Source organism: Carcharhinus amblyrhynchos, chromosome 6 (genome assembly GCF_965287045.1).
Source record: "Carcharhinus amblyrhynchos chromosome 6, sCarAmb.v2.hapA, whole genome shotgun sequence".
Lineage (NCBI taxonomy): Eukaryota > Metazoa > Chordata > Chondrichthyes > Carcharhiniformes > Carcharhinidae > Carcharhinus > Carcharhinus amblyrhynchos.
In genome coordinates this window covers 95,438,121-95,582,299 of record NC_137329.1, presented here as the reverse complement: position 1 = coordinate 95,582,299, position 144,179 = coordinate 95,438,121, and the positions used below count along the sequence as shown (strand labels likewise).

Sequence of the window (144,179 nt, the reverse complement as noted above, 5' to 3'; positions counted from 1 at the left end):
GTGCAGAGGATGCTGAATGTCTGCAAAGGGATATAGATAATCTAAATGAGTGGGTGAGGGTCTGGCAGATGGAGTACAATGTTGGTAAATGTGAGGTCATCCATTTTAGTATGAATAACAGCAAAATGGACTATTATTTAAATGGGAAAAAATTGCAGCATGCTGCTGTGCAGAGGGACGTGGGTGTCCTTGTGCAGGAACCTCAAGGAATTGGTTTGCAGGTGCAGCACGTAATTAAGGCGGCAAATGGAATTTTGTCCTTCATTGCTAGAGGGATGGAGTTCAAAAACAGCGAAATTATGTTGTAGCTGTATACCTGGAGGCCACACCTGAAGTACTGTGTACAGTTTTGATCTCCTTACTTGGAGAAAGGATATACTGGCACTGGAGGGGGTGCAAAGGAGATTCACTAGGTTGATTCTGGAGTTGAGAAGGGGTAGTTTATGAGGAGAGACTGAGTACACCGGGGCTATCCTCAGTGGAATTCAGAAGAATGAGGGGAGATCTTATAGAAACATAAGGTTATGAAGGGAATAGATAAGATACAAGGGAAGTTGTTTCCACTGGCGGGTGGAACTAGAACTAGGGGGCATAGCCTCAAAATAAGGAGAAGCAGATTTAGGACTGAGTCGAGGAAGAACTTCCTCACACAAAGGGTTGTGTTATCTGTGGGATTCCTGTGGGATGTGGGATTCCACAGATGTTTTCATGGCAAGGATAGATACATTTTTGAACAGTAAAGGAACTAAGGGCTATGGTGAGCAGGCGGGTAAGTGGAGCTGAGTCCACAAAAAGATCAGCCATGATCTTACTGAATGGCGGTGCAGGCTCGAGGGGGCCAGATGGCCTACTCCTGCTCCTAGTTCTTATGTTCTTATTTTAAGATAATCACTAATCAAGTCAATAAGAATAAAATTTTGTTTTTAAACCCAGAAATAAAAACGGTCAAGAGCTTCAAGTTTTTGCCTGTCCAGATCATCAACAACTTGTCCTGGTCCCCACATGCCGACACTATAGTTAAGAAAGCCCATCAACGCCTCTACTTCCTCAGAAGACTAAGGAAGTTTGGCATGTCACCTGCGACTCTCACCAACTTTTACAGATGCACCATAGAAAGCATTCTTTCTGGTTGTATCACAGCTGGGTATGGCTCCTGCTCTGTCCAAGATCACAAAAAACTACAAGAGGTCATGAATGTAGCCCAATCCATCATGCAAACCAGCCTCCCATCCACTGATTCTGTCTACACTTCCCGCTGCCTCGGCAAAGCAGCCAGCATAATTAAGGACCCCATGCACCTGACTCCTTTCCACCTTCTTCCATCTGGAAAAAAATACAAAACTCTGGGGTCCCGTATCAACCGACTCAAAAACAGCTTTTTCCCTGTTGCCAGACTTTTGAACGGACCTATCTCATATTGAGTTGATCTTTCTCTACACCCCAGCTGTGACTGTAACACTACATTCTGCACTCTCTCCTTTCCTTCTCTATGAACAGTACGCTTTGTCTGCGTAGCATGCAGGAAACAATACTTTTCACGTATACTAATACATGTGACAAGAATAAATCAAATCAAAATGTCCAAGTCAAATTACATTGAGGGAACCTGGATAAGTGTATGAGGGAGAAAGAATAAAAGGCTATGCTGGTAGATTAAGGTAGGAGAGGTTCATTACATGGGCATGAACCAGTTCATATGCTTTCATATGCTTGCACGGGATCTGGGTATCTCTGACTAAGCCAGCATTTATTCCAAATTACCTTTGAGAAGCAGGTGAACTCCCTCCCGAACTGCTGCAGTCCATGTGGTGTAGGTACACCCACTGTGCTGTTAGAGAAGAGGTTCCAGGATTTTTAACCCAGCGACAGTGAACGGTGATATATTTCCAAGTCAGGTTCCAAGTGGCTTAGAGGGGAACTTGCAGCTGGTGGTGTTCCCACATCCCTGCTGCCCTTGTCCTTCTAAATGATAGTGGTCATAAGTTTGGAAGGTGCAGTCAAAGGAGGATTGGTGAGTTGCTGCAGTGCATCTTGTGGATGGCACACACTGCTGCTACTGTGCATAAATGGTGGAGAGAGTGAATCTTTAAATATCGCAGGATGTAAAGGTTGGGTTACCTGTGTTCTGCCAGTCATTAAACTACATTTTTGTGATATATATTTTAAATTACGTGGTGCTCTCTTAACTAAGAGAGGATCATAAAATCCACATCTATTTTCCGAAACAGTTGCTGCTCTGTCAAACAAAGACAAGCGTTTCTTTTGCCATTTCTGAGCAAAGAATCTTTTAAACACCCACTAAACCTGAAAAACAAGAAAGTCAATCCAACCAGTGACAGCATCATTTCCAAATCAAGCTGAAAATCTGGATTCTGCTTGTTTTGAACACAATATTGATATTTAGGCATGATATGAAAATGCCGCAATTTCTGGCCTAAATGACTGCAGGATTTTGCTGCCCAGTACAAATGATAAATGTCCAAGATATTTCTTATTTCTTTTTGACTCATTATAGTCTGTGGGAACTAGCTGGGTACACACTGACTGGATGACGCATTCAGTGGCTGTGAAAAAGGCTTCTAAACTCCCTTGTTCTGGAATGTCCTTCCTTTGTATCTTCACCATACTGCCCTTTTCTGCCCCTCAGTTAACATGCCAAGCCCTCACTTCTCCCTCCACAACCCCTCCTTACCATGTCTAACCCTCACTCCTCCCCCCAATTACCATGTCTAACCCATGCCCCTCTCCCTCCAGTTAGCATACCTAATCCTCATCCTCTCGCCCCTGCAGAGAACATGCCTAACCTTTGGCCCTCCCACAGAGAACATGCCTAACCTTTGGCCCTCCCACAGAGAACATGCCTAACCTTTGCCCCTCCCACAGAGAACATGCCTAACCTTTGCCCCTCCCACAGAGAACATGCCTAACCTTTGCCCCTCCCACAGAGAACATGCCTAACCTTTGCCCCTCCCACAGAGAACATGCCTAACCTTTGCCTCCCCAGCAGGGAACATGCCTAACCTTTGCCCCCTTATGAACATGCCTAACTTCTGTCCTCCCAGTGAGCATGCCTAACCTTTGCCCCCTCCCCCCAGTGAACATGCTTAACCTTTGTTCCATAGGTTTTACTTTGGTTCTGTGGAACAGTTTAGAACATTGTAACATATTTCGTTTTGAACACAAGTTGTGCAGCACAATCTCTCAGTCCTGCACTGAAACCGTCAGCTGAAATTGTGACCCCGAATCCTTGGGGCCTTTAAAGTGGCAAAAATGCCAGGGTGCTTCAGCATTTTAGAACAAATCTTGGCACCAACCCACTGAAGGATATATTAGAACAGAATATCAAAACCTTGGTGCCTTGAAGAAGGGAACAGAGGCAGGGAAGTTTAGAAAAGAGAAATCCAGAACAGAGAATAGAATCATAGAATCCTTACACTGCAGAATGAACCCATTCAGCCCATTGAGCCTGCACCAACAAGAATCCCACCCTGGCACTATCCCCAGCCAAAGGCAGTGAATACATGGCAGCCAATGTCAGGTCGATTAAAATTAGATGAATACAGATATCTTGGTGTCACAGAAGGCTCACATTCACACTGTAATGAAATTACAGTGAAAATTCTCTAGTTGCCACACGCCGATGTCTGTTCTGATACACTGCGGGAGAATTTAGCATGACCAATGCACCTAACCAGCATGTCTTTCAGACTGTGGGAGGAAACCGGAGCACCCGGAGGAAACCCAGGCAGACGCATTTTGAATTTCTGAGTTGGAATAAAATGGAAAGCGAAAAAAAAAAATCGCAAAATGTATCATAATAGGAAGGGGGACAACACAAGTAAAATGGAAAATACATTTTTCAGCAGTGCTGAAACTGCAAATAAAAGCCTTTAAATACATGGTAGTTTTGGATCTCAAATATGTTACCCTGATTGGACTATAGCGGAAGTGGCCCAATTGAAACAATAAGTCAAATAGCTGCTGCTGTTTTTCACAAGCTTGGATATGCTCTGCATAGCTAAAGGAATAAAAGTCAAGCTTTCCATTGAAAAAATATTAAGAAAGCTGCTGTAAGACTAGGCTTTTATCTTAGTGATGGAGGTGCGAGTGGGGAGTGGAAATGACTGGTGTCAATTGTCACTGGACTAGTTTGAACCCAAATATTTCACTATAGATTAAGCTCTTCTCACACAAAACAGCAAATCTTGTTGTTGAGTAAAAGCTTGATCTCTTTGCAAGAAATGTCTCCCCTTAAAATGGCCAGTCCACACTACATGAGAGGCAACAGCCTATCTGCAGGTATATAAAATGTTAATAATTCTGTTCAAAATGACAGGACTGTATGCTATGTATGAATTAGACAGGACCCTGGTGATGCATTGTGAATTTGATCTTTGCCTAGGGCAGTTGCACACAAGTTAATGCGTTAATCACGTATTATTGGAAATAAAGATGAATTGGGAGTATTTTTGTGTACCGCAGGGCCTCTGACTTACTGCAACTAAGACAGTCTATGAAAATTGTAAAGCAGTGTCTTGGATATTTTTACATTTCTTTCATTCACTCATTAGATTTTTATCTTATTTAAAGCATAGGGGGGAACTTTCTGGCCTTGTCGCATCTGGCGCAGATTGCACCGATCCTGGAAACTAGTGTGCAGACCTAAAAATGGGATTGTGCCTGGCGCCAAACAGTCTGAAAGCGTCACAGTCCCCCATTCTATGGGCGCTAACCAGATCATGGGAGGCCAATTAGCATTTGCTTAGCCCATTCGATGCTGGATTCTCCCAGCTGCCGGAATCTTGCGACCGTCAGGATGGCGCGCCCAGTTGGAATCACTAACTCCACTAGTGGAGACCAGATATAATGGCCACGCATGGGGGCTCTGAGGCCACTGAAGCCTTAAAGTGGTCAAGGACAAGGCTGGGCAGTGCCCACCTGGCACACTGGCAGTGCCAGTTAGGCACTGCCAGGAGGGTGGGGGCTGTGATGGGGGGATATGAAGAGTGGGGCATGTCGGGGGTGATGAAGAAGGACTCTTTGGGAGGGCAGTTCAGTTGCACAGAGCTTGGCTAGAAACCATATCTGGAGTATTGCATTAGCTTCTGGGCATCAAGCCATACAGAACTTGTACTGATCTTGGATGGCATATGGTCCAATTCAGCAGAATTATCATAGCACTGAAGGGATTAAGTTATAAAGGTAGGTTGTATAAACCTGATGTAAACTCTTTTGAGCTTAAATGGTTTGAGGGTGACCTCAGCAAGATATTTAGAATGATTCAGAGATTTGGTAGATACAGAGAAGACGCTTCCTCTTGAGGGAATCCAGAAGAAAGGGGAATAATCTTAGAAATGAGATCCAAGCTATTTAGGAGTGAAAAGGAAAAGCAAATTTTTAGACAGAAGGAATGGAAAATGGAATTCTCTTCCAAAGGTCTGTGGATGCTGGGTAAGTTGAATTATTCAAGACTTTATAAGGCAAAGGTATCAAGAGAATAGAATAAAGACAGCTATACAGGAGTTGAGGTACAGATCAGCCATAATTTAAATGTAATGAGTACATTCTTTTGATTGGGATACAGTGAAAAGTATTGTTTCTTGTGTGCCATCCAGACAAAACATACCATTCATAGAGTACACAGAGGAGAGGAAAGGGTGCAGAATATAATGTTATACTCACAGCTAGGATGTAAAGAGGGCTGAATAGCCTACTCTATATTTCTACCGACAAAGTCTCCCTCTTGTATATCTAGCATTTATTCAGTGAGGCTAGATCTGCTAACCCTACACTGAGGTTGATCCACTGCAGTGGAAGATAATATGCTGAGCCTTAGTATGTTTTCATTACAGTAGACAGTTCCTTCAGCAATTTATCCATGCCTCATGGAGATGTTATCCAGACTTATTCCCCAAAGTGCATACAGCCATTAGAAATTTATTGTCCACTAACTTCATGTATTGGTATTGGGAAGTACACTTTTGTTAAGCACTTCCCACGCCTTGGCAACCACCTCTTTCAGAAGGCTGCTATTGATGAGACCCAACACCAGGCCGCCCGCCCCAGCTTAACTTTCTACAAACTGTGGCAGTGAATCTTTAACAACAAAGACCTCCATAAGTCAACAAAAGCCCTAGTGTACAGCCATGTTGTCACTGCACTCCTGTACTGCAAAGAGACTTGGACTATCAGTGATGCACAAGAGCGCTAGAGAAGTAACATCAGCAACACCTCCGCTGTATTCTCCAGATTCAATGGGAGGGCAGTCAAAACAAATGCTGGTTTTCTTCTTCAAGCATTCAGGCAAAATTCCTGCAAAATCAATTATAATTGATTGGACAGCTTATCAGATGACTGAAAAACATCTCCCCGCCAGGTCCTGTTTTCTTAACTCTCAAATGGCCAATGTTCCGAGGAAGACAAAAAAAATGTTTCAAACACACTCTCCCTGAAGCGTGACAGCCATGACGTTGGTGGCTGGAGGAGCGACCAGTCATTCAGAATGGTGACCATTTGTCCACCAAACTGCTTCGCACTTCAAGTTAGTGTCTTAATGACAGAGCAGCGGCAGGGAAGGAAAGAAAAAGAAGCAATCCTGCACTACCTCATGGGGCAGCTTGCCTCATATGCCTAAAAGTCAAGAATTGGCCTGTTGGGTCACATGAAAACTCACAGCAGAGACTCCCACCCCTGGGTAGGTGTCATTCTGAAATTGAAAGACAGCTGATGACAGCAAGTAACCTTCCTTTGTCATGCTCTGCCTCCCATCAATACCGTTGGCAAAGATTGAACTCAGAATCCAGATATAAACCATAGCACAGTAATTGAACAGAGTACTGTAAAATTCAAGTTACATTTAAGATGATGGTCACAACACTAAAATCTCTGCTTATGCACTCGGTACATACAAATATAGTGGAGGTGGAAGTTGGCTGCTGTTTTAGAATGAATTGTACATGCATTAATATTTGGATTACTCGCTGTAAAAGGACAATGTATGGATGAGTTCATGGAGTCTGGCAGTAAAGTGGCAAAATACTACAGATGGCAGATGGCACACAGTGGTTAGCATTGCTGCCTCAGGGCACTAGAAACCTGGGTTCAATTCCAGCCTTGGGTGACTGCCTGTGTGGAGGTTGCACATTCTCCCTGTGTCTATGTGGGTTTCCTCCAGGTGCTCTGGTTTTCTCCCACAATCCAAAGACATGCAGGTTAGGTGGGTTGGCCATGCTAAGTTGACTGTTAACTTTAGGGTGATTAGCAGGGTAAATACATGGGGTTACAGGGATAGGGCCTGCGTGGGATTGCTGTTGGTGTAGACTTGATGGGCTGAATGGCCTACCTCTGCGCTGTAGGGATTCTATGTTGGGAATCTGAAATCAAAACGCTGGATAAAGTCAATAGGTCCGGCAGCATCTAGGGAGAAGAAAAGTAAAGTAGAGTCGCATCAATCCAAAATGTTAAGTGTTTCTCTCAGCACAGGTGCTGCCAGACCTGCTGAGTTTGACCAGCATTTCCTGGTTTTATTTAATAAAATTTAGAGGCTGGTAGTGAGGCGGCATAATAAATAAAGTGCAATCTCTCAATATTGTGCAGTTCTGTCATACTGAAAGTGACACTATGTAAACAGTAACTCTGCTTTGTCTGAATCAGAAAGATGACATCCACAGAAAACATAATCTTGCATTCCTATGACGTTGATCATTATAACCTGGATGTTATGGTTTATTTGCTTTCCCTCCATGGTTCCAATTCAATTGTCGCCTCTATTTTTAAAAAGTCTCAGATAGAAAAATGTTTTCTCAATGGTTATGATTTGATTTATTATTGTCATATGTATTAGCACAGTGAAAAGTACAGTTTCTTATGTGCTTTATGGAGAAAGCATACCGTTCACAGAGAAGGAAAGGAAGGAGTGCAGAATGCAGTGCTATGCACAGGTGCTCAGAATGGAATTGCTTTCCTTAGCACCTGCATCTCTCCGCTTTTCAAAATCTGTCTTTTTGTCCCAGGTTTAGTCACGTCTCAATGCTCATGCCATGGGTCGGCCTCTGCCCCAGTCAAGGAACCAGCCTTGAAGTTGGAATTATAACTGAAAATGGTTGGATTTGAGGAGTCTTCACAAAGTGCTTTGGGATATTTCCTAACTTAAATTTGTTGCATGAGTGCAAGGTGTCCGTGATTTAAAAAATTGAATAAATTACTTTAAAAGTGCCTCAGATAATTTTGTAGGGTAATTTATATTCAAAATTGAGCTTACTGTCCTTCTGTAAGCTAATGCAACCATCACTTTGTTCTTATGTCACTGACAAAGCCAGCATTTATTTAATAGCCCCAGGTTCCCTACAGAACATAAGAACATAAGAAATAGGAGCAGGAATAGGCCAACTAGCCCTTCGAGCGTGCCCCGCCATTCAATAAGATCATGGCTGATCTGTCGTGGCTCAGTTCCACTTTCCCGCCCTCTCCCCATAACCCTTAATCCCCTCTCTTATCAAAAACCCATCAACCTGCGTCTTAAAAATATTTAGCAAGGCAGCCTCCACCACTTCAACGGGCAGAGAATTCCAGAGATTCACCACCCTTTGAGTGAAGAAGTTCCTCCTCAACTCTGTTCTAAACCGTCCTCCCCTTTATCTTGAGGCTATGCCCCCTAGTCCTACTATCCTTTCCGAGCGGGAAGAGTCTCTCCACCTCTATCCTATCCATCCCATTCATCATCTTATACGTCTCAATGAGATCTCCCCTCATTCTTCTAAACTCTAACGAGTACAAGCCTAGTTTATTCAGCCTCTCCTCATAGCTCAACCCCCTCAACTCCGGTATCAGCCTAGTAAACCTCCTCTGCACTCCCTCCAAGGCTAAAATATCCTTGCGTAAGTACGGCGCCCAAACCTGCACACAGTACTCCAGCTGCGGCCTCACCAATGCCCTATACAGCCGCAGCAAGACCTCCCTACTTTTATATTCAATCCCCCTCGCTATGAAGGTCAGCATCCCATTCGCCTTCCTGACCACCCGCAAGCTGGGTTTTTGCGACTCATGCACAAGGACCCAGAGGTCCCTCTGCACCGTCGCCTGCTGCAGTTTTTCGCCACGTAAGTAATAATCCTTCCTACCATTATTCCTACCAAAGTGGACCACCTCGCACTTACCAACATTAAATTCCATTTGCCATTTCCTGGCCCATTCACCCAGCCTATCTAGATCCTTCTGCAGACTCTCCCCACCCTCCGCACAATTTGCCTTTCCACCAATTTTGGTGTCATCAGCAAATTTCGACACCCTACACTCGGTTCCCTCCTCCAGATCATCTATATAAATGGTAAATAGCTGAGGCCCCAGCACCGACCCCTGGGGCACTCCACTAGTCACCATCCGCCAATCCGAATAGCACCCATTGACCCCCACTCTCTGCCTCCTATTTGACAACCAGTCCTCTATCCACATTAACACCCTACTCCCAACTCCCTGTCCCCTGACCTTCTGCAATAACCTCTTGTGAGGTACCTTGTCAAACGCCTTCTGAAAACCCAGGAAGACCACATCCACCGGCTCTCCTCTATCCACCGCCCTAGACACATCCTCACAGAACTCCAGTAAGTTTGTCAGACACGACTTCCCTTTAAGGAAACCGTGCTGCGTCTGCTCTATCAAGCAGTTCCCCTCAAGATGCCTCGCTATTTCCTCCTTGATGACGGATTCTAACTTTTTACCTACAACAGACGTTAAACTAACAGGCCTATATAATTCCCCGCCTTTTGCCTGGCACCCTTCTTAAACAACCGCGTAACATTAGCCGTTTTCCAATCTTCCGGCAGTTCCCCGGAATCCAGCGACGTCTGGAAAATAACCACCAAGGCATCCACTATCACCTGTGCCATTTCTTTCAGGACCCTCGGATGCATTCCATCCGGTCCTGGGGACTTGTCCACAATCAGCCCCCTCCAGTCTGTCGAGCACCTCCTCTCTAGTAACAGTAATGTCATCGAGACCCTCCAGTCCTACCACCTTTCCATCTCTAACATCCGGCAAATTATTCACGTCCTCCTCCGTGAAGACTGAAACAAAAAAGTTATTCAAGACCTCCGCCATATCCCCATCCCCTACCACTAAGTCCCCCCTCTCATCCTCTAAGGGACCAACGTTCACCCTAGCCAGCCTCTTCCTTTTTATATATTTATAAAAACTCTTGCTATCCTTTTTTATATTAAGCGCTAGCCCAGCTTCATAGTTTCTCCTACCCTTCTTTATCAACTTCTTTGTCAATCTTTGTTGACATTTAAACCTCTCCCAATCCTCTTCTCGCCCACTACTCTTAGCTACTCTAAACGCCTCCGCTTTTAATTTAACACTTTCCTTCACCTCCTTCGTTATCCACGGCTTATTACCTCTCCTCCTACGGTCCTTTTTGACCATCGGAATAAATTTCCGCTGAGCACCAAGAAAGATCTCCTTAAAGATCCTCCACTGCTCCTCAGCAGACGTACCTTCCAACGCGCTCCCCCAGTCCACATTCGCCAATTCTTCTCTCATCCTACCGTACTCCCCTCTGTTCAAACAAAGGACGCGCGTCCGGGAACCCACTTTCTCCTCCTCCATCTGCACCAGAAACTCCACCATACAATGATCACTCTCCCCAAGAGGATCCTTCACCGCAAGGTCCCTAATTCTACCCGCCTCATTACATAGCACCAGATCCAAGATAGCTCGCTCCCTCGTCGGCTCCAACACACACTGTTCAAGGAAACTATCCCGGCAGCATTCCAAGAACTCCTCCTCGAGCCCACCGCTTCCAACATGGGTCGACCAATCAATATGCAGATTGAAATCCCCCATAACTACGGCCGTCCCATTCCTGCATGCCGCACTTATTTGTGCGTTAACAGCCCGCCCCACCTCCAGATCATTATTGGGGGGGCCTATAGACGACACCCACCAGCGTCTTCCTCCCTTTGCTGTTCCTAATCTCTACCCACAACGATTCCACCTTCTGCTCCTTGGCTCCAATATCATCCCTCACTACCACCCTGATGCTATCCTTAATCAGCAGAGCTACGCACCCCCCTTTTCCCTCCTGCCTATCCTTCCTAAACACTTGATACCCCTGGACATTCAGCTCCCAGTCCCTGTCACCTTGCAGCCACGTCTCTGTAATGGTCACCAGATCATATCCATTTGTGTCGATCTGCGCCACCAACTCATCCACTTTATTCCTAATGCTTCGCGCATTCAGATAAAGCACCTTCATCCCAGCCTTCACCCGGACCTTATTTGCCGGAACGCCACCAACCATACTCACGCCCCTTACTCCCTCTATTATTGGGACATCCTCGGCCTCTATCCTTACCTGTACCGTCGCATCCCCCATGTAGGTGCTACTGCGACATCTCACGGCTGGTAAACTCTCATCGTTGTCTTCACCACTCCCACTCTCGTTCGTTGACAGCCTAAATTACCCCATATGAACTGTAACTCATCCTAAACTCTGCCTGCCTCACTAAACCCTCTCAATTCCCTCCTCTCATCGCCCTGGGCTCCCCCCCCCCCATCCTGCAGTGCATCAAATTCGTAACTCTCGTTTTCATTCACAACTTTAACCCCATTTTGCAGCATGCGCTGCCATCTTTTGCAGCAAAGAAATTGAGCTTTCTTTCATGAGGATGTGGGTATCGCTGGCTAGGTCAGCATTTATTGTCTATTCCAAATTGCCCTCGAGAAGTTGATGGTGAGTTGCTTTCTTGAACCGGGCAGTCCCCATGGTGTAGGTACACGCACTGCGCATTTTATTCCAACTCAGAAATTCAAAATGATTCCAAGACTACCTACAATTTGCAACAGTTTTATACTTCCTTCTTGTGCTTAGTCAAAATCATTCAGAAACAATAGAAAACTGAAATAGTATCTTCAGTTAGCACATTAATATACTAAACATCTGCCTTTCAAATACAAAGGAATCAAACTTTGGTACTTACTAACAATGGAGAGTGATCAGTTTATTTGCATTCCTTTTGACTTTATGCCTCATGGATAAGTAAATAATCTATCTTGAACTATTACTATCGTGCACGTGAGGATGTGTTGTGACCTAGGTTTGCAAGCTTTCAGATTTCTGACAATTCAGAAAGCATCTTGTTTCTCTACTCGATGGCCAAACCGAGATAGAACCCCATCAGTGCAGAAGGAAACCATTCAGCCCACTGGGTCTGCACTGACTCTCTGACAGAGCAGCTTACCCAGGCCCTATCCCTGTAACTCCACATATTTACCTCATTAATTCTCCTAACCTATACATCTTTGGATACTAGGGAACAGTTTAGCATGGCCTCGCCACCTAACCTGCATATCATTGCTCGGTGGGAGGAAATCGTAGCACCTGGAGGAAACCCACGCAGATATGGGGAGAACGTGCAAACTCCAAACAGCGACCCGAGGTTGGAATTGAACCGGGGTCCATGGTGCTGTGAGGCAGCAGTGTGAACCACTGTACCGTCATGCTGAGATGAGGATGTTCTGGTGGCACAGAATATCGAGTAAAACCAACAAATACTGACTGAACGCATGAATGCGGAGAGGGCGGGAATGTGGAACTGAGCCACGACAGATCAGCCATGATCTTATTGAATGGTGGGGCAGGCTCGAAGGGCTAGATGGCCTACTCCTGCTCCTATTTCTTATGTTCTTATAAAAGCAAGTATTGATTCATTAATAGAATGAATGGCAAGATACTGATAAAGATGGATGAAGAATCTGGGAGTCAAAATAGACGGATCTCTATTGTCAAAAAAAAAGATTTTAGATTTCTAAAGCTATATAACATACATTAGAGGAGGTAATCCCATGAGCATTTGGAGCAATGATCATGCCAGATTGAGAAATTCTTTCCATTCTTCAACCCAGGCTACAGGAAGGGTGTAGCAAAGCAGTAAAACGTGAACAGCAAAAGTGTGTGCAACAGAGGAAAATTCTCAAATGACTAAAGCCCAGAGGTGGAGAGGATGGTTCAAGCAGTTTGAATTGGCATTTGATAGCACAAAAGGAACAAGCTGAAATGTAGATTCTGGTTGGTTGCAAGGTAACAAAAGGCTTGCCAGTTTAATTAATTTATCTGATGCCTGAACCCATTGTTGAGTGAGGAAATGCTCTGGCTGTGTGTTCAGCCAATGATAAACACACATCCAATCTGCAATTTAAGACAATCAAAAAAGTGACGTAAAGAGAATTACAATTAGAAACAAAAAAAACATACTAGCAATACAAATGAACTATTAGAGACTATTGTTTCCTGTTCAGCCAGAAGAGGGACATCAGTAAAGTGCGAACATAACTTGTTTGAGGTTTGACATTCCACCTGCCTAAACAAACTGTATTCCCATCAGTTAATAATGAAGTAACATTGATAGAAAGCACATTAACCAATAATTGTAAACCCTTCTCTCTTTTGGATGTGGCATTAGCTGCCTGCTCAGGTGAACACAAATGATCACATGGCCCTATTTCAAAAAACAGCAGAGGAGTTATCCCTGGTGTTCGGCCAATATTTATCACTCCACTATTATCACAGAAACTGCTGATCTGGTCATTATCACAGTGCTGCTTATGGGAGCTTGCTGTGCACAATGACTCCTGCATTTCCTCCATTACAACAATGGTTACATTTCAACAGTATCTCATTGGCTGCAATGTGCTTTGGAGCTGTCTGGTGGCCGTGGCAGGCATTATCTAAATGAAGATCTTCCTACTTTCTCTTTCTCAATGTCGTCCCACTCTCCTTTGAACGTACGAGTTATTGCAATGGGTTCTCTTGCATTTCCTGCACACTCACCTCTGGTGAATCTCAATGATCTATCCTTGGGCCCCTGTTTTTTCATCTATCTGCTGTCCCTCAGCAACACCAGCTGAAGATACAACACCACCTCACCTGACTCCTCCACCATTGCTAAATAACTACAGTGGATGAGCAGAAATTTCCTCCAATTAAACACTGGGAAGACTGAAGGCATTGTTTACAGGCTCCGCTCCAAATTCTAATCTCTGGCCGCAAACTCCATTTCTCTCCCTGGTAACAGTGAGGGAGATTAAGCCTGATCTGTTCACAACCTCGGGGTCAGATCTGATCCAAAGTTGAGCTTTCAACTTCATATTCATGCTATCAGTAAGGCTGCCGATTTCCACTTCAGTAACATCACTCGACTTCACCTGTCTCAGCTGATCAATGTAAGAAGTCTCACAACACCAGGCTAAAGTCCAACAGGTTTATTTGTAGCAAATGCCACTTGCTTACGGAACTGGCTGTTCCTTCATCAGTGGGGAATTCTGACACCCACCTGACAAAGGAACAGCCAGTTCTGAAAGCTAGTGGTGTTTGCTACAACTAAGCCTGTTGGACTTTAACCTGGTGTTGTGAGACTTCTTACTGTGTTTACCCCAGTCCAACACCAGCGTCTCCACATCAGCTGATCAATGCCTGTTATCTTTGGCCTAAAGTATTCCGATGCACCCCTGGCTAGTTCCCATATTTCAAACTTTATAAACCTGAGGTTATCCCAAATACTGCAGCCTGTCCCTCAATTCATGGGAAGGCAATGACTGGGTGGTATTATCGCTGGACAATTAATGCAGAAACTCAATTAATGTTCTGGGGACCACGGATGATGGAATTTGAATTCAATATGAAAACAAAACCTGGAATTAAGAATCTACTGATGACCATGAAACCATTGTCAGAAAAACCCATCTGGTTCACTAATGTCCTTTAGAGAAGAAAGGCTGTCCTTACCTGGTCTGGCCTACATGCAACTCCAGAGCCACAGTAATGTGGTTGATTCTCAACTGCCCTCCAAGGGCAACTAGGGATGGGCAATAAATGCTGGCCAACCAGTAACACCCATATCCCATGAATGAATAACAAAAAAACTTGAAGCATGTCACTTGCAGATCTACAATGGTTTCTAGTCAATCAACGTCTTGACTTTAAAATTCTCCTCCTTATTTTCAAATCCCTCCATGGTCTCACCTCTCCTCAACCTTCTGATATATCAATACTCTAATTCTGGTCTCCTGTACATACTCAAATTTAATTGCTTGAGCATTGGTGGCATGCCCTCAGTTGCCTAGGCTTCCAGCCCTGGTATTCCCTCTATATACCTCTCTACTTTTTTCTTTCCTTCTTTAAGAGCTCTTTAAAAACTTTGTCCTTGGCCAAGCTTTTGTGGACATCTGATCTGATATCTATGTTTGTGCCATGGCGTCTTGTGTTTTACAATATTCCTGTGAACTGCTTTGCAATGTTGCATTACATTAAACATGCCATATTACAAAGAAGAATTGCAATAGCAGGAAATGGCCCCAGGAAAATAACATGGAGAAATAATCCATACGGTCAAGGATCTCTAATCTGGAACATATTTATAGTTGGTAGCATTCCTGTGTCCTAGTGACAATATTGTACATTCAAGTCTCAATATAGGTTCAAACACACAATCTAGGCAGTATTTTTGAGTGAGATGTTAAAATGTGGATGTAAATGATCCAATGGCAACATTCAAAGAAGTTAATGGAATTCTTCTGATATTTTGGCCAACATTCCTCCCTCAAACAACAACACCAAAAAATAGATTAATTCGTCTTTCAATCTCTTGCTGCTTGAAGGACTTTGTAGCCATCAAAAGTAATCCATTGAGCATGTGGCAGTATATAAATAAATGTTCTTTTTAAATTATAGAATTCCAACAGAACAGAAGAGGCCATTCAGCCCAGTGGGTTTGCACAAATTGGCTTACATTAACACTACAATGAAGTTACTGTGAAAATCCCCTAGTCACCACACTCCGATGCCTGTTTGGCCAGAGGAAGAATTTAGCATGGTCAATGCACCTAACCAGCACATCTTTTGGACTGTGTGAGGAAACCAAAACCCATACAGACACAGAAAGAACACGCAGACTCCACACAGACAGTGACTTGAGCCAGGAATCAAACCTGGGTCCCTGGCGCTCTGAGGGAGCAGTGCCAACCACTGTGCTGTCCTGTAAACTGTGCCAACATTTCACTTCTAACCTCATATTAGAATTTATTTTTATTTATTAGATGTGGGCATTGCTGCCTGGGCTAGAAATTATTGGCCATTCCTAAGTACACTTGGACTGAGTGGCTTGCTCGGCCATTTCGGGGTGGGGGGGGTGGGTGTTATTTAAGATTGAGCCACGTGGCTGTGGATCTGGAGTCACATGTGGGCTCGACCAGGTAAGGACAGCAGATCTGCACCAGTTTTTACAACAATGGTCATCATTAGACTTTTAATTCCAGGTTTTTTTTCCCCCATTGAATTCAAATTTCACCACCTGCTGTGGTGGGATTTGAACCCAGATACCCCACAGCTTTACCATGGATGTCATTGGATTTAGTAGTCCAGACAATGCCACTGCGCCACCACCTCCCCTAAACTATAGATTAGACCCTACTCATTCAAAAGTGTTAATTACCTGTGTGATCTCCGTGGCTGGGAACCCAAATGGCAGAGGCAAGCTCTTCATTTTGATAAAAATTGAATGCTATCATCGATTTCAATCGCGTGGGCTATCTTTTCAAAGTTGGTTGTGTTTGTGCACCTTCCCAGTCATCGAGAAAGATACTTTTTCATTGCACAGGCGGAAACATATGAACTCAGAAGAGAGAGGTGCAGGAATAGGCCATTCAGCCCTCAAGCCTGCTTTTCCCATCCAACCCCACCATGTGAGCAGTGGAGAAGGGAAACCAGTCTGCGGACCAGTTTTGGAGGAAACATGGTAAATTTTTACATGTCCAGTTAGTCACTGGAAATATGAAGTACATTTACTATTAAGGATAGTTAATTATTGAAACACATTCTCAATAATGCTTTTTTTTCTGGAAATTGAATAATAAATTGCTTTCCCTATGATCTACAGTGATTTTAGTCAGTAGGGGGAATCTTGTGTCTTTATTAAAAAGGTATAAACCATGAAATTTAATTCACATAGCTATTATAGTTGGAAACTCCTTCACGTTATAAAATAATTAGAAATAAATACAGAATGCTATTCAGTCTCAGTACATCATGTCTCTCCTAGCAACACCTGTAGCTGCCAATCCAAAGGCAATTTTCTTCATAACCTTTAATGAGTGCATGTTTATTTAACTTCTTATTAAAAGCCAATATATCCCACACACTAATAACTCTCTCTGCAAAATTGTTCTAATTTTCCCTTCAAGCTTCTGGCAATAACCCCTTGCCTCTTGTCACCAATTTACCAGAGTGGAAATAATCTTTCACCAGTTGTACTCTTTCAAATGCTTCATAATTTTGAATATCTCATTTAAATGTCCCTTTAACCTTCTCTGCTCCAGTGAATACAGCCCAATTTTTTTTTAACCAAGTCTCTCAATGTAACCCTATCATTTTATTAATGAGTAAATCATGCTCATCAATGTTTAATTTACACTAACAGGGTAATACTTATAGAATTCCTATTCAGCAAGATGGAATTTCATTTCCTTCTTCTAGCACTTGCAAAAACTTACGGTCCTTAGTGACTCCTCTTGATGCCGATGGAATAATTCCGTGTTGCTGTGGAGAGCCATTTCTGAATTGGTTCCAGTTATTGTACTGCTAAAGGACACACCAAGCCCCCAGTCCTGACTCAAGCTGAGACCCCGACAGGCGCCATCTCTTCCCAGCATCTCACTCTGTGAGAACCCAGGCCAGAGGAAAAGCGCATGCAAATAAACTCAACAGTGATCTATCTTCTTTGAACTTTTGATGCATTCTCTTTCAACTGCATGCAACCCCAGAGTCAACCTCTGCTCGTCAGTCAACATATTTGAACACTGTTCCCATCCCAAGATTAAAAGCATCTGCTTTTTTGGAAGTAAATTAGATCCTTGCAATGCAGCAGATGAAAGTTCTCTCCAGGCAAAGCTTTAACAATGACAATCTTGCAAAAGTATAATCAATTTGCACAATCCACGTTATCTAATATCTAAAGTTGTACACATTGACTATTATTATTTAATTAATGGGATATTTTTCACTTCACTGTACTTCATTTACTTTTCATTAACTGCAGATACAGCAATGATTTTAAAAGACAGCCATCTGTGGTTTACTGGAAAATCAAATCTGATTAAAAGGTAGTCTTCCTTGGAACAATCTCAAAAATTTCATGTTGCTTTTACAAGCATCTGCATTTTAATTACGAGATTTCAAATGAGAAAGACACTAAATGAGGCAAAAGACAATGCCAATTAAATGAACGAAGGGGACTCCATGGAGATCTGACTTCATTACTGCCCAGATGTTTAATTTACTGCTAGTCAAATTGGACTTCATCTTCTCTTTGCTTTGCCTCAAGGTTAGCACCATTTTCAATTTCAACATACAATCCCAAATGCCGAAAGAAATTATAACAGACGGACATTCTAATCGGCAAAGTATTTAAAATTCAACATAATACAAATTGCTGAAACAGTCATTAAAAAAAATTTCTTGCCCGTTGTTTTTATGTGGAATTGCACATGGAAATTCAAAACTTGTTCGGCGAAGAAGGGTTAATTGGACCAGGATGGCAAACATAATTCAATCCACATTTTAACACCTCAAAAATTTGCCACACTGACGACACCTGTCCACCATCCCAAAACTAGGTTTCCACTAGATGCCCACTTGTGTTCCTATAGTACGTTCAGGCATGAAATTAGGGAAAGAAGTTGCAAATGTATAGCTCATGATCTCTGCTCCCTACCCCACCCATTCCTCTCCCCTCCCCATTCTCCATTCTTCGATCCCACTACCTCACCCCCATAAAGAGTCAACTGAATTTCTAACTGACAGTCCCAGTGGAAAAAAAACGGACACACATACCCACTAGGGAACTCTATCGGAAAACGGTCAGGATAGACTGGAAACCCAGCTGATCCCGGTAACCTCCTTGCTGCTACAAGGTAGGTGTTAGGGCTGGCTGATGTAATAATGTATGTGCCCCATCTGCTGCTGTGCTATTTTCACACCACCCAAGTAACAAGGTCAAAATACAAACACTGTTTAGTGATCCTAAACTGGAAGTGGTTGAGTAATAGAAGGACTGTTTGAATTTATGGCCAAAATAAAGTCACTTGTTTTACATTTGACAGATAACTAGTGAAATAATGATACAATGTCGGTTATGGCTCAGTTGGGCTGCATGGTAACACTGTGGAGCTGTGAGATAGACTGCTGTAGGTTAGGTAGATTAGCCATGCTAAATAGCCCATTAGTGGCCCAAGATGTGTAGGTTAGAAGGATCAGCCATGGTAAATGCATGGGGTTACAGGGATAGCTTGGGGAGAGGGCCTGGGTAAGATGCTCTTTCAGAGAGTCAGTGCAGACTCAATGGATGGAATGGCCTTTTTCTACACTGTAGGGATTCCATGATTCCATTGCCTCCGAGTCAAAAGGTTGTGGGTTCATGAGCAAAAAACTCTGGCTTGACACTCCAATGCAATGCAGAGGGAGTGTGGCGCTGTCAGAGGTGCCATCTCTTGGAGGAGACATTAAACCAAGGCCCCAGTTACCCTCTCAAATGAGCACAAAAGGTCTCATGGCAACATTCAAAAATACAGCAGGGGATTATGCCCATCTCCTGGTCAATAATTATCTCTCAATCAACATCTCCAAAACATGATCTGACCATTATCACATTATTGTATTCAAATTGGCTGCTGTGTGTCTGTCTTTCATCACAACATAGTGACTACAATTCAGAAGTACTGAATTTGTTGCAGAGTACCTTCAGATGTCCAGTGGTCATATAAGGCACTTGTATAGATGCAAATCTTTCTTTCACAAATAATTACTCGACAGTTAAAAATGCTTCCCAGCACACCAATCCTTCAAAATGTTTCACAATAGTTAGAAGGCACAAACTACACTATAGCACTGAAACTAGTTATATTGATTTCACATTGTTACCCGCTTCCAGATAGACTAGCGGTTCACTTCAAACCAGAACCAATGAAATGTTACACTCAACGCAATTATCCCTCAATTTTTGCTTGGCTGCAGCTCAAAAGTCAAACTGCAGTGATGCAAGTATACCTATGCTGAGAGATAATAAGTAATTAAATCCAGCAAATTACCATCTCACTCAAAATGATGAAGACTTTCAAGTTAATTAGGAGACTGCCCCATTCAGAAATGGACTAGTGACAGCTCAATATGCAGAAGCCATAAAATTAAAACTAATTTTTCACTCAAAACTACACATTGACATAAAATCTCTTCAAGCTACCAGGCCACATAATCAAACCCCAGGCTAAAAGAAGGGTCTTTTAGCATTTGATTAATCAAAATTCAAAATTATACTTTGTAATATCATTGGAACGTGGATATTAAGAACCATATCAGTTTGTGAACAGATGAACACTTTTCGAATAAGGCTCCCTCCTGCTCTATGGATTTGTCCCACTCCAGTTTCCCAGATACTAATTTGTAACCAGGGCAGCACAGTGGTTAGCACTGCTGCCTCACAGCACCAGGAAACCAGCTTGGGTGACTGCCTGTGCAGAGTCTGCATGGGTTTCCTCTGGGTGCTCCGGTTTCCTCCCACAATCCAAAAGATGTGCTGGTTAGGTGCATTGGCTATGCTAAATTCTCCCTCAGTGTACCCAAACAGGCACTGGAGTGTGGCATCTAGGGTATTTTCACAGTAATGTCATTGCAGTGTTAATGCAAGCCTACTTATGACACAAATAAACTGTTCTTTAAACTTGTGTGAAATGCAGGTTATGGATACTGTAACTCATCTTAAGCAAGAGAATGTGTAGGAAATTAGCTTGAACATGGTGACTTGCACTTTTCAGGATAACCTTCCTGAAAAGGTGGGACAGTATGGCAACATCTTCTTCTGTACCCTGAACCTAGTCAACGAAATGACTCCAACCCTCCTCACCCTTCCCCCAGCACAGTTTCCAGCCACTACTCATTTCCTCAAGCCATCTTGTAATAAAAATATCCCGTTACTCATCAATCGAATGACACAGCATAATACACTACAAACATTATGTGAACAAAACATACTAATCAATCATTAATTAGACTTCCAAGAGCCAAATATAATTAGAAACTAGAATTTAGGGCACCAAATTTATCGTGTAGACCCATACGTGATTTTAAGTATTATATGGGGGGAGTTGATAAAATGCAAACAATGAATCCTAAGTTTTGCAGCTGTATTGAACTATGTTAAGTATTGAAGTCATTTTACCAGAGGGTGGTGCTACCAATTACTCCATATTGCATTCATGTTTCACTGCTATGGCTATTGTATCCAGTAAGAGGAAAGTTGTATTGTTTGCTAAATCTATCAGGAGCATTACTTAATAAATTAGCATAGAAATCAAAATCAATGCATTTATTGACTAATGGAAGAGTTTAAATGAGAACTCAACTTTACTCAACTGTCAATGTTGGAACCTATTACCAGATTAAATAGCTGATAACATTCAAGTCAAAGTTTGACCAACATTCTAAAATTTTTCACATGTTCGACATAAAGTCTGTTCACCCAAAAGCTTCCTCCCAATTCCCAGTAAGATGCACCAAAAGCAATTTAAGGTTTCCTTTAAGAAGTGATTAAAAAATAGAGTGACTGATATACAGACCATTAATATCAATGATGATTATAACTATTGCTTTTGTTAATTCATTTCAGAATACCAGAATTTTACACATTATGGCATATGACCTCAATTCAGTGGAAATGATCTTTAGTCGATTATAAAATGCCAGTCCTGCAGGTAACATAATTCACTCTCTGAAGCAATTTTCTTCTTTAATGCCTTACGTGCTCCATCCATTTCACTATCCTAATGGGAATACTTTTAGCTTCTTACAACACTTTTTTTTATCCCCTGATCAAAGCAACACAGAAGTAATCATGAATTCTGGCATACTTGACAGTATTGCCTCCAAAACGTAATGTAGTTTTGACAGCAAAGAGAAAACAAAACAGTCCAAATCTTCCGGTGTCTGATAAAAGCAAAATACTGCAGATGCTGGAATCTGAAACAAAAATAAAATGCTGGAAATCCTCAGCAGGTCTGGCAGCATCTGTGGGGAGAGAATAAAGATAATGTTTCGAGTCTAGCTGACCTTTCATCAGAGCTCAAACCTTCAGCACAGAGCAGTTTCCCCTCCTGGAGGGATCGGGAGGCACAGTTTCGAAATAAGGGGAGTCTCCCATTTAAGAGGGAAGAGTTGAAATTTCTTTTTTCAGAAGATCGACAGTGTTTGGAATTCTCATCCACAGTGAGCAGTGGAGGTTGAGTCATTGAATGCATTCAAGGTTGAATTAATCAGATTTTTGATTGACAAGGGAGTCCAGAGTGATAGAGGACAAGCTGGAATGTGGAGGTGAAGGCACAATCAAGATTAACCAAGGTCTTACTGAATGTCACAGTAGGAGTTGGGGCAGTAGAGTCTATTCCTGCTCCTATTTTATGTGATCTTACACATAAGATCTACGTGAATTACATCCATAAAATAAATCATTTTTTATCTTAGATTACGCTTATCTAGAAAAAAAAAATTCTCACAATGGACAGCAATTATAATCTGAGATCTGTGTTGATCAGATGGATCTAATTTCTTTGCATTTTATTGTGGTATTCCACTTCATTCATCATTTACTCAGCTGCACTGCACAAGCAATTTTGGTATTTCTAAAAAATGTTTTTGTTCCTCTGGAATGTCAACTGAGTTAAGTGAGTTGTCACTAGCTTGGCTAGCTGCTTTCTTGGTTAAAATGCTGCTGAAAGACGTGCGGTTTAGGTGCATTAACCATGCTAAATTCTCCCTCAGTGTACCTGAACAGGCACCGGAGATGGTGACCAGGAGATTTTCACAGTAACTTCATGGCAGTGTTAATGTAAGCCTACTTTTGACACTAATAAATAAGCTTTAAACTTAAGGGCAAGCTTTTAAGTCTTTAATTTTGACACCATATTAAAGTTTCTAGCCTGTGTAAACAGTGACTGTGGAGCGTGCTGCAAACTTTAGTCAAAATCTCTGCTATCTTCATGAACAAGTGGGATGGGACATCCCACGAGCTGCAATTGGGAAGTTATGCCTAAGATTAATCACAGAAACCCTATAATGCAGAAAGAGGCCATTCGGCTCATCTAGTCTGCACCAACCACAATCCCACCCAGGCCCTATCCCCACATATTTGTCCACTAATCCCTCTAATCTATGCATCCCCGGACACTAAGGGGCAATTGAGAATGGCCAATCAACCTAGCCCACACATCTTTGGACTGTAGGAGGAAACCCACACAGACACGGGGAGAAAGTGCAAACTCCACAGACAGTGACCCAAGCTGGGAATCGAACCCAGGTTCCTTGCACTGTGAGATAGCAGTGCTCACCACTGTGCAACCTTCTTACATTTTTGCTTCACACCCCAATCACACAGGACAGCGATTCTTATATTGTCCAATGGCAGAAAGTGATGAGCAAAACCAGAAAAGGAGACTCACTCATGGATAGTCCCTGGGGCATGACAATAGCCTGGGAGTGGAGTGTACGCACACTTTCTTAGCTGGTGTCAGACAAGGCAGAAAACAAAACACAGTGAATGATCTTGAGGGAGAGCAAAACATTGTTGAGAAATCAAATTCATTGGAGCTGCTTTCTAATGGTGCTGCTTGTGTTCAGATGTAGGAGGGAAGGGATCTATTTCTATGAAACAAATCTATTTCACAACGTTTAGAAGTTATTGCCCGTGGCTAATATTTCTTGTATAGACAGTCTCTGTCTATCCTGAGGTAGCTGTAGAACTATATGCCACACATACTGAAAGCTGCTTTCATAGTACACTGAAAAAATACCAGTCTTAAAGTTTATTTATTACTTGTGTCACAAGCGGCTAATATTAACACTGCAATGAAGTTACTGTAAAAAATCCCCTATTCGCCACACTCCAACACCTGTTTGGGTACTAAGGTTGAATTTAGCATGGCCAATGCACCTAGCCAACAGAAGCACCCGGAGTAAACCCAGGCAAACATGGGGAGAATATAAAAGTTGTTCCTTATTTTCCACCTGAAGGCGTTTGGCTGCAGTCATGGACCTGTGTGTCTGCAATCGAGTGGCATAGAATAGACTCTGACCCAAGCCGGGAATCAAACCCAGGCCCCGGAGCTGTGAGGCAGCACTGCTAACCACTGTGCCACCCTCACTTGAACATCTGAAAACTGCTTTTCTTCAACAATTTGTTGGGCATATCCCAAACTTTAATTCCATTTGTGAGCACCCAGCTGATTTGCTTTCACCTTCCATTCCGCATTTAAAGATCTATTTGAATTGATTGAAGGAGCAGGTCACTGGATTACAATGGGGGTGGCTGCAAAGCCTCCCCAGATAACTGATTATTTTACATGAAGGTCACCCTGACTCCAGAACGAATAATGTAGGAACAGCTAAATAATTTCTGCGATTATATTTGCTGCAGAGCTTCCTGATTGTAACTTCCTTCCAACTAAACTTTCTGTCAAGACAGGAGGGGAAATAAAAAAAACAAGGGTTTTACCCCAATTCAACATTCATTTTGTAAAGCTTTAAGGGAAGGTTAACAACTGAAACTGAAGGTACAGGAACGGCCAACACCCAATGTAATGTTCTATGTCACTCGATTGTAGACACAAGCAAAACACCTCAGGGGGAAAAAAAGGAACAACTTTTACGACTTCCTGTGTTGATTACAATTCTATGTGGTTTTTAACTGCTGTGCCATCAAAGGCTGAAAACTTATCAATGGTTTCAATGTCAGACACAGGTGTCAAAAGCTACAGCATTCACGCGGAGAACAGGTTCATTCACATTTCCATTGAGCAAGGGCTGGGGTGCCTTTGCTAACTCAAGGACTGTTAACTTGACCAGACACCTTTTGGCAATCTAATTGAACCGGAGGGGACATCAGGGAAGCAGTTCATCACATTGTTACAGGAATTGCATCCTGAGCTTTCATCTTTTGTTTGAAATGTTAAAGCTAAGGCACACACAAAAACTAAAATGCTTGACTCATTTCCTGCCAACAATACTGAAACAAATACAAGCCAGGATTCCTGCTAATGGTCCATTTATACTGTTAATCGGCCGTTGCCTTTGCTATTGAAAACAGCAGCAGCTGCTGCTCGAAAATGTGGCCCAAGTCTCGAGACAGTATCCCAAGTGTGTGTGTGTGTGTGCTCGCCTATACTTGCGTCCAACTTGTGAAGGGAACTTCCACGTGAACCAACTGCAAAGCACAGCCACATCTGTGCTACATGTGCAGACTACGTTTGATGATATAGCAGGTGTACATGGATAAAGACCAAATGAAATTTTAAATTATTTTGCATTCTCAGGATACCTGACTTCAGGGTCATGCTGCTGCTGTATTTACTGGACCAGGTGGGCAAGGTAAAATAAACTCAAGCTGGTACCTTAAATCAATCCGATGATATGTTTGGCACTTGCTGCCATCAAGAGTTGACGGCGCAAAAAAATTTTAGTTTAATTTTAGTTTTTTTATTTATTAGTCACAAGTAGATTTACATTGACATCACAATGAAGTTACTGTAAAATTCCCCTAGTTGTCACACTCCAGCGCCTGTTCGGGTATACCGAGGGAGAATTTAGCCATGGCCAATGCACCTATCCAGCATATCTTTCAGACTGTGGGAGGAAACCGGAGCACCCGGAGGAAACCCATGCAGACACGTGGAGAATGTGCAAACTCCATACAGACAGTGACCCAAGCCTGGAATCAAACCCAGGTCCCTGGCGCTGTGAAACAGCAATGTTAATCACTGTGCCGCCATGCCGCCCTAAAGTAGTTTACAAGCGACGCATTTACAGCTTTCAACTTTAGGACAGACTTGCCACTGGTGTGTGGTTCCTGATGTCAAAGCCCTGCTTTCAACTGACCCACCATTACAAATAGTAGGAACTAGAGATGCTGCTGCCACCACCAACAATCGTGGTTCGTGGCAGCTCTCCTGGAATCACAGAAAACTATAAGAAAATAACCTCAATTTGAACAGCACGGTGGCACAATGGTTAGTGCTGTGTTAGCTCCCGAGTTATAGTGGTCTGAAACTCCTCTGCTCTTCTCTGTACGAACACTAAAGCAACTAATCATTTCTTGTCCACATAGTTTCTGGAGAGCTGCAGCACTCAAAACGAGCTGGAAAAAAGATAAAAACAATTTTCAAATCATTTGGGAATTTGAATACGTGGTGCAAAAATCACTGCATCTGCGACATGTGGAACAGCGGGTTTGGTGCCAGCCACTCCTCCTGGCAGCAGTGTTGACTTTTTAACATCCACACCTGCTTTACCTATATCATTACTATCTGAGGGGTGCAGCTCGCACAGAACTGTTGCCACATTTGCCTGTGTAACAGTCAGGAGACAACCCACTGTGTGAAGCACGTTAAGACATTTCAATACAAAGGCAAGGATTTATTTCTACAATATGCCTGCCCTAAAACAACAGGGTAGTTTTAACAGTCAAATCACCTGAAATAGTGTAATGATGAAGATTCTAAAATATTGAGTTGAAATTAAGATACTTGAAATATTAGTCCAAGTATTTATTACTTCAGCCCCTTCAACCATACTTTCAAAATAAAAGGTTCTGTGCATTCATATTGCCCTTATGTTTATAAATGTAAATTTAAAAAAGCACTTTTTTTTTAAATTCACATGGGAAAGTGTTTAAAACACTAAAATCACTGGAAAGTCACGGCATCAAAAAAAATTATATAATGAAGTGAGTTGATAAAAGAGGAGCTTTTATGTGAGCCAAAAAGAAGCAGATCATTTTGATGTTTCAGTATATGTATCCTGAAGCATAGTAACAAACTTTTAAGTGCTCAGAAATTAAAATTAAGATTACATAATTAAAGACAACTTAGAACATATTTGGCCCCGATTTGAAAACCACATCCTTGCTTGAAAGATTTAATCTATGGCATGTTTTCTATCTGCTTCAAAGAGTCTTTTAAAGCCAGTCTTCTTTTATATATGCTGCACCTTGAAGTGTATTTTTTTAAATGCTGAAAACATTTTACAACTTTCAAAACGGTGAACACAGATTCTGCTACAAGACAAATATGAACGATTATCGCCAAAGTGACTCGGGTTCTGGCATGGTAAAGCATAGCATCAACACTCACTTCAATAGAAGTTCCCTTCAGGGTATTTTCACTTGAAAGTGTCTGAGTTCAATGTCTCCATCCCTTCCCCCTCCCACCCCACACACATATATATATACTATATATAAAATATAAATATACGAATACCACAATTGGTTCAACAGTTCACTTATTTTACTGGGAAATTTGGGTTCACAGCATGGAATATAGGCTAAGTAATCTCAACAGTTCAGTGACTATTTGGCAGTGTGCCTGTATAACATGTAACCTACATTAAGTTAGCATTCTGCTTTTATCTGGAAACTCAGACAGGAAATTTAGTTTAACTATAGTTAATTATTTCAGCGCACATGACACTTCATCAACCTGAAGAAAAGAGTTACATTACTAATGTAATGGTGTAATACTTTCATTAAAAGTTTGACAGTAAAATCAATGTGTCCTCTACAAAAACAGCTCTTCACACAAACCCTGTGATACCAAAATATAAGCACTACAGAAGCAGAGATTGATTATGAGGGTTACTTAATTGATGAAGATAACATTGTAATTCACAGGAAGGTTTGAGCTTACAGTGTCTTCTGTAGACTTCCTTTAATCAGCTAAGTTTGTTTAATATTCAACTGTGTACAGCATTGCCTTTTAACTACTCAAACTTCAGTTTATAAAAACGTAGTACTATAACTCAACTAGAGGAAAAATAAATGATCCCAGCAAACTCACAGAATGATCTCATTTGTGTTACAACAATTAGCAAATTGATTTGTTCCAAGCTCAATTTTCATGCCACCTTTCAAGGGTTAAAGAGAGTGGGTGTGAAGATGTGCTAAGACAGAGAGAAGCTGCACATTCCAGTTAATAAAATGAAGCTGTGAATGTTAAGTACAAGAGCTCCTGAACTACTTATTGCTGTTGCGCCGTGACGCTTGCAGTTTTATCCTTGAATACACAAGTGGCTTTCACAGGTTCCCAAGAAGCTCAGAAAGTCCTACTGCAAAAAGACATTAGACACTTGGTCTAGAGGCACTGGCTCTGGACCAAGCATGCCCAGGTCAATCTGATTCATACACTGGATGCAAATCATTGCAGTAGTTATCTTTTGACAAATAGGATTGTACTAATTACGACACAGGTATGAATTAACTGTCCAAGCCTGAACTAGGAGGAAAAGCCGGTACCATCAAGTAACTGAACAGTCAAGATGTTCAATATATATATTTGCACTCTTGGCTGTACAGTCTGGAAAAACCTGATCCTTTTGAAATAATCGATACTTGTCACTGCCTACACATAGCCACTGACAAATAAAACAAAAACCACAGTTTCATCCATAAGGAAATTAGGCTGCAGGGCAAGAGTTACAAACACCAAATGTTAATTCACTTTGGTTTGGGAGTGGGGATGCAATTAGCAGGAAGATGCAGCTTTGATATCTTTTGGATAGTGGCTTGTGTTTATGCCCTTCAACAAGAGGATACTGGAAAAACCTCAGGACTCTGTAAATGAAATCAGTGGATGACAAGGAGGTAGCAGCAGACATGTACTCAATGCACTTCAGCTGACAATGCAAAGCTCAACTGTTTCTCGTGGCCCTTCAAGCTGCTGAGCACATTCACATCCTAGCTTTGGATTGGGAGTGACATGATGTATTGATGACTGACACTCTGAAACATCATGCTGCCCTGTCAGTGGAAGCGAGTTTTTGTTTAGATATGCAACTACAAGAAGGTATTATTGATCCAAAGGAAATCAATTCATTTGAAGTTTTTGTGACACCAAAGTTGGCGATACATGAAGGTCGAAAAAGAGAAAGTGAAAGGAGAATTCATAACATCTTTCCACCAGAAACTAATTCAGAATTTTAAAAAAAATCAAGTTACCTACTAGAAAATGAAACAAAGAACATGCAGGTATTTTATTGAAAAAAAACATTGATATGTCAGGTTATCTTTCAAGAAGGCCCACAAATATTTTTTTAAACCTCAACCTCGAATCGGATAGTTTGCTGTTTTTTTGTTACTGGCCATGTGCCAGCAAAGTGGAACTTTAGTTACTACAAACTGTCAAGAGACGCCAGTTAATTTGTATGCTACTCAATAAAAAGAACATAAGGGGCAGCATGTCACACTGTCAGCGTTAGCACTGCACAACACCTCAATGGCTAACTGCTGTTTGCGGTCATGACTAATCGACTACAAATCTGGCAAGGCAAGGGAACACCTAAGCCAAGCGAACAGAGTCAATTAGCATCTACCTACTGCAAAGTTCAAACTTCAATTACAACCTGCGCTGTGCAGAAACTCATGTAATATTTTCCAAAAAAGGATGCTCGCGCTCAGTATTTCACTGCTTACCGGTTTATATTTATAAATGCAATGCATCAGATGGTCAAAGATCTTACAAAATAACTAACAACCTCCATTGTTTGCTATCAAGCATTACCCTTATTATGCTTTATACTCTCGGGTATAATCTAGCCACATCGCATCTGGATATTCTACTCTGCTTACACCAATGTCTTTTGTAAAATGTAGTTGAATCTCAGAGGAAAACAATGGAAAATAACCTAGACTAATTCTAAGCATAGAAAACCTATTACTTTTTATTCATTTGTGGGACATGGGCGTCACTGGCTGGCCAGTATTTATTGTCATTCTCTAGTTGCCCGAGGACAGTTGAGAGTCCAGGTTGGGTAAGGACAGCAGATTTTTCTCCCTAAAGGACATTAGTGAACCGGATGGGTTTTCCCAACATTTGACAATGGTTTCATGTTCATCAGTAGATTCTTAATAAGAACATAAGAAATAGGAGCAGGAGTAGGCCATCTGGCCCTTCGAGCCTGCCCCGCCATTCAATAAGATCATGGCTGATCTGTCGTGGCTCAGTTCCACTTTCCCGCCCTCTCCCCATAACCCTTAATCCCCTCTCTTATCAAAAACCCATCAACCCGCTTCTTGAAAATATTTAGCGAGGCAGCCTCCACCACTTCAATGGGTAGAGAATTCCAGAGATTCACCACCCTTTGAGTGAAGAAGTTCCTCCTCAACTCCGTTCTAAAACGCCCCCCCTTTATCTTGAGGCTGTGCCCCCTAGTCCTACTGTCTTTTTTCAGTGGGAAGAGTCTCTCCACCTCTATCCTATCCATCCCATTCATCATCTTATACGTCTCAATGAGATCTCCCCTCATTCTTCTAAACTCCAACGAGTACAAGCCTAGTTTATTCAGCCTCTCCTCATAGTTCAACCCCCTCAACTCCGGTATCAGCCTAGTAAACCTCCTCTGCACTCCCTCCAAGGCCAAAATATCTTTGCGCAGGTGCGGCGCCCAAAACTGCACACAGTACTCCAGCTGCGGCCTCACCAATGCCCTATACAGCTGCAGCAAGACCTCCCTACTTTTATATTCAATCCCCTTCGCTATGAAGGCCAGCATCCCATTCGCCTTCCTGACCACCTGCTGCACCTGCAAGCTGGGTTTTTGCGACTCATGCCAGATATTTTTACTGAATTCAAATTCCACCATCTGCAGGGTTGGGATTTGAACCCAGGTCCCCGGAACATTAGCTGAGTTGCTGGATAATACCACTAGGCCATCACCTCTCCATAATAGCACTGTTTTTTGTACAGGATTCAATAGCTTTACAGGAAATAGACAATGCCTCAGGTTGTAGTTTCACTGAATTCAATTCTGGTCACTACTGATCAGACAAAATTAGATCCATCAGACACTTGTCAAGCACAGGTCAAGTATCATTTAGCCAAAACCCTTTGGGGGCAATTGCATTTCAATTGTCAAATATTTTTTATTTTTGGGTCTATGGTATATATGTCAAGTAAGATGATGGAGAGGATACTGAGGGACAGGATTTAGAGAAGTTTAGTATGATCAAAAGTAGTCAGCGTGGCTTTGTCAAGGGCAGGTTGTGCCTTGCGAGCCTAGTTGAGTTCTTTGAAAATGTGACTAAACACATTGATGACGGAAGAACGGTGGATGTGGTTTATATGGACTTCAGCAAGGCGTTTGATAAGGCCCCTCATGCAAGAGTGAGAGGGCATGGGATCCAAGGGGCTGTTGCCTTGTGGATCCAGAACTGGCTTGCCTGCAGAAGGCAGAGAGTGGTTGTGGATGGGTCTTTTTCTGCATGGAGGTCAGTCACCAGTGGAGTGCCCCAGGGATCTGTTCTAGGACCCTTGTTGTTTGTCATTTTCATAAGTGACCTGGATGAGGAAGTGGAGGGATGGGTTGGTAAGTTTGCCGATGACACGAAGGTTGGTGGCATTGTGGATAGTCTGGAGGGATGTCAGAAGTTGCAGCGAGACATAGATAGGATGCAAGACTGGGCGGAGAAGTGGCAGATGGACTTCAACGCAGATAAATGTGTAGTGGTCCATTCTGGCAGGTCCAATGGGATGAAGGAGTATAATATCAAGGGTAGGAGTCTTTGCAGTGTAGAGGATCAGAAGGACCTTGGTGTCTGGGTCCATAGGACTCTTAAATCGGCCTCGCAGGTGGAGGATGCGGTCAAGAAGGCGTATGGTGTGCTAGCCTTCATTAATCAAGGGATTGAATTTAGGAGTCAGGAGATAATGCCGCAACTTTATAAGACCCTGGTCAGACCCCACTTGGAGTACTGTGTGCAGTTCTGGTCGTCTCACTACAAGAAGGACGTGGAAGACATTGAAAGGGTGCAGAGGAGATTGACAAGGATGTTGCCTGGATTGGGTGGCATGCCTTACGAGGATAGATTGAGGGAGCTAGGTCTCTTCTCCCTGGAGAGACGAAGGATGAGAGGTGACCCGATAGAGGTGTACAAGATGTTGAGAGGTATAGATAGGGTGGATTCTCGGAGGCTATTTCCCAGGGCTGAAATGGTCGCTACGAGAGGACACAGGTTTAAGGTGTTGGGGAGTAGGTACAGAGGAGATGTCAGGGGTAAGTTTTTCACTCAGAAGGTGTGGTGAGTGAGTGGAATCGGCTGACGTCAGTGGTGGTGGAGGTGAACTCGTTGGGGTCTTTTAAGAGACTTCTGGATGAGTACGTGGGATTTAATGGGATTAGGGTTATAGATAGGCCTGGTAGGCAGGGATATGGTCAGCGCAACTTGTGGGCTAAAGGGCCTGTTTGTGCTGTAGTGTTCTATGTTAGCATAGGACTGGGGTAAACACAGTAAGTAGTCTCACAATATTAGGTTAAAGTCCCAACAGGTTTATTTGGTAGCAAAAGCCACTAGCCTTTGCGCTCCGAAAAAGCTAGTGGCTTTTGCTACCAAATAAACGTATTGGATTTTAACCTGGTGTTGTGAGACTTCTTACTATATATAGTCGGTCCAGGTCTACTTACATTATGATAGCCAAAGTCTAGCGTAGCTATGGCCTACAAATATTAGGCCTGTTTCTCCATTTGCCAACTCTCTCACACCTGCCTGCTAACTCTTACTACACCTGTAATATAATATTACATTGCTTTATTAACATACAAATTAACTGCATTGACTTTCCAAAGAGTTTCCGATGTGTTCGGTTTTAAAGGATTACCCATTGTACTCTCATTCCAAGCCAGAATATAGATCATATGACATTAAATAATGCTGCAAAAGATGAACCATATTGCTGAATCAAGATTCAAAAGGGCACTTGCAGAAACTGAACTGTAAGCAATTTTCTGAAGTCGCCTGCCTCAGGAGATACTTTCTTCTCGCTTCAATATGATGCCACACAAAGATAAATTTGCACCTTTTATCCCCACTATTGTTTTGCAGACAAGGCTGGTTTAGCTTCCAGTAGCATTCCTCCCGTCTAGGTTTTAATAAACAAATTCCTCTTTCCTGCTTTAATGCAGTGTAGAAGTACTGACTTGCCAACCTGCATTATTGCTTGTTAGACTGCACATTGCTTACCTAAAATGCTCTAAACCGTGCTTGAATAGCCCTCCGAAATGGTCTAATTAAGGCACTTAGATCAAGGGCAATTAGGGATAGACAACAAATGCCAGCTACAGCAGCTACATTGCAGAAAAGAATAAAGAACTGCATTTTATGACATAGCATTCTGTATTTTGCCTTTGGATTGTTTGATTTAATACAGTGATGCAAGAGGGGAAAATATGGAGAAGAGAAAATACTAAACAACTCAACCAAAACTCTTGTTACATCCTGCCCTGCACACATATCCTTGGCAATCTAGTCACCCAATGCCTCAAATTGGGTTTAAGTGTTTAAGCCACTCCGTGGCCTTGCTCTACAAGCACTACAACACCCTCTCCTCTCCAGGCCCACCAATAATAGCCATGTCTTTAGCTACTGAGCCTCTTCCTCTGGATTTATGGGGAGATGGTGGTGCAGTGATAAGATCACTGGACTAGTAATCCAGAAGCCCAGTTCTGGAAACACAGGTTCAAATCTCACCAGAGCAGCTCGTGGAATTTAAATTCAATTCATAAATCTGGAATATAAAACTAGGCTCAGTATGGTGACAATGACAACTATCACCCATTATTGTAAAAACTCGTCTGGGTCTGATGTCCTTTTGGGAAGGAAATCTGCCTCTTTACCTCATCTGGCCTACATGGAGTTCCAGGCCCACAGCCTGGTTAATTCTTAACTGCTACTCAATTCAAGACAATTAAGAGATGGACAACAAATGCATACCTTGTCAGCAATGCCCACAGCCATGAAAGAATAAATAGAAAGAAATTTCCCCTCTCCTGCCCACCACATTGATGTGCCATTTATTTGATCTAGTTTTATGCTGACCTCCTTTGGTTCAGCAGACACTCCTTTATATTACACCCCCAAATACGGAAAAATGCTCAAAATACCTTTTCAAAGTGCTGGCTAAAGGCAAGCTTGATTAAATTGTACTATCATGCAATTTTACCATATGTTTCTATTTCCTTTCCTACAATCTACTCTTCACAAAACACCGAGTGACTACGTGGCTCAGAGGTCTATCAACTCCCTTCCCTCCTTGTGATAATGCACCATTTTCAATGCAGCTACACAGAAAGACTGGTTGAGATGGGGGAAACCCACCATGCAATATACAGTTGGATCTAAACCTCTGAGGCTGACTGCATCATTGCAGCAAATGTAATGTACTAACAGGCTGCCATTAATTAGGCAAAAAAGATCTACTGAAGTCATTTTCAACTGATGTAAATTAATTTATTTAATTTGAAAGAAAACTTAACAAATATCTTCTTTAATTCTGGATTTGACAAGTCTTAAATACCATCCAAATTCTGATCATCACAAACTTACTAGAATGGCTAGCTTTCACCTCTTCATGCAATTGAACAACTTCAACTACTTGACATTTTTTTTGAAACATCAAACATTTGCATCATGATGTAAAATGATTTAAAAAGTCAAAATCATTTGAAAATTAAGACTATTATGATCTCAAATGAATTGTCACAATTTTTAAATCTCCGCTGTTATACCGTCTTTGCATACTTGACAAAAATATATTCTGAGATGTACCTTACCAACAGAAGGACATTAAAACAGACAAAACAGATCACCATCTCATCTTCCCTTGAACTCTTAAAAAGAACAAAGAACAAAGAACAACCCAGCACGGGAAACAGGCCCTTCGGCCCAACGAGCCCGCGCCGCCGCATCACCCTACACTTATTCTAACCTGCATGTCTACGAATGGGACCCTACTCAGTCAGATTCAGGGAAGAAATAGTGTCAATTTGGTGGAAACCGATTAGCCTAAGAGCACATCTTTGGGGTGTGGGAGGAAACCGGAGCGCCCGGAGGAAACCCACGCAACCACAGGGAGAATGCGCAAACTCCCTCTTTCAACTGTCCAAAGAGACCATTGCTGCCATCCTAGCCCAATCCTCAGACACCCCCTTTCTTACAGCACCTTCCCATACAAGTACAGGAGCTGTCTAGCACCACCTCCCTTCTCACCATCCAAAGTGTCAAACACTCTCGTGAAAAAGCGATTTACTTGCATTTTGTTCAATTTAGTATACAATATCTAGACTCTGTACTGTGAGATGAAGGGGGGTGGGTTTAGCTCAGTTGACTAGACAACTGATTCATGATGCAAACAGCACAGGTTCAACTCCTATACCTGCCTGAGGTCATTCATGAAAGCCCGCATTCTCAACCTTGTCCCTCGATGGAGATGTGGTGACCCTCAAGTTAAATCATCACCAATCAGCTTTATCCCTCAAAGGGGAGGGCAGTCTATGGTCATCTGGAACAATGGCAACTTTACCACTCTCTTCAGCTTTTGCATCATTAATTTTTTTTCTTAGTTCATTTCCCCTGTCCTCCAGTTTATCACAGAACTTCCCTCTGGTTCTTCCTGCATTGCTTCGGAAAAGCAACCAGCGTAATCAAGGAACCCACGCACCCTGGACACACCCTCTTCCACCTTCTTCCGTCGGGAAGAGATGCAAAGTTCTGAGAGCACGTGCCAACTGACTCAAGAACAGCTTCTTCCCTGCTGCCATTAGACTTTTGAAAGGACTCACCTTATATTAAGTTGATTTTTCGCTACACCCTAGCTATGAACTGTAATACTATATTCTGCACCTTTATCTTTCCTTCTGCCCTACATACTCAATGAGTGGTATGCTTTGTCTGCTGGAAACAATCCTTTCACTGTATACTAATACATGCAATAATAATAAATGAAATCAAATCCTTTCCCTCTCCCCTTCTACTGATTTTTCTTCCTTCTTTCTGCTCTGATGAAAGATCAACCTGAAACAATAACTTCATTTTCCTCCACCAATCTGCTAAGTGCTTCCAACATTTTTTTTGTTTCAGTTTGCCAGAATCCTCAGTGTTTTGCTTTTATACAAAACAGATGTTGGGATATTTACACCACGCGGTTATCTTCAGAACTATTCTACTCATCATCTATTTTCAGCATGGCAAGCACATCACACAATAATTTAGAAAGTATGAAATATATAACTGGCAACTGATCGATTAGCTTAGTTTATTAGCTTAAAATATAACAATTATTTACAGAACAAATTATGCTCCTTCTAATTTCCACAAAAACATTTGCAACAGTTGAGGTTAAAATAAGCAGTAATTTCATGTCAAATACTTTGTGAGTAGCAGCACATACAGATAATTGGGCTAATGACGAAGAAAAGGTGTGACCTTTGTTTTGTAATACTGTATAGGATTTTTAATTTTGCTTTAAAGAAAACACATTTGCTAAGTTATAAAACGGGAATTTCCAAGGAACGTGAAAATGAGTCTGCACCCAATCCAGAATGTAAAATAGTTCTCAAATCTTCAATTTGGAAAGATCAAACTAGGAACAACACTGTTTTTAAAACCGCACGTCATTAGACGACTGCAAACTTTCCAAGTATACATCCCAACCCAAAGGTACCACTAAGAGCTCAGAAAATACTTCTACAATCCAGTTTACAAGTCGCAACAATAACATTTTAAAGTTTTACATTTTTCTGTTTCAGCACTTCAGTTGGAATGAATTTGGACATTAGGCAAAACACACAAACCTCCTCATTCATCACTTGCTTTAAATAATCAAGCATTAACAAATTTCAATAGTTATGCCCCTAGTACAAACAACAGACAGTGCTTCCCCCATCTTTCACGAAGGCACTGAGTCATTCTAGGCTACAGTTCCATGCATCAGCTGATATTTTGTCAAAATGGCCATTTTCACAGTAACTTCATTGCAGTGTTGATGTAAGCTGACTTGCAACAGTGATAAATAAACTTTAAAAAATTCAGGCACCAGCACCTCACCAGAACCAGGTCTTATTTTCACTTCACATTCACATGGAAATATTGAGATCAATTACAGTGCAACCAAAGTCAGGTAACTCAGCACAAACTAGGACTTGAACCAGGCATCTTTCCAGCCTGTTCGGTTCTGTTTTATATTAGGCAGTATATTTACTAACTCTGTTTTTGAATCCAGAGTCCGGGCAAATAATCTACTCTGTACCAAACACGCAGTCCCTAAATCTCATATTGGCGCTCAGCTGAATGGGGGAAGCTGGCATGTTTAACACAAAGATACAGCCATCTGTTAAATTCACCAGAACTGCATCACAATCAACATATACTATAGGACTGTGTCACCCTGCCTCACAATGGTATCATTCCACAGCCAATGAAGTTGATAAACAGCATTTAAACCATCCTGATAATCTGAACTATGTGCTGCAAGTGGGCACCAATAGTTCATGGAATGGGACTCCCTTGCGTAGTTGATGCTACTCACCCATTCTTGCAAACCATCACTTTATGCATTGTGAAAACTCTGGGCAAATTGATGTGATTTCCACAATAGAGAGAGAAAAAAAATAGACAAGATTGACCCTCAGTTTTAAAGTAGCACAACCTCATTGATCACTGTAAGTAGAGAGGGTAAACGCAGACACACAAATAAAATGGGCATCAAACCCAAGAAGGTTGTTCAAAGTGCACGCTAACTGTAACCAAAGTCACTAATGCATTCAACTTTAAAAGAAAGAATTGCTACCAAGGACAGCAACACGGTTGCAAACCGAGCTGGGAAATCACGATGAACACAGAACAACTTCCCTCCACCCCACACAATTTGACTGGGCCCACAATGTGAAAAATGTCAGGACCCAGTTTGTGCTCGAGGTGCGGATGGCTCCACTATTTTGAGCAAAGGGCGGGAGATGGGAAAACAAACATCAATGAATAGAGTTGGGGGGGGGCGGTGTGGACAAGAAAAGGAGAAGGGCACAGGAAGGTTAAAAGGTAAGATGTCCTTTAAAGATAAAGTGGTCACTCTTGTCTTAGGAGTCGATTCTCATACTTTCTCACACACATTTTCTCTCTTATTTCCTACACAAGTGGCGAAGACACACGGCATGTAGGCATGTTGTCAATTGTAAATATGTAATGCTGGCGAAGGAGGTAACAAACAACTTGTTGCATTTCAGTCAAGGGAAAACAAACTTATACCCCAAAATAAAACTCCACAAACAAGAGGTGGTTGCAGCTGAGGCTGACACATCCTGAGAATCTCTTAAGCACAGTGTTGGATTTTTCTGCAAGTTGCATTCTGCCAAAGTGAGAGCTTCGTTTTGAGAAGCCTCTCGGTAAGTCTTTATTCCACGGTAAAGAGAGAGAGAAAAAAATCACATCTCACACACCAACAACTCAGGGGGGACTTCGATCCCCGGCTTGCAACTCCACAGAAACAAAACCATCTTCAATAGGACCTCAAACAAACACAAACAACAACTTCTGCCCGCAATCACAAACAAATATTTTCTTAAAAAATACACATTCGTTGTGAATTACGCCGTTTCCATCTCGCCTCCTTCTTAGACAAACAGCTTTAAACAATAGCTTCCCCGAAGGACAACAACAGCAAAAAAAAGCACTAAGCAACGAAGGGGGGAAAGAAGATGAGGAATCGGAAAAGAGTGAGGGGAGGGGTGTGAATGAATGATTTTATTTAATTTTGCCCCAAAAGCAAGGAGGATTCTCGGACTATGGTTGAAACCCACCCCAGTTGGGCACAAGGTTAACGAACGCGCCTCTTTCTTTTACAGCCTGGGCGCCAGCTATCGAATTTAACATTGCCCATCACAAATTTAAGCCGTGACATTTTTGTATTAAACAAAAACCAACAGTGGCGAATGGGACGGAAATAGTCCGAAACGCCTCACCGACGGAGACAAGCCCCTTGGCCAAACACAGAGTCAGCCCAAGTTGATCAGGTTTTGTTGAAATGCAGATTTTTTTTTTAAAAGGAAAGTAAAAAGTTGAAGGGTGAGATATATATAAATATATGTATGTATATCCCTTTTCTGGGCTTCCCCGTCCCCTTTCCCAAGACAAAAGAAAATCTAGTTTAAAGGGGAGGGGGGGAGGAGGCAAAGTGCTAACTTTGTCAGCAGCATGTGGCTCTTTCCTTTTCTCCTAACAATGCCATGGCTGTGATGGATGTGGGGCAGAGAGCAGCTCACGAAGAGCAGCAGCACCTTGTATCAGGAAGGAGACACGCTCCTTCTCCACTAAACAAACACACATCCTCCTCCCCCACCAACCACCACCCTCCAAATCCAGGAGGTTGAAACTTTTATTCAACTTTTTTTAAAAAATAAATGCAAAAGGACGGACACACACACAATCAATCAGGTTTTAGGAGTGCGAGCCCATCACTGAGTGCCATCGAGCGCTTCTCGAAAGCCACAATAGAAGAGCCCCAGCAGCTGGGAGGCGAGATTGACATTCTGCATCTCCATGATCACAAACTTTGAATTCTTCTGTATTGACAAGAGGGGAGGGGGTGCTCAGAAAGGCAACTCCATCATTCACAGGAGAGGAGGGGAGGCGCAAAATAAAAAGTCTCAGAACTCACTGAAGGGAAAAAGATTAAAATTACCTCGATTTCGAAGTCTGGGAGCCCAAATGCTGTCCTGAATAAAGAGCAAAAGTGTGCGATGGCGGGGACTTCCCACCAAGAGCGGATCTCTTCTACCGAAACGGTCGAAGATGGACATTCCTCGGACATTTTAAATGGCATCAGGGAAAAAGACCCCTCCTCTCACATGAGATAGTTTTCCTCGAACTTGTGTTTCCTTGTGTTTATTTCCCTGGCAGTCTCCTAGTGGCGGCCGGTGTGAGGGATGTGCAGAGTGTAAATGTGTGCCATTGCCGGGACTGCTCCTCTGTGTGTGTGTGTGTCTCTGTGTGTCTCTCAGTGCAGGCGTGCGTGTGTAATCCTGTAACAATCTCGCAGCCCCATTCTCAGCGAGGAACAGATGGCCCGGGCCAACAACAGGGGAGCGCTCCAATTCCTCAGCACGCCGGAGGGAGAGCAGGACAGAGTGGCGGTGCCGCCGGCCACATGCCCCTTGCCCGGAGCGCCCAGGCCGCCGCGGACACTCGCCGGACGCTGCCCACAACGGCCACCCGGTGGAGCAGAGGCCAAGGCAGTGCGGCCCCCAGCGCCTGTATGCGAGCTCCGGCCACCTTCCAACACCCCCCCACACACACAGGATAGTGAGAGGGCTCGCCGCCTGCCACAGGATGTGACGCCGCGGTCTCCTGGGCAGCAGCCAATGGGCTGAGTGGAGTGAGGGTGGGGGCAGCGGCTGTACATTGTGCCCACCCCGCGGGGGTGGGGGTTACTGACCAGCTCCTTAATGAAGGGGGGAGGCGGGTGACTGGTTAACTGAGCTGAATCACTCTGTTAGTGAGTCTCTGTCTCTCGGGCTGACTGTCCCTGGTGCTCAAAGCCTGACCATTACTTTCAGCTTGTAATGTATGCCTGAGTGTTCCATTGGGTCCCATCCCTAGTGTCTCCGCGTTCCAAAGTGATTGTTTTGGATCACACGGGATTCCATACCCAGTGTCTCCGCGTTCCAAAGTGATTGTTTCGGATCACACAAGATTCCATTCCCAGTGTCTCCGCGTTCCAAAGTGATTGTTCGTCTGAAACCCATTGCCTCCCGGCTTCTTTCTGTGTTTACCCCAGTCCAACGCCCGCATCTCCACATCCCGGCTTCTGCCCCAGGCTGCCAACGCCACTTTCCCCGGGGAATCCTCTACCCGCAAACCAGGCATCGCCTGGCCGTTCAAAAACCCCATACCTTCCTTGTCTGTCTACTTTCATGTTGAACGCTCAAGACTTTTAATCCGTCCACCCACCCCCCTTTAAAAAAAAGTTACAACTCCCCAATGATCAGCAGAGGAGCGAACTTAAAAAGTCGTCCCTTATGCCAAGGACATGGGATATTTTTCAGTGCGTGCACTTTCTGAGATAAATAAGATCGAGTTGCCTCAGCTGTCCCCATTAAAGGGAAGTGTGAGTTGTTTGCAGAAGCGAAACTGTGAGTGTAACCGTTGAGTTGAAAGTCGCTGGTGGATTGTATTGTACGTGTGTGTAATGTTTTCCCCAATCTTCACTAACTTTTGAATATTGTAAACAGCCGCAGAAGATGAATGCACCGAATTTCAGAAAGGGGACGGCTGTGTTTTCCGTTATCCTTTGCTTATTTGCCGTTTGCCAAACATTTCCAACCCTGGCTGACCGAGATGCTTTGATGAAACTGGAGCAGTTCGAATTTACAGGCGGTAATCTCCTCTCGACTGAAAAAGAACTTCGGGTTAATTATATAGTCGAGAAACTAAAAGGAAAGGAAGTAACTGAAGGCATGAAAACTGGTAGCTTCCCACCAGCTATGCACTTTTTCCGAGCAAGAAAATTAATTCAACAGAGCCCAGTTTTCAATATTATACAGAAGATGCCCAAAGGTAAGCATGGTATCTGTGGCTTACTAATCGACAGTCGGGGTGTAATACTTCTATTGAGTGTGTGCTATAATAATCATTAAAGTTTCAGAATAAGTTAAGGTTACTTTATACTGAAACGCTGCTTTGCTGACCGCAATATGTTTGGAAAGTGGATTTGGTGTTGTGTGGGGACTTCGTGATCCCGGAAACATACTACATCTACCCAGTGTTGGGGAGGTGCATATCAAAGTCGTTTAATTGGGTTAGTGCTGTGGATGTGAGATAAATTAGCAACCTTGAATGGGGGAGTGTAACATGGAGTTTTATATTTTACTGGCCAATCTCCCACGGTGCCAAGTCAGAGGGTGTGCTGTTTGATAATTGCTGCGTGGAAAATAGTAGGTAGGTGTGTTTCCCTTTTAAGAAGAAAAGGTATTGCTCTGCATTCTCGACAGGCGGGTTCAGTGAGAGTTCAGGTTGCAGATGACTGATTTGGTTCGTCAAGTCAATTAAGGATTTGTCGGTGCTTTGAAACGGACCTGTTATCTGAGGAAGCAAGCTTAACATTATTTTGCATCTGCGTACGTAGTCTAGAGATTTATATATAAAAAAAGTCTTGGCTGCATTTTATACCCAGTTTGCAGCTGTTCGTTTAGTTTGTTTGAACTTCTCTTGTGACCCGTAACTCTTTTAATAGAAGTGAGACTTGGGGAGACCAGGGCTGAGCTGAGGGAAGTCAACTTTGCGTGTGCCGTAACACTGAATCATTTTTAAATGTTTCAATCTGGGTTTAGATAACCACTTTATACTGAAACGCTGACTGAACGAAAGCTGGTTTCAGTGAAGTGTTTGGGGATTTCATGATTCCGGAAGCTTACTGTATCTACCCAGCGAGCAAGGACTCAAATTAGTGCAAAGAATGAATGTGTACTCGGTTTAAAAAAAACACTTTGAATTGGATGTTTCACCTAGAACGTGCTGTTTGCAAAGAAAACAAAACGTTTAACATTAGTCATTCCCATTCTATTTGCACTGCACGTGGGAATTCAAGATTTGGTGCTTGTGTGCGTTTGGTTGTTTTCAAGTCCCTTTTATACATTTAATATTTCTGCCGATGGAAAGGTATGGTAGCAGCCTCGGAACAAAATCCCTAATCCCTCCAGGCAAACAACAATTAACTACGGAGGCTATCACCAACTTAGTCTCTTACTGCCAGGTCTGGTCTCCCTTGGCTGTTGTGAGACATATTTCTTTGTACACATACAGATGTTGCAATAACGAGTTGAAACATAGCTCTTAAATACTTGCTAAGATTGCCCCTGGCGCGCGCACACTCACTGACCAGTTATTAGCCAGAGAATCAAGTGTCTTCAGGGAATTAATGGCACTTTTTTGTGTGATTTAGCTCGTCAGCTATGGAATGTTAATATAAACAAAGACTTCATATAAAATTGGAAATAGCGTGACCTTGCTAACGACAGAATTGTCGCACGATTGGATACACATACAATCGGTTTGGAAGTACCGAACTAGCAAAAAAAACTGAAAGATTGTTTAGGATCATTTATTCAGCAAGGACTGTTTGAATGTTCAATCAAACAGCAGGGTTTTATTTTGGAATCACCAGCATAGACGTACAAACTAAACTTAAACACACAGCTTTATTTATTTAGTGTCACAAGGAGGCTTACATTAACAGTGCAACGAAGTTGCTATGAAAATCTACTTGCCACACTCTGGCACCTGTCCGGGTACACCAAAGGAGAATTTAGCATGACAAATGCACCTAACCAGCACGTCTTTCGGATTGTGGGAGGAAACCGAAGCACCCTGAGGAAGCCCACGCAGACACGGAGAATGTCTATATGGAGTCTGCATCCAAGCCGGGAATCGAACCCAGGTCTCTGGCAGGTGCTAACCACTGGGAAATATATCATTATTCCTTGAGTCAAAATCCTGGTGCCGCCTCTTTAACAGCACTGTGTATGTACCTACACCCTGGGGACTGTGTGGTTCAAGAAGACTGCATTTATGTGTATGTGGCTTGATGGATCATAAGGTGATTAAATGAAACAAACAATATCAGAGGTGACCAATGTCCCTCTTGTTAATTTGAGTTAGTTTACTTAGTTTGAAAAAAAGATTGGCCAATTAATTGCAAGCCATGGAGCGTAGCATTGAAAATGGTGCATTCCCACAAGGGAGAGAAGGGAATTGAGATTTAGTCACAAATGCAATGGAACTCAACTGGCTTGGTTTATGTGGTACTATTTTAGTAGCATCAGTAATCTATTCCTGTTATCAGGCTGCAGCCTTCAATCCTCAATCCAGATCTTTGAACCACAGCGCCAAAACAAAAATGAAAATCCTTTGGACAATTAACTTAGTTATGAATATTATCAATAAAGTGAGAAGTCTTGATACCAGGTTATAGTCCAACAGGTTGGCTTTTAACCTGGTGTTTTGAGACTTCTGACTGTGCCTGCTCCAGTCCAACGCCAGCATCTCCACATCATGAATATATCAATGGCTGTTACAATCCAGGTTTTTTTTTGTGTTTACTGCATCCCCTTCCCTCCTCGCTGGTAGAGAAAGTAATATGAGCAAAGAGTAAGAAACCAAAGTGTATTTAACCTTTTTTCATTTACTTGTATTGGTGCTTCTGGGGATTTACTGTTGAATGTAAATATTGTATTAGCACAAAAACACCGGTTGTTAGTTTCCTGCTTGCACTGGTTACCTTCCCTCTTTTGTAGCTAAGATCTAAGGATGCTTAAAGCGAAGGTTTGTGATAATTTACTGAGAGGTTTCTCTAGGTCCAGCTGACTCTGAAAAATTCGCCTCTGCATTTGGCAGTACCCAGCCCTCTGGGCAATTTGAGTATTCGCAATTCCAAGCATCCCTAACCTAACATGTCCTTACAACCAGAACTGAAATTCTTCAATGGTTTTTGGCCTATTATTACCCTACTATAGCTATACTCAGCTCTGCCATTTGGCCTCCCATTCTATCCTTACACCACTTCCCTGCTTTCATCCTCTATCTGATCAAACAAAAGAGTTTGCCTGCATCTCCGAACATGCAGCCTTGTATTAGTTTCCAGGTTTTCATTCCTGCTCTGTGTTGGCAACAAAATACCTCTTGCGTTTTGTCTTTGCATTTCAAATGAGAAACTTAATTATCTAGATGGCTATGCCATTGTTGTTCCCCGTGTCTGCGTGGAGTTCCTCCCACAGTCCAAAGATATGTGTATTAAGTTGATTAGCCATGCTACATTCCCCCTTAGTATCAAGGGGATTAGCAGGGTATATGTGGGATAGAGCCTGGGTGGGATTATTATCAGTGCAAGGTTGATGGGCCGAATAGCCTCCTTCTATATGTGGGGATTCTATGATAAGTATCTTGGTGTAATCAGCAAATCTAGCTGCCATACATTTGATCCCTTCATCCAGTTATCAGTATGGATTGTAAATAGCTGAGGACCCAGCATTGATTCCTATGGCACTTCTGATAGTTATAGCTTATCAATCAAAAAAGACCCATTCTGCTTCCTGTTAGCCGACTAATCTTTTATCTATGCTAATCTGTTATCCCTTACACCATGTGCTTTTATCGGGTGTAATAACTTCTAAGCCGGTACCTTACCAAATGTCTTTAGGAAATCTAAGTACAATACATTTATTGGTCACCCTTCATCCAGCTTGAATATTACTTTGTTAAAAGATTTGTGTGCTTTTTCCCTGATAATAGTTAAACACAATTTCTTTCACCAAACCATGTTGACTCTGCCTGATCAAATCATGATTGTCCAAGTGTCTTGCTATCATTTTATTAATAGATTTTGGCGCTCTCCTTGTGACAGATGTGAAGATAACTGGCCTATAATTTCCTGCTTTCTCCACACCCACCTTCCTGGTCTTGAATAAATATGTTACATTAGCTACTTTCCAATCCGCTAGAGGCTTTCCAGAATCTAAGGAATTTTGGAAAATTCTAACCAATGCATTTCCTATCTGTTCTGTAACTTCTTTCCAAGACCCTAGGTTGTAGGCCATCCAATCCTGGGACCTTAACAGCCTTTAAATCTACTGGTTTTCCTTGCACTTTTTTCCCTGATGATAGCGATTTGTATTAAGTTCACCACTCCCTGTCACTTCTTAGAACGTTTCCCAAGTGTTCTTGAAAACTAAGTCCTCTACTGGGAAGACCGACACAGAATACCTGTTCAACACCTCCGCCATTTCCTTGTTTTCCATGATCAAATCTCCACACTCTCACTGTGGAGTACCAATACTAGCTTTCATTACTGTTTTCTTATTTAAATACTGCTAGAAGTGAGAAATAAACTTGTGGAATGGTGATAGAAGTTCCACATCAAGCTGTTGTGTGGGTTAGAAGGGAACTTGCAGGTGGTGGTGTTCCCATGCATCTCATGCCTTTGCCCCTTATTGGTGGTAGAGGTTTGTAGGTTTGGCAGGTGCTGCCAGAGGAGCCTTTGAGTTACTGCAGTGTGTCTTATGTATGATACAAAATGCAGCCACTGTAAATCAGTGGTGGAGGGTGTTTCAAAGGGAATGCAATGTAAAAGTAGGGAAGGCACTAGTTAGACCACACTTGGAATACTGTGAACAGCTTTGCTGCTTTTATCTAAGGAAAGATAAACTAGCATTGGAGACAGGCCAGGGAAGGTTCACCTAGGTTGATTCTGGGTATAGAGATTTTCTTACAAGGAGAGGTTGAATACATTGGGTTTGTAGTCATTAGCTTTTAAAGAATTGAAGGGCGACCACATTGAGATGCGTAGAATTCTCAGGGGGCTTGACAGGGTAAAAGTTGAGGTTGCTCCCCTTTGGGAGAGTCCAGGGCCAGAGGGCATAATCTGAGTAAGGGATTTCCCATTTAAGACAGATGAGAAAGAATTTCTTCTGCAAGTAGAGTATCTGTGGAATTTTTTACCGCAGAGGGCTGTAGTGACTGGGTCGTTAAGTATGTCCAAGGCTGAGAGATTTTTAATCAGTAAGGTAATCAAGGTTGTGGGAAAATGGAGTTGAGGATTATTATATCAAATCAGTTAAGATCTCATTGAATGGTGGAGCAGACTTGATAGGCAGAATGAGCTACTTCTACTCTTAAGGGGCAGTTTCTCAATGATGATTGATACATTGCCAGCAAAAACTGGCAGTGCATCATAAGCCAAATCTCTGGCATATTTCTCCAGTGTTTGTTCATTTCTGTCCTCCCTGTCGCCTAACCCCATGTTACTGATACTGACCTTCCTGGACAGGGAAAAATCCACAAAAACATAGCCTGCTGGTAGTGAAATGACTTGACATATAAATTCACTGGCCAATGTGTAACTCAGGTGAATGGAAGAACAATGCCCCAGGTAGATTCTTGATCTGAACTGAGTTAACTAACCTCAGCCAGGGCAGATGTTGACCTTTAGTATCCACTGGTTAGAATGTGCTATCTATTAACTCCTGGCACATATGTTGGGTGAAGATGGTGACTGAGTGCATCTCTGATGTCAGATAGCCTCTGGGACTCACTGAGCAGCTTCACCTGTCCTTTGCTCCAGGGTGTTATAGAGTTGCTGCTACTGATAAAGTCTTCCCCTAGTATTTATTGGATATCAGCTTTAGAAGGGATAAGATGGACGTGGGAGATCTTGTGTATTGAGCAAGATAAACATTCTGCTCATCTGAATTTGATCGCTGAATCTCAGCAGGAATCATAACTCCAAATCTAAATGTCTAGCTGAATCCTTAGTTTTATGCCTTTTAGGAACATACAAAAATAAGAGTATAATGTTGAACTTGTACAATTCCTTGTGGCTACAATTAGAGCTTTTGGGTTTAGGCACATTATTATATGGGAAGAATGTAAAAGCATTAGTTTAAGTTCTTTATGATTTATGGTGCAGTACATCATGGTCAATTGTCTCCAGTGTGATGGCACAAATTTAAGTTGACTACAAAATTAAATGGGTAGTTCAAAAAAAAGAATCTTGGCGGCTGGTGACTTTGTCACACAAACAATCATTGAAACAGAGTCTGTATTTTCTTCAAAAAGAAAATTAGATACGTGCTTGAAAAAGAGGAATATTTAAAGAATTGTGGCAGTGGTGACTGAGGGTATAGTTAGACCAGATGGTTAATATGGGGAGAAACAATTGCACCAAATGGCCTATTTCTGCACTGTTACCTTCTATAGATCTACAAAATATCAAAACCTATACACAACTAAAATCTTTCAGATCGGGCTTTGAAATTATTTTGGAGAATGCAGTCGGTCCTTTTCAGAAGCAAATGTTTTATTCCCCCAGTGCTTCTTAACCTCCTCTTCCAAAAGTGCAAATGTATTTTTTTTAATTATTCCTTTCTCAGAATTACAAAGCCAATGAGCAGAGTGGATTGAGCAAGCACCTAATCCATCCCCTTGCTTGCTCCAGTTCAAACTAAATTGAATCCAATGCATGGTCTATACAAAAGAGGCCTCCTACATCCAAGCTGATGAGAACAGGCGTTACACCTGATCTCAGACAAATGTATTGCCAGCCTGAAGTGTTTCTGACTTTTTCTGTTCTGGTAATTTACCTAAGTGACTACATATGATGTGTTGTTCTCTACAATGGTTGTTGGTTGAAAATTTGTGGTGGTAGGATAATATTGAAGACCAGTCCTGTGTTCAGTTAATGGCCTAATGTATATGCAATTTAAAAGAGCATGTGTTGGATAATGATCCAGATTGGAATGAGAGGCCTATCTTAATATTTCTTTCCTGAGCCAAGTGACAGTGAAGATTGTTGTAATGGTCTATCACACAACTTTAGCACAGACCAAAGATCAAACCGGGGTTTGATTGGTTCAATCCCAGACTGAAAGTGATATTTAAACATCCAAGACAATACTGAGCATCTAACAATCCTAATAGGGAGTCACTGAAATCAAGAAACTCGTAGTTTTCATCTTGCTGTGCCTGAACCCGATAGGCAAAGTTAAACATGGCAAGAGCATTTTAAATAATTTTCTAAATTCAAGCTTAGAGTTGCCACTTTCCCAAGCTATAGGTCTTTGTGGTTGTGTTTGTGATTGCAACACGAGTAACTATAGTTCCAATCATCTTGCAAACTTCCGACTCCTTGATATTTCAAGGATATCTTGTATTTGGAAAAAAATATGGAAATGAAGTTATTATTCGAACGCAGGTATGTCACTCCTTAGTTTACTGGTATATTTTGAATGAGAAAAGTTTGTAACAATCCAGAGTTTTTGGTAACATTAAGCATCCCCTGAAAACCCAGGAAAATTGCATTTCCTACCATTGGCACTTGACTGGGTTTTCATCCAACATATTTTCCTAATGTTGGAAGCTTCCCTGAGTATTTTTTTATTTTTCAATGCACCTACTTGATTAAGGGTCTCCAAAAGCAGTGAGGAAGACCTCTTTTGGATTCTCCATCAAAAAAAACAGAGAACAACGTCACTTCTTTTGACCAAGAAAATTATGTCATTCAGTTTGTGATTTCTTCCACCTATCTTTCATGCTACTTTCAGGTTACCCAGGTGAAAACAATGATCACAATGAGGCTGGCTCCCTCAGGATGCTGTTGAATCAAACCTCAACCCAACTAGATCGGAAATCTCTCAACCTCTCCAATCTGAATTGTGAAGCAACAACCTGCATTTAGCAATCATGTTTAAAGTTTATTTATTTGTCATAAGTAGGCTTACATTAACACTGCAATGAAATTACTGTGAAAATCCCCTAGTTGTCACACTCCGGTGCCAGTTTGGGTAAACTTGAGGGAGAATTTACCATGGCCAACACACCTAACCAGCATGTGTTTTAGCTTGTGGGAGGAAACTGGAGTACCCAGAAGGAATCCGTGCAGACTCAGGGACAACATGCATATTCTGCACAGACAGTGACCCAAGCCAGGAATCGAATGTGAAACAACCGGTCTAACCACTGTGCCACCATGCTGCCCTTGTTTAATATCAAAACCTGTAGTTTGTTTCTATTTTAATGGTTGGCATTAGATTGTGAACTGTTTATTAAAATGTTGCTGGGTTTATGTTTCTTCAGGTGCTGGCTTACATCTTCATGATTATGCCTTATTGAGTGTGGATTGGCTTGTGAAGAACGCCACTTACCTGCCTAATTGTTACATTTGCTTCACACCTACGGGAAGCGTCAGGTTTCACTATTTCTCTGGGAAGCACCAGAAAAGGCTGGTGTACTGTTCTGAATGGATTTTGCTTGAGCAATATAGGAAGCAAATTCGAAATGTCACGGAATTTGATAACAGGTACACATTATTCAGTTTCAAATTGAATCATTTAAGTTGAGTTGTCTATTTTCACCCAGTTCTCCCGAGCTGTCCAGAAGGAGTTGAATGGTGTTGGAATATACCTTTTAACTAACACCTGAATAGATAACAGTTTAATTATGTGCATGTTTATTCCTGTGAAGCACTATTTTACAGTACTAAAGGTCATTGGGTAAATGAACAAAAATTTGCGTACAACATTACAGTGTTCACAATGTTTCAACTAATTCCTCTTGAAATAGTCATTGTTGTTATATCGACAACCACATCATGCTAACAGAAGTTGAAATGAAGGATCGAATGAAGGTAAATCTGTATTTTTGATATAGTTGGTTGTTGATGGCTTTGGATATTGGCCTGGGCCCCATGATAAGTCTCTGCTCCTTGAGTCATATCATGGGATCTTTTACGCTTCCCTGAACAGGCAGATTGGCCTTTGGTTTTAATGCCATAATTGAAAGATGGCATCTCCACTTTCTGGCATCAGGCTATCAGCCCTGATGAAGCAAGTTGAACGCAAGCTGGTGTTGAAGGTTTAAATATTTGAATTGGTTGAAGTTTTCCTGTAATTAGTAGATCCATCGTTTTTTTTAAAACATAATGTCAGGCTTCGTCTTATCAATTAGCTTCATGCAATCTCGTTCAATAGGGCTATAAATTAGGCAAAAGATTATCTTGTATATTTTGGGGACCTGAAACATTGTATACAATCTTAGTAGAAATGAAGCTGCCTTTAATTGTATCTCCAATAACTTGTGACCAATAATTGCATTATATATCCATCAGCTAGTACAAAATACACTGGCCAGAATCTTATCACCATTCATGCCGGCAGGATTTTCCCATCCCGTTGCAGTGAATGGAGATTTGGCTGGCTGCCAAATTCTTTGACCTTGCTGCAGCAGGAGCGTGATGTGGATGGCAGGTAAGGTCACACCCACTGTTAGATTAAAGTGTTACGTCAATGTACAGAATTTATTTTTGTACTATTGGTAAAGAGCAGTTCATTTTCATTGCTGAAGGTGGAATAGAAAGCTCTGTGATGTGGAATCTTTTCATAGACTGCAGTTCCTTGCAGCTCAGTGCGTAAATGTTTGATGTGGTGTACCAACCAGATTTTCAGACCAGTCGGGTTCAGGATAAGTTCCTGGTGTTGCTTCGATAGCCGATGTCAACTGAAGCTGCAGTGATGGGCGGAGGGATATTGAGAAATTCAACATGACCATTTCAAATCATCAGAGTGGTAGGAAAGTCCATCCTAGAGATTCCTGAGATGTTCCAGCCAGTGGAGAGAGAATGGTGTAGAAAATAGTAAAGAAAACCCCTAGTGAAACCTCCCAAGTTTCTATAGATATAACTCATGGGGTTAAATGGATGGGGGATGTTGTGGGGGGGGCGGGGGGGTGGGGGGCGCACTGTTTAGGGAAGGAGGGGATCAGGATATTGAATTTGATAACCAGCCATGGTCAAATTGAATGGTAGAGCAGGCTCAAAGGGCAGAATAACCTACTCTTTCTTTTATGTTTTAAGCTGTACTGCATTGCAGTGTTTTTCTACTGGGGATCACGGCCCATGGGTGGGTCATGGGGTGTTGAAAATGGGTCTCCAAAAGTTGCCTGACTTTTTTTCCCCCGTTTTCCTTCTGGGTAAATTCTTGCTGCAGTACAGTATATGACAACATGAAGCAAGAATAAGTAGGCCAGCGTGCCCTGTGTGAGCACTTGGCGGCAAATGTCCTATATGTCTACGCACATGTAATTTTCTTTCCCTTTCGAGTAAGCCTATTGTAGACATGTATCTTTTTGTTACATGGCAGCGAGGGCCAGGGACATCAATAGCAGGTAAACCTACTAGTCAGGATCCTGCATCTGAATCTGCTGGAGAGAGAGCTAGCTACTCTGCCGAGTCAGTGACAGGGAACAGCAGTATGATTCACTGAAATCACCAGCTCGGGTTCTTGGCAGAAACTTAACATTGAGTGACAAAGCGCAATTAGCTTCTTGCATGGAGAAAATGCCCCACACCGTTGCAAAGGAATTAATTTTCCCTGCAGCATTGGACATAATTCTCATGGTCTTTGAGAAGTCAGCTTAAAAAAAACTGAAATGCATCTCACTTAGTGATACACGTGTGAAAGATTATTTACAGACACATCAGCCAATTTATTACTCAAAAAACGTATTTATCAAGATACTCTGAGAGAAATGAACGATTCCAGTTGAAACTTAAGTTTTATTAAAACTCTTGCAAATTTAAGAATTTATTGTTTAAGTTAACTTTTCCTCAAACTAGGCTGACTGCCCAAAAAACACAAATACTACCTGCTCTGGTGAACTTGACGGGGCTGTTGGGCTCAATTCACTGAGCTTGTGTGAGTTGATGAACTCGGTCTTCTTGGTACGAAGATGGATCTCGCACATCCTCTTCCATCGTCATGAGTCGCAGATCACAGCAGGCCGGTCGAGTCCTTGCTGGGAGTCGTCTCCAGAAATCTGTATTTATTCCCCCTGGTTGAACCCTTCTGGAATCTTCTCTAGCTTTCAGCCAATGGGGTCACAGGATCCAATGAGGTTAGGCTAGGTCATACAAGATGTCCATTTCTTGGGTGTCCTGAGTGCGCACGTTCCCATTCAAGATGTGGCTAATCAGAGGTGCCAGGGAGTCTGGCTGAAACTGGGGGAATACAAAGACATAGTGCCTTTTTCTATTGTCCTAGCTGAATACCTCCTTGATGGGTTTTGGGTCATACTGACTCTCCCATTGTTAAGTTCAAGCACTTTCTCTTCAATACGCAAGACAGTTCTGGGCTGGTCCCTGTTGGCTTTTGACCTGTGGTAACCTTGGCCTGTACACATTCCATCAGCTATTTGTCTGTGTTTAGCTTAGTGTCATGTCTAGTTGCTGAGGCCATCAGCCACTTGGCTACAACAGTGTCTCTGAACTTGTGATATTGCTGAGAATTTAGAAGTATGGTTTGTTTCTCAGTTAAAGTTAGTGGTGGATTTTTCAGTACAACTGGATGAAAGTACTGATGTTACAGATTGTGCAAGCTTGTTAGTTTATGACAGTGGATTTGTTGTGCTGCTTGACATTACTGACCAGCATGACTGGCGCACGGATCCTTGAAGTGTTGAATTGCCACGTGGTTGCAAAGTGCGGACTCAACTGGGTTAATTGCAAAGGAATCAAACGATAATTTTTAAGTTTGTTTATTAGTGTCATAAGTAGGTTTACTTTAACACTGCAGTGACGTTACTGTGAAAATCTCCTAGTCGCCACACTCTGGTGACAATGACCCACGCCGAGAATCAAATCGGGGTCCGTACCATTGTGAGGCTGCTAACCATTGCGCCACCGTGATAGAGCAGCGAGCATGACTGGAATAAAATTGAGGACCGATCAGGCTCACCTGCCACATTAATTAGTAAGTGAACATGGTGTGGGATGGCCATTTGGTACAAGTGGGTCGCCGGAAGAAGTTTGATAAATGTTGCTGTAATATATGTATTTAAATTAAAGCACGACAATGATTGTAAATCCAGTTTAGTGGTTTTTTTCCTCATCAGCAGCTGTAAACATTATTTATGTCTTGGGGTGGGACTGTATTTTAAATTATAATGCAATATGGTTGATTTTTTTTTATTTATTGTCACATGCTTTACAGACAAAACGTACCGTTCATAGAGTACATGAGGGAGAAGGAAAGGAGAGGTTGCAGAATGTAGTATTACAGTCACAGTAGAGAAAGATCACCTTAATATAAGGCAGGTCCATTCAAAAGTCTGATGGCAGCAGGGAAGAAGCTGTTCTCAAGCTGGCTGATACGTGACCTCAGACTTTGAGCCTATCTATAGCCATAATTAGCCAAGACGGCACAAATTAAATAAATACCACTGCAGAAGAAAAGTCTTCGACACGCTATCTAAATCAAGGATGGTATCTGTCAGGCATGATGAGCCTTCAGATGATTGAAGAGCCCTTTTTGCCTGATGGAAGCCAGCTTGTGACATTGTTTAACATGGGGACTCCAGTGTGCGGCTGTGTTCCACACTGTCTTGGTGGTTGGTGGCTGGATTCAGTGGCATGGTGAACCACAACATTTGGGGCCACTTTCCAGTTACAGCTATATTCTGCCTTGCAGCCGTTGGGGTCACTGCCTTCATCTGCCCTCTGTGTCATTGAGGACTTGTTGGATTTTTTTCACCCCCCCCCACCCCCAACCTGACCTTAACACCATGGGAGGCCCTACCAGGAATGTGAACTCTGAATGCTGCCTGGTTTATTGGAACATGCAAGCTTCTTCACCACAGCAAGGCGATGATACTCGGAACGATGAAGAAAAGTGCCACCATTGCTTTGAACGTAACATCAAGAGTTGGTACATATTAATGGAATTAAGTCAGAGGTATTGGAAATTTTCACCTGAGAATTCAACCAGTCACAGCAGTGAATAACTGTCTAACAAGTCAGAAAACCCAAGATACTCCTTATTCTTGGAATGTGGGCATCACTGGCTAGACAGCATTTATTTCCTGTTCTGAATTGCCCTCAAAGTGGTAATGAGCTGTCTTCTTGAACTGCTGCAGTCTTTATGGTATAATTCCCTTCACAGTGTTGGTCAAGAGGGAGTCCCAGGATTTTAGCCCAGTGATCATTAGCGAACATTCTCACTCGCAACCTTGTGTTGGAGAGAAGGTCTTTTGATGACACAGATGAAGATGGTTGAGCCAAAGACACTACCTTAAAGAGCTCCTCTCTCCATTCGCATTGTCTGTACCTTTAAGACTTGACTACTTGTAGAGATTCGCATTCCAGCCATTATTTTATAAATTGAGTATGTGTCTATATATGCCCTGTTTGTGAACAGAACTTTCACTCACCTGATGAAGTCCAGCACACCGAAAGCTAGTGGCTTGTGCTACCAGATAAACCTGTTGGACCTTAACCTGATGTTGTTGTGAGACCTCTTTCTGTGCTTAGCCCAGTCCAACGCTGGCATCTCCACATCGTGTACTGTAGAAACTCAGCAAGGCTCCTTTTGACTGCACCTTCCAAATCTGTGACCTTCAACACAATCTAAACCTGTGAGCTGTACCACCTAGAAGGATACTAGCAGCAGATTGCAGGGAGTCCAACAACCTGCAACTCCTCTCTCCAAGCCACATACCATCCTGACCTGGAATTATATCACCATTCCTTCCCTGTAGCTGGGTCCAAATGCTGGAACTTCCTGCACCTACAACACTATAGATGTACCAACTCTAAGTGGACTAAAAGCAGTTCAAGATTCAAATGGCTCACTGCCATCTTCTCGAGGGCAGTAGGGGATGGGCAGTAAATACTGGCCTGGCCAACAGTACCACATTGTGAGAAATAATTTTAAAAACACTTTTGTACATTTTGATAAATGTATATTTTTTTAAAAATTTGAGGGGGACGACTGCTGGGTTTAGTAATGGAAAATGAACCCGAACAGAAAAGTGTAGGGGACCCTCCAGGCAATGATGATCACAGCAAAATAAAGTTTATTATAAAGATGGTGAAGGGCATAAATACAATAGAAACCAAATTGGGGGGAAAAGCTGATTTTAGGGATATTAGAATGGAATCAGGCAAAATAAACAAGAAAATTTTACTGACAAACAGCAATAGTAATGGGAAGTATCTAAAGTTCTCATTGACAAAAGTCCAGAAGATAAATGTATCACTTTTTAACCCTGAAAGTGTGAGGTGGTGCATTTTGGGAGGGCTAATAGGCAAGGAATATCCAGTAAATGATAGGACACTGGGAAGTAGAGAACCAGAGGGACCTTGGGGTACATATCCAAAGATCCCTGAGGCAGCAGGACTGGTAGTTAAGACAGAAGGGATACTTGCCTTTATTAGCCAAGGCATAGAATATAAGAGCAGGGAAGCTTTGGAGCTGTATAAAACACTCGTTAAGCCACAGCTAAAGTTCTGTATGTTCTTGGGGGTGCCACACTATAGGAAGAATGTGATTTCCCTAGAAAGGATGCAGAGGCGGTTCATCAAGATGTTGCCAGGGCTGGGGTGTTTCAGTTGTGTAGAGAAGCTGGTTAAGCTGTTTTTTCACCCTTAGAGCAGAGAAAGCTGAGGGAGGAGCTAATTGAGGTGTACAAAATTATGAACAACATAAAAGAAAATGTTTCCCTTTTAGTAGAGGGGTCAATAACCGGGGGCATAGATTTAAGGTAAAGGGCAGGGGATTTAGAGGGGCTTAATCTTGACTAACATTGAATTATGTGAAGTAGTTAGAAAGGATATGTAAGGATGATACACCCAACATAATGGCCCAGATCTTCTACTCTCAGGATGTTTGTATCCCATAGGAATCCTAGAAGATGCATTGGGGGATTCCTCGAAAGTTTCCCCCCCCACCCTAACTGATTACATGGGAATTGCCCAGGAAAGCTTCAGTTTCTAGTAGGTAATTCCCCTATTTCTGGAATCCTCAAACTCTGATCTAAAGCTAGAGCCTTTGGATGGTTCCAACTTATTTAGCAGCATAGTTATACAGAAGGAGTCAAACCATTTCTAATAGTAACTATTAACTCCTTTAACCCCTCGACCCACCTTAGCCCCTCACCCATGTTACCTACTTAACACATTTGGCTCATGTAGCTTGTCAAAGTGGCTAAAACATTTAAACTTACTGAATAGCAAGTCCACAGTGGCATGAAAAATTGCTGCTTGGGTGAAGTGTCCAGAAGTAAAAAGGGGCTGGAAACTGTACAGCAATGGGAACTAGCATCTTCTGGAAAGAAGGAAGACCAGTAGTGCCGTTAATCTCTACAGAAGATTCATCGCAACATATTTGGCTTTTCAAAAGATTCATGGCTCAGGTCAGAACCATTCTGCTACTTGGTTCCTGACACTTGTTGACAAGCTGGCTACTGCTTAGAGAGCAGAGAGTAGTTGCCCTGACTGTCAAACAGTGGGAAATGCTGTTCCATAGGGGTCAGTGCGAGAGCCATTGTTCATGTCTAAACTATTTGGACTTGGGAATCAAAAGTACAATCTTAAAATTTGCAGACAGCATCAAATTGGGAATGGTGTAATTAATGTAAAGGATGTCTGCAGCAAAATTACAAGAAGACTTTGAATTTGTAGAATGGGAGTGGGATATGTAAAATATGGTAGGTTTGGCTGGAATCTTCTTCTAGGAGGCTATATTCTCCTTGGAAAATGAGTATCCAATTGGGATCAAGGATTAAAAATGTACAACTCGCCCAATACTAGTGATGCATGTTAATTAACCTATAAAAAGAAAACTAACAACAGAGAGAATGGCTAGAAAATCTCAGCAGGTCTGACAGCATCTATGGAGAGAGAATAGAGCCAATGTTTTGACGCCAGATTACCCTTTGTCAGAGCAAAGAGAATCAGTAGAGATTTATTCCATTGGGTGGGGAGGGATGGAATTGGATAAAGGGAGTGTAAATGAGGGTACAGAACGCTGAGAAGGTGCTCAGTGTCCATTAAGTGATGGACAAAAGGTTACCTGGACTCGAAACATCAGATCTTTTCTTTCCTTACGGATGCTGGCAGACCTGCTGAGATTTTCCAGCATTTCCTCTTTTGTTTTCAGATTCCAGCATCTGCAGTAATTTTGTTTATAATTAACAACTGAGGTTCTTTTCTAGAGAGCTAGAATGGAAAAGCAGACAAATTTTATTAAAATTCTATGGTACCTTGGTTATTTGGAGTATTATGAAAAGGATATTGAAGCGCCGGTTAATGTGCAAAAGAATAACATCAAAACAGAAAGGTTGTACCCATCAGAGACGATGGAACAAGCTAGGACTCTTTTTTTTAGGTATCTATGTGATTGGCAAGTCAAAAATTATCTTCGTGAAGAACTACAGTAGCACAGTAATTTATTTAGATCATGTTTTTGCCTGATTTTAGAACAAATTACCATTTGCAATCCCTAAAATCCAGAATAAGAAGGTTAAACTTAGCAAGTTTATCATCAGTTCAGTTCTTGGTCTGTGCTGAGCTACCTGATCATAGCTGGACTAGGGGTAAGAATATTACAAATGGCCTCTGTAATCTTGGATTTTCACTCCAGTGATCCCTCCTGCCAAAAGTGTTGCTAAAGTGTGATTCAGGTACTTTTCCTCCCTTCTGAGTCAAAAAGTTGTGGATTCAAGTGCCACTCCAGAGACATGAGCACATAATTTAGAGTGACACTTTGTGCAGTACCAACGGAGTGCTGCATTGTTGGATGTGCTACCTTTCAAGTGAGGACATCAAATCAAGTCCCATCAGATATATTGGTAGGGTTTCATGACATCATTCAAAGCAGAGCCGGGGCTTCCCATCTTTAAAGATAAATCATTTGATTGTTTTTTTGTGGGACTGTGATCTGCCCAGATTGGATATCATGTTTCCTACATTACTCCAGCGACTGCAATCAAGGATACTTGGTTGTAAAGTGCATTGCAATGTCCTGAAATCACGAAAGAATAAATGCAAGCCAACCTCTTCCTTTGTCTTTCACTATTGAATAGCCGACCCACAGTCATATGAAACATTGCTATTTGGATGAGATGTCGAAAGGTGAAAAGGGCCTGAAACTACATAGCAACAGGAATTCGCGTCTTATGGAGAAAGGAAAGAACTGAAAATTAGTGAAAAATGTATTGATAAAATATTGTAATAAATATATACTTCGTGGAGTGACAGTAGAGGCTGATAAAATGATTAGATAGCAAAACCCATGTATATAGACCATTTGAAAGTGTGTGTTGCAGTTCTTGGGTCTGTGAATGTACTTTCAAATTGCATTATAAACTAAGAAAACCTTTTGCCTGTTGTGTTGTAAAAATTGTAAAATATTGTGAAATCCAACTTCTGAAAAGTCATTTTTAACATGTATTTTGTGTAGAGTAAACACAATCCAAATAGTTTCATTTTATTAAAATAAAATTCACATTTGGAAATGTCTTTTTTTTCTTCCCCTACAGTCTATTTAGAAATCTTACACTGGTGACAGAAAACCCAGAAGAAGCCTACCCAACACAAAGCATAATTTGGAAAAAATTTATTGATGTATTTGCTGCTGCTAGCAGTCTCATTTCCTATGCCCCAGTATTTAAAACCTACTTCTATGAGGCTTTGAAGGAATTTCATCATGATAATGTACAATACATAGAGATCCGAGCATTGCTACTACCGGTATGTACAAAATGGTTCATTATGAGGAAATGCTTTTTGTCACGTTGTTTTAGATTGAATCAGAAACTTCAGAATGCACTTTTCTTTCCTCTTTTTCTAATGGTGGAGGTGACTAAGTGCTGCATCCCCATGTAATCAATCATTCCCTTTCACAGAATGCTGCTGTTCTCAATGACACATCTGGGAAGTAATGGCTGGTGACCCTCATGACAGGTGGGGTACAACTATACCTAACGAAGCCAGCATGTTACCATGGCAATGGGCTCTTCACAATGCAGTTTATTTTCTTGTCCTAGCTTTCTATCATTGTTAGGAAAAAAAAAAGCAAGGTCAGAGAAAGAAACCAGTGAACAGGTAGGAGGAGCAAAAGCCAAGAGTCACTAGCCAGCTCCTCCTCTTGAACAACTTCTTCTCAATGTACATATTGTAAACCTTCATCCGTTTCTATTATTTCACACCCCAGGCCCCTCGCCCCCTTCCTTCCCTGGCTCTGAACCAGCCCTCCTGCCAATTTGGCAACTCTTCTTGTAGAGTCTCGCCATTTTGATGTGGGACACCCGCTGCCTATCTCCTTCTTGTTATCTCATGTCTTGAGCTGTAGCTGATAACTACACCGACTCAATGTTCAGGCACTGAAAATTCTACCCATCTGCATTTTGGATATGGTTTCCAGGTGTATGAAAATCAACATACTGGGTCAGCAAACTCAGGAAGATTCCAGAGAGTTTTTAAAATATATGTTAGAACAAAGCAGCAGATGTTGGAACATCACTAAAATATGACTCTATACAACCAGCAGCTAGGGGATGCATGTACAGGTAAATTAGCAAATGCTTGGTGTCCTCCACACACATCAAAGGAAATGATGCACAGCCTGTTATATTCTTCAATGGACCTGTACTGTGAGCCTTTATAATCTATGCCTTATTACATTAACCTTGGCTGAGGTAAATGGCAGGCAGAAGGTCATTCTCTTACAGATCTTATGATCCGGAAAACCCTTGGATTGCTATTTGTGTTCCCACATTTCCATGGCTTATATCTCTCAAGGTCTCAATTATAATTTTCTTCAGTTTTGACATTTGAATTTGAAGTGAGTTGAAAGAGTCATTAAACAGAAAATCCATAACTTTCTAGGGAGCTTAAGGGTTCACTTGGGATAATGAGCTGGAGTAGGTCATTTGGTCCTTCAACTCTCTTCTTCCATTCAACCAAATCATTGCTGTTCTCCTTCAACTTCACTGCCCTGCATTATCCCTGCATCTCTAATGGGTGGATGAGCTTTACAGGCTGCAAACATCCCATCCTTAATTTCTGATCCATTACCGAGATAGGTAATCTTGGTCGGGTGATGAGGAGGATTACAATTGGCTTTAAGAGGGGAATTCAGCTAGGACAGTTCTCTGATGGTAGTGATGAGAGAGAACTGGATTTTGTAAAAATGTTCTCATGCCCTTGATAAAACAGACCAAATTTCACTGATTAGCCGAGCAAGGAATCAACATCCTCTTGAGAGAGAACAGGAAAGAAAATTGAGCAGAAAAGAAATAGAATGAAAGACCTATCATAAATTCAATCCAGCATTTACATTATCTAAATTTGTGGATAATTTGATACAATTATTATGCAAATCTTTATTCAATTGATAAAAACAGATGCTACATTTAACACAAAACATGTATTCTGAAAATGCTGATAATTTTTACATGCCTCCTGCCACTTGAAGGAAGATAGCGTTGGCACAGATCAATCATTTCAAGCCATAATGTAAGGGTATCCTAGGCAGTCATCTTCAGTGCTTTTAACCTTTTTCTGCCACAAAATAGAACATTAGCTATGTAGATGGTCAAGAAAAGAAAGGGAATCTTTTGGGGCTTTATGTTTTTTGTGTATGTAAATACCTTTACCAATTTCATATCAAGATTGTGGGCTTTGATGCTTCCTTCTCAAATACCACTTGATCACATTCAGAATTTGCTCAAACTTTCAGAAGTGGATAAAATAAAAAATGCTTCAAAGTTTGTTATTCATTGAAGAGATCTGAATTCAAGATTAGTGCAGGGGTCGTCTTGTACTTATGGAAGCAAGGGCATCTCACTGAGAACTCAAATTTCAGTCCTGTTTCTTCTTGAATATGTCATCCCAGCTCAATGCTAACTTCCCTTTTGACCTTCCTCACAACACCGAGATTACTGTGGCCAAAATCAATAATGAGATCCTCCACGTCTGTGAGCATGGTGCATTACCATGCTTGAACACTGGATCATTTGATAGTCAACCCTGCCATTCTCCTCTGTCAATGTTCCGTGGGCAGGTTTTATGGGATTATCCTTGCACTGATCCACTCCTATATGTCCCAATGCTGCCATTCCATCTCCAGCAATGGTTTCTCAACTCACTTCTACAAAGTTACCTCTGGAATTCCCCCTCTCTCTGCTTCATCCAAACTCTTTCCATCTGTATAATTTGTGTGCGTGCATCCATGTTCCAAATGTATATTTATGACATGCTGCTCCATTCCCATCAGCTGCCATGGTCACCTCTGTGCTGTTAAACCCCTTGACTCTGATTTAGGAGTGGACTAATTAAATTTTCTTCTAATTGAACATAAAGACAACAATTGCCTTGTTTTTAGCTCACACTATTAATTCCATTCCCTCAACATTGGCTATCTTCACAGCCACCCATTTCATTTATGGAAGTTTTCTGTCCAACCCAGGGCTGAGCTTCACATCATATCAATCCATCGCCAGGACCATTTGCATTCATCTCTGCAACAGTGCGTCATTATTGTGCTACCTATATCACTGCTAAAATGTGTGTCCTCACTGCTGTCATTTGTGAGAATTGAGTCCTTGCCGAGTTCCTGGCTAGCACCTATCACAAAGACAAACTGGTCCAAACCTTCATCTCTGTTTCCTGTCCCACCTTAAGCCATGTTCAGTGATGACTCTGTCTCCACTGATTTGCTGTTCCTCAGTGTTTTGATCTGGATCCATCCACACACAATCCAGACTATGTATTGCAATCTCCTGTAACCTGTGGCTCTCCCACACCTTTTCAGTCTGACACCTTGTCTTCTATGCATGAACCTTCCCTTCATCTCTGTAAAATATTCAGCTGTCCCAGCCCCTGTCGCCAGGATTCCCGGCTTACCCTCTGCCTGTTTTCTCTCCATATTACAACCTTTCTTAAAAATTCTATCTTTTCAATTAAGCTTTTAGTCCTCTCTTGTCGATCTCTCACCACAGCCCACTGTCCATTCCTTGAATTCATTTTCTCTGATTGTTTTATCATAAATCAAAAATTTCAAAGGTACCAGTGATCTATCTACATTTCATGAATGATACAAGTGTCAGATTCCTTGCCTGATGCTTCAATGTTATAATTTCATATACTTGAGATACTGACATGCGTAGACTTCATTTAGTTAACTAAAATAGTTAGATTCTATGCAGAAATTTATTACCTCAGGCAAATCTTCACTGACCTCACCTTGTTCATAGTCTTGCAAACAAGCTATTTGGATGAAAATATAATTTCAGTGTCTGTGGGGGAGGGACTTCTTTTTTTCTTCCATATTTAATTATATCCTCCCACACCTTTCCCACACAATAGTTGGCTTTGCTAGGTAGTCTACCAATTTTTGGGCTTTATGTTCTGTTGCTAATGTTTACTTAGTCCATGGTTGAAAGGACTGAAGGCTTGTTTCACTGATCCTTTCCTTCCTTATTTGTGGCTGTTGATGCTATTTAAATTGTACAGTATAAAGTGCTGAGGATGAGAATTCTTTGCGGGGGGATATTCCAACTGTGTCTTGTGTTTTAGGTAAGGAAGAGGAGCTCGTCAGGGACCAACAACCTCTGAGATTTTGTTTTTGTCCATGTGCATCACTAACCCACGGCAGTGTTTATAGACCCCATTGCATGAACCTGGACATGCTCACCCTGTCGTAATTGTCTGCACTTCAGAAGACAAGCTGCCAGAATTTGGACCATCTGCCACTGATAGGCCTGGGGAGAATGCCTGGAACAGAGAGCTCATCCTGTGGAAGTGGAGGTTGTTACAGCATAAAGCCAACATGCTGCCCAATCCTCCCAAGTCACTTGAGGGAGATTTGCTGCATCAAGCTGTCTGCAGTGTACATACACTTGAAGCAAGTGTCAAGGGATATGTTTGCAATGGCCTACTCCTGCTTCTTGTTTCTAAACTACCACAGCAAGTAGCTGAGGCCAAAACATTGCCTGATTTCAAGAAGAAATGAGATTTAGCACTTGGGACTCGAGGGGTATGGGGGCATCAGGATGTTGAATTTGATGATCAATCATGATCATAATGAATGGCAGAGCAGGCTGGAAGGGCCGAATGGCCTACTCCTGCCTCTAGTTTCTATGTCTCTAATAGCCAACTAAGGCAAAATTGGATAACTCCATTTATATCATAGCTGGGCATAGCCCAGGACTAAATCATAATCTTTTTCCAGGAAGCACCCAGCATGTGGCAAACTATGGCACTGACATTGCTGGAAAAATAAATGTGAGGAGATGGTTGTGAGCCGATCTTAACTATCCTCCAACAAAAACGAAAAAATGCTGCAAAGCAGGTCTGACAGCATCTGTGGGGAGAGAATAGAGCCAACGTTACGAGTCTGGATAACCCTTCGTTAGAGCTATCTTCCACTTCCTTGGCTGCTCCACCCAGGGAGAAATCAACTATGGGTCAGATCTCAGACGACAATGACGAGACAGACAATACAGAAATGAAATAGAGAGGCTGATGAACTGGTGTGGCAACAATAATCGCTCCCTCAATGTCAACAAAGAGAAGGATATTGTCATCGACTTCAGGAAATGTAAAGGAGAACATTCCCATGCTTACATCAATGGGGATGAAGTAGAAAGGGTCAAGAGCTTCAAGTTTTTGGGTGTCCAGATCACCAACAACCTGTCCTGGTCTCTTCCCCACCCCCCCCACCTTCCATGCCAACACTATTCTGAAGGAAGCCCACCAATGCCTTTACTTTCTCAGCAGACTAAGGAAATTTGGCAAATCAGCTACTACTCTCACCAACTTCTACAGATGCACCATAGAAAACATTCTTTCTGGTTGTATCACAGCTTAATATGACTCCTGCTCTGCCCAAGACCACAAGAAACTACAAAAGGTTGTGATTGTAGCCCAATCCATCACGCAAGCCTTGCATCCGTTGACTCTGTCTACACACTTCCTGCTGCCTTGGCAAAGCAGCCAGCATAATTAAGAAGCCCACGCACCTCGGACATTCTCTCTTCCTCCTCCTTCCGTCAGGAAAAAGATACTAAAGTCTGAGGTCACGTACCAACCGACCAACTCCAGAACAACTTCTTCCTTGCTGCTATCAGACTTTTGAATGGACTTACCTTGCATTAAGTTGGTCTTTCTCTACACCCTTGTTATTATTGTAACACTACATTCTGCACTCTCTTGTTTCTTTCTCTATGAACAGTATGCTTTATATAGCGTACAAGAAACAATACTTTTCACTATATGTTAAAACATGTGACAATAATAAATCATTGAATTGAAGAAGAATCTTTTGTTGGCAGCTTGAACATCTGTTTGTCATTCCATATCTACAGTTTATTGTCCAGCTTTGGTGCAATGACAGTTTTATAAATGCATTAAAAGTTTAGGTTTACCCCACACAATTTCTTGCATTCCCGAGTGGCCTTTAGCTCTTATGTGAGAATCATCTCACACTATATATTACTTATGGTGTGACCAAGGTCTTGTAACAATAATACCACTTAAATCCTTCTGAAGGTGAACTGAGTAAACCATTTGGCTTGAAACATATCACTATACTGTTTTATTTCCCAGTCAGTGAACTAACAGAGAAGCAGTTTGAATTGAATTAAATTAGTTCAGCGAGTACAAATTGGATTTTTTTAAAATTAACATTTTTGATTTTTGGAGCTAGATGAGCTTTTGTTATTCTCTTCTGTAAATGACTCTTTTCCTCTCCTTCACAGCGGCCTGGCTTTGAGTATTTTCTGTTCTGTTACAGATAGCGAGCAGCATTTTGCTCTTCTGTTTGTCTCACTTTACTGAGATCAAAGGATTTTGCGACACAATGGGGTGTGAGATGTTCTTCAGTCACTTAGACAAGCAAATGAATAGCTTTATTGTTTAGGCTCTGGAGAAAACAACTTGCATTTAATGCATTAACCTTTTCAGTGGGAAAATTATTAGAAAAACCTGAAGTGTCAGTGAGCAAGATTGAATATAATACAATAAATGTATTTCCCAGAGGTTGCAGAAATCCTGAATTTAGATCATATTTAATGGACTTATAAACTCATGGTAGCTCGAGTGTGGAACTTTCTTTATTCTTTACCTGGTGCATAATTTGTGCCAAATGCAAGTGATCTGGTTGTTAGTAATCTCTTCTCCAGTCAACTTGTGCTTCAGGCTTTACCGGAGGCTAGATTTTTCACTCCCAAATAGGGATACCATTTCATGTCAAGAAGCATGTCAAAGGAGGATGACTACTTGTGATGCACAGTGGTTAGCACTGCTGCCTGTCTGCGTCAGGGACCTGGGTTCAATTCCAGTCTCAGGTCACTGTCTGTGTGGAGTTTGCACATTCTCCCCATGTCTGCGTGGGTTTCCTCCGGGTACTCCGACTTCCTCCCACACTCCAGAGATGTGCGGGTTAAGTTCATTGATCGTGGTAAATTGCCCCTAAGTGTCAGGGGAGATCAACTGGAGAAAAATGTGTAGTTACGGGGATAGAGCCTGGGTGGGATTGTTGTCAGTGCAGGCTTGATGGACTGAATGGCCTCTTTCTGCACTGGAGGGATTCTATGATTCTGTTCTATCTGTACTAACATGTCAATTCTTCAGTATCAAAAAGAGCTGATATACCCACTTCCCTCTCTGCAATGACGTGGTGAACATTTGTCTGTGACTGTCCTTTTATTGTTGGGCTGCAACCAAGTGCAGATTTCTGCCTTGCCAAATTTCATGTTTTCTTTGCTAGGATGTGCCAGACAAAGCTCTCTAGCCATATACCAGTTTGTTATTCCAATATGAAAGAGGAACTTCTGTTCAAATTTTGACACGGGCTGACTGTGTCGGTGAAATCACAGCCAGTTTAGAGTAACAATCTGGGGTGTTTATATATATCAAAATAATCTTAAAAAACACACTAATACTTTTTCATTCTTTTATGAGGTAAAGGTTTACTCTTTCTCTCCATTATTTTGAAGGATCTTTCTGGGGATTATACTATAGCACAAGTCAATCCGTCTTGTATCTTGCGTGAGCCCAGAAGGTGAATGTTATCAGACTATTATTTATAGGAGGAATGTTGGGCCTAAGTGCCAAGAGCAGATGGAAAGTATCACACTGAGTGAGTTTTCCTCTCCCCAAAACAGGTGCCCCGGTTAACTCAGCCGATTCAAATAATTGAACCTGTGACCTTCTGGGTTATATGGCTTACTTCCACATTGGATTTAGTAATTGCCTATTAAGGGAGCAAATAAAAGGCAAGATTAGGGTATTTACTGTTGTCTTTGTAAATATCTCTCAATGTCAAGCCATCAGGGTCTAGAATGATCAAAAAGATTATATCATTGATCAGAATGACTTCCTAAACCACTTGGAAAATCACTTCACAATTATCATATTGGCTCTGTCATTAATCTGAAAAGAAAGTCACTACTGAAATAATGTCTCCCAATGCCATGAAACATTTCAATGATTACTGAAATAAAAGATCAGGGTAATTAGATTAATATGATCTTGCTTTTTTTTACACCCAAGTATAGGGCTTCCAGTAATATTTAGAATATTGTGAGCAAGCCTAGGTGCATCCCTAAAAGGATATTGATGCATTTTAAAGAATTCAGATGGAACTGAGATTCTGGAATCTACATGAAAATTTAAATGTTTCTTGCACTTTTGTCGGGTCCGTTCATTCCTTTGATCTTGCTTTTGTCATTCTCTTAAATAGATGTCTCTCATTAAGATCAGTTCAAGTTGTTTGCAGCACACATGGGGAATTTGGTCATAATACTGGCATGATTTTCTATCCACTAAGTAGATACAAAATCATGGGCAAATGCACTTGAATTCCTGATCTTTGATTTGATTTATTATTGTCACATGTATTAGTATACAGTGAAAAGTGTTGTTTCTTGCATACTATACAGACAAAGCATACTGTCATAGAGAAGAAAAGGAGAGAGTGCAGAATGTAGTGTTACAGTCATAACTAGGATGTAGAAAAAGGTCAACCCAATACAAGGTCCATTCAAGGACCTGCACTTCAGCAGAAAAGTATTCCTTCCAGGAATCTGATTTCAGAGAATTAATATTCAGCTTCCATAAGTAAGGCACCACTGATTCTGCAAAGTAAGTCAATAGTGATGAGATGACCTATGTGGTAACAATATTGAAAGTGGTGTATTTGTAACTATAGGCTTGAAAGTAGGTTGGAAAATTGCAATTGCTTGTGCTTTAAAAGGGTTAAAAGTCTATTAGAGGCTTCAAATGATGTCTTTTGACAGAGAACCAAGAGAAGCTTTGAGCATTGGTGGGTGTCCTGAGGGCCTTGTAGAGCAGTGGTTAGCACCCCGCCTCTAAACCAGGGGCTCTGGGTAGATGTCCCACTCCAGGACTTGATAGCCAAGGAAGGCACATTCATAACGCGGTCAGATAGGTTGAGTATGTCAACCTGCATATCCTTCCAATACACCAATGGATGGTGGTAAGAGTGGGAGAGACTCCACCCTCATGTCAACCATGTCTAATATGGAGCGGCGCCCCTCAAGCTATAAACCCCATGGCGACGGACTAATGACTTATTCTGCGAACTAATTACGGGCTGTCAAAACAGACGAAAGTCCGCTTAGGTGCAGGAAGAGAATTGGAATTGAAATGCCAATGAATAGGCTATATTTGACTAGGCATGAGAGCATGCCAGCAGTTTTACGAGCTATAGAGAAAACATGGCAAAGTTATATGAATAAAAGGAAGTAATAGCCTCTGGTAGTTAATATAAAATGAGATATGCCTTTATGTAGGGTCAAACTGTATTGTGGATATGATAGAATAATGTGAGCTGAATGCTTGGCACATGCACACTGTCTTTTGCTTTTAACTGTTATTACTCCCTACATTTATGTTGTTTCTCAGTCTGGAGAACATTTTTGTCATTTACCCTCGAGCAATTCAGAGAGAGAACATTTATGAGTGTCCTGTTCCTGCCATGTTTAGTATCATAGAAACCTACAGTGCAGAAGGAAGCCATTCAGCCCATTGAGTCTGCACTGACCACAATCCCTACCAGGCCCTATGCCCCATAATCCCATACATTTGTCCTGTTAGTCCCCCTGACACTAAGGGGCAATTTAGCATGGCCAATCCACCTAACCCACGCATCTTTGTACTGTGGGATTAAACAGGAGCACCCAGAGGAAACCCATGCAGACACAAGGGAAGAGTGCAAATTCCATACAGACCCAAGCTGGGATTCGAACCAGGGTACCTGGCGGTGTGAGGCAACAACGCTAACCGTTGTGCCACCGTGCAGCACCTTGGTTCTTTCTATTTGAAGCATTTTTTTGTCTTTCTCTAAATTTGACACTGCTTTCACTGAAACTTCAGAACTCTTCCAGGAAGTAGTTCATTCAGGGAATTCATCCAGTTTTTTTTATTGTTTCTCTTGGTCTTACTTGACCTTTGTGATAGTAAACATGATTAAATGTGTTTTCAGCAAAAATCATCCTCCAGCAAGATCCCTGCTGGAGTAAGAAGATAGCGAACCCCAAAATAAAATGATGATAACAGACTAGTGATGTTAGGCAGGTTAAGGAGAGTTTGTGGGTGTGGTCAGTAACTACGGCCTAGTGGTGAGAGGAGGTTAGGTGATTGATATCAGAATAGAGAAACTGGCGGTTTCCTGTATGGCTCAGAGCAGCTAATGTTGCTTGAAAAAGATAATTTAATGATTTTATCATCAACTTTTTACTGCAGCTGTACAGGGCCTCTGGGAGACTGTGTACAGTTTTGGAGTGATTTAAAACAAAATATAATTGCATTAGAAGCAGTTCAGAGGAAGTTTACTGGACTCATTCCTGAGATGAGGGGCTTACCTTATGAAGAAAGGTTGTACAGTCATATCTATACCCATTGAAATTTAGAAGGGTAAAAGGTGATCTTATCGAAGTATGTAAGATCTCTCAGGGATTTGATCACGTACATACCAGGAGGACTAGAACCAGGAGACACAGTTTAAGAGTAAGAGTTCTGCTGTTTAAGATGAAGATGACTTTTTTCCCCCCTTCAAAAGATAGTTTCATAGAATAGAAACATAGAATCTCTTTAGTGCAGAAGGAGGCCATTTGGTCCATCAAGCCTGCAAAATCCCATTCAGGCCCTATCCCTATAACCCCACATATTTACCCCATTAAATTGCCCCTTAGTGTCAGGGGATTATCATGGGCAATCAACCTAAACCACACATCTTTGGATTGTGGGAGAAAACCATAGCACATGGAGGAAACCCATGCAGACACAGGGAGAACATGCAAACTCCACACAGACAGTGATCCATGGCCAGAATCGAACCAGGGTCCCTGGTGCAGTGAGGCAGCAGTGTTAACCACTGTGCCAACTTGCCACCCATTAGCTAGTCTGTGGAATTCTCTTCTCTAGAAAGCAATGGAGGCTGGATTATTGATTTTATTCAAAGCAGTGTGAGAGAGATTTTTGACAGACAAAGGAATCGAAGGTTATAGGGGGGCAGATGGCAAAGTGGAATTGGGACCCAACCGGATCTTATTGTACGGTACAGGAGGCTTGAAGGATTGAATGGCCAACTCCTCCTTGTCCCTACGGAATGTGAGCTTCACTGACAAAGGTAGTATTTGTTAATCATTCCTAATTGCCTTTGGGAAGATGATGATCAGCTGCCTGTTGAATCACTGCATGCCATCAGGTTATCGACTGTGCCTAGTCAGCCTCCCACATAAACAAAGGTGTCTGTATAAGAACTGTAGCAATCTTCCAAGAACTGCTGTATTGTCAAGTTCCAGTATGACATCTGGACCCTGGATTGGGCAATTAGCCTTTATTGCATGCTTTAAAAGGGAATAGACAGCATTTAAAAAAGGAAGAATATTGAGGAAGACCAGTTCAGGGGACAATTCCAGCTGAGAAATAGCACTTACAAAGGCACCATCAGCTAAACAACCTCTACTGCAAATTCACTTTGCAAGTCATCAGATGGTTAATTTAACGAATAATTATCTGGCACTCTGCATCTGTTTCAGGTCTATGAACTTGATGGAACTTGGCATGACAAGGATTGGTGCATTCTGGCTTACCAGGATGTTGCCAAACAATTCAGAATGGATCACCCTGATTTTATGGGAACCAGAGTCATATTTTCTGTACATAGGTAGGATACGATCATTTACTACTTCTGCCTGATATTTTAGCCTGAATTATCAAAACTTGAGTTTGTATCTTTATATGCCCTGCCTGAGAACAGAACACCCACTTACCTAACAAAGGAGCAGCGCTCCAAAAGCTAATGGCTTTTGCTACTAAATACACCTGTTGGACTTTAACCTGGTGTTGTGAGACTTCTTACCAGTAAACAAACTCACAGGCCTGGATTTTCACTCCTGAGTCAGGAGCACAGAGCCTAGATAATTTCCAACTCTGCTAAGCTATCTTGGAGAGAGTACCCCAGAAGTTGGGATTTCACTTTGACTTGGTGGTGGGGTGGTTTAAAGAGTTCAGAGGGTGCCGGGTGCAGAGGCAGGCTGAGCTGCAGGCTGGCATCGGTGGTCTAGCACTTCCTTTTGAAGTTGTGGAGGGAAAAAAACCCAAAAAAATGTCCTTCATCATTCACTCCTCACTCACTGCACATGATCCCAATGCCCCATTGCTGCCAACCCATATCATCATGACCCCTTATACACTCCATGTCCACTTATGCTGATCTATCCCCACCTCCACCACCTCCCCCCCCCCCCCCCCCCCAACTTCTTCATATCCTTTATGGTGATGTATGCCCCTCTGACCCTACATGGCCCCTTACACCGTCCATATTAACTCATGGACCTATCTCATTCCTGTATACTTTTATAGACCTTATGCCACATTTGTGCCATTCACCACCCTTTGACCTTATACCCTCCATGGAAATTCACGCAGTATCCACCATAAGCAGATCTCACATCCCTTGCTGAAACTAAATGAAGCTCTTAATTGTTTATTGATGAATTCACTATTTTAAAACGAAACCCTTGGATTAATAAAGCCCCATTCACTACATTTAACTTCTTTTTAATCCCTTATAAAAATCATATTTGGTATTGATAGTCTCACTTCAAAGTCTTTATAAGTACTTTGAACTATCAAAGGCACCCCACTGTGGTAATGGTTGATTTCATGCATCCTATTGTATAAAGCCCACAGATTTATGTCAACATAGTGAAATAGCAAGCACGTTTTTAAACATTACAGTCGGTTTTTCTTCAAATATTTAAAGGGCAATAGATTTAAATCCCTTAAATTATTTTTGGCCATGTAAATCAGTGAGGGAGTCAACAGGTTGTCAAATGGAGACACCCAAGGTTTTTAATATGTAATAAATTTGTTGGTAAAGTACTGCTTTGGTTTGTAATGATTCGTATTTAACTATCTAGCCTTTTACAATATGGGGAGGATGTTTCAAAGAAACTTGTGACTTTAGTGAATACAGTATCACACATCTGCTGTTTGGACATTAGGGTCCTATAGAGATGGGTATTTAGGTCTGTGATGGATGCTGTTTCGTATAATCAGCATATAAAGATTCTGAATTACATAATGTTCAAACTGGATAGAGATAGAATGACTGACTGTGAATCTATATTGTCATTGTTTGGTATTGTTTATTTCATGCAGACATACTGTCTAAGTTTTCTTAGATTCACCAGTCACTCGGTTGGACTGTAAAGACGCGATTTTTGTTCTGAGGCCCTTTTGTGTTTGCCTCTGCCATCCAACCTTCCCCTCTCAATGCCTTGTTGAAGTGCTTTCCAAATCTGTGCAGAAGATTTTAGCTTGCCATTATCAAACTTCACCTTGTACCATATAAGTTTACAGAATAGAAGTCGTCCATCAGTGTGTCAACCCTTTGATAGAGCAATTCAAAATTAATCCCAATGCTGTCTCCTGTTGCTGTAGCTCTGAATCATCTTCTGGTTCAAATATACAATTCAATTTTCCCTTAAAACGTGCAGTGGTTCTGCCTCAGACAGTTCCTGTGACAGAAAGACTTTCCTATAAAAAAAATTCTCTTGACCTCACTGTTTGAGTTGTAATACGGCATTGATGATCCCTCATCACTGACACCCCAACCACACGAACTACTCTTTCTATATTTATTCCATCAAAATCCTCTAGAATTTTAAAAGCTTATTACGTTGCCTCTTTGCTATCACTACACTGGTGGAAATACAGTTCCCACTGCTGATGATGGGCAGGTTAGTGTCCACCATTTTGTGGGGCTTGTTACTTTAAATGTGTCCCCCGGTTGTGACTCTTTGACTAGGGCACCAATGATGATGTGGTATAACCATCTGCCTGATTGGTATGTTTACTGAGCCCAGGCGAACCTACAGCAGGCAGAAAGACCCAGTTAATCAGTGGATCTTCAGGCTGCCAATGTTTTATTTTAATCCAATAGTTGCATTAATCTTTAGGAAAACCTGCAGTTTGAGGGTCAGCAATTTCTTGCAGGGAGCCATGTTTGTCATGGGTGACTTCATGCAGTCGGGGAAGTGAACAAAGAAAACTGTTGGAGGGCGGAACAAAAAAGTAATGAAACGGAAATCCTGATGGACAAAAGCAGTTAAATAGAGTCATGGAGAGGAGTGGGTGATATTATTTAGGTTTATGTCAAAGGGTAAACCCTGGTTCTGATAATGGTCATGACTGCACTCTGCTGATTCTATTACTGTCTTTTGTAACACTATGGGTTATTTTGCCCTGTTTGCATTTGCTACTGACATTTCTTGTGCGTTTCTTCCCAGAAGTTTGAACAACTCGGAAATGAAAGCTATGATAATTGAGGCCCTGAGACTTTACAAGAAATTCCCGGAGACAGTGGTAGGGTTTGATATGGTATGTTCCCTTGTTATTTCAACAGTTCTGATCCAGAAACCTTTTATCCTTGAGTGACGAAACTTTCCTGCATTTATTTCTTGGAAATTGGTGTTGTTTTTTTCTCAGATTGTCCTTGTTTTTTAAGTATGAATATGCAGAGATAAAGGAAATTGTGATTCATGGTTAATCAGTATTTAAATGGCAGGCAGAAGTTTGGGACTGGTTAACTATTAAAGTTTGCATCTTTATAATTATGCAACACACAATAGGTTAGCAGTGTTTTTTTTTAAAAAACGTGCCAATCAAATAGTTTTTTTAAAATGCATCTTGCACTTCCATAGTACACCTTAATGATTAAGAGAGTTAGAAAAGTAGAATAGGGAACGTGTTCAGGGGGGGAAGGATTTTGAGAGAAATTCGGCTGGATAGTGAAATGCTTGGGCAAGAAAAATGACCACTATTGATGGAGCTTAGAGTGGATCTGAGAAGCAGCCCTCTGAGAGAGGAATGGGGGATGTTGTGGGGTTTAAGTGACTTGAGGTGCAACTCCACAGAAGGATTCAAGCACATGAAATTAATTTGAAAAGGTTAAAAAATATTTTTTTGAATTATTTTATGCTAGTGTTTGTACCTCTGACCTTGTGAGGTCTTGCTCACTTTTTGAGCTGATGATCAGAGTTGACAGATGGAAGTAGCTGACATGTTAACATCGTTGGAGAGCCAGAAACTGTAACTGAGACACATGAAAAAAATCCTAAAACTCATTTTGAAAGTATCTATTCATCTTCACATCTTTCTGTAAATTCCACATGATAGCCTCCATTCAAACATGAGAAAAAGAGCTGAACTCCATAGGTCAGGTGAGAGTGACTGACCCTGATGTCAAGGCAGCATTTGACTGAGTTGGCAACAAGGAGCCCTCACAAAATTGGAGACAACAGGAATCGGTGGGGAAACTCTTCATTGCTTGGAGTTATGCAAAGCTTAAAGGAAGATAGTTGTGGTGGTTAGACATCAATTATCACAGTTCCAGGACATCACTACAGAAATTCCTTAGGGGAGTGTCCCAGGTGCGACCATCTTCGTTCAATGACTTTCCTTTCATCATAAGGTCAGAAGTGGGGATGTTCACTGATAACTGCATAATATTCAGCACCATTCACGATTCCTCAGATACTGAAGCAGTCTATACCAAAAAACATCAAGATCTGGAATCCAGGCCTGGGCTGACAAGTGACAAATTACATTTGTGTCACACAAGCGCCAAATAATAACCACCTCCATCAAGAGAGAATCTAGCCATTGCTCTTTGTTGTTCAATGGCATTGCTGTTACTGAATCCACCACTATCAACGTTCTAGTGGTTGCCATTGACTAGAAACTGAACTGGAATAGTCATATCAACACTGTGGCTACAATAGTAAGCCAGAGGCTGGGAATTGCGTAGAGAGTAATTCACTTCCTGACTGCCCAAAGCCTTTCCACCATCGACAAAGTACAGGTCAGGAGTGTGGTGGAATACTATCCAGTTGCATGGATGAGTGCAGCTCCAACAACAATCAAGAAACTTTACAACTTCTAGGACAAAGCAGCCTGATTGGCACCTGACCCAACAGTCACTCCCTCCTCCACTAATACACTTGACGGCAGTGTGCCCTATCTACAAGATGCACTGTAGGAACTCACCAACACTTCTTTGCCTACACCTTCCAAACCCATGACCTCTATCACCTAGAAGGACAAGAGCATGAGAACATTACCACCTGCAAGTTGCCCTCTAAGCCACACACCATCCTGATTTGGAAGTATATCCCCACTCCTTCATTGTCGCTAGGTCAAAATCCTGGAACTCCCTTCCTAATAACGGCAAGGGGCCACATGGGCTGCAGTTGTTCAAGAAGGTGGCTCACTACCACTTCTCAAGGGCAATAATGGATAGGAAATAAATGCTGGCCTTTTTAGCAATGCCCACATCCTGTGAACAAATAAAAAAAGGCAGATGACTTCATGTTTCATTTTCCAGCCAGGTAACTTTTAATGTTCCAATTGAGTTGAGAAAGACACAATGATTTTCATTCATTTTAATCTATTGTCATTTAATAACTTGTAACCTGAATGAATTAGGATATCTATCGTGAAGCTTATTTTCTTTCTATTGATCAATAATTGTAAAGATGGACCCCATCTTAGGTTACAGGTACTTGTCATCTATACCATTTATTCAAGACTTGCAAATTAATACAAGTTGCAAGTCAAACTTAATGATGTGTAATAAGTGTTTTGCATTTTCCTGCATCATGTTCCTCTACCCATGGATTTTAATGAACCGTTAATTTTATGAATTTTTAATGACAAATGAACTTGTCTTATGCATTTCTAATTTTTGGCTACTTTACCAATTTAATTTTACCAATTTAATTCTTCTAATTGTCAGCACACAATCAGAACATTAAAAAGTTAGAGCAGGACTTGACCATACAGCCCATCGATTCTGCTCTGCCATTCAATACGGTCATGGTTGATCTTCAGCCCAACTCCATTCCACCCCGACCCCCAGATCCCTTGATTCCCTGAAAGACCAAAACTTTGTTTATCTCAACCTTAAATATATTCTCTGTTCCACGACCCTCTGTGATAGAGAATTGCAAAGATTCACAACCCTTTGAGTGAAGAAATTTCTCTTCTTCTCTGTCCTAAATTATTGGCCCTTTATCCCTGCTCCTTACAGAGGGCAGCAGAAGAGAAGAGAGTTGGCTCCATGCAGCAAAAGTGCTGCCATTAGCTTCGCCATGTTGAGGGGTTTGGAGCTCAGAGAAGCCCAGGGCCGTTGATGGTTCTGTGCTGCTGAGAGCTGGGGGTCAGGGAGGCCCAGAAACAGTTGTGGTTGTGGAGGGGGATGGGGATTGTGGAAGGGGGTGGGTGGGGGCAGGGGAGAGAGAGAGAGTCTTAGGAGGAGGTCAGCCCAGTTGAAAAAGATGACCAAGAAGGCTGCACTGAGGAACCAAGTGAAGTTGAGAGAGATTTAGAATAGTCTGCTTTTTGAGTTAAAATTAATCTTGGTGTAGAGCTGCTATTGGCTGGGAACAGATTAGCTCTTCCTGGGAGTGGAGCTAAAATTCTTTGTGAGAAAGACAGAGCTTTAAAGAATTTTTGTGACTCATGTTGCTTGCAGACATCTGAGTGGGTTGCTGAGAATATCTTGGAGACCTGTCTTGGGTGTGTCTTTCATTCAATATACAGTTTGTGGTGAGTTCGACCACAGTTTGCCTGTTAGTTCATGTTTACTTGATGTTTTTCTGGATGTTGGAGTCTAAGATAGACAGTATTGACTGCCTTTTTAACTCGTGTAGTAAAATCTCTTCTGCTTGTTTAAAACCATAGAATTTTCTGGCCTCATTCTTGGAGTTAATTACAAGGATTTCAAATTTTATCCACATTAAAATTCTACTGGCCCCTAACCAGATCATCATGAAATTTGGGTGACTTGTCGTACAAAAACTAAATCCAGTCTGGGTTTGTAACAATTTTGAATGTTTCATGTGATCGCCTCTCACTCTTCTAAACTCCAGACGATTTTGACCAAAATGGATGAATTAGTTGCACAGATAGAAGGGGGTATGATGTAGTTGGCATTATGGAGATGTGACTCCAGGGTGACCAAGGATGGGAACTAAACTTTGAGGGATATTCAGTGTTTGGGAAGGACAGACAGAGAGGAAAAGGTGGTGGAGTTGCATTGTTGGTTAAAGAAGATATTGATACAATATTGAGGAAAGATGTATTAGCATCGATGATGTGGAATCTATATGGGTCGAGTTAAGAAACAACAAGATGCAGAAAACATTGGTGAGGATGGTATACAGACCACCAAACTGTAGTGGTAATGTTGGGAAAAGCATTAGACAGGAAATCGGAGATGCTAAAGGAATATGTGATTATGGGCAACTTTAATCAGCATATAGATTGGGAGAGTCAAATTAGTCGCAGTACAATAGAGAAGGAATTCCTGGAGGGCTTACAGGATGGTTTTCTGGAGCAACGCAATGAGGAACCAACAAGGGAGCAGGCCATTTTAGACTGGGTGTTGCGCAATGAGAAAGGATTCATTCACAATCTAGTTGAGAGAATCCTTTGGGACGAGTGACCATAATATGGTAGAATTCTTTGTCAAGATGAACAATGATGTAGTTGATTCTGAGACCACGGTCCTGAACCTCAATAAAGATGACTATGATGGTATGAGGTGTGAATTGGCCACGATGGACTGGGAAACATTACTGCAAGGAAAGATAGTGGACTGGCAATGGCAGGCATCTAAAGGACAAATAGGTGAACTCCAGAAGTTAATTCCTATTTGGCGCAAGATTGGTAAGGGTACTGTAGCCAAACCATGGCTTACAAGGGAGATTAGAGATAGTATCAGATTCAATACATTATACTGTATTTGCCATGCAGATGCCCACACACAGCTTATCAAAATCACGCTAAAGTATCTCTGCATCCTCCCACCCTACAAATTTGGAAATAATACATTCAGTTCCCTGAGGAAGAAGCATTCAAATTAGCAAGAGAAAGCAATAGGCTGCAGGATTGGGAGCTGTTTAAAATTCAGCAGAGGAGGACCAAACGATTGATTAAGAAAGGAAAAATAGAGTATGAAAATGAGCTGGGGGAGACATAAAAACTGATTGTAAAAGTTTATATAGATATGCAAAGAGAAAAAGATTGACAAAAATGAACGTAAGCCCCTTAATGGGATAATTGATAATGGGGAATAAAGAAATGGCTGAGGAATTAAATTTGTACTTTATTCCTGTCTTCCTTTGTGAAGACTGAAGCAAAGTACCAGAAGTGCTGAGAGAAAAAATGTTTTAGTGAGGAGCTGAAGGAAATCAGCATTGGTAGAGAAATGGTTTTGAGGAAATTGATGGGATTGAAGATGGATAAATCTCCAGGTCCTGATAATCTTCATCTCAGTACTTAAGGAAACGGTCCCGGAAATAGTAGAACCATTGGTTAGTTTCCAAAATTCTTTGGCCTCTGGAATAAGTCCTGCAGATTGGAGGCTAGTTAATGTGAGTGCGTTACTCAAAAAGGGAGGTAGAGAGAAAACAGGGAACTATAGACCAGTAAGCCTAACATCAGTAGTAGGGAAATTGTTAAGAGTCTATTATCAAGGATTCCATAACTCGGTATTTGGAAAGCAGTGGTATAATCAGACAAAGTCGGCATGGATTTACAAAAGGCCTTTGACCTTTTACATGCTTTGACAAATCTATTGGAATTTTTTGAGGGTGTAACTATTAGAATTGACTGAGGAGAGCAGTGGATGTGATTTATTTAGACTTTCAGAAGGCTTTCGATAATGCGGAGGGGGTTGAGCTGTGAGGAGAGGCTGAATAAACTAGGCTTGTACTCGTTAGAGTTTAGAAGAATGAGGGGAGATCTCATTGAGACATATAAGATGATGAATGAGATGGATAGGATAGAGTTGGAGAGACTCTTCCCGCTCAGAAAGGACAGTAGGACCACATAAGAACATAAGAAATAGGAGCAGGAGTAGGCCATCTAGCCCTTCGAGCCTGCCCCGCCATTCAATAAGATCATGGCTGATCTGTCGTGGCTCAGTTCCACATTCCCGTCCTCTCCCCATAACCCTTAATCCCCTCTCATCAAAAACCCATCAACCCGTGTCTTAAAAATATTTAGCGAGGCAGCCTCCACCACTTCAACGGGCAGAGAATTCCAGAGATTCACCACCCTTTGAATGAAGAAGTTCCTCCTCAACTCTGTTCTAAACCGCCCCCCCTTTATCTTGAGGCTGTGCCCCCTAGTCCTATTATCCTTTCTGAGCGGGAAGAGTCTCTCCACCTCTACCCTATCCATCCCATTCATCATCTTATACGTCTCAATGAGATCTCCCCTCATTCTTCTAAACTCTAACGAGTACAAGCCTAGTTTATTCAGCCTCTCCTCATAGCTCAACCCCCTCAACTCTGGTATCAGCCGAGTAAACCTCCTCTGCACTCCCTCCAAGGCCAAAATATCTTTGCGCAGGTGCGGCACCCAAAACTGCACACAGTACTCCAGCTGCAGCCTCACCAATGCCCTATACAGCTGCAGCAAGACCTCCCTACTTTTATATTCAATCCCCCTCGCTATGAAGGCCAGCATCCCATTCGCCTTCCTGACCACCTGCTGCACCTGCAAGCTGGGTTTTTGCGACTCATGCACAAGGACCCCGAGGTCCCTCTGCACCGTCGCCTGCTGCAGTTTTTTGCCACGTAAGTAATAGTCCTTCCTACCATTATTCCTACCAAAGTGGACCACCTCACACTTGCCAACATTAAATTCCATTTGCCATTTCCTGGCCCATTCGCCCAGCCTATCTAGATCCTTCTGCAGACTCTCCACACCCTCCGCGCAATTTGCCGGTCCCCCCATCTTGGTGTCATCAGCAAATTTCGACACCCTACACTCGGTTCCCTCCTCCAGATCATCTATATAAATGGTAAAAAGCTGAGGCCCCAGCACCGACCCCTGGGGCACTCCACTAGTCACCATCCGCCAATCTGAATAGCACCTGTTGACCCCCACTCTCTGCCTCCTACTTGACAACCAATCCTCTATCCACGCTAACACCCTACCCCCAACTCCATGTCCCCCGACCTTCTGCAATAACCTCTTGTGAGGTACTTTGTCAAACGCCTTCTGAAAATCCAGAAAGACCACATCCACCGGCTCTCCTCTATCCACCACCCTGGACACATCCTCATAGAACTCCAGTAAATTTGTCAGACACGACTTCCCTTTAATGAAACCGTGCTGCGTCTGCTCTATCAAGCAGTTCCCCTCAAGATGCCTCGCAATTTCCTCCTTAATGACGGATTCTAACATTTTACCTACCACAGACGTTAAACTAACCGGCCTATAATTCCCCGCCTTTTGCCTGGCACCCTTCTTAAACAACGGCGTAACATTAGCCGTTTTCCAATCTTCCGGCACTTCCCCGGAATCCAGCGACGTCTGGAAAATAACCACCAAGGCATCCACTATCACCTCCGCCATTTCTTTCAGAACCCTCGGATGCATTCCATCCGGTCCTGGGGACTTGTCCACAATCAGCCCCTCCAGTCTGTCGAGCACCGCCTCTCTAGTAACAGTAATGTCATTAAGACCCTCCAGTCCTACCACCTTTCCATCGCTAACACCCAGCAAATTATTCACGTCATCCTCCGTGAAGACAGAAACAAAAAAGTTATTCAATACCTTAGCCATATCCCCATCCCCTACCACTAGGTCCCCTTTCTCATCCTCTAAAGGACCAACGTTCACCCTAGCCAGCCTCTTTTTATATATTTATAAAAACTCTTGCTATCCTTTTTTATATTAAGCGCTAGCCCAGCTTCATAGTTTCTCCCACCCTCCTTTATCAACTTCTTTGTCAATCTTTGTTGACATTTAAACCTCTCCCAATCCTCTTCTCGCCCACTACTCTTAGCTACTCTAAATTCCTCCGCTTTTAATTTAACACTTTCCTTCACCTCCTTCGTTATCCACGGCTTATTACCTCTCCTCCTACGGTCCTTTTTAACCATCGGAATAAATTTCTGCTGAGCACCAAGAAAGATCTCCTTAAAGATCCTCCACTGCTCCTCAGCAGACCCTCCCTCCAACGCGCTCCCCCAGTCAACATTCGCCAATTCTTCTCTCATCCTACCGTACTCCCCTCTATTCAAACAAAGGACGCATGTCTGGGAACCCACTTTCTCCTCCTCCATCTGCACCAGAAACTCCACCATGCAATGATCACTCTCTCCAAGAGGATCCTTCACCGCAAGGTCCCTAATTCTACCTGCCTCATTACATAGCACCAGATCCAAGATAGCTCGCTCCCTCGTCGGCTCCAACACACACTGTTCAAGGAAACTATCCCGGCAGCATTCCAAGAACTCCTCCTCGAGCCCACCGCGTCCAACATGGGTCGACCAATCAATATGCAGATTGAAATCCCCCATAACTACGGCCGTCCCATTCCTGCACACCGCACTTATTTGCACGTTAACAGCCCGCCCCACCTCCAGATCATTATTCGGGGGCCTATAGACGACACCCACCAGCGTCTTCCTCCCTTTGCTGTTCCTAATCTCCACCCACAACGATTCCACTTTCTGCTCTTTGGCTCCAATATCATCCCTTGCTACCACCTTGATGCTATCCTTAATCAGCAGAGCTACGCCACCCCCTCTTTCCTCCTGCCTATCCTTCCTAAACACTTGATACCCCTGGACATTCAGCTCCCAGTCCCTGTCACCTTGCAGCCATATCTCTGTAATGGCCACCAGATCGTATCCATTTGTGTCGATCTGCGCCACCAGCTCATCCACTTTATTCCGAATGCTTCGTGCATTCAGATAAAGCGCTTTCATCCCAGCCTTCACCTGGACCCTATTTGCCGTAACGCCACCAACCATACTCACGCCCCCTACTCCCTCTATTATTGGGACATCCTCGGCCTCTTCCCTTACCTGTACCCTATCCTTAACTTTAGACCTCGTAACGTCACCTACCCTCGCACCCACCCCCCCCCACCTAATTAGTTTAAAGCCCTGTCTACAGTCCTCTTTACTCGATTCGCCAGCAATCTGGTCCCAGCACGGTTCAGACCAACCCCATCCCGCCCGAACAGGTCCCACCTACCCCAATACTGGTGCCAATGCCCCATAAATTCAAACCCATTCCTCCCACACCAATCCCTGAGCCACCCATTCACTTCCTTAATCCTGTCAACCCTACGCCCGTCTGCACTTGGTTCAGGCAGTAGCCCAGAGATGACCACGTTGTTGGTTCTACTTTTTAATTCCATTCCCAGCTTTTCATACTCCCTCCCCAGATCCTCAGTCCGCACTTTGCCTACGTCGCCGGCACCCACATGTACCACAACGACTGGATTCTCACCCTCCCACTCCAGGTTCCTCTGCAGCCCAGCTGCGACATCCTGTACCCGAGCACCAGGCAGACAACACACCCTTCAGTGCACTTTGTCATTGTGACAAAGGACAGTGTCAATACCCTTAACCCCACTATCCCCAATCACTACTACGTTCCTTTTCCCCTTCTCTTTGCCTATGTCCTGCTGCATCACTGTACCATGTGCAGTTTGCTCACCAACCTCACCTGCCTCGTCCTCTTCCAGACTGGAAGCAAGAACCTCAAACCTGTTATGCAGATTAAGAGGCTGAGGCCTCCGCTCCTCACCCCCCTTCCTCCTCCCAGCAGCCCCCTCTTGTTCCTGACCCTTAGAGTTAGCCAGTCTAGGGGGGGTGGATGTCACTTGCACCCCATTGACAATGGCACCCTCTCTCCCCCTGATGAGCCTCAGTGTGTGTAGCTCAGAGGCCAGCTCATCCACCTTGAGCTGGAGCTCCTCCAGCAACCTGCACTTACTGCAGACATAGTCACTGGGAAGGACCCTGGGGTCCACCAGCTCCCACATCATACAGAAACCACACATCACATGCCCCTCCATTATTCACTGTAGTAGTTTTGAAAAAAATTTTTTTTTCCCTTGTTTTTTCAAACAAACTCACCTGGCCTTTTTTCACTCAAGCTCTTTTTGATATTAAGCCCTATTAGCTCACTCTGCTTCCCTCTCACTCCGCTGCCCGCTGTCTACACCAGGCCTCCTTTTAAACCTGGTGCTGATTTAAAGCTGGCTGGTCCACAACTCCCTTCTAACCACTCCCTCAGAATTCTTCTAGGAGGCACAGCCTCAAGATAAAGGGGGGGCGGTTTAGAACGGAGTTGAGGAGGAACTTCTTCACTCAAAGGGTGGTGAATCTCTGGAATTCTCTGCCCGTTGAAGTGGTGGAGGCTGCCTCGCTAAATATTTTTAAGACGCGGGTTGATGGGTTTTTGATAAGAGAGGGGATTAAGGGTTATGGGGAGAGGGCGGGAATGTGGAACTGAGCCACGACAGATCAGCCATGATCTTATTGAATGGCGGGGCAGGCTCGAAGGGCTAGATGGCCTACTCCTGCTCCTATTTCTTATGTTCTTATGTTCTTATGTTATGTTCTTATGTCTCACATAATAGACTACTATGTAAAATTAAAGCACATGGGATTACAGGTAATGTCTTGACATGGATAGAAAGCTCGTTAGCAGATATGAAGCAAACAGCTGGTATAAATGGGTCTTTTACTGATTGGCAGTCAGTGACCAGTGGGGTTCCACAGGGATCTGAGCCTGGACCCCAGTTTTCACAATATATATTAATTTTGGAAGAGGGAACTGAATGTATTATTTCCAAATTTGTAGGATGGGAGGATGTAGAGATACTTTAGCGTGATTTTGATACGCTGTGTGTGGGCATCTGCGTGGCAAATACAGTATAATGTAGATAAATGTGAGGTTATCCACTTTGGTAGTAATAATAGGAAGACAGTTCATTGAATGGGTGTATACTGAGAGAGTTAGATACTCAGAGACCTTGGAGTGCTCATGCATCAGTTGCTGAAAAGATACGACTGGCAGTAAAGAAGGCAAATGGTATGTTGGCCTTCCTAGTGAGAGGATTTGAATGTAGTGATAGGAATGTTTTACTGCAATTATAGAGGATGTAGGTGAGGCTACATCTGGAATATTGTGTGCAGTTTTGGTGTCCTTATCTGAGGAAGGATGTCCTTCCTATAGAGGCAGTACAGCGAAGGTTTACCTGGCTGACTCTGGGATGGCAGCTCTGTCATATGAGGAGAGATGGAGTCAGTTAGGATTATATTCACTGGAGTTTAGAAGAGTGAGGGGGAATCTCATAGAAACTCATAAAATTCCAACAGGGTTAGAGAGGGTAGATTCAGAAAGAATGTTCCTGTGGTGGGGGAGTCCAGAACTAGGGTCATAATTTGAGGATAAAAAAGTAAACCTTTTAGAACTGAGATGAAGGGAAATTTTTTCACTCAGAGTGGTGAACGTATGGAATCCATTACCACAATGTAGTTGAGGCCAAAGCGTTGTGCAATTTCAAGAAGAAATTAGATATAGCTCTTGCGGCTCAAAGGATATGACAGGAAGAAGGGGGGGATCAGGATATTGAATTCAATGATCAAAATGAATGGCACAGCAGACTCAAATGGCCTACTCCTTATTGTTTTGTATCTGTGACCCAATGCACTCAGCCTTTCATTGTAGCACACCTTTCTCATCCCAGCGATCAATCCAGTGAAACTTCACTGTACTGCCTTCAGTGCAAATGTATTTTTTTTAATATGGAGACTGAAACTGTCCACTGTAGATGGGGTGTGGGCTCACCAAAGCCCTGTACAATTGTATCAAAACTTCCTTATTTTAGTACTCCAGTACCATTGCAATAAGGGCCGACATGCACTTGCTTTCCTAACTGCTTGCTGTACGTATGTCCTAATTTCCTGGTTCCTTGTATAAGTACACCCAAGTCTCTACGTCAGGATTTCCAAGCTATGCACAGCTTCCTTTTTTATACTTTTCATATTGAATTCCACAGCACTGGAACAGCAGGTGAAACATTTTACTTGTGTTTGAAGGTTGTAGTTTGGCTGCCCTGATAGATGGTGGACTGAAAGCTACACAAGAATGGTTGTAGATTTGAGAAACTTCAATTATGAGGATAGATTGGAGAGGTTGCAACTGTTTTCCTTGGAGAGAAGAAGGCTATGAGGAAATGTGATAGAGGTACTCAAGATCTTGAAGGGACTAGACCGAGTACATAGGGAGAAACTGTTCCTGCTCATAAAAGGATCAAACAGGAGAGGACACAGATTTAAAGTGGCTTGCAAAAGAAGCAAATGTGATGTAATAAAGTTTTTTTTGTATCATGGATGGTTTGGATGTGGAATGCACTGTTTGGTTCAGTCAAAGCATTCAAGAAAGCATTAGATGGTGCAAGGATACAAGGGAATGACACTAAGACATGATGCTTGTCTGAAGAGCTGGTGCAGATATGAATGGCCTCCTGAGCTGTAAAACCTCTGTGATTCTGTGATATTGTTGCCCAAGGGTCATGTATGCACTCCATCAATCAGGAAAGAAAGCTGGCCTCCAAATTAAATAAAAATCACATGCATTTATATGATGCCTTCCATATGCCAACCAAAATGCCTTGCAGCAAATGAAATGTAGCTGTTTTGTAATGTAGGGAAATGCCCATAAACAACAATAAGATAATGACCAGCTAAGCTGTTTCTAGGAATGAGAGTGAAGGATAAATTTTAGTTAAGACAACAGGGAGAACTCGCCTGCCCTTCTTCAAAATGATGATCTTTCACACCACCCAAGAGAGCAAACAGAGCCGCAGATTCAAGTCTGATCTGAAAGTCAGCACTCCCTTTATTACTGCACTGGGTTGTGACTCCCAGAATGTATGCTCAAGTCTCTGCTGCCTCTGCCTCTTTGGAGCAGTGTTTACCTTTGCCATGACAGTCCTTTTGCCTCCAGAGTCACTGAAGAAAATGATCTCTTTAGGTGGAAGTCACAGCTCCACAAACAATAATACCTCATTTACATTAGAATATTGTCAGCAAAGGTGGGGCTATAAGTATCCCGTGTGTGCTGATGACACTATTTGTTTGTCTGCATGATTCTCATGGATACGAGAAGATTATTATCTATTTCTAGTACAAACTGCCTCAGAAAGGGCAGCACAATGGTTAGCACTGTTGTCTCCCAGTTCCAGGGACCTGGGTTCCATTCCCGGCTTGGGTTACTGTCTATGTGGAGTTTGCACATTCTCCTCGTGTCTGTGTGGATTTCCTTTGGGTGCTCCAGCTTCTTCCCACAGTCCAAAGATGTGCGGGTCAGGTTGATTGGACCTGCTAAATTGCCCCTTAGTGTCCCGGGATGCATAGGTTAGCGGGGTAAATATGTGGGGTTACGGGGATAGGGCCTGGATGGGATTGTTGTCAGTGCAGGCTTGATGGCCGAATGGCCCCCTTCTGCACTGTTGGGATTCTATGATTAAAAACATTTACCTCTACCAAATCCAATCCATAGCATTATAATCCAGTTTGATATGCACAAATTGTTTAAAGGAGTAAAATTAGATGTTTTCATGTTCACTCAAAAAAATGTTTTTAGTATTTGTCTGATGAAACTGGGGATGGGGAGGAGAGGGATTGTGATGATGGTGGGGGCAAGCACAGGCTAAAAGACAGGCCCTTGGCGATTATTTGTTGAACCATGGCAGTGTGCTGTGATCCTTGCTACAGATAAGGTGAGGAGGCAGACCCTCAGACTAACTCACTGGAAAGGATATCAAACAGTGCTGTTGGTGTTAATCAACACCCCACCCATCACAAAGATGTTAATTCTTAAATTGTGGTCATTGTTAACAAGATTTGAAATGGTCCATCTTCAATCAAGTATCTTAAAGCTCCAGTATGGGTGAAATTGCTCTGTCCCTAGAAAGTGCTGGAGAACACCATAGTCTCCTTTGTTTTTCAATTAACTAGTTTTGATTCAAGTTGTAATTGCATTGACATTAGAAAATTTATGTGGCGCAGTGATATTGTCACTGGACTAGTGATCCAGGGGTCCAGGGTAATGCTTGGGGACCAGGTTCAAATCCTACCATGGCAGATGGTGGAAGTTGAATTCAATAAAAAATCTGGAATTCAAAGTCTAATGGTGACCATGAAGCAATTATTGGAAAAACCCATCTGTCCCTTTAGGGAAGGAAATTTGTCGACCTTACCTGGTCTGACCTACATTGACTCCAGGCTCACAGCAATGCCTTTTAATTGCCTTTATGAATTCATTTCATGAAGGAATAAACAAAATAAAATCAGTGGTAGTAGATAAATGCAACACAATGTAGATTGGGAACATGCTTTAGGTGAGAACAGCTCCCAAATCTAAGAAGACTGGAAATGAAAGTTGGGTTATTTCAGCAATGACTGAATTATTTACTCTTTCAGGATGCTTGGTTCTCTTTACTTGCAATTCAAAGCAGTGACACTTTAACGATTTTACTCCCTTTAATTGAAATATTACCAACATTTAAATTTTTAAAATCTTTTTTTGGCCACTTGTGTTATATTACAGGGCAGCATTGTAGCACACAGGTTAGCACTGCTGCTTCACAGCGCCAGAGACCTGGATTCGATTCCCGCTTGGGTCACTGTCTGTGTGGAGTTTGCACATTCTCCCCGTGTCTGCGTGGGCTTCCACCAGCTGTTCTGGTTTACTCCCACATTCTGAAAGATGTACTGGTTAGGTGCATCGACCCAAACAAGTGCCGACTGAGGCGACTAGTGGAATTTCACAGTAACTTCATTGCAGTGTTAATGTAAACCTTACTTGTGACTAATAAGTTAACTTTAATTTCATTAATGGATATGTGTATCCTTGCTGTTCCTTGAAGCACATGTGGAAAAAAATGCATTAACTTCTTCCAGGTTGGTCAGGAAGATGCTGGGCACCCACTATGGTATTTCAAGAATGAACTATTAATTCCAGCAAAAATGGGAATTAAGCTGCCCTACTTCTTTCACGCAGGGGAAACTGGTAAGATGCACAAGAAGAATGTCTCTTTTTTTTTAAAACAGTAAATGTATATTAAAGTCTGGAATTAAGAATCTACTGATGATCATGAAACCATCGTCGATTTTCAGAAAAGCCTATCTGGTTCACTAATGTCCTTTTAGGGAAAGAAATCTGTCAACCTTACCTGGTCTGTCCTACATGTGACTCCAGAGCCACAGCAATGTGGTTGATTCTCAGCTGCCCTTCGGCAACTAGAGATGGGCAATAAATGCTGGCTAGCCACAAAAAAAGAAAATAATTGTCTTCCAAAGGCACAAGTGTCAAACAAATAATAAACTATCGTTGTTATCTTTCTTCAGCTAAAATTGAATTTTAATTTGTATTCAGTTTGCTCACTTGCAGGTTACTATGTGCCATAGATCTTTTGAGGTCTACAAAATTATCAGAGGCATAGATAAGGTGGGTAGTAAGAGGCATTTTCTCAGGGTGGAAAGGTCAACTATAAGAGGGCACAGATTTAAGGTGAGAAGGGCTAAGTTTAGGGGCGACATACAGGGAAAATGTTTTATATTGAGTGGTGGGTGCCTGGAACACTTGCCACTGGAGGTGGTGGAAGCAGGCACATTAGCAACATTCAAGGTGAATCTTGATAGACACATGAGCAGGAGGTGAACAGAGAGATAGAAACCACTTCTCAGCACAGGCTTGACAGGCTGAAAAGCATGTTCCTGTGCTGTATTGTTCTTTTACAGCACAGGAACAAGTTTTTTGGCCCACCAAGCCTTTGGGTTGAATCAGTCATTATATGACCTCTGAGCATTAGGAATGCCTGTTTTCTGTATGGCATTTCATCCAGTAATGGGCAGATTTGAATGACAAAAGGCCTCGGTATTCAAACCTGTGAGAGGAATGATCTGCAGCTTGCTGTGTCCACTGACCTCTGTGCATCAAAGTGAAGAAGCATATGTCTTTTGGTACAAAATCTTTAATTCTTGCTGGTTTCCCTTGCAGACTGGGAAGGTATGAGTACAGATGAAAATATCCTGGATGCCCTACTGCTGAACACAAGGCGAATAGGCCATGGCTACAGCATTAACAAACATCCTGTAGCAAAGAAGCTTTCCAGAATGCTTGATGTTCCATTGGAAGTGTGTCCAATCTCAAATCAGGTGCTGGTATAACAGAACAAATAAAACCTGCAACAACATCTTTCCATTTGAAAGAAAGTTTCTGGTACCTTAAGATTTAAAACTCCCAGTCTCTGCTTACATAGTTAACTGGTGAAATGCAAAAACAAAGTCTATATAAATGACTTGGAGGAAAATCTGATTAGTAAGTTTGCGGATGACACAAAAGTTGGTGGATTTGTGGATAGTGATGAGGACCATCAGAGGATACAGCAGGATATAGATTTCTTGGAGGCTTGGGCGGAGAGATGGCAGATGGAGTTTAATCCAGACAAATGTGAGGTAATGCATTTTGGAAGGTTGAATAAAGATAGGAAATATACAGTAAATGGCAGAACCCTTAAGAGTATTGATAGGCAGAAGGATCTGGGTGTACAGGTATACAAGTCACTGAAAGTGGCAATGCAGGTGGAGAAGGTAGTCAAGAAGGCATACGGCATGCTTGCCTGCATTGGTTGGGGCATTGAGTTTAAAAATAGGCAAGTCATGTTGCAGCTTTATAGAACCTTAGTTAGGCTGCACTTGGAATATAGTGTTTCAGTTCTGGTCGCCACACTACCAGAAGGATGTGGATGCTTTGTAGAAGTACAGAAAAGATTTACCAGGATGTTGCCTGCTATGGAGGGCATTAGCTATGAGGAGAGGTTGGAGAAACTTGGTTTGTCCTCACTGGAATGATGGAGGTTGAGGGGCAACCTGATAGAAGCCTACAAGATTATGAAAGGCATGGACAGAGTGGATAGTCAGAAGCTTTTTCTCAGTGTGGAAGAATCAACTACTGGGGGGCAGGGGTTTAAGGTGCGAGAGGAAAGGTTTAAAGGGAAAGTACAAAACAAGTTTTTTTACACAAGAGGGTGGTGGATGCTTGGAACTCGTTGCTGGGGGAGATAGTGGAAGCAGGTATGATAATGACTTTTAAGGGGCATCTGCACAAATACATGAATAATATGGGAATGGAAGGATACAGTCCCCCGAAGGATAAGAGGTTTTAGTTCAGGTAGGCAGCGTGATCGGTGCAGGTTTGGAGGGTCAAAGGACCTGTTTCGATGCTGTAATTTTCTTTGTTCTTTGTTCAAAGTCGTAAAAATGCAACGCTATAATTTTTGTTGAATTGAAGTAAGTATATATATAAAGTGCAGCTATTTTAACCAACGAGTTTTATTTTGTGATTAGAAGTTTCCAAAATGATATAGTGGGGTCATGTATTGCTTCAGATCAGCCATGATGTTATTGAATGGCAGGGCAGGCTAGAAGGCCTACTCCTGCTTCTATTTCTTATGTTTCTTATGTTCATGTAGTAATGGGTCACGCACCTCAAAAAGATGTCAGTTTCATTTCCCAGTCAGTGCTGAACTAGATAATCTTGGCTAAGAACAGATTAAGTTACGAAAAGCAATAATATGTAAAGAAATCTGAGGGAGATCTCTCTCTGCTGTTTACTGCAGAAATGAAATTGTCAGCACACATGTAAAGAATATGTTTACATTTGAACATGAGAAATCTTGCTGATTGTGTATATGTAGCTAACTTTTATTGTGCCTGCAGGAGGAGGAAGCTGTTTTGTCAGTAAAATAAGGTCATTTAGTGTTTGACTTTAAATTCTCGCTTATTAAGTTCCATGCTCCTTTGGAAATTTTTATTGCATTAACCAAGCAGACTTTGAACTTTGCTCAAATCCTGTAATCCATATATTTCTGAGGGCAGCACGGTAGCACAATGGTTAACGTTGCTGCCTCACAGTGCCAGGGACCCAGATTCGATTCTTGGCTTGTGTCACTGTCTATGCGGAGTTTGCATGTTCTCCTTGTGTCTACATGGGTTTCCTCTAGATGCTCCAGTTTCTTCTCACAGTCCAAAAGATGTGCCGGTTGGGTGCATTGACCATGCTAAATTCTCCCTCAATGTACCCAGACAGGTGCCAGAGTGTGGCGAATAGGGGATTTTTACAGTAACTTCATTACAGTGTTAATGTAAGCCTATTTGAGACACTAATAAATAAACATAAGCATACAGGTATAAATCTGAATACAGTACCATTTAATGCAGGTACCATTCCTTCCTCACTAGAAAAAAGTGTGCTTCTAGTTAACAACTCTAAAGTACACTTGCCACTTTCTGATTGACTTTAATCAGGACTTAATTTACTGTATTGATCATTTTTTTTTGCTGATTTCTTTATTGTAGGTGCTTATGCTGGTGAGTAATCTACAGAATCACCCAGCTGCAGCCTGGTTGGCAGAAGGTCATCCCATGGTCATTAGCGCTGATGATCCAGCAGCTTTTGGAGCTCGTGGTTTATCGTATGACTTCTATGAGGCCTTCATGGGAATAGGAGGTTTGAAAGCTGAGCTGACAACTCTGAAGCAGTTGGCTTTGAACTCAATCAAGTAATTGTACATTTTTATAAAAGCAAACCACTGCAGATGGTGGAAATCTGAAATAAAAACAGAAAATGCTGGATAAGCTCAGCAGGTCAGGCAGCATCTGTGGACAAAGAAATAGAGTTAACATTTTGAGTCCATATGGCTTCAGAGCTGAAGAGGGGTTGAAATGTGATTAGAAACATAGAAACGCAGAACAGTACAGCACAGTACAGGCCCTTTGGGCCTCGATGTTGTGCCGAGCTTTGTCCAAAACCAGGATCAAGCTATCCCACTCCCTATCATTCTGGTGTGCTCCACGTGCCTATCCAACGAAAATTTCTAAAGTGTCCGACTTCACTTTCACAGCAGATAGTCCACTTCGCACCCCAACCACACTCTGAGTAAATTGTTATATAATTTGTGGGGGGCGGTGGGGAAGATGGAGCAGAACTGAAGGTCAGGGATAGATCAGAGTTAAGGGGAGATTGACAGCGATGTCACTGGATATAAGACAAAAGGAGTGCTAATGATAGCATTAAAAACTAAAGAAGATGCTGATAGTAGCATGAAGGTACCGTGATAACAGAATACCTTCATAGGAGAACAAAGGTCAGTGCTCAATGAAAGCAAAACTAAAGAACAAGTGACAGATGGCCCTGTGGGGATGGGGACAGTGTTTGTGTTGAGGCAGACAAAAAAACTGGGCCAAGATCAAGGAGAAAATTCACAGTCAAAAGTTGTTGAGTGCAGAAGGCTGTAAGGTGCCTAACAGGAAGGTGAGATGCTGCTTCTCCAGATTGTGCTGGACTTCACTAGAGCATAGCAGGCCAAGAATGAACATGTGAGTATTGGAAGCAAGATGGTGAGTTTAAATGGCAAGCCACTGAAGGTTGGGCAAACTGGCCACCCAGTCTGCATTTAGTCTGTCCGATGTGGATGAGACAACATTGGGAGCAGCGAATACAGTAGACTGAATTGAAGCAGGTGCAAGTGAAATGCTGCTTTACCTGAAAGGAGTGCTTGGGGCCTTGGATAATGAGGAAGGAGGAGATAAAGGAATAGGTGTTGCACCTTCTGAGATTGCATAGGAAGATACCTAGGAAAAGGGCTGAAGGTTGGGATGGAGAAGTGGATCAGGGTGTCACAAAGGGAATGGTCCTGTGAAATGCTGATGGGGGGGTGGTGTGGTGGGTAAGGGGAAGATGGGTTTGGTGGTTGCATCGTGCTGGAGTTGGTGGAATTAGTGGAGAACGATTCTTTGAATTGAGAGACTGATAGGGTGAAAATGAGCACTGTGGAAATTCTACCCTGTGGGAGGGAGGGAAAGGGGTGAGAACAGCAGAGAGGGAAATGGGGCCGATGTAGTTGAATGCCCTGTTGACCACGGTTGAGAGTTCCCTTCAGTTGGGGAAAAAGGCAGACATGTCAGAAGTGCTGTTTTTGAGGGTAGCATCATCGGAACAGATATAATGGAGGCAGAGAAACTGGGAAAATGAGATGGAGTCCTTACAGGAAGCAGGGTGTGAGGATCTGTAGTTGATGTATCTATAGGATGGAAGATCTGTAGGTTTCCTTCGGGTGCTCCGGTTTCCTTCCACAATCTGAAAGACTTGCTGGTTAGGTGCATTGACCCGAACATGCGCCAGAATGTAGCGACTAGGGGAATTTTACAGTAACCTAATTGCAGTGTTTATGTAAGCCTTGTGACTAAGAAAATAATAAAAGGAGTTGATGGGTTGATAATGAATATTAGTGGTCAGTCTATTGTGACACAAATAGTGACAGATGAGGTCCAGAAAGGGAAGGAAAGTGTTGGACCAGGTGGAAATAAGAAGCCTGGTGGGGAAGAATTAAAGGGAAGGTATAACCTGATGGGATAGATTTTCCCCCTTATTTTCTTGATGCCAGCCCATCCAGTAAAAGCTGCTGAGCTACCCATATGGCATGGGCATTCCCCTGCCTTGGGTAAAATAATGGTGGGAGCAGGATGAAGCACTTAAGTGCCCATTAATTGTCCCCTTAAGGACCTCAATAGATGCAAGGGTAGGCAGGAAAGTGATGGGCAGGCCATACACTGCATTTTATATGCCACCCCTCCTTCAAACACACCACCAGGGGAGCTTAAAACCCAGCGTAGAGGTTTTTGGGACAATAGAGAGACAGGTCTTTCAGAAAGAGAAGTGCAGCTAGTGTGGTCAACAGAGATAAGTGTTCTACCTTTCTGTTAATTACCAGGCAGAATGTAGGAAGGAGGAAATCCTATGACACTGTATGGACTCTGGAAGATTTGCCCTGGCAAGGCCAGGAGGAGAAATGACCAGAGTTGGTTTGACTACTGGCGGTTGGTTTGGGAAGTCCCTGAAAACTGAGGCAGTGCCTTTCAGTCAATGTTACAACTTGATGAAATAAGGAGACGTGAACAGATTGGAAGCTGGAAATGACCATGAATCCTTCAAAGATTATAATTGTGTTGGGAGTGTGCTAGAAAATACATATATACACAGAGTTGGGTTATTAAGTGCAATAAGTGTTACCTTTTCTGTTGTTTCAAGTGCCAGTTGCCTACTAAGAATGTTTAGTTGATGTTGCTTTTAATGTGTTCGTGACAGTCCAAGTCTTAAAACTTAAAATCTTGTTGTATAATTCCTTGAAGTTGATCACTGAGAATTTTTTAAATATTTAAATATATAAAAATTTAAATATATTTTTAGAAGTTATCAATGCAAGGAACGTAACATAGGCCATACCAAAAACAACTTGCTCATTCTCAGATTTGCATGAGTACTTCTTTTGATTAACATTTATTTTGATGCGATGAATGGATATTTACTGCGATTTTCTTTTGGCTTTTCTAGGTACAGTGCTATGTCTGCCCAAGTGAAAGCTGAAACCACCAAACTCTGGCTAAAGAAGTGGGATCGGTTTTTGGATGATGTTCTTAACATGTTCAGAAATGATGAGCTTTGAGAGGGGTTTTTCTCATTTTGATGGGTTTTACTCATTCTACACTGAAAAATTATGTTTATCCAGAGTCTTGATTTGGCTATAAAAGAAAGAAAGAGGGCAGAATTTTCCTATCCCGCCCGCCACGGGAATTATAGCGAGCAAGGGGCACAGACCATTCAAAGTTCTGTCGACCTCAGGCGAGATTTTTCAGCCATGGCCAGAAATCAACCCCTATCCCAGCCCCCCCCCAGAAAGTTCTGCATTTCTGTAGTGCCTTTCAAGACCTTGGGACATCTAAAAGTGCTTTATAACCAACAGACTTCTTCCAGCACATTGGTAATGTAGAATCTTGAATTGTATACATGTTGCAAAACTTGGTGTGTGTATGTATGTGTATATATATATATATATGTGTGTGTATTTAGCCTGTCTTCTATCAATCTTCAGGATATATATATTTTGAATGATTTATATCCCATTTATGAATATAAATTTCTCCAGTTTATTGTGCGGAAAACCAAAGTTGTCCTCTTTGGTCCCCACCCTACCCTATAGCCCTGATTTTGAGGCCATCGACCTTCCTGGCCTCAATCATAAGTTCATAAGAAGTCTACTGAGCTTGCTCTGTCATTCAATAACATAGAAACATTAAAAACAGAAGCAGGAGTAGGCCATTCAGCCCTTTGAACCTGCTCCGCCATTCATTTCAATCGAGGCTGATCTTCAAATTCAAAAGGGCAAATTTTACTGTCTTGCTCATCTTGGGAATCAGTGCGGGTGAGGGGCGGACCATGGAAGGATACATTGACCTTGGGCTGGATTTCCCGGTTTCAGGATGAGCGAGGCTGGAAAATCCCACCCAATATCCCAAAACCCATCTCCCTATCCATTTCCCCACACCCCCCATCCTTATCCCTTGATCCCTGTAGCCCCAAGAGCTATATCTAATTTCTTCTTAAAGATAACGCAATGTTTTGGCCTCAACTACATTCTGTAGCAGTGAATTCCACAGAGTCACTACTCACTGGGTGAAGAAATTTCTCCTCACCTCAATCTTAAAAGGTTTACTCCTTATCCTCAAACTATGACCCCTAGTTCTGATTGTTTTGAGTGTAGACTTGAATGCACTTTCCTGTCTGTCGCTCAACCATACCATAGAGTAGAATACCATAGAACCCTACAGTGCAGAAAGAGGCCCTTTGGCCCATCAAGTCTACACCGACCACAATCCCACCCAGGCCCTACCACCATATCCCCACATATTTTACCCACTAATCCCTCTAACCTAAGCACCTCAGGACACTAAGGGGCAATTTTAGCATGGCCAATCAACCTAACCTGCACATCCTTGGACTGTGGGAGGAAACTGGAGGAAACCCACACTGACACGAGGAGAATGTGCAAACTCCACACACACAGTGACCCGAGTCGGAGATGTTTGGAGATCAAACATCTGGCAACATCAGGCTAAGTTGAAAGATATGGAACCTAGTTCAGCTCCAGTACTGCTAGCACTGGTGCTGAAATTCCTTTCTTATATCAGTTCCAGCAGCAATACTGCTTTGTCCATCAATACTGTCCTCTACTCACTACTTTTCCACTATCTCTGAAACGATCCTGAGACTTAATTTCTTCGCTGTTCTCCTAACTGGCTAAAATGCCATTCTCATGTGTTTCTGTGCTTTTATCTTTGCCAATTTCTACTGGCTTCTCATTTGATTGCAAGATTTTGTAACTCACGTGGCCTCACACATACATTGATGTCTTCCCAGCCTTTTGGCCTGAACACAACCTCTTACACCAGCCTGCTCCTTTCTTCATAATTAGCAGCTATTCTTTCAGACACTTATGCTTTGAAACCCCCTTTCAAAACTCCTGTGCTGTGTTGCAGCGTCACTGGTTTTGATGGTATTGTGAAAAGCATCAACTGTACTTTTAGTTACATCCCCCAATACCTTTCTATTATTTCCTTTTATCCTCTCGTGCTTGATATCCAATTTATTTTTCCACTCTGCAAAGCATTTTTATATACACAAAAAGTAGTTGTTTTTAGTGCAACTTCACAACCATACTTTTTTTTGCAGAATAATGGCGGAAGGATTTCCGAGCTGATTATCAGCCCATTGAATGGGTTTGAGTGCAGGTCTCAGACAGCATGGTGACATAAGGAGGGCGACACGTTAGCACAGTGGTTAGCACTGCTGCCTCGAGTGCCAGGGACCTGGGTTCAATTTTGGCCTCGGGCCACTGTCTGTGTGGAGTTCGCACATTCTCCTGTGGGTTTCCTCCTGGTGCTCTGGTTTCCTCTCAGTCCAAAGATGTCTGGGTTAAGTGGATTGGCCATGCTAAATTGACTTTAGTGTCAAGACATTAGCAGAATAAACATGTGGGGTTACAGGAATAGGGCCTGGGTGGGATTGTAGTCGGTGTAGACTCAATGGGCTGAATGGCCTCCTTCTGCACTGTAGGGATTCTCTGACTATGTTGAATGCTCCTTCCATGGTCAATAAGTCCTGCACTCAAACCCAGAGCCTCTGGTGTAATGGTAGGGATGCTACCACTGTGCCACAAGGCCTTGTGTATATAAAAAGCAGTGCTCGGTGTTCAATTTCATAATCGTAAGCTGGAACTGAAACTGTTGGCAGCTCCCTCTCCCAGAAAAAAAACAGCAATTTTTGACGGTAAATGTTATGGTTGAAAATATAAAGCTAACAAGCACTCTCATTTTTGATTATAAAGTAATTGTATAAGTTGTGTTAGAGATGAGTAGTAGTAATAGGGGAGGGAGAAGATCTGACGTGGAGAGCAAAGGTTCAAGCTGCGGGTCAAGCTATCTGTTAACATTGGCAGTGTCAATATGAAACATCATTGACCCTGAGATGGGTTTTGTCGAGGTGCAGCTGTTTCAGATGCAGAGAGTTTGTCATGTTTATAAAGGAAAATGGAGACTAGAATGGAATCCATACCGATGCTGTACCTCGAATCACAATTAATCCTTCCAGGAAATGAAATACTGTTAGCTTCATTTTTTTTAAAGAGAAGCGTTGTTTGGATTTCATTTCTTTTTCTCATGTCTGCAACAAGGAATGTACACTGTAAGAATGATTCTAGTGAAATGTAACATGGCCCATGTATACTTGTACACACACTTGGATCTCGTTCAATAACATTCACTAAAAGCTTTTTGTAGATTGAATACATACTTGTACTTTCTGGCAATGGTATTATAATGGTGAGCAAATAATTATATGTAAGATTATCGTTAACTTTAACAGCTGTTACTGTGCTTTGTAAATGCATTTGATTTCAAATATGGGTCAAATCCTAACTGTATGACATGTTAAATGTAATATAGTTGTCAAATAAAAGTTGCCTATAACCTTTCATTTACTACATAAATATTTGTAGAAGGGCATGTACATGACAGAGCATAGGTTGAGGTTCCTCATCATTTGTATTCAAGCAGAATCCCTGCCATCTGCATGGGTATCTATTCATCCCAGCAGGATAAGGAGTTATTCATTCAGCTGAGTGTGAGGAACCTGATTAAATGACGACTGAGAAAAGGACCTATGTAATATATGTAATGAAACATTGCTCAAACGGGCAGATTTTCTTTTGCGTATTCATCGAGATGGTAATGGGTCTGTAGACAAGGTGAAATGTTATTGCTTACTAATTAACATGAGCACGTGGTGAAACAATTATGCAGGTCTGGCACATGAACAGTGTCCAACTGCAGTAAGGATCAGCATATGTTAGTTTAAAACTGCAAAAAAAAAGTTTAATTGTGCTTTGATAAACTGATTTGTGTCGACAGTGCTGATGTGCCTTGTTGCTGCACTTGCATGGGATAGCACTGTTACCCACCGCCCCCTGCACCCCCCCCCCCAGCTGTCTCCTTAGTTTACCTTTTACTAATGTAAAGCTTCGAGCTGTGCAGCTGGCTCCTAATAACTCTCCTTTTTTCCATTTCTACTTGGCTGATAAAACGTTGTTTTGATCTTGAATTGTGAGGTTTTGCTTCACTCTGAATATATTATGCTGTTTTGAAAGCCAGAAGACGGCTGAATAAATTTGACTATGGCAATGGCTCTATCCATGCCTCCAATATGGCAGACAGGAAGTGTACCCTCATTACAAGCTGAAAGCGCACTGCCCGCCATATTATTAAAAGCCGAAAAGTTGGAATGCAGTAACTGTGCCTAAAACATGCCTTTGCACAAATTAAGAGACTTGATGTCTGTTCGAGGCCCCTGCTGTCAGGTTCAGTTGCACTGAGGTAGCCAATGTCATCCAGGAGAAATAGTTTACACGCAGCCTGCTGGATAGTTCTTAAGTTTTTAAATATATTCTGCTTTACATGGATCTGGGAGGAGCAGGAGGCAGGTTCGCTGATGCAAGCCACCCCCCCCCCCCCAGCCCATCCGCGTCGCTGCTACTTCCAAACCTAGTTGTCACCGTTTCTCTTTTAACTAAGGGCCTTTTGCTAACTTCACTGGACAACTCTCCACAGCTCATTCCGCTACCTGGAAATGAGGCTGGTGGCCCAATAGAAAAAACTGTTGCCGCATCATGGGGGTCACACTTAGTAGTTGCAGAGGAGCTGTGACATGTGAAAATGGTGCCAGATGTGTGACATGCCATGGCAGCAGATCTTCTGGTATGAATAGTTAGTTACAAGCAGCAGCGGCACATCACACATAAATGATGCAGTTCATTCTTTCTGAAGAAGGGAGTTAAGAAGTTCTGAGAATGTTTGCACAGCAAGTCAGTATTCAAAGACCAACACAGCACGGGAAACAGGCCCTTCGGCCCAACGAGCCCGTGCCGCCATTTCAACATTGTGAGTCCCCTCTCCACCCATGTTGTATTCATACAACATAAAGCTAGATTTTCCAAATCTATTGTTGTGATCTAGTGGCTCCATTAACTAAGTGCGCAACTTCTGTACTGGCCACTAAATCTCGCAAGCAGCCCGAAACAGACTGGCATAAACCCAATTTCCATTCATTTTAGTAAATTTAAATGTGATTACTGGGCTTGGCACCATAGCATCTGCCATGACACAACCTCCCCACCACCCTGCTGGCATATCTCACTGGTGTGAATCAAAAGTGAAAACCAGTCGTGATGACCATGCCGGGGGCACTGAGGTGCCTGTAGGCCCTGGGGGTTGAGAGACAAGGCTGGGCTTTACCTCTGGCATTGTTGGGGGCGGATGAAAGGGCAGTGCTAAGGAGGGCCCAGGAAAGGGGTAATGCAAGGGGCTCTGGTAGAGAAGTTGGCCTCTGCCATTTCAGGGGTGAGGGGTTTTCCTCATGTGTGGTTTGGGGGAGGGGAGAGCCTAGATGTTTTTGTGAAGAGAGTGTCTTGAATTTAATTTTGAGATTGGGGCGCCCTTTCAAAAGGGCAACTGATCTGAGTCCTGGCATTGCCAGAGAGATTTGGCCCTGCCCCTCCAGCTGGCTGTGTGATCCTCGCCAACATTTGCACAGAGTGCTGTTGAATTAGGCTAAAAAAGACATCTGTGAAGCCAACAATTTCACATCATTTTTCTCGCCTGATCCAACACTGATGTTTTGGGAAAATTACACCCTATTAAATGCAAGTCAGGCAATCCTGATTGAGAGAGAGTTGATTTCCATTTCGAGTTAATATTGCATGTAATTTCCCATAGCTGGGAACTTTGACACTGGGAGGTGATGCTTGACAATTTATATATTATTTATTAATTAGTGTCACAAGTAGGCTTAACACTGCAATGAAGCAACTAGGAGATTTTCAGTCACCACAATCTGGTGCCTGTTTGGGTACACGGAGGGAGAATTTAGCATGGCCAATGCATCTAACCAGCATGTCTTTGGGACTATAGGAAGAAACTGCAGCATCTGGAGGAAACCCACACAGATAATGTGCAGACTCCTCACAGGCTATCACCCAAGCTGGGAATTGAACCCGGGTCCTTGGTGCTGTGAGGCAATAGTACTAACCACTGTGTAAGGGAACTACATGTGATTGTTATTTTGGGAGTGAGCTATCCTGCAATTCTTTTCTGACATTCAGATGAGTAAGATTTCCACTTGTAATCCCATCTAAGTGAAACTGGCACCCAGAAATTTGTGGTACTATTATGATGGAAAGAATACAACATGTTAATATATACTTAAAGCATTTTAAATTTTAAATTTTTTCCTACTAGTTCTGGGCTCTTCTGAGCCTTTGTGAAAATTGTTCAGCTTTGGTTCTCAGGACCATTATTGGCACCAATCAGTTGTCAGTGTGAATCCCTTTTGTAGAACCATTTAATCCTTACAGTGTAGAAAGAGGCCAATATCTGCACCAATATTCTGAAAGAGGATCTTATCCAGGCCTACCATACCATAACCCTGCACATTTACCATGGCTGATCCATCTTTGGACTGTGGGAAGAAACTGGACATGGAGACAACATAGTACTTACTCATTGACATAGTAAGATAGAGGATTATAGATAAACCTAGTAGGTAGGGATATGTTCAGCATAACTTGTGGGCTGAAGGGCCTGTTTGTGCTGTCGTTTTTCTATTTTCTAACGTGCAAACTCCACACAGAAAGTCACCCAAGGATGGAATTGAATCGAGGTCTCTGACGCTGTGACGCAGCAGTCGTAACCACTGTGCCACCATGCCACCTGCCACTGAGCCACTTTCCCTATTTCCTGTCCTCCAAAGAATACTCCTGAAAAGTAAAACCTTGGCATCTTCAGGTTACATTGCTGTTAATACAGCAGGCTTCCTCTCTGGATTCTGGTTGAGAAAGTATCATTCATCAGGTTGCAACTTCTATGTTTCACTTAGGTTCCCTGCCTGCTTGTGGTGGGAGCCTTGGGTGACTTCACAGCTGAGAAAGAGAAAATACTGCCAGCTGGGAATGGATCAACAACACTCAATTTTTAACTATAGCCACCTGGTGGCGGAGGATTAAAACCAAGCCCTTAATTGCTTCCATCCATTGGGATATCACAAACACAACTTTCACTCCCAACACTGAGTAGTCTTTGGCAGTTAGTTCAGAATGAGTGGTGGCAAAATAACACACTATTTTGCCCACCACCCAATTTTCCAATTTATGCAGTGTAAACGATTATCAGATGCACTGTAAGAATTGACCATTATAATCCATCAAAGTCATAGAACCATGGGAAAGTTACAGTGCAGAAACAGGCCATTCAGCCCGTTGTGTTTGCTCCAACCAAAAAAGAAAAAAAGAAACTAGCTGCTCATTTTAATCCAATTTTCCAGCAGTTTGTAGCCTTGCAGGGCACAGCACTAGAGATGCAGATCCAGGTTATTCTTAATTGAGTGTTTCAGCCTCAACCACCAACTCGAGCTTTGAGTTCTAGATACCCACCACCCTCTGACTGAAAATGTTTTTCCTTATGTCCCCTGTAATCCTTCCACCAATCACCTTACATACATGCCTCCTGATAACTGATCCCTCAGCTAGAGGAAACAAATCTTCCCTGTCTGGGCCCCTCATCATTTTGTACACATCAATTAATTCACTCCCTCAGCCTCCTCTCAGAAAAACAACCCTAGCCTATCCAATCTCTCCTCAGTGTTGCAATTTTCAAGCACTGGCAACATTCTTGTAAATCTCCTTGACACACTCTCCAGAGCAATTATGTCCTCCCTGTAAAGTGTATGCAAAATTCCAGCTGTATTTTATACGGTTACATCATCACATCCCAGCTTTTGTATTCAATATCTCATCCAAGAAAGCATTCCATATGCTTTCTTGACCACCTTGTCTATCTGTCCTCCACCTTCAAGTACTTGTGGACGTGGAGTCCAAGGTCTCTCACATCTTTGACCTCTCTCAGTATCTTCCCATTTATTGTGTATTTCCTTGATTTGTCCGCCCTCTCCAAATGCATTACCTCACATTTTTTCTGGATCGAATTCCATTTGCCACTTCTCGGTCCACTCAACCAAACTGTTGATATTATTATGGAGTTGATAGCCATCCTCTTGCTATTCAACCAAAAACCCAGCCAATTTTTGTGTCATCTGCAAATTTCCCAAATATGACACCTGCATTTAAATCTAAATCATAAAAAATACAACAAAAAGCAAGGGCCCAACGCTGCCGTGGGGAACACCACTGCTGTACAACTGTTTCCTCTTTGCAAAAACATCCAAAGACCATTACTCTTTGCTTCCTGTCACTGAGCCAATTTTGGATCCAATCTGTCACCCTCCTCTGTATTTCATAAAATCTCACTTTCTGACTAATCATTCTGCTTATTTGGGACCTTGTCAAATGCCGTCCTGAAATTCATGTAGACAATATCCACTGCACTACCTGCATCAATCTTCATTGTTACTTCCTGAAATAAAATCCCACCAGTATGCTCCCTGCATTATCCAGATCTTCATTCAGCGCTGTGCTAATGAGCCAATTTCAAAAAGTTGGCTGCAAACAATCAGTGCAATTTGTCTGTTTCTCATCATTGGGAGCTGAACTACACCCATATCAGAGAATCTAGGCCTCTTTAACCTGAACTGAAATTCAATTTCTTACATTGAAAACATTGGCTGAAATACACCAAATATTTATGGTTATCACTAATTATAAAGTACATCTCCAGTCTCCATTTTTTTTAAACGTAGGGTTAGAAATCTTCATGTGTTATTGAGTATTTGAGTTCAAATAAACTGTTTCTTTGTAGCAATCTTAATTTTGTTACATCTTTAATTGCATCAGAAAAAAATCATGCGCAACTATTAAATATTTTGCATCAATGCACAATTTACAAAAGCAAAGTTTGTTTACCAAGACAGCAACTATAACTTGAATGGGAAATACCCTGCCTGGCACACATTACCAGGCAATGCACATCAGAAATCTCCTAGGTTCACTGTCAGCTTTCTGCTGAGGCAGCTGATTAGAGAACACTAAAATTGGCTTTCCTCAGCTTCACGGGGGGAAACTAATTATTTCAGGGTTCCTACACTTGATGGTTATCTGGTGATCCCTCTGCATTGTGGATCCCGTGTGAACATAGGATCAAGCGGGGTTGTGGACTCCCTCCCTCCCTCCCTCCCCAAATGAAAAGCTACATCAATATTCGGATTAAACTGGTTTAAAAACTGGACAATGTTTCACTGCTTTTGATGTAAATGATATATGTTTGTGCCCTGCACTGCTGTGGTGGTGTCAGCAGCCAATCTCCGGTCTGTACTCCATGTTATTATTTCCTATTGCCCGTGTTTAGCTGGGAAACATGACAGCCAATTTTTTCACATTATTGTACATAATAAAATAATGATTAAATCTATTGGTTCAACGATTACTGTTTATAAACACAGCAAGGATATAAACTGCGGCTCGATGGCAGCATGCTGATGACTGAGAGGAATTATCATCACACATTCGCCTCAGAGCCGTGCCTCTTTATATGCAAGCAGTCCCAGCACAGAATTAACAGTGGACTCCAGGGAGAGAGGTACCACCCTTTCCCCAGTAAGTGGGGTGCCTTTAGGGGTATCAAGCCCTGCTCTGCCATCTGGGCCTACAGTTTGCAGATGCATGCTGTCGAAGCTAAGGACAAGAGACATGACCCAGAAAGGGGGAGCTGAGCGAGAGATCAGCTTTTAAAGAAAAATAAGGTCACTCACCACTACAAAGCAGGCATTAATTATACATGCTGTAAACCTCAAATCAACTTAATGGAACCAAAGACCTTAAAAAAGGAGAGTAATTATTGGTTGTAAAGCATCTGTTTGTAGCCCTGAGGTCCATAAAGTGTGGAAGCCACATATACTAAAATTGAGCCATATTATTTCATTTTATAAACCAGATTTGCTGTCTCTTACTGTTTCAATGATACTCAATCTAAATTATCAGGAAATGCCATTTTGCCTACCTACCCAGGACATTTTTACTATTACAAGCCTCACTTGACAGGCACCCAGGATTAAGCATATTTATTCCTTCATATTATATCTGTAGAATTCTGCACTTTGTCTTAGTAAAGTGCCTGAGTTTGAAGTAAAAATATATCCTCATGTGAAACAAATTCTAATCAACAATTTTAACCGCGTGACCATTAAACAAAAATCTTGTCTTTCTTTCTAAAAATTTTTACTTCATTATTGAATTGTGTGCTTGTTTAACTACCCTGGACCTGCACTATTAGTTTTTCATTAAGATCAGCATCTTGAGTTGCTCATTGGGACTACTCCTGCCTGCTTGTAATTACATGGCATTAACAGTCCCTGCTTTCCAGATGAGTCTGCATTCTATTTTACTCTTTTATGCAATTGGATAAATGCAGTGGAAGAACTGTGAGCAATGATAAAAACAGACATCTCACATCGAGATTTGCATTGCAAATGGGTAGCTACTCTTGTTTTGTTGTTCTCTGAAGCTACCATTTGCATATTCCGAGGATTCGATGTCCTCTTGTTAAAAGCGAAAAAGGGGCCCAGGGCATCTTCCATTAACACAAATCTGTCACCCGTTAAAAAGGGTCACGTGATTCAGACAGCAGTGACATAGCTGCCCTACTGGAATCGTGCTGAGGTGGAGGTTAATAAAGAGCACACACAGTCCTAGTACAAACAGAGTAATGTCAACAACAAAAAATTAATGAATGGCACTGTCACAGCACCTCACAGCCTTTAAAAACACTTTGTTAAAGAGGCTGGACCTTTTTGTTTTAGCTTGGTTAAACGGCAATTCAAAATGATCAAAGATCAGATAACAGCAACATACTGTTCCAACAAGATTCAGCTTCGTTCTTTTCTCATTAGACAATTTCATGGGCTTGTCAATATCACTGTGATCAGCGAAAGGAAAGCTGCAATTCTTTCACAAATGTCTGGGACACTGGCACTGTCCTTTATAAAACCATCAATGCATCACTGATGAAGATATCCTATTGAATGTCTTCATCACTGATATATTAGACAGCATGGTTAGGGATCACAGAATCAGCACAGCACAGAAGGGAGCTATTCAGCCCATCACATCCCCACTGGCTCCCAACAAGCAATTTATTTGGTGTAATTCCCCCACCTTCTCCCTGTAACTCGGCACATTCTCCCTTTTCACATAATAATTCAATTCCCTCTTGAATGCATCAATTGAACCTGCCTCCACCAAACTCTCAGTCAGCACATTCCAGGCCTTAGCCACCCACTGTGTGAAAAAGTTTCTCCTCATGTCTCTGTTGCTTCTTTTGTCAGTTACCTTAAAACTGTGTCATCTTGTTCTCCTTCCTTCCACCAGTGGGAAAAGTCTGTAATCAAGTCTATTCTAAAAATCTATTTCAAAAACCTTCTGGAAGTCCATTTATATATGACATCACCAGCCCTCAGCAACCCTCTATATTACCCTTCAAAAAACTCCAAATTAGTTAAACATAATTGGCCCCCAACAAAATCAGTGTTGGCTTTCGTAATTTACTCACGTTTGTCCAAGTGAGTTAATTTTGTTCTGTATTATTGTTCTCAGAAGCTTCCCCACCACAGAGGTTATGACTGGCCTGTGATTGTTGGGCTTGTCTTTACTCTCCTTTTTAAATAAGGATGTAACATATAACCAAGGGTGTAATGTGTCACCAAGGCTGTAACAACGAATGGCACCCAATTATATTGTTTAGTTGAAATTGGCGCAATGTGTCTATGTTTTTTCTGTCTGCAAGGAACAAGTCCTTGTGTATAAATATATGTAGCTGCCACTACATGCCACATTGCGAGCCTGAATAATTATCTTAAATTTGTTGTCAATGTAATTCTTAGTGTATTCCTTGCAGACAGAAAACACACTGAAGATGGGGATCCATCAAAGATGCCAAAAGACAGTACCGGACCAAACTAGAGTCCCAGGCTAGCCACACCAACCCCTGCCGACTATGGCAAGATCTGCAAGACATAACAAGCTGTAAGATGAAGGCATGTAAAATCGCCAGCTCCAATGCCTCCTCCCTGATGAGCTCATTGCAAACTATACCCGTTTTGAGCAAGAGGTCAGCGAGAGCGTACCCTCTACTCTGGAGGCCCTGTATGAACCTGTGTCTGGGGTCACCATTGCAGATGTCAGAGCAGCTTTCTCGAAGGTTAACCCAAGAAAGTGACTGGCCTGGATCGGGTACCTGGATGAGCACTCAGAGCCTGTGCGGATCAGCTGACTGGGGTATTCACAGATACCTTTAACCTCTTTTTACAATAATCTGAGGTCCCTATCTGCTTCACGAAAATGACTATCATCCCAGTACCTAAGAAACACCAAGCAGCATGCCTTAATAACTATCATCTAGTTGCTCTGACAATCCATCATTATGAAGTTCTTCGAAAAGCTAGTCATGGCACAAATCAATCCCAGCCTGCTGGACTGTTTGGATCCACTACAGTTTGCCTACTGTCACAATAGATCCACAGCAGATGCCATCTTCCTGGCCCTGCACTCAACCTTGGAACGCCTAGATAACAAAGACACCTATGCCAGACTCCTATTTATCAACTACAGCTCACCCTTCAACACCATTATTCCAACAAAACCCATTTCCAAACTCCATGGTCTGGGCCTTAGTCCTCCCTCTGCGTCTAGATCCTGAACTTCCTAACCCACAGACCACAATCAGTAAAGATAGGCAACAACACGTCCTCCATGATCATTCTCAACCCAACTATACTCCTTATACACCTATGACTATGTGGCCAAATTCCCCTCCAACTTTATTTTCAAGTTTGCTGACAACACCACTGTAGTGGATCGGATCTCAAACAATGATGAGACAGAGCACAGAAATGAGATAGAGAATCCAGTGAACTGGTGTGGAGACAATAATCTCTCCCTCAATGTCAACAAAACGAAGGAGATTGTCATTGACTTCAGGAAGTGTAGAGGAAAACATGCTCCTGTCTACATTAACAGGGACTAAGTGGAAAGGGTCGAGAGTTTCAAGTTTTTAGATGTCCAGATCCCATGTCCCGATCCCCCCATGCCGAAACAATAGTTAAGAAAGCCTGCCAACGCTTCTACTTTCTCAGAAGACTAAGGAAATCTGGCATGTCCAAGACGACTCTCACCAACTTTTACAGAAGCACCATAGAAAGCATTCTTTCTGGCTTTATTACAGCTTGGTATGTCTCCTGCTCTGCCCAAGACCATAAGAAACTACAAAAGGTCATGAATGTAGCCCAATTCATCACGCCTCCCATCTATTGACCCTGTCAACACTTCCCACTGCCTTGGCAAAGCATTAATTAAAGCACCCACACACCCTGGACATTCTCTCTTCCACCTTCTTCTGTTGGAAAAAAGATACAAAAGTCTGAGGTCACGTACGAACCGACTCAATAGCTTCTTCCCTGCTGCCATCAGACTTTTGAATGGACCTACCTTGCATTAAGTTGATCTTTCTCTACACCTTAACTATGACTGTATCAGTACGTTCTGCACTCTCTCGTTTCCTTCTCTATGAATGGTATGCTCTGTCTGTATAGCATGCAAGAAACAATACTTTTCAGTTATGCTAATATATGTGCTAATAATAAATCAAATCAAATCAAAGATTACTTATCAAATGTATTCTAATTGTGGAATCACATCTAATGTTGAACACTGTGTTTTGAGTTTTGCATGCATGGGCTGGTTGGGTAGGATCTGTTTATTGCCCATTGCAACAGTGGCTGGGTCATGCCATTTGAAATGATTTGCTGGCCTTTGTGACATATGGCTTAAATACCTAAAATCATACTGGTACGAAATTTATACCTTACTCACACATCACTTATTGAACATTTGAAATGGAATAGTTCGGTGAACTCCCCTTCCTCAACATGCTAGTTGAGAAATCTGCCGGTGGGGGTGGGGAGGGGGTTCTCTACCATAGTCTACCGCAAACTTATCTACACTGGTCAATATAAATGTTGGAATCCTTACAGTTCCACACACTATAAGATTGGTCTTATTGTCAACCTTATATATAGAGCCCAAGCCATTTGCTCACCATTCAATCTTGATGCTGAACTTGGGTGCATCAAAGGCATCCCCTGAAAATGGCTCCCCTGATCAGATCATTTCATGCTGTATGTCATGCAAACTCATGTACAGGCGTAAGGCCAACATTTTTGGCCCTGAAAAATGCCCAGTCTATCTCAGATTCCTCTTAAAGGTATCTTAAAAATTTGAGCAACAGCTGTTCTGTGTTGCTACTGCGTAATAGCAACACGAGTGATATTTGCCTCCACAAGATGCTGCCGTCAGGTTGAAAAGATATTCTGCCTGTCACACAAATGTGTAATGTGCTCAATACACTCAATGCATTCGTCCTCAAGGCTATCTTTTGCCAATTTGTGTTGTTTAATCTATGTGAAGATTGAAATTGCCCAAGGTTATTGCAGTACTTTTCTTACAAGTCCCCATTATTTCTTGATTCATAATCTGTCTTTCACAATCTAGGGGAATTTTACAGTATGCAGTGTTAACGTAAGCCTTACTTGTGACTAATAAACAAACTTTACTTACTGTCCTACAGTGCAGCAAATTCTTGGAAGACTATAAACAATTCCCATCGACTTGTATCTTGTATCTTCATGTGAACCGATTCTATATTTTGACCTTCTGAGCCATGATCGTTTCTAACTACTGTATGGATCTCATTATTTATTAAGAATGTTACCCCAAATCCTCTTCCTTTCTTCCAGTCCTTCTGAAAAGTGAAACACCCTTGAAAGTTCAGCTCCCAACTTTGTTCACTTTGCAACCATGTCTTTGCAATAACTATAATATCCCAATAATTTCTTCATATTTCACATCCAGGAAATAAACTGTCAGTATTTTGACCATTTGATCAGAACTGAGAAGCTCCAAAGACCTTTTCTGCAGGACAAATTGTAGGGCGGTGGTAAGAGGAGTCATTCAAGACATAGTTGGATGACAGATGTCATGGAGTGGTTGCAGAATGAATATGGGAGGGTGGTACAAGACAGAGGAGCACGACATGACGTACAGAGCTCCGGGCAGGAGTCACTACAGACATAACAGGAGGGTATCAACTCATCCACCTTGTAATGAGTCCTGCATGCATCTACATAAGGAGCCTTTAATTCCACTTTTTCATCATTTTTTCCCACTCTGACCTTAAATGCTAGTACTCTGTCATGTTTGCACAGCATGTACGGTATCCCATAATGAACAATTATCTGCGATCAATGAGTAGTTGAATTTTAATTCACACATTTTTGTACAAAATCTCACTTCCACTATTTGGCAAACAGTATCACATTTTCACCATCTCCACATGAGCCAATGTTGTGGTGCTCAGTATAATCTTAACAACACTTTTCATTTTCTTATTTCCCTAAGCTAAAGGACAGCATTTCCCTTTCTCGCTCATCAGAAATAAGTGGCACAAGTCTTCTGATCTCTGGATTGTCGGACACCAGACGTCTAATCAAAGATGCATTCCAGACCACGTGGAAGTACCAATGCACTGTCCTCCGTGGGAGTTGCCGGGGAAGTTTGAACTTTTGATGGGAAATTTTCCTGTTCCATAGGACCCTCTGCAAAAGTCTCTGATTCTGAGTTAGAGTCAAAGATACTGTACAGCTCTGTGGCACTTACTTGAATAGTTAGCCAGAAAACATTGGACAGTTATACCCTTGTCTAATTCCTGGATAACTACAGAACTGACCCCCAATCCTTCATGCTAACATCGCTAATTACCCCTGCCTGGTTGCCTGACTTCCTGACCTGATCCAATACAACTATCCCTCTTGATCAAACCTGACTACATTTCCAACCACCCATTGACCCAACCTGACTAGCCCCTGAACTGTCTCTGTCTTTCGACCCAATTTGACCACCACCAGACTCACCTACCCTTTTCCTATCTACGCATTTATCTGTCTGCCCATCTCATCCACCTGCCTCCTCCCTACCTTCCCCCCTACCCAGCTGGCACTCTACCCCAGCACTCTACCCACCTAATCACTCAACCACTTGTTATTCTGCTCACCTAATCATTTAGCCACCTGCCACGCTACCCACATGCCACCTCACCCACCTGCCACCCTACCCACATGTCACCTCGCTCAATCTGCTACACTACCTACTTATTAAATTCGCTCACACCATACCTACGCATGAACTCACTCATCCACTCACTCATCCACCCATTCACAGCTAGTGCCATATGTGTGTCAATCTATGACACATGGAAGTTAATTTGACAAGGGTAGAAAGGGTATGACATAAATGGTTGCTTAAAAATAATTTGAAAGAGGCATATGAGTTTTGTTGGATGCAACTGTTAAAGTGTCCAATCAACAAAGAGCAGCAATCGATAAAGTTAACAGAGTATTAAACGACACAGCCAGACAGGTCAGAGTACTTTATGGCCAAACTGTACAGATGTTGTCAGATCACACCTCGAGTACTGCATTTGGTTCTGGTCATTGAGAAACAAGGAAACTATTCAAGCACTGGAGCGAGCACAAAAATTGGACAGAACGTATAACTTCAAAGGTGGTTGGATTAAGACACACAAAATGCAACTTTTTGGATTTTATATTACTTGTGAAACCTGTACAAATAGACACTCACAAAAATGGACACTTGCAAAAAATAGACACTTACTGACCATACCAAATAAATTATATTATATCAGCTACAAGGAATACTGGTGTCCCTGCTCTAAAACTAACCTTGTTGACAACTCACACTAGAAGTTGAGCTTGCACATTACCCCCATGTATTCTGGCATCTGAGATTATTGCTAAGAACAGGATCCATTGTATTGGCACTGTGCTTGGCACCTGGTTTTAGTTGGAGTTGGTTTGCTTAGTTGGCTTTACAGCTGATTTGTGATAGTGTGTTGCCAACAACATGGGTTCAGTTCCGGTACTGGATGAGGTTATTCATGAAATAAGGAACTACAAAAGGTTGTGAATGAAACTCAGTCCATCATGCAAACCAGCCTCCCATTCATTGACTCTATCTACACTTCCCGCTGCCTCAGCAAAGCAGCCAGCTCAATTAAGGATCCAACGCACCCTGGATATTTTCTCTTCCACCCAAAAGTCTGAGGTCATGTACCAACTGACTCAAGAATGGCTTCTTCCCTGCTGCTATCGGACTTTTGAATGGACTTACTTTGCATTAAGTTGAGTTTTTGCTGCACCTTAGCTATGACTGTAACAATACATTCTACAGTCTCTTGTTTCCTTCTCTATGAACGGTATGTTATGTCTAGCTAACGCGCATAGAACAATTCTTTTCACTGTATGTTAATACATGTGACAATAATAAATCAAATCAAAATCAAAGAGTTCCACCTTCTCAACCTTGCCCCTTTTCTGAGGTGTAGAGATCCTCAGCTTAAGTCTATGGTCATCTGGGACGATGGCAATTTCACCTTTTAAATCTGCTTTCCAAGCTTATGTTCTTAGCATTTATGTCTTTGTCCCAGAAATTTTCTTTTTCTCCATATCACAAACATTACTTTTTCAGTTTGCGCTCCTGCCTATCACTCTGTCCTCTTTACTTTTCTCATTAGCAGTCTAATTTCTCTCTTTGAAATTCTTTTTGTGTCCTTGTAATTTCTGACTTTTTTCCACTATTTCCCTTTTGCTGACCTAAGTCCCATTCTGTTCTTCCAATCTCTACTTCTCAATTTCTCATTCATAGAAACATAGAAAATAGGAGCAGCAGTAGGCCATTTGGCCCTTTGATTCTACTTCGCCATTCAATATGATCGTGGTTAATCCTCTATTTCAACACCATACGCCTGCACTGTCCCCATACCTATTGATGCCTTTAGAGTCTAGAAATCTATCTATTTCCTTCTCAGATATATTCAGTGACTTGGCCTCCACAGCATCCTGTAGCAGAGAATTGCAGATGTTCATCACCCTCAGAGTGAAGAAGCTTCTCCTCTTCTCAGTTCTAAATGACCTACCCTGTATCCTGAGACTGTGACCCATATTCTAGACTACTACTACCCTCACCCATTCCACACCCCCAATCCCCCCCCATCCCCGAGCCAGAGGAAACAACATCCCTGCATTCAGTCTGCCCAGTCCTGTCGGAATTTTACATGTTTCAAAGAGATCCACTCTGATTCTTCTAAATTCCGGTGCATCGAGGTCTAGACGACCAACCTCTCCTTGTATGATAATCCTGCCATCCCAGGAATCAGTCTGGTGAACCTTTGCTACACTCCTTCTATAGCAAGTATATCCTTTCTTGGATACGGAAATCAAAACTGCCCACAATTCCTCCCAGTATGTCCCCATGTTCCCCAGTTTTCTGTCCCCCATTTTTAAAAATTAGTTCAAAGGATATGGATGTCACTGACAAGGACAGCATTTATTGCCCATTTCTAATTGTCTATGAAAAGATGCTGGTGAGCATAGAATCATAGAATCCTACAGAGCAGAAGGAGGCTATTTGACCCATCGAGTCTGCACCAACCATAATCCCACCCAGGTCCTATACCCAAAACCCTATGTATTTACCCTGGCTAGTGCCCCTGATACTAAGGGACAATTTATCACGGCCAATCTACCTAACACGCACATCTTTCGACTGTGGGAGGAAACCGGAGCTCCTGGAGGAAACCCATGCAGATACGGGGAAAATGTGCAAACTCCACATAGACAGTGACACAAGCTGCAAATCAAACCTGGTCCCTGGCGCTGTGAGGAGCAGTGTGAACTGCGCCACTATGCCTCCCCACTATGCCACTGTGCAATCTTCCCGAATTGCTGTAGTCTGTGCGGATTATAATTTTGATGCATCTGAGTAGATTGCTCGTGCCTTTCAGAAGGCAGTTAAGAGTCAACCACATTGCTGTGAGTCTGGAGTCACATGTAGGCTGGACTGGGTGAGAATAGCAGAACTCATTATCTAAAAAGCAACAGTGAGCCGGTTGAGATGTAAAGTAGGAACTCAGGCTAGTTTTTTAATTCCAGAATTATTAGTTAAATTTAAATTCCACAACTGCTTTGGTGTGATTTGAATTTATCTCCTTAATTAACTGGTCCAGACTTCAGGATTACAAGGAACACAATCATAAGCTTTTTTCATAAACCTCTACTTTTGCCCTTTCTAATATCTGTTTCTGTTTTCTTTCCAAACGTCTCCTTTTCTGGTCTTTGAATCTTTATCTTTCTAACTCCCAACTTGTGTTCTTTTCCTAGTCAGCATAAATACTGCAACAACAGCCGAAGACTGGGTCACATATCAGTACATTGCTGTCCTGTACATCAAGTGGCTGAAATAGTTTCTTTGGGAAGTTGGAGCAAACATAATTAGTGAATGTTAACAGCTTTACAACCAAATGTCTAAGTATAGAGTGAGCAAGAGTTCCAAATTATTTTTATTCAGTCACACGGGAAGATATTGGCTGGCGTTCTCCCAAAATAAAAGTAAGTGCCCAGTGGGCAGAAAAACAGGAGTATTTCCCATCCGTCTTTTGGGCGTACTTATCAGAATGAATCTCTGACACTCCGTGCAAAGCCTCAGCATTATTCCCTCTGGTTAAGTAGGGGGCTGGGCCTTTTCCTGCCTGAGAGGCCGACAGCAGAGTGCTGAGTGGGCCATTGTGCATGCGCCAATCTGTCAGAGATTAATGCTTGCACAGTGGACACACCATTGCCGTCTTCCCAATCACTAGCTTCTGATTGCTGGCCTGCTCTGCAATCCCTCTGATCACTGGCTTCCCAACCCCCTCACCTGTCTGATCGCTGGTCTAGTGGATCTCCCTGGACCAGTCCCAATCTCCCCCTCCCCCAACCTGGCCAGCCCCGATTTCGTCCCTCTCGAGCCCCAGCCAGCTCTGATCTCCCCCATCCCGATGGCCAGCCCCAACGTCCCCCACCCTGATGACCGTGCCCATACCAAAATGGTCAGCCCCAATTGCCCTCCTCCCTCCCACTCCCACAGGCAACCCCCCCCATCAACCGCCCCAATGGGCCTCACCCCCAAAATGCCCCACCCTCTTTGGCACCACCTCCTTGGCACTGCCTGATGCTCAGTGGGCAGTGCAAAAGTGGCCAGTGGGCATTGCCAGTTTGCCTCATGAGCAGTGCCTGGGTGCTAGACTTGCACTGCCGAAGGAGCACCCCCTCCTTGCCTCTGACTTCCTGGAATGGCTTCAATGGCCTCTGTCCCCACCAGCGGGGGTCAGAGCGTCTGTTCCCATTACGGAACCACTCCCAGCAGGGGGAGACATTAGCAGGTCTGGAGAATACCATGCCAGGCCCACTAATCATATGGAAATCTCCACGCCGATTTCCAGTACGGAGCTGATTGTGTTTCCAAACAAAGCTCTAAAAAAAGTGCTCGGGAGACTTGCGACCAGCCTTACGCCCGTCACAAATCTCGCTAAATGCCTCCCGCTGTTTCCTGGTTTGCTGCACTGCTCAAGTCAACGTTTTCTCCCCCAAGTTCTGATGAAAGATCATAGCCTGAAAGACAAACATTGTTTCTCTCTCCAGGGATGCTGCCAGACCTGCAAAGTTTTTCCAGCGCTTTCTGTTTTTATTTTACACATTGACTTTGCACCATACTGCCAAATGGGTGATTATGAATTGGCAGCCCATTTGATATCTTTCTCAATTTTTATTTCCATTCATTTCACAAGCTATAGTCCCTTTCACTTCATTGCGCCAGCTTTACATTTACCCTGCACAGTTCCCCAAGAACAGGGACTAACAACTGGAGTGAAATTCTCCTCGACACAGCGTGTTAAGTGTGTGGAATAGAAAGGGTCGTGTGTCAAAACACTGGAAATGATGAAAGTAAAATGATTGGAGGAGGGACATTAGGATCTTTTTGGCTGGTTGAATTAAAATTACTGTCTGCAGTAACAGCAATAACTTACATTATTTATATAGCATCTTTAATAGAGTAATATGTTGTCCTCATTCACAATTATCTTGCAGAGGAAAGAAAAGGATCAATCGATGATAATAAAACAGATAGAAAACGAATACTCAGTAACTGTTACCTTGCCAATTTATAAATTGAAACTAAATATGGCTTTTAGATTCAAATTTCTGAAGAAAATGCTCCGCAGACACCAGTGTGTTTTCTTAAACACAAACTTTGCACATAAAATAGTAGCTATTGTGTCATACCCGATGTAATCTGTTCCGTGACAGGAAAGCTGAGACATGGGGTTGCATTTTACATGCCCCGCTTGGTGTATTTATCTGGTGGAGGGGCACGTATGTAAATTAGGGCAAGTGCCCACTTCACCACCTTAGTACCCTCGCCCCACTGAACACACCCCCATAATGCATGGGTAAAGGGTAGGTGGGAACCGAAATCAGTAACCCGACCATCGTTTTTGAATAAATAATCAAGGGTAAATTTGGCTTCTAGCAGGCCAACTGATCTTGATAATATGCTGAGCAAACCATCATATGATTGGCGTGGGCAGCTGGGTAGGAATGGGCAGCCACTTTCTGAAAAAAAAACTTTCTCACGGGGCGGGTTTTATTTTTGAGACTGCCATTTGTCTGCACCCACCCTCCCCCACTCACCTAAGAGAGTAGCCTGCCTTTATTCACACCAGCCTGCTCTCCTGAACATATCACCCCACCCCACCCCTATCCCCTGCTACCCTCAAATCCTCCCTTCCCAAGACCTGAGATTTTCGTAGTTCCAAGTCTTCTTCATGGGCTTCTCTGCAGTCCTGCCCTGGGGAGCTGCTGGCCAATTCAGTCCCACTGAGGGAACACCCACTGAATTGGCTGACAAGTGCCCGAGGGCAGAACTACTCTCCATTTAGGGTGGATGTTCTACACTGCTTCAATTTAGCCCGCCTACAGAACGCCATGGTTACGGGATGGGATGGTGTGGAGAGTGGTCTGCATGCTGACTTTGCTTCTGGGATGAGAGGGGGTGGGGAGCACCAATCTGTCTGCTCCATCCCCCAAGCAATGCGCTGCCCATGGTTAACATTGAAAGAACTTATCACAATACCTCTTACAGGTGCAACAGGAATTGCTCATATTGGCAAAGGGCTTTTCCATCAGATTGCAGCATCTGCAATGGGCTTCTCTGTACGGTCAACTTGACATAGGATTTATCACTGCTGCACATGCACTTATGCTTTCTTCACCAGTAACACTGCTTTAGAAATTTATATGCCAAAGTTACAGCTCAGTAGCAATAATGACATAATTACTCATGGCTCAGAGTTCAGTTTATGAGTAAGTTGCTGCCATTATTTAGTATCTTTTAAATAACACTGGGACCAAAAGATGATGAATAAAAACAACTGACCGCTTGAATTTTCCATCAGTAATTCTGGGTATCATTCGTGAAGTTGATTTGCTAGAATTGGTTGGATTTTTATATAAAAAAATGTCCATTTCCAATGTTACCCTGAGAAGGTCACAGATCAAAGCCAGCATTTCATGTCTTTAGTTTATTTATTAGTCACAAGTAGTGAAGTTGCTGTGAAAATCCTCAAGTCACCGCACTACAGTACCTGTTCAGATACACTGAGGGGAGAATTTTAGCAGGACTAATTCACCAAACCTGCGTATCTTTGGACTTAGGGAGGAAACTCATGCAGACACAGGGAGAATATGCAAACGCCACACATAGTGACCCAAGCTTGGAATTGAAACCAGGACCCTGGTACTATGAGGCAGCAGTGCTAACTACTGTGCCATCTGGCTGCAAGCATAGCCAGAAATGTGGCCCTGTCATACACCCAGTGGTAGAACTGAATCTCCAAATTTCAGGCTTTATCTTTATAATAAGCCAATAAATTTAAATAATGCCATTAAACAATTTTCTCCTTCAATCTTATCTTTCATGTGGTTTTTAATGAGTCCAGCATGTCCTCAAGTTTATAACCAGCGTTGCTCCTGAAAACATACAGGACACAGACACCAGTGGTAGATCCCCTTCAGTATCCCAGTGCAATGGTTCTAAACGTTGAGTGTCACAGGTTGCTCTGATCTTTTCTGACACAGTTACCTTCCAGCAAAGGCCACTGGATATCAATCACGAACAAAGAGCCCACAGCTTAGGACCACTGCTGGTTCAGCACAGGCCAGAGATCAAGCATATGGACTACATGGACGGTATGACTCAGTTGCCCGTCATTGCCGATTGAGGCTTCACTCAACATACATTTTAAATATTATAGCAAACAGCTCAGAAGCAACACCAACAACTTGCATTCATATAGCATCTAAAAATCCCAGAGGAATATCACAATATCGACAAAATTTGACACATAAAGCGATAGCATGACAGCTGTCCAAAGATTTGAACAAAAAGATACATAGAATGGACAGCTTAAAGTGGGGCAGGTGAGAGAGGTGAAAAATCTGTCAAGTTTAAGGAGGTAATTTCAGAGTTTTGGCTTCTGCAGCAGAAGAACATGGTTGGCAATTAGAATTGAGGATGTACAAGGAGCCAGAATTGGAAAGTTGCAGAAATCTTGTGGTGTTGTAGAGCTAGCGGAGATTGCAAAAATAGCTGGGTGGGGAAGAGGAGGGGGTGCATTGGGGGAGGGCAAAGGGATGGGGTTTGAAGTTATAGAGGAATCTGAAGACAAAAGGAGGAATCTTACCAAAAAATGGCAGAGTGTTGTTCCCGGTGGGAAAACCACTGTTTTTGTCTCCAGATCTTACTACAGAACTGCCTTAAAAAACCAAGAGGGTTTCACATTTCACAGTGCCAAGCAAGAAGAAAGGGCCTAAACATGCCAGCAATACCCAGTTGCATAAAGATCATGGAATCATCTTTAAAGGGTTCTCTGATCAGAACATGTATCAATCTCACCTCCAGCCACTTATGGAAGCCCTAGGGACTTCCCTTCTCACACCCGATTGGAGTTGGCATTTCTCCACCACCACCCCCCATCATCAGCCCCTTCCCCCAATCATTGTCCACTCCTCCCACCCCATGATTGTTGGCTCCTTCTCCTCATTCCCCCCAAGCACCAACCCCCTGCCTAATCGGCCCCTTCCTCCAACACCCCCCAGTAGTCAGAGCAGGCGACTCTCCCCCCCAGTTATGGCCATTGTTGGAATCCGCTGCTCCTCTGTCTGCTCCTGGCCATCAATCCATCACTCAAACCAGCCTCCCATCCATTGACTCTGTCTACACTTCCTGCTGCCTCAGAAAAGCAGACAGCATAATTAAGGATCCTGTGCACCCTGGACAGACTCTCTTCCACCTTTTTCCATTGGATGAAAGATACAAAAGTCTGAGGTCACGTACCAACCAACTCAAGAACAGCTTCTTCCCAGCTGCCATCAGACTTTTGAATGGACCTGCCTTGTATTAAATTGACCTTTTTCTACACCCTGGCTATGTCTGTAACAGTACATTCTGCACTGTCTTCTTCCCTTCTCTATGTACAGTATGCTTTGTCTGCCTAGCATGCAAGAAACAATACTTTTCACTGTATGCTAATACATGTGACAATGATAAATCAAATCAAATGCCCTTGGAACAGGTTGGCACTGCTGGGTTAGCGTAGCTATTGAAATTTGTGTAAAACAGGTTCACACCAGTTTCGGCCCACTATGGGCCTGAACCTGATGATGTTGCTGGTGAGGGATGGGGAAAATTTGAGATCATAATCTTTCCAGCGAGATCTGTGATTTATGGATCGTTAGTTCCTGCCAGCATTCATTCGGATGGCAAGTGTGGGCTCAAGCTTGCCGCCAGAGAGAAGAACTTTAAAATTGAGGAGTTGCCAGAGCGCATAGCTTCAACAAATAGCTTGGAATCAACACTGATGTTTTCCCGCTGTCATTGCACTTGACAAAAGAACTACAATAATCTTTTTCATTTAAATCACATATTCTCTCTTGTGTTGTGCAGTTATTGAAGTGGAAATGCTACTTTGCAGCATTGTCCCCTATAAACACAACCACGATGGTAAAGATGCAAATCTGTTCAGGTGACATATTAATTAAGATAGCAATTTTGTTTTGTCCTGATAATGCGATCTGATCAGGTTTAGACTGTATGCTGAAAGGGCAATGAATCATTTCTGGCACTTCCAGCTTTGTATTTAATGAATAGGGAATTCCCAAAAGCCTGGGAGAACAAATTCAGAAGAGGTATCAAGATACATTAGACATGTTCATTTTATAACACAACAAGACTCTTACTGCAACAAACGGTATTGCAACTAATATGTAAATAGGATGCAAATTTATGCAGACAAACTGTGACCATGGGCATTTTTAATGTTTAATACCAAGTTTTCAATAGATATAACAATCACGCTTTTCCACCAATAATTCTGAATGAGAACATAACATAAGAACATAAGAAATAGGAGCAGGAGTAGGCCATCTAGCCCTTCGAGCCTGCCCTGCCATTCAATAAGATCATGGCTGATCTGAAGTGGCTCAGTTCCACTTTCCCGCTTTCTCCCCATAACCCTTAATTCGCTTGCCTACCAAAAACCTATCTACCCGTGTCTTAAATATATTTAGCGAGGTAGCCTCCACCACTTCAACGGGCAGAGAATTCCAGAGATTCACCACCCTTTGAGTGAAGAAGTTCCTCCTCAACTCCGTTCTAAACTGCCCCCCTCTTATCTTGAGGCTGTGCCCTCTAGTCCTGCTGTACTATTTCTTACGTGGCGAAAAACTGCAGCAGGCGATGGTGCAGAGGGACCTCGGGGTCCTTGTGCATGAGTCGCAAAAACCCAGCCTGCAGGTGCAGCAGGTGGTCAGGAAGGCTAATGGGATGCTGGCCTTCATAGCGAGGGGGATTGAATATAAAAGTAGGGAGGTCTTGCTGCGGCTGTATAGGGCATTGGTGAGGCTGCAGCTGGAGTACTATGTGCAGTTTTGGGCGCCGCACTCACGCAAGGATATTTTGGTCTTGGAGGGAGTGCAGAGGAGGTTTACTAGGCTGATACCGGAGTTGAGGGGGTTGAGCTATGAGGAGAGGCTGAATAAACTAGGCTTGTACTCGTTAGCGTTTAGAAGAATGAGGGGAGATCTCGTTGAGACGTATAAGATGATGAATGGGATGGATAGGATAGAGGTGGAGAGACTCTTCCCGCTCAGAAAGGACAGTAGGACTAGGGGGCACAGCCTCAAGATAAAGGGGGTGCGGTTTAGAACGGAGTTGAGGAGGAACTTCTTCACTCAAAGGGTGGTGAATCTCTGAAATTCTCTGCCCGTTGAAGTGGTGGAGGCTACCTCGCTAAATATTTTTAAGAGCGGGCTGATGGGTTTTTGATAAGCGAGGGGATTAAGGGTTATGGGGAGAGGGCGGGAATGTGGAACTGAGCCATGACAGATCAGCCATGATCTTATTGAATGGCGGGGCAGGTTCGAAGGGCTAGATGGCCTACTCCTGCTCTTATTTCTTATGTTCTTATGTTCTTATCTCTCTACCTCTACCCTATCCATCCCCTTCATTATCTTATACGTCTCTATAAGACCCGCCCTCATCCTTCTAAACTCCAACGAGTACAGAGCCAGCCTATTTAGTCTCTCTTCATAGTCTAACCCCCTCATCTCCGGTATCAGCCTAGTGAACCTCCTCTGCACTCCCTCCAAGACCAAAATATCCTTGCGCAAGTGCGGCGACCAAAACTGCACACAGTACTCCAGCTGCGGCCTCACCAGTGCCCTGTACAGTTGCAGCAAGACCTCCCTACTTTTATATTCTATCCCCCTCGCTATAAAGGCCAGCATCCCATTTGTCTTCTTGATCACCTGCAATGTTTCTGAGTTTGGTAAGAATGTCAGAAAATGAGACTGATGGCTCCATTATTGGTTGAGTGGATATAATGCACCATGTGGCAAGGCACTGAACACACAATCCAGAAAAATCTGAGCCCTTTACCCATAGTTAAGTGTGGGATAATGGGGTCGATTCTCCAAAAAGTGCTGAATTGGCGAGAAAACTGGTGTAAATCACAACGGTTTTTTTCTGTTCAACTTCAGACTCGAATCTCTCACAGTTGGAGGTCACAATTGCGAATATCATTAAAAGCTTGAGAAGCCGGGGCCTATTCACACCAGAGACTGACAGTTCTGGAACTCTGTGTGTGTACAGAGGCCCCGATCTATCAGACTCCCCGTTTGCTGGCAGTTCAATTGCTGACATTCCCAGGACCCCGGCAGAGCTCCCCTCGCCAGTCTCCCCCACCATGGCCCAATCATGGCCCCCAAAAGCATTCCCGGCCATACCCAAACCCCGGTCCGGGGCATCCCGAGGTCCAGCCCTACCCCCCAGCAGTGGCGATCCCTCAATCAAACCCCTGGAAGACACCCCCATGATGACTCTCCTGCAGTGGAGGCAGACTGACCCCAGCAGACCTGCTCCCCCAGCCTGCCCTGATTGCTGGTGTCTCTCCAGCCCAGACCGATCCCCATGCAGAGTGGCAGCAGGACCTTCCACTCCAACCAATCACCCCTAGGACCCGCCCACAATAGGCCTACCCCTCCCCAGGCCACACCCGATACCACATGGTCCTGCCCTTTCCCCTGGGCCCCAATCCTTGGCCCCACCCATGACGCTGCCTGTTGCCCAATGGGCAGTGCCAACGTACCCCCTGGGCATTGGTGACATTGCCCCTTTGGCAGTGCCGGGGGCATACGCTAGCGCTGCCAGAGTGCCCATGCCTAGGAGGCACCAGCACCACCACTGCCTAACCCCCTGGGGGGACCCCGATTGCCCTCCTTCACTCCAATCAGGTCTGCCGCTAGTTCTCTGCTAGTTCCCCACAAGTGAGGAGCTACTCTAAACTCTGCCGGAATGGAATACTCCTGACAAGATGGGAGACACTATTGAGCCCAGACCTGATAATGACATTTAAAACACATCTTAAAAAGATTTCAATGATTTATCTCTCTTCCCACAGGTTTCCAGCGTGGCCCTGACTGCACCTGCTCTCCGGCTGTGGGAGACACGCACGCGCGAATCCCACGAAATGGCCGACACACAATTCTCCCATCCCGATGCACCAGGAAACGTGTGCATTGGGTTGGGAGAATTGGGCCCAACGTTACTAGAGGGGGCAGCTTTTGAAGCATAAAAGTTAGGTTTAAAATTCCTGTGTTGGGGAGGATCAAGTCAAGTGGAGTTACTGTTCCACATTGTCAATCAGCAATTTAGAAAGAAAGAAAATTTGCATTTATATAGTGCGTTTCTCATCCTCACAGTGTCTCAAAAATCCTCACAGCCTGCTACGACTCTCATCAACTTTTACAGACGTACCATAAAAAGCATCTTTTCTGATTGTATCACAGATTGGTCTGACTCCAGTTCTGTCCAAGATGGCAAAAAACTGCAAAGGGTTGTGAATGAAGCCCAGTTGATCACGCAAGCCAGCCTCCCATCCATTGACTCTGTCTACACTTCTTCCCACTGTCTCAGAAAGGCAGGCCAGCATAATCAAGGGAATCCTGGTCTGGCTTACATGTGATTGTGGAGCCACAGCAACTTGGTTGACTCTCAATGGCCCTCGGACAACTAGAGATGGGTAATAAATGTTGGCCAGCCCATGTTTTATGCACGAATGAAAAAAATGCCATTAGTATCTAGCAATCTATTGATCTCTGTCCTGAGCGTTCTCAGTTACTGAGCTTCTACTGCCCTCTGTGGTAGAGAATTCCAAAGGTTAAACATCCCCTAAGTGAAGAAATTCCACCTCATTATAACCCATTATTCAAACCAGCCTCCCATCCATTGACTCTGTCTACATTTCCTGCTGCCTCAGATAAGCAACCAGCATAATTAAGGACCCCATGCACCCTGGACGTTCTCTCTTCCACCTTCTTCCATTGGGAAAAAGATACAAAAGTCTGAGGTCACATACCCACTGACTCAAGAATAGCTTCTTCTCTGCTGCTGTCAGACATTTGAATGGACCTACCTCATATTAAGTTGATCTTTCTCTACACCCTAGCTATGACTGTAACATTGTATTCTGAACTCTCTCCTTTCCTTCTCTGTGAACGGTATGCTTTGTCTGTATAGCACACAAGAAACAATACTTTTTACTGCATACAAAGTCATGTGACAATAATAAATCAAATCAAATCAAAATCCAACGTAAGTACTCTTGAGGTGTAGTCACTGTTTTAGTGTGGACTTTTGCTGCAGGGCATGCATGTCAGGTAATTAGACAATTAAGCCAGGTTGCAGTTTTGTCCTGTTGACAATTTGTGTCTTCATTAGTCCGTGAAAAATAACCACTTGAGTGAGTTAGTGGCAAGTTGTGGGTGGAGCCACACTTTCAGGAGAAGAGGAAAGGAAATTGTGTGTTGATGGGGGAGGGGGAGAGAGCAGTAACAATTGAAAAGCATCCTGGAGTTGATAATGTAAATGAGAAGATCCTCTAGGATGCAGGCAGAGAGAGAGGGTGAGAGACAAAGGAATGAAGGAACATTGTTTAAGAACTCCAGCAGTGTAGTTGAAAAACATATGCAATGGAGGAAATGGATACAAATGGATTTTGTAGGTTTACAATAATGCCATCTCTTTATAATCTTCTATTTCATTTGTTCTATTCAAATTGAAATGAAATATTTCGGTATTTAATGCCTGAATTACATATGTGGGAAGGGAGGTTGAAGGTGCCTGGAGTTAGTTGGCCAAAAGCTGGAAGAAAAGAGGGGTTTAAGTGAGTGCAGTCAGTGTAATATCAGTCTGGGCAAACACAGGCAATTCATTATTCAGAAGAACAGTAGTAAGCCTTTAGAAATGCATGAGTTAATCAAGGACATTCAGTACAAATTGATTAAAGGCAAGCTAGATTTGAAACATTTTATAGATTTTTTTGAAGAAGGGAGGAATTGAATAGATAAAGGGAATGGAATTACATTTTGAATATGGATTTTCAGAAAGGCTGCAAACTTTAGCTGTAGAGTACTGGTAGTTTTGGCACTATGGATGACAGTGGAGACTGTTGAGAGGAATTGTGTGAACATTACATGCATCAGGTAAAAGTATGAAATGGGCAAATTGTGACACCAGTTAACATCTAATATTGATTTAATATCTGATCTACTATTTTAGACCTTGTGCACTTCAGTTAATGCAGTGTCTTAAACATGCATAACAGCACAGTGGTTAGCACAACACCAGGGACCCGGGTTCAATTCTGGCCTTGATGGACTGTCTGGGAGGTTGGGGACAGAGGCGGAGGTGCCCCTGGGCAGTGCCAGCCTGGCATCCTGGCAGTGCCTACTGGCCTCATGCCCTTTTCAGCACGAGGCTGATCTCGCTGCATATCTGGTGCTGGTAAGACCGTGAGAGACGATAAATTGGCTACAAACTTGATTTTTCAGTTGTCTCACTATTTTACTGGCTTGCCTCACCCATTGGCCAGTGAGGCGCAATGGCAAGATTGCACTCTCTGTGTCCTGTACTGGGGTTCTAGTTCCACTGTAGCTAGTGTGTGCGGTGAGGAAAGCATTTGAAGGACATCAGCTGGATTATAGAATTATAGAATCCATACAGTGCAGAAGGAGGCCATTCGGCCCATTAAATCTGCACCAACTACAATCCCACCATGCCCTATTCCTGTAACCCCACATATTTACCCTGCTATTTCCCTTGATACTAGGGCCAGTTTAGCATGGCCAATCCACCAAACGTATCGCCCGCCTGCTACTTGCAGGTAAAAGTCCCTCTCACTTACTGATTGCTGGAAGCAAGTCAAGTTAGCAAAGCCACACTTTTGAACTGGGAAATATTACCCAGGAGGGAAGAGATTCTTTTTAAATTAACCTTGTTGCGACTAACCGAGGGGATGAATGAAGGAAGGGAACCAGTTTATCTCTCCTCAGCAGGGGGCTTAACAATTTGGGAGCATCCCATCCCGAATCATTACAATCTGTGCTGAGGTAGTTCCCACAGAGAGGAGAGAGGGTAACAAATTGGAGGGCTTCACCCAGGGAACAATCGTAACAATAAAATACTCAAATGATCACCCTTGTGCCTGTCTTGTGGGTGCCTTTGCTGGTCTTACAGCTCCTATACAATGCTGCTATCCCAGTGGCTGCGGCACAGTTGGTAAATGATTGCTGACATTCACTAGGGGAGACTGCAGATGGCTTTGCGGGATTACCTTGTGCAGGTCTGGCGTGAGAAAAACCCGGCTTTGAAACCACACCATCTTCCCATGAATGGCAGCAGTGTGACAGCGACAACAGGGTCACCGGTGCAGTGAGAGCCGTGGAAGGTCAACTGCTGCCATCTTGAAAGCAGTTGACCATCTTGGAGCCACTGTCAATTCCCCGGAGCCTCACGTCAGTGACCCTAGCAATCTGCTGCAGCACAGAGTGTTGGGTTGCCGTGAGATTTCCTGACCTCGGCCTGACCTCCCACTGCAGCCCAACTCTCTTCCAACTTCACCCCATTTCCATTTATTTTAATAAAAGCAAATTACTGCGGATGCTGGAATCTGAAACCCAAAGAGAAAATGCTGGGAAATCTCAGCAGATCTGGGGGTAGGGTGTTAGCGTGGATAGAGGATTGGTTGTCAAATAGGAGGCAGAGAGTGGGGGTCAATGGGTGCTATTCGGATTGACAGTTGGTGACTAGTGGGGTGCCCCAGGGGTCGGTGCTGGGGCCTCAGCTATTTACCATTTATATAGATGATCTGGAGGAGGGAACCGAGTGCAGGGTGTCGAAATTTGCTGATGACACCAAGATTGGGGGAAAGGCAAATTGTGCGGAGGGTGTGGAGAGTCTGCAGAAGGATCTAGATAGGCTGGGCGAATGGGCCAGGAAATGGCAAATGGAATTTAATGTTGGCAAGTGTGAGGTGGTCCACTTTGGTAGGAAGAATGGTAGGAAGGACTATTACTTACGTGGCGAAAAACTGCAGCAGGCGACGGTGCAGAGGGACCTCGGGGTCCTTGTGCATGAGTCGCAAAAACCCAGCTTGCAGGTGCAGCAGGTGGTCAGGAAGGCGAATGGGATGCTGGCCTTCATAGCGAGGGGGATTGAATATAAAAGTAGGGAGGTCTTGCTGCAGCTGTATAGGGCATTGGTGAGGCCGCAGCTGGAGTACTGTGTGCAGTTTTGGGCGCCGCACCTGCGCAAGGATATTTTGGCCCTGGAGGGAGTGCAGAGGAGGTTTACTAGGCTGATACCAGAGTTGAGGGGATTGAGCTATGAGGAGAGGCTGAATAAACTAGGCTTGTACTCGTTAGAGTTTAGAAGAATGAGGGGAGATCTCATTGAGACGTATAAGATGATGAATGGGATGGATAGGATAGAGGTGGAGAGACTCTTCCCGCTCAAAAAAGACAGTAGGACTAGGGGGCACAGCCTCAAGATAAAGGGGAGGTGGTTTAGAACGGAGTTGAGGAGGAACTTCTTCACTCAAAGGGTGGTGAATCTCTGGAATTCTCTGCCCGTTGAAGTGGTGGAGGCTGCCTCGCTAAATATTTTTAAGAAGCGGGTTGATGGGTTCTTGATAAGAGAGGGGATTAAGGGTTATGGGGAGAGGGCGGGAAAGTGGAACTGAGCCACAACAGATCAGCCATGATCTTATTGAATGGCGGGGCAGGCTCGAAGGGCTAGATGGCCTACTCCTGCTCCTATTTCTTATGTTCTTATGTTCTTATGAGAGAAAAAAGCTAATGTTTCGAGTCCAGATGACCTTTTGTCAAAGCCTGGAATGTCAGCTCCATTTATTTTATTCCATTTCATTTCATCTCATTCACCCATTTTATCATCCTTCACTTGTATTTTTCCACTTCTCCATTCCAGCTCTCCTTCCCACTCTCTTCCCGCCCCACTGCCCTTCAGCACAATGCCACATTCCTCAGGCAGTCCTTTAACAATCTGTCATTCTCGCATCCTGATCACTTAATGGAGACTTGTAGGACCCTCTCAGCCTTCTGTATCCTCATTTATGTTGGATACATTGTCGGCCACTTTAGGACTTGAACAGCAGGTTAGGTGTAAAGATTTGCATTCTAATCAGTAATCTGTAAACTGTCTGTGCTTTATATGCTCTGTCTGAGGCCAGAACTCTCCATTCACCTGAAGAAGAGCTTAACCTCAAAAGCTTGTGAGTTTACTATCAAATAAATCGGTTGGAATTAAACCTGGTGTTGTCAGACTCTTTACTGTGTTTACCCCAGTCCAACGCCGGCATATCCACATCATGTGTTCTCTCCCCACAGATACTGTCGGACCTGCTGAGAATTTCCAGCATTTTCTGTTTTTGTTTCAGATTCCAGTTATCCACAGTGTACCGCTTTTACACGTCAGTGTTATCCTTTCCTCAGGTCTGGCTGCAGTCCACTAATGTCTGGTGACTCACCACGTGTAGATCCTGCCTCACGGCTACTCTCAAAAGCAGCATTATCCCAACGCTTGATGCGTGGGCCATGTTGCGGCCTGCAAGGCCTTTCCACAAGGGCTCCAGACTGAACAAACCAGGTCAGTGAGTTTGCAGATTTCTGCAGGGGAATGCTCCAAAAATCACAATCTGTTTCTCTTCCGCATTTGCTCTTTTTGGGCAATCGCTTCACATTAATAATGAGATCTCGAGTGACTGAGGCATCCAATATGTGAGCTGTAGTCTTTGTCATGGGCGGGGCAAATGGTGATTGGAGGAGCAGGTGGGTGGGTTGTCTAGGTTACCGTGCTCTCCTTTCACTGTTGACTTCAGATTGCTCTTGGCCATGAAACTTGAGGTGTTTAGCTCCTTCCTGGCTGGTCTTGGGCCAGGGATTCCCAGGCATCAGTGCAGATGTTGCACTTTTTCAAGGAGGCTTTAAGAACATAAGAACATAAGAAATAGGAGCAGGAGTAGGCCATCTAGCCCCTCGAGCCTGCCCCGCCATTCAATAAGATCATGGCTGATCTGTCGTGGCTCAGTTCCACATTCCTGCCCTCTCCCCATAACCCTTAATCCCCTCGCTTATTAAAAACCTATCAACCTTTGAGGATGTCCTTGAAACTGTTCCTCTGCTGCTGCCCCCCTCCGGGCTCGCCTGCCATGTCAAAAATCCGAATAGAGTGCGTGTTCAGGTATGAATCTATGTCAGGTGTGTGGATGAAGTGAGCCACTCAGGGGTGTGTGTGTGTGTGTGTGTGTGTGTGAGAATGGGTGTGTGTGTGTGTACTGCCCCCAGACTAATCAAATGCTGCCAGCTCTCCATTGCAAGCAGTGCCACTAGGTGGACGGACGAAGATGGAAGAGAGAATGTCCAGGGTGCATGGGGTCCTTATTATACTGGCCGCTTTTCGTGCTTTTCGGAGGCAGCGGGAAGTGTAGACAGAATCAATGGATGGAAGCTGGTTTGTGTGATGGACTGGGCTGCGTTCACGACACTGTGTGGTTTCTTCTGGTCTTGGTCAGAGCAGGAGTCATACCAAGCTATATTACAACCAGAAAGGACGCTTTCTATGGTGCATCTGTAAAAATAGTGAGAGTCACAGCTGACATGCTAAATTTTCTTAGTCTTCTGAGAAAGTAAGGCATTGAATCATAGAATCCTACAATGCAGAAGGAGGTTATTTGGCCCATCGAGTCTACACCGACTACAATCCCACCCAGGCCCCATGCTCATAACCTCAGCTAGTCCCCCCTGATATTAAGGGGCAATTTAACATAGCCAATCCACCTAACCCGTACATCTTTGGACTGTGGGAGGAAACCAGAGCACCTGGAGGAAACCCATCCAGATACAGAGAGAATGTGCAGACTCCACACAGACAGTGACCCAAGCTGGGAATTGAACCTGGGTCCCTGGCACTGTGAGGCAGCAGTGCTAACCACTCTATCACTGTGCCACGTTGGTGCTGGATCCCAGAATGCAGGTGAGGGAGGATGGAGTGGGGGTTATGAAGAGGGGTGATGGAGGGAAGAGTGAGAGGATGGCTTTCAGTGACCTCTTCTCTGTTGATGCTGTATCTCTTAACTGTGCACAAAGTGCCAGTCAACAAGGGATCACCCCTCTTGCAAGGCTGCAAAGCTGACAGAGTTTGCTGTATGACCTTCAGAAGAACAGGAAAGCCATGCGAGTTTGGGCAAATTCCTGAGCCACCATTGAATTCAGGTGAATTCGGGACGATTGTATTTAAGTGGCCCATTAATGAAATATTGTCTTCTCTCTGCTGGAAAGCAGGATTTCTGCATTGGGCCCTTGCCACCTCAACCTTGATTGGGGACAGTTTTCCCAATGTTGGGAATTCAGTGCAGATACACCCACCTGATTCTCCCAACCACCGGCCTGCTTTGATGCTCTCCACTAAATTCAGCCCATAATATTTCTTACAGCTGACTACAATGCTGTTATTAACATACGTAAACTTAGCCTGTTTAATTTATGAGCAAAAGCATTATTCCCTGTGAATTCGTAGTAGACCTGTTTAGGAAACTGGATATGGAAGGATGTTTTATTGATTTCATGGAAGTTATAGTCACTGTGTAGGGCACTGTGGCACAGTGGTTAGCACTGCTGCCTCACAGCGTCAGGAACTGGGAGTCAATTCCTGGCTTAGGTCACTGTCTGTGTGGAGTTTGCACATCCACTTTGGTAGGAAGGATTATCACTTACGTGGCAAAAAACTGCAGCAGGCGACAGTGCAGAGGGACCTTGGGGTCCTTGTGCATGAGTCGCAAAAACCCAGCTTGCAGGTGCAGCAGGTGGTCAGGAAGGCGAATGGGATGCTGGCCTTCATAGCGAGGGGGATTGAATATAAAAGTAGGGAGGTCTTGCTGCAGCTGTATAGGGCATTGGTGAGGCCGCAGCTGGAGTACTGTGTGCAGTTTTGGGCGCTGTACTTACGCAAGGATATTTTGGCCTTGGAGGGAGTGCAGAGGAGGTTTACTAGGCTGATGCCAGAGTTGAGGGGGTTGAGCTATGAGGAGAGGCTGAATAAACTAGGCTTGTACTCGTTGGAGTTTAGAAGAATGAGGGGAGATCTCATTGAGACATATAAGATGATGAATGGGATGGATAGGATAGAGGTGGAGAGACTCTTCCCGCTCAGAGAGGATAATAGGACTAGGGGGCACAGCCTCAAGATAAAGGGGGTGCGGTTTAGAACGGAGTTGAGGAGGAACTTCTTCACTCAAAGGGTGGTGAATCTCTGGAATTCTCTGCCCGTTGAAGTGGTGGAGGCTGCCTCGCTAAATATTTTTAAGACGCAGGTTGATGGGTTTTTGATAAGCGAGGGGATTAAGGGTTATGGGGAGAGGGTGGGAATGTGGAACTGAGCCACGACAGCCATGATCTTATTGAATGGCGGGGCAGGCTCGAAGGGCTAGATGGCCTACTCCTGCTCCTATTTCTTATGTTCTTATTCTCCCCATGTCTGTGTGGGTTTCCTCTGGGTGCTCTGGTCTCCTTCCATAGTCTGAAAGACGTGTTCGTTAGGTGCATTGACCCAAGCTGGTGTCAGAGTGTGGCAACTAGGGGAATTTCACAGTAACTTCATTATTACATTACCGGTGTTAATGTAAGCCTTACTTGTGACAGATAAATAAACTTTAAACTTTTAAAAGTCTCTTTAAAAAAGAAATCCTAATTTATTTTGATTACCTCTCTCTCCCACTAAGTTTTGAGTGTCATAACCAGCTCAGGCCTTTCTCTCTCTTTCTCAACGCTTCCCTTAACCAAGGAATTACTGACAACCTGGTGTGACACATTTGATTTTGTCTGGACCCTCTTCCCCCACTCATCTCCACCTGAAATGGCATGAAGACTGAGGGTCAGGTGATTGAGCAACACCCACTTTCTATCACACAATGATATTCCAGAGAAATACCCTGACTATTGTTAAATTAGAAACTAGAAGCAGGAGTAGGCCTTTCAGCCTTTCTCGCCAACTTCGCCATTCATTTTGATAATGGCAGATCATCGAATTCAATATCCAGACCCTCCCTTCCTCCCATATTTTTGATCCCTTTAGCCCCAAGAACTATATCTAATTTCTTCTTGAAATCACAGAATGTTTTGGCCTCAACTACATTCTGTGGTAGTGAATTCCACACATTCACTACCCTCTGGGTGAAGAATTTTCTCCTCACCTCAGTTCTAAAAGGTTTACTCCTTATCCTCAAACTATGACCCCTTGTTCTGGACTCCCCCACCATTGGGAACATTCTTTCTGAATCTACCCTATTTAACCCTGTTAGAATTTTATAAGTTTCTATGAGATCCCTTCTCACTCTTCTAAATTCCAGTGAATGTAATCCTAACTAACTTGGTCTTTGATTTGATTGGATTTTTTATTTTCACACGTATGAGCATACAGTGAAAAAGTATTGTTTCTTGTGCGCTATACAGACAGCACATACTGTTCATAGAGAAGGAAAGGAGAGAGTACAGAATGTAGTGTTACAGTCATAGCTAGGGTGTAGAGAAAGATTAGCTTAATGCAAGGTAGGTCCATTCAAATAACTGATGGCAGCAGGGAAGAAGCTGTTCTTGAGTCAGTGACCCCAGATTTTTGTATCTTTTTCCTAATGGAAAATGATGAAAGTGAATGTGCATGTGTCTTTAATTATGCTGGCTGCTTTGCCGAGGCAGCGGGAAGTGTAGACAGAGTCAATGGTTGGGAGGCTGGTTTGCGTGACTGTTCTTGAGTCGGTTGGTATGTGATTTCAGACTTCGGTATCTTTTTCCCGATGAAAGAAGGTGAAAAAGAATATGCAGCGTCCTTGATTATGCTGGCAATGGGTGGAAGGCTGGTTTGTGTGATGGATTGGGCTACATTCATGACCTTTTATATTTCTTGGGCAGAGCCATATCAAACTGTGATACAACCAGAAAGAGTACTTTCTATGGTGTAGAAGTTAGTGAGCGTCTAGCTGACATGCCACATTTTCTTAGTTTTCTGAAAGAGTCGAGGTGTTGGTGGGCTTTCTTACCTATAGTGTCAGCATGGGGGGAGCCAGGACAGTTTGTTGGTGATCTGGACACCTAAAAACATGAAGCTCTTGACCCTTTCCACTTCATCCTGTTGATGTAGACGGGGGCGTGTTCTCCCCTGCACTTCCTGAAGTCGATGACAATCTCCTTCATTTTATTGACACTGAGGGAGAGATTATTGTTCCCGCACCAATTCACCAGATTCTGTATCTCATTCCTGTATTCTGTCTCATCATTGTTTGAGATCTGACCCGCTATGATGGTGTCATCAGCAAGCTTGAAAATCAAATTGGAGGGGAATTTGGCCACACAATCATTGGTGCATAAGGAGTATAGTAGAGGGCTGAGAACACAGCCTTGTGGGGCACTGGTGTTGAAGATGATCGTGGGGAAGGTGTTGTTGCCTATCCATACTGATAGTCCCTCCTCATATGACAGACCTGCCATTACCAGGAATCAGCCTGGTAAACCTTCGCTATATTCCCTCTATAGCAAGGACATCCTTCCTTCTCTGATAAGGACACCAAAACTGCACTCATACATTAGTGAAATAATTTAAACTCATTTTGTACTTTTTAAAATTCCTGGTAATTTACTAGCAGTTTGTAAAGTGTCTCAACGTTTAAAAAAATCTCAACCATGTGCAAGCATAAAAGTTTTGAGCTGTCAGTATCTGTGACAGCGCTTGTTTCTCACATGCGTTTTTCAGTACTTGTTTCTTTGGTGCTATTTTATTGTTGTGTAGTCAAGATTCACATCATGATATTTTCATGATGAACGTTCATGTAAATATATAAAGAGATTTTGTTAGGTACTATACATAAGACAGCACGGTGGCACAGTGGTTAGTAATGTTGCCTCATGCGCTAGGGGCCCAGGTTAAAATCCTTGGGTCAGTGTCTGTGCAGAGTCTGCACATTCTCACCGTGTCTGCATGGGTTTCCTCTGGGTTCTCCAGTTTCCTCCTACAGTCCAATGATGTGCAGGTTAGATGGATTGGCCATGCTAAATTGCCCTCTAGTGTCAGGGGGACTAGCTAGGGTAAATGCATGGGGTTATAGGAGTAGGGCTGGGTGGAATTGTAGTTGGTGCAGACTTGATGGGCCGAATGGCCTCCTTCTGCACTGTGGGATTCTATGATTCTATATATAACCCATTGTGCAGCACAGTATTTTGCTAACATATGTTCCCTCTATAACCCAAAGCCACTGACGCTAACCAGCTGTGGCACTCCTAATGGTGTCCGGTTGACATCAGCAAACATCACTGCCCAGGGATTAAAGCTGGCAGCTTCCTGGTCTGTGGTGAGAGCTGTTTGATTTAAAATCTATGCAGAGTTACATACTGTGGCAATACTATGCTACCCTGTGGTCAATGTGTGCAAAGCAGCAGAGAATGAGAACTCTGCTGAGGTCTGGCTTGTGCATTGCGAATGTAGCAGCAAATAGCATTTGTCAAGTGGACAGAATGAGATAGCATGCAAAGTGTGAGAGCCTTTAGCTCAGAAATGACTCTGCTTCCAACTGCCTGAGCTGCGCACAATAAGACGCTGCTAATGACTTTTATATTGCACTGTCAATTTACATTTAAAGAAGCACATTACAACCGTCCATGGGGTGAGTTGTGATGCCAGACAATTGTAAAATTAAAGTCTTGTAAGTTGGATCCATTAGTGAGTTCAGGTTATTTTAAAAGCAAACAAACTATTACGATCAGATGCATGGCTGTGGGGTGAACACATGTGCGTTCCTGGAAAGTGCCCAAAGCGATTATTTCAATAGATCTCTTGGTTCATGCCACCCAGCCTCTTTTGTTAGTTCTTTGTATGTATTCCAGTAATTTTAACCTTCTTTCCTTCTAATTAGCACAAAGAAATTGCTTTCGGATCTCTTATTAAGCTCCATGAGTTTATCCAGTTACTAGCTGAGCACTGCAAGTCTCAGATTTAATTCTCATCAGTGCTGAGTTAACCATTCATTTGCAATTGGCTTCACTGCTTGTGTTGGAAAGGCAAAACTCAGCATTGCTTCATCTCCACTTCCACCCTCTTGCTTGCTATTCAGTGATCTGGATGAACCCCCTGGTGAATATCAGAAGGATGGAATCAGGTTCAGATGTGATCCACCCATGGTGGAATAACCTACAAGTGTTAAAATTTTATAAGTTCATAAAATATAGAAGCACAATTAGGTCATTCAGCCCATCGAATCTGCTCTGAATGATACACAGTCATTTAAGTTTCATGAGCCCTTGTTATTTTTTCCCCCTGCGTTATTACAGAATTATTGGGAATTCGCCTCTCAGAGTGAAGCTTTGTAGATGAAGATGAAAATCACCAGAGGGTTTCCTGGGAATGTTCTGGGATTTCTGGCCAACACATGAGAAGCAAAATCAGTGCATTCCCCTTTCCAGGTTTGAATGCCTCCTTGACTTCACTGTTTCCATTGTATCCTCCTCCAGTGTGATAATTCCCCTGAACTCGATCCGTCTCATTCTGGCCTTCTGTCAATCCTCCTCCCTTTGTCCCACTACTGGTCATCATGCCTTAAATAACTTGGGCTAACTGTGTGGAACCTTCACCCTAAAGACTTTTGCCTCTCCATCCTGTACCCAACGCCACCCCAGCTTAAGACCCCCACGAAAACCCACTTTGACCTCGCCTGATGAATCTTGCTTTATTTTGACATCCATTCTTTTGGGTTTCATCTCAATAAAGCATTTTGCATTGTTTTCCTAAGTTAAAAGTGTGATATAATTAAATGCAAGTCATTGCTAGCGCAAACAGAAGTGAACATACAGCATCTTGGCAGATGATTTGTACAATTTGCAGAGGTTCTAACTTTCAACATGGCTCTTGACTGAAGGTGTAGGTATGGGAGAAGGCCTGACTAATAGTAATGCTGGATTCTTCCTTAGAAGCATCCGCAAGTAATCTAAGTCTTTCTTTATCACATGTGAGAAGCCAAACTAGAGTCATTACCAGACTGCAAACCTTTAATGGCCACAACAGCTTAGATACCACCAACTATATTTGCCAGCATATTCAGGATCACCCGGCAGCAATGCTTGAAAAAGCCAGATAGGTGGCACGGTGGCACAGTGGTGAGCACTGCTGCCTCACTGTACCAGAGACCCTACTTCAATTCTGGCCTTGGGTGACTGAGTTTGATATGGAGATGCCAGCGTTGGACTGGGGTAAACACAGTAAGAAGTCTCACAGCACCAGGTTAAAGTCCAACTAGGTTAAAGGTAAGCGGGACCACTTACCTGACAAAGGAGCAGCGCTCCAAAAACTAGTGACGTTTGCTACAAAATAAATCTGTTGGACTTTAACCTGGTGTTGTGAGACTTCTGACTGAGTTTGCATGTTCTCCCCGTGTCTGTGTTGGTTTCCTGCAGGTGCTCTGGTTTCCTTCTCCAGTTAGATATTTTGACCATGCTAAATTGCCTCTTAATGTCCCAAGATGTGTTGATTAAGGGGATTGGCGGGGTAGATTTGTGGGGTTATAGGAAAGGGCTGGGTGGGATCCTCTGTTGGAGAGTTGGTGCAGATATGATGAGCTGAATCGCCTCCTTCTGCACTGTAGGGATTCAATAAAGATTCAAACCTCCTGCAAGAATAGTAATGTGACTGTGACACAGGAAAATCTGTATGTTTCCAACATTTTTCAATTCTGGCTGCACTAATGTCATTTCTTAACCACTTAAACCTGACTTACACCCCCCTAGTCAACGATCGACTAGCTTCTCTGGATTTCTGCAAGATAAACATCTTTACTATCGATCTGTACCTTTTTAATACAATGTCATTTTGGGCTCCCTCTCAGGAATATTAACAAGAAGAAATAAACATACAAAATATTTAATTGAATAAACTGTTGCTTCAAGCCAGTGAATGCTGTCAAAACTCAAATCCCATGATCTGTTTGTGCGAACAGTCAGAGGACAATTACAGCATCGCTGAACTGCAGATTATATTTGTTGGGTAAACAGTACACATGAAATATGTGGCAGAACGTCACTTCCATTGATACATTGCAACCAACTACATATCTCATCTGCCATATTTCTCTTGCCCTATAACCAAACCAGTAAACATTATGGCTATTAGTCATCATCTGATAGATCTCAGGAAGCACTTGGAGCATTGCAATTGACCCCAGAGCACAGGGAAGGGAGAAGTTAACCACTGCTGATCATTGACCCCTTCTGAACTGTGTGCTTGTGTGGATGTTGGAATGACAATATAGTTGAGTGTTTCTATGACGCCTTTCATGGTTGAACACCCTGACAACAGTGTCTGTTTGAGCTTTCATATGAGGAAGACAAGGTTCCAAGCAACAGACAGCTATTTGTTTATTTATTAGTGTCACAAGTAGGCTTACATTAACACTGCAATGAAGTTACTGTGAAAACCCTGAGTTGCCACACTCTGGCATCTGTTTGGGTACACTGAGGAGAATTTAGCATGGCCAATGCACCTAAGCAGCATGTATTTTGGACTGTGGGAGAAAATCAGAGAACCCGAGAGAAACCTACGCAGACACGGGGAGAATGTGCAGACTCCGCACAGGCGGTGACCCAAGCCGGGAATCGAACCCAGGTTGCTGGCGGTGTGAGGCAGCAGTGCTAACCATTGTGCCACTGTGCCACCTATTTGAATTTAGCACTGAGTGTTGAGGGTACAATCTGGCTAAGAGACAGGGGCTCTCAACTGGGGAAGGTTGCAATGGGGCCACCCTCTCCTCACATTGTAGTTTCTTGCACCATCACAGTCAGCACTGAAAATTGCTGGAAGTTTTCTTCCTGTTCCCCAGCCAGCTGCTGCATGCTGCCGTATTAAGGTGAGCAATCAACTGGGCATTCAAATGTGACCAGGAGTTTAAATCACCCAGACACCAACAAATACCAAATGGATTTGATGCTCACTTGTATCCCTGCACCCCACAAGACCACCACCCGATCCCCACCCTCTCCACCCCGCCTCACACCATTTTGTCCCTGTCCAATCGATTCTGCTTAGAGATTGGTCTCAAGTATCTTCCTTTTCCCTTTGCCTATGGAGAAGGCCTGATGGAGCTTGTGTTAGCGGTGGTGAGATGCTGTGACTCCCAGCATGCTTTGCTGGGCGCCAAGGCTACTGGATCTTTTAAGAGCTAAAGCTGTGTGGCAATCACTCATCATTCAGAAATTGGTGTTTATTTACTTGTCACAAGTGGTCTTACATTAGCACTGCAATGAAGTTACTGTGAAAACCCCCTAGTCACCATGCTCCGGCACCTGTTTGGGTACACAGAGGGAGAATTTAGCACGGTCAATGCACCTAACCAGCACGTCTTTTGGACTGTGGGAGGAAACTGGAGCATGTGGAGGAAATCCACGCAGACATGGGGGAGAATGTGCAGACTCCATAGACAGTGACCCAGCCGGGAATTGAACCTGGATCCCAGGTGCTATGTTAACCATGGTGCCACCTGTGCCATCCTATTCTTTTTTATGAAGGAAATCATTTAGCTATGGGCACCATAGCTTTACTTCCTAATTCATGATGATTCTGGAAGGGGCCAACCATACAAAGTTCACATTGTTTTGGTTCAGCCCATGTCACCTATATTCATAGCTGGTCTTAACTTTAACTTTTATTCCAAGTTTATCTCCTTCACCTAATTCCTCCAAGAATAACATTTTATGAGTAACAGTTCTGTCCAGAAAGAAGGGACACAATTACTTTGACTGCTTTTGAAAGTTGTTTTAATTGACATTCCAGGTGGCTTTGTGAGCGTGGCTTCAGTTCAATATAACCGTGTCAAACTGGAGCAGAGGCTGTTTCCATTTGTTTTGAATGTAAAGTTCACGTTCTCTCTTCAGACAGGCCCTTAGACCCACTGTCTAGACTTCAGAAAATGTGTGTTAAAAGGTTACATTTTATCTCACTGAAGTTAACAAAAAGTGTAGAAGGTTGTGTGCATCTTATGGGATGTAGGAATCCCACAAGATTCAAACGTCCAGAGCAAACATACTGACAGGAAATTTCTGCAGCTGCACTCACTCCAGATCAAAGTAACAGTGCTGGGGAAGCAGCAGGAGGCATTGTGCTATAATTAGGAGATGGAAGGCTTCCTTTCACACATGTTCCAAGGAGTGGTCACCTCGTATTTTGGGTATAGTGGATATGAAGATAGGAAGTCCAAAGGCTGGAGTGATGGCTTGAAGCAGAGGAGGAAATATCTATAGGGGCCTTAAAATATGAGTGTTGTGTGGTGATTTGCCTCCTATATGTCAAGTTAAAGAACATCACAGAGTGTGTGCAAACATTAGCATTTACAGGGCTATCGGCTGGATGTAATGGTTCATGTTGGAACCAACAATGTGAGGAAAATACAATACAGGCCCTGCACAGGAACAACTCAGGAAGGGAAAACCCAAAGAGGCTTTTTAACTCGATAAAGAGCAAGAGAATAATTGAGGAAAGAGTAAGGCCGATCAGGGATCAGATAGGTAATCTGTGTGTGGACCCAGAAGATGTGGGCACATTCCTCAATGAATACTTAATTTGAAGTTTTATTTAAATTTTATTTTATTAGTGTCACAAGTAGTTTTATATTAACACTGCAATGCAGTTACTGTGAAAATCCCCTAGCCGCCACACTCTGGCGCCTGTTCGGGAACACCGAGGAAGAATTGAGCATGGCCAACGCACCTAACCAGCAAGTCTTTTGGACTGTGGGAGGAAACCGGAGCACCTGGGGGAAGCCCACACAGAGAAGGGGAGAACGTGTAAACTCTGCACTTCACATCGGTCATCACAATGGAAAAGAACAACGCAGGTTTAGACATCGGGTTGGAGGACTATGAAATATTAGAGGAAATTAACATAGACACAGAGGAGATACAGTTTAGCAACCTTAAAAGCGGATAATCCATAAGCCCGGGTGAGATATATCCCACACTGTTGAGGGAGACAAGAGAGGAGATGTCAGAAACGCTGGCAGTAATTTTCAATACTCTCTGGCCACAGGTGAGCTGCCAGAGGACTGGAAGATTGCTAGCATTCTGACAGACAGAATATATCTGCACTTGGATAGACACAGAATAATCAAAGATAGCATGGGTTTGTTAAGGGAAAATTTGAATCAAATTTTTGAAGAGGTAATCAGGAATGTTGATAGCAAGACTTTTGATAAAATCCCTCATGATCAACTTGTCAAGAAAGTAAGGCCTCCCCCTCCACCACCACCCCGCCACACCCCCTCCTCCCAGGATCCAAGGCAAAGTGGCACATTGGATTCAAAATTCGCTGAGAGGCAGGAAGCACAGGGTGATGGTCGAGGGATGTTTCTGTGACTGGAAGTCTGTTTCCACTGGGGTTCCAAAGGGTCTGTTGATGAGGAACTTGCCATTTATGGTGTACATTAAAGATTTGGACTTAAATGTAGGGGTAATGACCAAGAAATTCATAGATGACATGGAAATTGGTAGGGCAGTAAAAGTGAAGAGGATAGCCATAAACTTCAGGAGGACATCAGTGGACTGAGCAGTGGCAAATGGGATTCAATGCAGAGAAGTATGAGGTAATGCACTGGGGAAGGCTAACAAGGCAGGGAGGTCATGTTGGAACTGTCTAAAGCACTGATTAGCCCACAACTGGAGTATTGTGTATAGTTCTGGTCACCACATGATAGGAAGGATGTAACTGCACTGGAGAGGGCCCAGAGGAGATTTGCCAGGACGCTGCCAGGGCTGGAAGTTCTGAGCTATGACGAAAAATTGAATAGGCTGGTGCTGTCTTTCTTATAGATTGAGACGGAACCTGATAGAGATGTGTAAGATTATGAGGGGCACAGATAGAGTGGATAGGAAGGCACTTTATCCATTTGTAGAGGGGTCAGTAACCAGGGGGTATAGAATTAAGATAAGAGGTCAAGGTTGAGAGGTGAAATGAGGAGAAAGTTTTTCACCTGGGGATTCTGGAACTCACTGCCTGAAAGAGGAGATGATTCAGAAACACTCGTAACATTTAAGAAGATATTCACTTGCGCTGCTATAACCTATAGGCTTATAGACCATGTGCTGAAAAATGGGATTAGCGTATTCGTATTTTGTTAACCGGTATGGACATGATGGATCGAATGGCCTCCTGTCCTGTAAATGTTTATGGATAACTGAAAAAAAAGTCCCAATGAAGAATGTCAATGCATGGCTTGAAACATGGGGTGGAACTTTCCTGTCCTGTCCACCATAAGGATTGTAGTGGACAGAACAGAAAATTCTGCGGACCATGCAAAGGTTGGCTGATCTCGGGCAGGAATTTCCAGTCTTGGGGTGAGTGCACTGGAAAATCCTGCCCATGGTATTTGAGGGGAGGCTTCAGTTTCATTAGACTTTGGGAGCAGTGATATTGGGCATTGAAATCAAGGTAGGAGACTAAAGCATATGGTGTCCTTTGGATATTACTGGCAAAATTTCAGCCATAAATGCAGCTGGTTCAGGACTGTAAAATATTCAGGAGGGATAGAGAAAGAAAAAGTGCCCACGGCAGCAACTTTAGTGCCGTGTGTTTAAGTCTGTTTTCTTACTCAGTATGTTGTTACTCCAACAAAGATGATCTGATCTGGTCATGTGTATTACAAAATATTACAGCAAACAAGCAGGCCATCTGGTCCAACAGGTCAGTGCTGGTTTTTGTGCTCCACATGAGTTCCTCCCACAACATATCCTTTTGTTCCTTTCTCCTTCATGTGTTTATCTAGCTTCCCTTTAACTGCATGTATATTAATTACTTTAACTACTCCTTGTGCTGGCGAGAGCCTCATTCTACTCAATTGTCTATTGGATATATCAATGACTATTTTATACCACGGCTACTACTTCTAGTACAATCCACAAACGGAACACCCCTTTTAATTCGGCCGTATCAAACCCTTTCATAATCTTAAAGATTGCTCCCAGGACATGGTTGGCATGGTGGCACAGTGGTTAGCACAGCTGCCTTCATAGCACCAGGGACCCGGGTTCAACTCCGGCCTCAGTGGAATTTGCATGTTCTCCCTGTCTCTGTGTGGGTTTCCTCTGGGTGCCCTGGTTTTCTCCCACAGTCCAAAGATGTACTGGTTAGGTTGATTGACCATGCTAAATTGTCCCTAGTGTCAGGGGATTAGTGGAGTAAATATGTGGTGTTATGGGGATAGGGCCTGGATGGGATTGTGGTTGATACAGACTTGATGGGCCAAATGGCTTCCTTCTGCACCGTAGGGATTCTATGATCCTTCTGTTTACTAGAGAAAAGACCCACAGTCTAGTTAAGCTTTCCTGGTAGGTAAACTACTCAGTTCTGGTATAATTCTATGTCCTTTTATGATGTGGAGACTAAAATTGATCATAGTGCTCCAAGTGTAATCTAACCAAGTTCAAGCAAGTCAACAAACCAAAGATGGTAACAAATTTGGGAGTATATCCGGATAGCTTGACCACAGTATAATTAGATTCAGTATAAAAATAGAAAAGGAAAAGGGAAGCTGTGGGAAGATAAAACGTGAGATCCTTTGAGAGACTTTGGAAGGAAACTTAAGAATGTATCTGCGAAATGGCAATGGGAAATAATTAACTGGAGCTGGAAAGGTAAGATTCTGGTGAGGAAAATAGAGAAGAGAACATAGTTAACAAAGGATGATTAGTTCATATCTGATACTTAATATGAAACAATCATTCCTTGCAGGAAAGATGAAAGACAGAACACACTTTAATAATAATCAAAAGTTATAGAAAGGGAACTAGAAAGAAATAGGAAAGAAAATCATTGAAAGAATCATAAAACCAATAATGTTTAAAATGAAGAGAGAATGGATCCTGCACAAAGCAGTAGCCACTCTGATTTTAAATTGTGCCAGAATAATGGAGTATTGCACAACTGGGTGCTTACTTCCAAATAGTAGACAGAGATAAGTCAAGAAATTATAGGTCATTTAGTTATATTTCGGTTGGTGAAATGGGAATTAATCAGGAGCAGCCACTACACTATTCTAAAGATCTTTTTATGCTCAACCCATCTCATGGATTTCTTTGAAGGAATAATAAAAAAGAAATACAGTGGGTGTGATTATATGTCATTTAGAAAAAGCATTTGATATGGCACCACATAAGAGAAAATAGCAAGCTGCATTAAAGGGGATGTGGTAACACAGAGACAGAAATAGTTGCAGGGCAGAAAGCTTAGCGGGAAGGTTCCAGATAAATCAGTGTTTTGTGCTGAACTAATCACATATTGTAAATAGGAATACACTGAAGGATGAGGAGAACAATACCAACATTTGCTGATGACATCAATGCCTCCACAAAGATGCAACCACTAATCATTTTTAAAGGGGGTTGCATAGTTACTTGGAAAAGATGAATCTTAAAGTGTATGTGACTTGAGCAGAAGAATGATATTTAAAGAGGTGGCTTACCTATCTTGATACCTGACCCAGCAAACACTTGCCTAGCTCCTTTGAGGTTGTCACACCAGTCACGTCCTGGCACTTTTTTGAGCTGTTGTCCAGAGAAGACTGAACAGCATATATGCCAGTCATGGTGTTTCTGGCCACAGTCCCTGTATGTATTGCACAGGGTGGTATTTCTGTAGCCTGTCTGGAGTGTGGTATGTGTGGTTTCTGATTTTTGGATCAGCATTTATAAAGTCATAGAAACCCTACAGTGCAGAAGAGGCCATTCAGCCCATTGAGTCTGCACCAACTCTCTGGCAGGTTATCTTACCAGGCTCTCTCCCCCCATATCCTGTAACTCTACATAATCCATTTCCTAAACATCTTGGGACATTAAGGGATAATCTACCTAACCTGCACATCTTTTGACCACCTTTCCTGCAAGTAGTGGTGCTTAGAATAGAATAGAATCCCTATAGTGCCATTTGGCCCATCGAGTTTGCACTGACCACAATCCCACCCATGCCCCATTCCCACAATCCCAGCTGATCCCCCCGACACTAGATTTAATTTTGCATGGTCAATTCACCAAACATGCACATCTTTGGACTGTGGGAGGAAACCGGAGCACCCGGTTCAAACTCATGCGGACACAGAGAGGATGTGCAAATTCCTGACAGACAGTGACCTGAGGCTGGAATTGAACCTGGGTCCCTGGCGCGGTGAGGCAGCAGTGCTAACCACTGTGTCACCATGCCACCCTGAAGGGTCTAACTCCTGACATCAGTGCTGTTCCTCCTCTCTTACTCTTCACATGGTCCGTGGAAAAGTGTAATGTGGCATTTCATTTTGTACATTAAAAGCAGCAATTAATTGGTATTCCTACAATAGGCTGCAAATGACAACAGCTTTTATTGCAAAACTTGATCTGTGGGCTCATCTTTCACTCAAGCTGACTATCTTCACTTCCAACATACTGCACTCCCATTGTGTCCAACGAATCTTAATAACATAATTCATCAGTAAAAATAAGATCCTGTTGTTTGAATGTATAAATAATTTGCTGCATCTGTTAGGAAGTATCTGTCACCATGCTTTCATGTTTAAAGTGGCACTGTCTTCATAAAAAGTGCTTTCAAGCTAGAAATTTGCCGAATGCATAGCAGATAAAATTCATATATTAAACACATCACGTTATCTGCATGGGATCAGTCTGGTGAAAGCGATAAAGGGCTCATCTTCATCCTGCAACAAAGCTAAGTATTTTTTCTTGAAATTATTATTCCTTTATGATTTTGTATGATTTTATCTTTTGACTTCAGTGTGAGCAAAGAGAAAAGGGGGCTGAGGGAGAGGGAGTGGAGTGGAAAAAGAAAGAGAGATGAGGAAACCGGGAGGGAAAGAGGGAAAGGAGGAGAAGACAGAAAAGGTGACGGAAAGGGAGAGAGAGAGATGAGAGAGTGAGACAGAGAGTAGAGGGAAACAGGGAGGGAGAGGAGGAGAGGTGATGGAGAGGGAGACACAAACAGAGGGAGAAGGGTAGGAGAGAGCAAAGCTTGTGTTATTCATTGCAGTTCCACCTCTATATTTTGAAGCTGTCTATGATAACTTGATAAAAACTGGGGAAAAAAATGCCATTAGGCTGAAAATTCTGAGGATTGGTAGGGCAATAATTTTGTACCTATGTTGGGGTCGGAATATAGGGTGATAAAAGATCTTATGGTTTCATTCACCATTAGGCACTGCCTTAAATCTTTCCATAGTGATGGA

At 42.8% G+C, this 144,179-nt stretch overlaps 1 protein-coding gene across 4 annotated transcripts; it reads left to right on the top strand.

Moving 5' to 3' along the window:
• The first annotated feature begins 40,324 nt into the window (after nt 1–40,324).
• Nucleotides 40,325–97,513, top strand: ada2a (adenosine deaminase 2a). Of its 4 annotated transcripts, none has more exons than XM_080191006.1 (10): nt 40,325–40,391; nt 41,132–41,456; nt 49,524–49,746; nt 58,758–58,968; nt 70,287–70,414; nt 73,044–73,134; nt 87,546–87,654; nt 88,645–88,802; nt 91,005–91,207; nt 94,039–97,513. In XM_080191006.1, exons 2-10 carry the CDS (start codon nt 41,141–41,143, stop codon nt 94,148–94,150), a joined length of 1,551 nt encoding a protein of 516 aa, XP_080047132.1. In that variant the 5' UTR covers nt 40,325–40,391; nt 41,132–41,140; the 3' UTR covers nt 94,151–97,513. The 4 variants fall into 4 exon arrangements, with proteins under 4 accessions (XP_080047132.1, XP_080047133.1, XP_080047131.1 ...); XM_080191007.1 differs by having other exon boundaries at nt 40,365–40,395; XM_080191005.1 differs by lacking the exon at nt 40,325–40,391 and adding an exon at nt 40,403–41,032.
• The last annotated feature ends 46,666 nt before the right edge of the window (nt 97,514–144,179 follow it).

Excerpts from the sequence above, each read along its gene's own strand:
- ada2a (XM_080191006.1), top strand. The coding sequence starts at position 41,141 with ATGAATGCACCGAATTTCAGAAAGGGGACGGCTGTGTTTTCCGTTATC. Across the intron at positions 58,969-70,286 it reads TCCGAGCATTGCTACTACCG|GTCTATGAACTTGATGGAAC; the intron begins GTATGTACAAAA and ends CATCTGTTTCAG. Across the intron at positions 70,415-73,043 it reads GTCATATTTTCTGTACATAG|AAGTTTGAACAACTCGGAAA; the intron begins GTAGGATACGAT and ends GTTTCTTCCCAG.